At 41.6% G+C, this 144,179-nt stretch overlaps 4 protein-coding genes across 20 annotated transcripts; 2 read left to right on the forward strand and 2 right to left on the reverse strand.

Moving 5' to 3' along the window:
- Positions 1–22,574: 22,574 nt before the first annotated feature.
- On the reverse strand, positions 22,575–43,421 carry Hif1an (hypoxia inducible factor 1 subunit alpha inhibitor). Its single transcript, XM_071610997.1, has 11 exons — positions 43,335–43,421; positions 41,167–41,212; positions 38,111–38,383; positions 37,592–37,842; positions 34,850–34,998; positions 32,775–32,920; positions 31,851–31,957; positions 31,386–31,449; positions 31,031–31,141; positions 29,875–30,054; positions 22,575–24,324 (listed from the first exon to the last, which is right to left on the reverse strand). Exons 3-10 carry the CDS (start codon positions 38,285–38,287, stop codon positions 30,010–30,012), a joined length of 1,050 nt encoding a protein of 349 aa, XP_071467098.1. The 5' UTR covers positions 38,288–38,383; positions 41,167–41,212; positions 43,335–43,421; the 3' UTR covers positions 22,575–24,324; positions 29,875–30,009.
- On the forward strand, positions 38,358–48,080 carry Ndufb8 (NADH:ubiquinone oxidoreductase subunit B8). Of its 2 annotated transcripts, none has more exons than XM_027930148.2 (6): positions 38,358–38,438; positions 43,345–43,572; positions 43,804–43,930; positions 45,139–45,238; positions 45,650–45,805; positions 47,891–48,080. In XM_027930148.2, the coding sequence occupies exons 2-6, from the start codon at positions 43,488–43,490 to the stop codon at positions 47,981–47,983; spliced, it is 561 nt and encodes a 186-aa protein (XP_027785949.2). In that variant the 5' UTR covers positions 38,358–38,438; positions 43,345–43,487; the 3' UTR covers positions 47,984–48,080. The 2 variants fall into 2 exon arrangements, with proteins under 2 accessions (XP_027785949.2, XP_071467099.1); XM_071610998.1 differs by having other exon boundaries at positions 43,345–43,481.
- A 72-nt stretch (positions 48,081–48,152) lies between these two features.
- Positions 48,153–87,586, forward strand: Sec31b (SEC31 homolog B, COPII coat complex component). 16 transcript variants are annotated; one of them, XR_011707298.1, is made up of 29 exons: positions 51,266–51,329; positions 53,710–53,833; positions 54,146–54,269; positions 60,985–61,180; positions 61,389–61,484; positions 62,464–62,607; positions 62,958–63,100; positions 64,302–64,401; positions 64,530–64,691; positions 65,251–65,385; positions 68,370–68,600; positions 69,579–69,653; positions 69,909–70,007; positions 70,441–70,540; positions 71,036–71,214; positions 71,441–71,567; positions 71,958–72,103; positions 73,066–73,239; positions 73,752–73,913; positions 79,416–79,590; positions 80,210–80,524; positions 80,770–80,828; positions 81,122–81,268; positions 81,539–81,658; positions 82,089–82,160; positions 84,463–84,570; positions 85,352–85,405; positions 86,156–86,325; positions 87,334–87,586. XR_011707298.1 is itself a non-coding variant. In XM_071610995.1 (27 exons), the coding sequence occupies exons 2-26, from the start codon at positions 53,755–53,757 to the stop codon at positions 84,520–84,522; spliced, it is 3,420 nt and encodes a 1,139-aa protein (XP_071467096.1). In that variant the 5' UTR covers positions 51,266–51,329; positions 53,710–53,754; the 3' UTR covers positions 84,523–84,570; positions 85,352–85,571. The 16 variants fall into 16 exon arrangements, 12 of the variants coding, with proteins under 12 accessions (XP_071467090.1, XP_071467096.1, XP_027786078.2 ...); XR_011707297.1 differs by having other exon boundaries at positions 86,165–86,325; XR_011707299.1 differs by having other exon boundaries at positions 86,266–86,325.
- Wnt8b (Wnt family member 8B) lies at positions 87,305–92,523 on the reverse strand. Its single transcript, XM_027930282.2, has 6 exons — positions 92,498–92,523; positions 91,691–91,775; positions 90,634–90,772; positions 89,147–89,272; positions 88,011–88,153; positions 87,305–87,850 (listed from the first exon to the last, which is right to left on the reverse strand). Exons 1-6 carry the CDS (start codon positions 92,521–92,523, stop codon positions 87,305–87,307), a joined length of 1,065 nt encoding a protein of 354 aa, XP_027786083.2.
- Positions 92,524–144,179: the final 51,656 nt, after the last annotated feature.

Here is a 144,179-nt window from a genome sequence, read left to right on the forward strand (position 1 = left end):
AATGGAGAAGCAAATCGTTGTATATTCATACAATGGACTACTACTCAGTAATAAAAAGGAATGAGCCATTGACCCACGCAACATGTGGATGAATCTCAAAATAATTATGCTGAGTGAAATAAGCCAGAAACAATAAATAGTACATATCATATGATTCCATTCACACAAAATTCTAGAAAATGCAAACTAATCTATTGTGCCAGAAACAAATTCGTGGTTGCCTAGGGATGGGGCTGGATGTTGAGGGGAGGGAAAAAGGGATCATAAATAAGGAAAAGGAGACATGGAGGGTGGGAATGGAAATGTTCATTATCTTGATTGTTGTGTTGGTTTCATAGATGTGCTCACATCTCAAAACTTATCAAATTGCTTACTTTAAATATTTGTGGTTTGTTGTATGTCAGTTATATCTTTCTTTCTTTTTTTTGAGGGGGGTAGGTACCAAGGATTGAACTCAGGGGCACTTGACCATTGAGCCACATCCCAAGCTCTATATTGTATTTTATTTAGAGGAAGGGTCTCACTGAGTTGCTTAGTGCCTCGCTATGTTGCTGAGGCTGGCTTTGAACTTGTGATCCTTCTGTCTCAGCCTCCCAAGCCACCGGGATTATAGGCATGTGCCACCAGGCCCAGTGTCAGTTATATCTTAATAATGCTATAAAAAATTCCTCAGCTCCACCCCACGGCTACTGGCCTAAATCAGACATTTGGACTCCAAAATCTGTTTGACAAATGCTCCAGGTGATTCTGATGCACAATAAAGTCTGAAAGCCATGGATTTCAGTGATTAAACTCCCAGAAAGTTGTTGAAACAAGACTCTGGACTAGTATACAGATTTGAGAGTCATCTGTTTGGAGGTCAGAGGTTAAAGTTGCAAGAAGTTGAAGTTGTAGGAAGAGGGAATTTAGAGAGCAAAGGACAAAAAGAGGTGGAAGCTTAAAGAAAACCTACTTTCAGGAGATGTGAAGAAACAGGAAGAGGTGCCAGAAATAAGGAAGCAGCAGCCTGAAGTTGGGAAGAAAAATATAACAGATGCCAAAAAAAGGATTTCAAGATACAGAGTGATCAATAATGATGACACCAACGTGGTACCTTCTGTTTGTATAAGTGCTTTCCAGTTTCCAACCAGTTTTCATGTCCATCAGTGCACGACCGTGCCAGGGTGGACAGGCAGACATGGACATTGTTATACCTGGTAGGCACACAGTCTACTCAGGACAGAGCCCAGGCTGTGGGTGGAGCTTGCTCCTTCATTTCTTTCCCCTTCCCTCTCTCTCTCCCTCCCTTCCATTTGCTTTGTAGTACTGGGGGTTGAACCCAGGCCTTTCAGGCACTCTACCACTAAGCAACATCCTCAGCCCCTTATTATTATTTAAATTTTAAGACAGGGTCTCTATAAGTTGCCCATGTTGGCTATGAACTTGTGGTCCTCCTGCCTCAGCCTCCCTAGTTGCTGGGATTACAGATGTGTGTCACCATACCTGCCTGGTCAAGTTTGTTGAACTAAATCTCCTTTTCCCTATTTTCAAAATGAGGATAAATCCTACCTACTAACAGGGTAGAATCTTTTTTTTTATTTTTACAAATATTGATTTATTTGTTTATCAGTTGTAGTTGTTAATAACTTTATTTTATTTGTTTATTCTTATGTAGTGCTGAGGATTGAACCCAGGGCCTCCTATGTGCTAGGTGAGCACTCTACCACTGAGCCACAACCCTAGCCCCTAACAAAGTAGAATCTTTATGGTACATAAAATACCTGCACAGATGAGTTGCAAGGTTATTAGTTTCCTTATGCTTTCCATCTCTACCTTGTGACTCCTCATGTTACAGATAAATACATTGAGGCCCCAGAGATAAGTGATGTACAATTTCACAGGACTCCACATTTGGAAGCACATTCTTGACTCAGAATCTATGGACCACTGGGCAGGTCTGTGGATGCGCCTCAGGGTTTCTGGGAAACTCCTGAAATCATTTGCTGACTGGATAAAAATGTGTTTTTCTTTCCTGGAGCAAGTGTCCATTATATACTTTGGCATCTCCACGGGGTAAGGTATTCTCAGCCATCCCTCTTCCCATCACACATCTTCTAGAACATAGTTTCGCGACTCCTGTTGCTGACTGGCCAATCTGCACAGCAGGAAATTTTATGGTCTCACCCTGGATCATTAATTCACTCTATCAGCAAATGCTAATCACCTCAGATCCAGTCAGTACCATATTTGGCATGGGGATGAACCCAAATGTGGATGCAGATCCTTTCTTGAAGGAGCTTTCAGTCTGGTAGAGGAGGTAGGGTAGGAACACAGAGATAACATTGGTAGATACCAGGCCAACTGTGGCTGGAAACACAAGAGAAGGAACACAAGCAAAGACCATTTGGAAAGACTGCATTTGGACTGGTCCCAGCATTGCCCCTGTGAATCTCTTGGTCTACATTATGCACTCAGAAATGGGCAACCTTCAGCTTCATCTACTTTCTCCAAACCATCACAACCTGCCTTCCACTAACCGCTTTGATAAAGGTGCTCTCCTCAAGCTCAACCCCCAGGAACCTTTTGCCCTCTTCAGCAGACTCTGCCACCTTTCTCTTTCTTGCTGTCTGTGGTCCTGAGCTATGCTGGCTGGTACCTTACTGGGTCTCCTTTTTCTTTTGGCATTCATGACAGCAGCATCTTTTTGTGTCCTCTTATAGCTCCCTTACATGATCTCCATAATGACAGTGTTTGTCAGAGTTCCACCTGCAGCCCACAACTCTCCCTTCTCCACATGCTGGCCCTGATGATCGCATCCAGGCCCATGGCTCCCCTTCCCACTTTCACACAAATAATCCCTATACTTCATTTTTCATTCAGACCTCTTTCAGAGCTCAGCAGCTAACAACTGACCAGCATCCCCCACTGGAAGTCCCTCAGGAGTCTCATTTCAGCTCACAATGAACTTATCACCTCACCTAACCCCAAATCTGTCAGTGTATTCCTTGAAGTAGGCAAGGAATCAGAAACCTGGGGTCACTGAATGCCCTCTATTTCATTCCCTCCTTCACCCAAGCAATCACTAAGTCCTGTGAGTTTGCCACTTAAAAGCTTTTAAACTGACTTCTACTGTTTCTGCCCTATCATTCTTCAATACCTGCAGTAGCCAGTCATTTCCTCCTACCCCATCCCAGCCTGTGACAGCTAATCATAATAGCTAATCTTCACAGAGGACTCCCATGTGCCAGCCTGCCCTATATTATCTTACACTAATCTTACGATGCAGGTGCTATTATCATCATCTTCATTTTACCTATAAGGATACTGAGGTATAGAGCAGTTGAGTGACTTATTGGCAACACAGCTAGAAAGAAAGTGGGAGCTTTAGGATTATACCAAAATGCATATTTCAATTATGTCCTACATTGTCCTAAAATCCTTTACAAGGATCCCCATCCCCTTAATTAAAAACTCAACTCATTAGCGTGACAGAGCAGAGCAGACCTTCAGATCTGGTCCTGTCCCTTTTCATGGTCATCATTATGCCCCACTGCTGACTTGTTTGAGTTTCTCTAAACTCAGTCCAGGCATTGTCTCATGCCTGTCTTCTTTGCCTTGACCTCCTTGTTTGGGAAGATGCCCACGGTGGACATTATAATGGGCCGCTCTGATCTCCTCTAATGAGGGATGTATCCTAGTTGCTCAGGGTCACAGTCCTCAGCTGTCAGCTCCCTAGGAGATGGCTTCAGCTAAGACAGCTTACCTTATCCAAGGTTACACCCACTTCCTGGGGCTACTGTGTACTGTGACCACCTGTGTGGGGGTATAAAACTAAGCCCTCTGTCCCCAATTCTGGAGACAACTGAGAAGTCACTCCAGCTCCATTGTGCCTTGGCCTAACTGATTCCTTCTGCTCCCTCCCAGATTTTTATTCTAAGAGCTCCCTGTACATTAATCTCCATCTCAGAATCTGCTCCCTGGGGAAGCCCCAGAGCTTATGTCACCCCAGCTAGGCTCTGAGCTCCTGAAGACTTAGCAATCCAGAACTGGGACACTATTGAGAAAGGCAGCCATTCCTCATGAGCCCCAGCCCCAGGAGTGCAATGTGGTGATAAACCACAAAACCCTCGGTCTCCATTGATCCACCTGGTCATGGTTTCTTAACCAGATAATTCATCTCCAGGTGGCCCTGGACTTCCTGGTCCCAGGTGACTCATTAATTTGGTGACTGTTGTTGTCCTCTAGTACTCACCTGACCCCACTCCCAGTCCACACACCCCATCATCAGACTGAGGCCAGAGCACTGATTTGAGAAGGTAGAAGATCGGGATATAAGGAAGTGAGATTTTGACATCTATCACATGCTTTGATGACTAGGAAAAAAAGTTACTATACTCAAACTGCTTTCAGTCAAAATAATGTAGACACCTAAAGCACTAGCACTCAGTCTTACCTCCTTGAATTACAAACTCTGAATCCCTGTACCCTGATTATCAAATCAGAGAAATAGCACTATGTCTTAGAAAAGGCAAAGTTTGGAATCAAAGGAGTCTAAATTAAATCCCTGGATCTTCCACCTGTTGGCCATAAGAACTTGAGGAAGTCTAAAACCACCAGAAGCCCTCACTTTATCTTCCATGGAAGAGAAGTGATTAGAGCCCTTCTCTCAGGTTTGGTTTGGTTTCAATGATACACCACAGATAAGATACTCAAGTCTTTTTCCCTCTAAACTTGAGAATCCTGAATGCCAGATCCAGGAAAATAGAATAGTAACTCTTACTTTCATAGTATGAACTATTTTCCAGGGATTATTCTAAGCACCCTTCTATACCAACTCAATCTTCTCAACAGTCTTGTGAGATCTTTCAGTTATTAACCTCATCTTGCAGAGGAGGAAATGAGACACAGAGAAATTAACTAGTTTCCCTGAGGTCACACAGCTGGGAAGAGGTAGAGGCGAAATTATAACTCAGATAGCCTGGTTCCTGAGTCTGTTCTAGGTGTGGGAGGGGCATACCCTGCACACAATAGGCTCTCATGGAAACTGGTTGATGTTGAGGAGGAGGAAGAGGAAAGGCAGGGAAGGAGAGGAAGGAAGGTAATGAGGAAGGTCGAGGGAACAGACCAGGGCCAATGACACACCAGGGTTTCAAATGAGAGCATAGAACCCAGAATATAAGAGTCTGGGGTGAGCCTCCCGTGAGCCTGGTGACTTGAAGGCTCAAGACATGGCTTTGGAACTTCTTGCCACTCAGGGAAGGTAGCCAGTCACGAAGGTTTGTTGGGGGTGGGAGAGGGGAGTTGGGATGACATGGGGCAGACCTCTGGATGCCTCTCTGGGTCATCTTTGTCAGTGGGGTGTGGCTCAGAGTAATGCTTCATGAAGAGTAATCAGGCAGCATGAGATGAGGGGCAAAGGTGAGGCAGGAGGCTCCCACAGCCTGCAGGGATGTTGTGGGGTTCACCTGCCTGCATCTGTGGGAAATCTTCTCATTCTTTCCCCTGGTCTGGGGCAGATTGGTTATCCTGGGCAGATTGGTTATCCTGGGCAAAAGGAGAAGGGGAGTGCCAGAGAGTCATCATCCCTGGTGGGACGGTGCTTGGAAAGGGCCTGATTCTGCTGCATGGTGAGTGGGAGCTGGAGGCTGCTGGTGCAGGGAGGGGTGGAGTGATAGAAAGCAGAGCTGGACAAAGAAGGGGAGACCACACACATGGCAGACAGTGGACACTGCAAGCATATTCCATGACCGGTGGACTAAATAAAGAGATACCCAAAGAGAGATCCACTAAAGGGAAGAAGTAAAAGGAGAATCCTCCAGAAGGGGGATTGTCTTACTTGCCATTTGTTTCCTGTAGCACAAGGCAGTACCTGGCATACAGAGAGCTCAAAAGTTATTTGCTGAATTGAGAGACTCAAAAGAGATTGGCCGGGCTGGGGATGTGGCTCAAGCGGTAGCGCGCTCGCCTGGCATGTGTGCGGCCTGGGTTCGATCCTCAGCACCACATACAAACAAAGATGTTATGTCCGCCGAAAACTAAAAAAGAAAAAAAATAAATAAATAAAATAAAAATTCTCTCTCTAAAGAAAAAAATTAAAAAAAAAAAAAAGAGATTGGCCAAGTGACCAAGAACTGAGATGGACACAAAATGGAGAGGAGTAGATTTTTGACGGGGAATTTGGTGGCCTCGTTCCCTGGTGCCATCTATATCTGCTTCCACTTCCACGCCATGTTAGAACAAAAGCCAGTGTCTGATTTCTGCCCTGGAAGGTGAACAGATCTGAGAATGATTTACTTCCAAGTCTAGTCCCGTGTTCTTGGAATCTTGACAGGAAGAAAACAAGGAGGGGTGGTCAGGAGAAGAATCCCAGGACAGGACTTAGTTGTTGAATTTTGGGGAAAGACGGCCTGGAGTCACCCAAAGTAGAGGTGGACAGAAGTTCTCTGTCTTATGGTTCCCAGGCTCCTCTCCATTTCAAATGCAGGCCCTGCTCAGGCAGTCCCTGTCACACAAATATCACACCTTATCATGGAGACACAGTGTGAGCCATGGGTATGGGAACACTTAGAGACAGAAGCAGGTAAGGAGCACTGAGGAGGAGACAATGGGGAAAAGGAGAGAGGGAGATAGTTTTTCCAAGACAAGAAGTAACACTAAGAAAATTACATAGTCCATGAAAATAAGATCTAACATGTGATAAACATAAACATCGGAATCTCTTAGTTATCTTTCCAACTCTCATCTCCCTAGTTCATCTGTTTATCTCTCTGCCCATCAATGTATCCATCCATTCATGTACCCATTTCTCCCTTTTGCTTTTTAAATTGGTCTAACTAGCCATATATGTACAATGCTAGGTTTGACTACATGTCTGTCTTTGTCTACCTGCCCATTTATTTTTTGTCCTGTTTTTGATCTATCTAACCATCTGGCTGGCCATCCATTTCTCCTCCATCCATCCATAATTCACCGGCCTGCCCATTAGTAATCTATTCATCCTTATGCATTCTCATTCTCTCCCCCTTCCCCATCCCCTCCCCCTCCCCCTTCTCCCCCCACGCTCTCCCACACATGCACAGAGTTCGTTTATCTGCACACTGATCATTCTGTTTCTCTGTTCGTCTGAAATAGGCATGCTGCTGCACACATGGACCTGCTATCAATCTGTCTCCCTGTTGGCCTGTCAAACTATTTGCCAAATTATCTGTCCATTTATCTATCTGTATAATGTTTTGTTCACCTTCTTAGTATTTGTCCCTCCCACCTCCCTTCCTTCCTTCTGTCCCTTCCTCCTTCCATCTTCATCCATTCATTCAAAATATAAATTATTATTGAGCATTTTCTGTTGAGTTCAGTTCTGTGCTGGTCTGGGGATATTAAAAGTTGGGAAGATGGAATTTCTGTCTTCAAGGAACTTGTGAACTGGGAATTATCATGAATAAGAGTGACAAGGAAGTCAATTTTCACCACCCCATGGATTAGAGCTGAGATAGTGTTATGTACAAGCAGTCATGGGAACACTGAGAAGGGGAGTCCCCATCAGGCTGACCGTTTCCTGGAGATAGTGTCAGTGCCTGTATGTCTACCTGTGTCTTCATCTGTCTGTCCTTCCATTTGTGCCTCCATGTTCCAATCTATTTTCTGTTTGTCTAATTCACCTTAGCCAATCTGTCTGCTTATCTACTACTATCTACCATACTGTCCTATCAGTTAAATAATTGGTTTATTATTGTTATTGTCAATCTATTAGTCTATTATTGGTCATTTTTCTATCTGAATATTTCTATTTGAATATCTATTTGTTTGTTCCTCCATTTGTCCATCTCTCCATTTTTGCATTATTTGTCAGATTGTCAGTTGATCTGTATAGCAATAAAATGCTTTTGGCCACAAGCAACAGATGATCCTACCAATAGGGGCTCAGATGATAATATGTTCTCTAATACAACAAGATATCTGAGGACAGGAAGATTCCCCGATTGATTAATGTGGCCAAGTGGCATCAGCAGCACCTAGATTCTTTTCATATCTCTTCTTTGCTGCCCTTGGCACAGCTTTTGAACACAGGCTGAACCTCAAGATGTCAAAAAGTCTGCAGCTGCTAAATATATTACATCTTAACATAGCAAAGTATAAAATCCAAAAGATGAGGGGCACACATTTTCCATGTGACCCCCCCACTTTTTTGGTACTGGGGATTGAACTCAGGGGCACTTGACCACTGAGTCACATCCCCAGCCCTATTCTGTATTTCATTTAGAGGCAGGGTCTCATTGAGTGGCTTAGTGCCTCACTTTTGCTGAGGCTGACTTTGAACTCGCGATCCTCCTGCCTCAGGCTCCAGAGCCACTGGAATTACAGATGTGTACCACTGCACCCACTCTCCAAATGACCCTTTTTAGATTAAGGTAAATTTTCTTAAAAGACTCCTTCATAGACCACTTCCCACATTTCAACAGTTAGGATTTTATTTCATGTCCATTCCTGAATTGATGCCAAGCAAGGAAATTGGCATTAACTATGGTTTTTGGAGAATATTATAACTCACCTCTGGGGTAATGGAGGGGTTCAACCTTTCCTATAGCACTTGGACTCCAAATACCAAACTAAAGTGGGTTCCATTGGCAAGGAGAAGGGTGGAATGTGGGATATGGCTATTGGGTAAGCCACTAACAGAGTCTGTTGTATTCTATATACCAAACTATACATCCATCTTTTCTGTGCAATCAGCTGTCCATCTATCTATCTGTCTATTGATTGGTTTGCCTATCTGTTGGTCTATCTGTCAGTCACTCCTTGGGTTTGTCTACCTGCCTGCCTATTCATGTCAGTCTGTGTCTATCTGTACATCTATTTATCTGCATCTCTATTTGTCTTTTAGTCTGTCTAAAAATAAATCTACTCGTCAGTTTGTGTGTTAAGTCAGTATGTCTATCCATCTTGAGTTTCTGTGCACTATTGCCCTTTTCTCACTTTCCTGTCACAAGTGTAACAAATGGATAGCTCTTGTTTCTCCCCACCACCACCACAGAATAGTTTGAAATAACTCATGAAACTCATTATTACCCTAGACAATGTACACACTACAGGGCCCACAACAAAAAAAGGATGGCAGTGTAGATTGCCAGAGCTGGCACCCTGCCCCATGGTGCGTCTCCCTGCTTCACAGATCTTGTCCAGAAGCTAGACTGCTCATGGTCTCTTCAGTGGTAGTCAGGCTCTCCCAAGTAGAGCAACCATAGCTGAGTCCCCAGAATGATTCTGCTCATTTATTCATTCTTGAACAAGTATTTATTGGGTATACACTATGTACCAAGCCCTTTGTTAGGTGAAAGGGAACAAGACAGGCCTCTATGGGCCTTATAGTCTATGCATAGACATGTCTACACATGACCACACTCATACAGCCTTTTATACTATGATGTATGTTCCCATGTGTGTGCACACAGATCCTCAAATACACATTTACAGATATACCATCTTCCAGCCTTTGCAAACATTTGTTGGAACTAATACATGGATGTTGCTTAAGCCAGTGCTGATATCTCTCTCTCTCTCTCTCTCTCTCTCTCTCTCTCATGCATGCACAAACACACACACACACGCACACACACGCACACACAGTTTACTGGCCTGGGGCCCTAATAGCAGGGCACAGGGAAGTGACATAGGATTCTTTATTTCTGTTTTTACCTCTAACCTTGACTTTTTGCATGACCTTGAGTAACCACTTCCTGACTACGTGTAGGGTTTCCTGGTACAAAATGGGGCAATACCTGGCCCAGGGAAGATCAGACATCCTCTCATTCTCTTGAACTACTCTATTCATATTCCTTTATGGTATAAAAGTTACTTCCAGTCTGTCTCTTACTGAGAACATGTCTCTTTCCTTCCGCCTACCTCTGGCTGTATGACTTCTTTGTGTTTCCAGAAGATCTCCCCTAACCGGTCCAGTTTTGTTTCACTTGAGTGTAACTGTGTCTCTGGGAATGGGTCTCTGTCACTGAATGGTGTTTTAGTATTGGGAAACAATGTTTGAGGTCAAATCTGAGTACATATTCAAGCTGCTGTGTTTGTATGTCTGTCTGCTGTGGGTCTCTGTGTGTTTTTTATCCAAGTGTGTGTGAGAGCATGCACACACGCGCGCCTGGCTCCCCTAATATGCTGAACGGGCCATTACGCTTCTTGCATGTGGGGCTGGGGGTGGGTGGGTGGGGGACAGAGGAGGCAGCAGGATTCTGTAAGAACATTAAATCCCAAATAAAGTAGAAAATATTTTTTAAAATTACTGACTTCCCGTTTTCTCCGAAATGGAGTGAAACGAGGCTGGTCCCGAGGCGGGGGCTCCGCAGGGCCAGCCACTGGAAAGGGGCAGCGCTTTATTTTTTATTTTTGTAATAAGAGGAACTGAATTAGAAAAAACGGGGAAGGAAGAGCAGAGTCAGATTGTTAAAGGATTCAATGAGCTGTGGCCAATGTATTCGAAAGGTGCTTAAGGCAGCAGAGCCTCTCACCAAACACACACTCGCACACACGCACACACACTGTCACACACACACAGTCACACGCAGCCACACCAAGGCATTACACCCCGCCATCACACACGACCGAGACAAAGGCACATTCAGTCAGGCTCACATTCGGACATATAGCCAGATATCCACACTGGACACAAAGATACACCAATCCTGTCCCTACACATCCCCACATGGCCTGCATACACTCCAGGATACACACATCCATCTAGGGCTCCACGGCAACTCATATGTGCCCCAAGAGACACAAAAGAACCTAGTGCAAGCAGACACACACAGTAACAAGGACGTGCACACTCAGTCACAGGCCATCCCTCAGCACCCTCCACCCCACAGACGTGTTCATATACCCCAGCATGATGCCCACATGTCTATCTTCCCAGTTCACACTCACCAGACTCATTGCAAAGAGAGCTCATACTTATGAACATCTGGTTCTCTTGGCCAGACACCCACTGTGACTCATTCATAAAGACCCTCAGGCCCCCAGACATCCCTACTCTATCACCCACAGTCACCCAACACACCTCACATGCAATTATTAACAACAAAACTGCATACCTATAGGGTGACTCGCAGTGGGACATTTCCATTTGTTTAAGCCTCAAGACCATCCTGTGAAACAGGATACCCTCTTCTCTGCCTTAGAGATGAAGCAACACAGCTGAAGGAGGTTGAATGACCTGCCCAAAGCCAAGGCCAAGTCAGGACCAAAGTCCCTGTTTTAAAATTTAAATTCCCACACAGAGAGCTGAACCCAAACACCCACATGGTCTCACTGACACAGTTCCATGAACTCAGCCTCAAATGCATTTATTTACTCAGGTTCAAATGCAAACCCCCGGATAGTAACCTGCATGCATATGTGTGCAAGTGTGCACACCCACACCCCACAGAGCCATCTCTTCCCGCCTCCCTTTCTGCTCATCTGATTTCCCAGTGCTTCCCTACCCCGCCTCCTCTAGACAGACTGAGCGAGGGCAATGTAGAGGTGGGGAGGGGACAGGGGCAGGAGCCAGGCTCTTCCTTTCAGTTCCAGGAGGAGCTGCATTCCTCCCACCCAACCCGGGCTGCCCCAGCCCCCTCCTTTGGGGCCTGGGAAAGGTGAGCTCCAGCTTCCCTCGCCCCACTCCTCCCACACATTCTAACCAGGGGACATTAAAAAGTGCTGACAGGGCAGGGGAGAGGCCACCTGCCTGCCCACCACTTTCATCTCAGCCGCCTGCCCTGGCCTTCCCTCCCACAGGTCCTTTTTTATTAACCTGGCCCCATCTGGCTGTCCTGGCCCCAACCAGTCGCCCCCATTTCCCCTTTCCCCCCAGCATCCATGGAGGAGGCTCCCACTCCCCAACATCCCAGAGCTGCCAGACAGAGGCTCCACTCTCTGCATTAATCACCCCAGGGGCCCTGGAGAAGGCCTCCAACAGTCCCAGGAAGCTCATTCTCCTCTGGATTTATGACATCCAGGCGACAGGGTCTTCCACACCACCCACAGACACATGGACACATCACACCAACCAAGGTCAGTGTTTCACCAAGTGGGGGTACAAGTGCACACCGAGGGTCCTGCATTCACACTGCACAATAACAAACTCAACTACCACCTCAGCCATACCTGATGTTGTCATGTGGAGTTACACACAATACCCACAATGACAGCCACACATCATGACACCTAGAGGAGACTTATACCAACAAACATACAGCTACCCACAGGGGCAGTCACTTAGAGCATCCTGTCAACACATGTACATGCATAATAACACAATGCACCAACTCACACAGGACACATATCACTAATGATATTGGTTGACTATAATGATAATGGAACAGTACCTGACTTGGTAGCACTTAATAACTTAATATTTATTGAATAAATGATACAGTGGCAATACAATCACACACTATGATGCACACAGGCATACCTTGGGGTCAAAATATATATACCACAAAAAGTGGAAACTACTCCAGCTGAGAACACCCTAAGTAGCATGTAACTGAAGTCAGAAAAGCCGACACAAGGTGGAAATGGAATGAAAGGAACCTAGCTCAGGCAGGGTTGGGGACAGGACATTTAGCTACCCTTTGCAACAATAGATATTGTTTTGAAACACAAATCTAAATCTACAGTAAAGTCCCAGCAGTCCTTAACAGCCAGCACAGCCCTGTCTAGTAGGTGGCCCTGTCTGCCCATCAAGCCATGGCTCCCCAGGCTCCCTCCACACTGGCCTTTTCTTACTCCCTTACCCTGTCCCATGCTTTCCTGTCACAAGGACTTGGCATATGCTTCTTCTGCCACCAATATCATTCTCCTTTCCTCTATTCTCCTAGTTTACCTTTAGCTCTCAGCTCCAGGTCACTCTCTAACTAGGTTAAATCCTCCCCTGACAAGCCATCTTAGTATACCACTGATCTTTCCTTGATAACATGTCTCACATGTAGTTTTACTGCCCACTACACCTGAACAGAAAGCCCCTATGAAGGCAGGTGTGTCTGCTTTTGCTGCCCATTGACTCCTAGGACTGGCACCCTAGGAATCCCTAGAAGATAGTGTGTGACAAATGTTACATGAATAAATGACAAACACAAAGTCCTAGAATGCTGGAATTGAGAGGAATATGGGAGAATCCTGAGTTTTAACTCAGGATTACTTGCTGTGTGACCTTCAGCAAGTTCCTTCTTCTCTCTGGGATTCAGTTTTCTTGTCTGTCAATAAAAGATGTAGACTTTCAGTGTGTGCTCTGTGAAGCTCTAGGGGTTCTCAGGGTTGCTATGTAAGGACTGGGGTGAGGATGAACAAGTACTTATGTTCTTTTCTGTGTATCTGTGTTTATGCACTTGGAATCAAATAAAAGATTCTAAGGTAAAAATATCCTTTGAAACTCCTAGACCAGGTGATCTCTATAGTTTCCTTTTGGAATATTACAATACAATAGAAGCAAGAATAGTTCCCACACCATTCAGTCGGATACCAGAGCACTTGTTGCTTTTTATCAGCGAAGTTATCTAAGTGGACCCCTGTCTGCAGACTACATGGAGTAAAAAAGCAATAAGAACTGAATGAGCCCAGTTGGAGAAGGACTCGTCGGAGAGGAGCTTTCAACATCCCATACTCTGGTAATGGCCTCAAAAAGGCCAGGACCTGAGCAGAGAGGGCACCACTTCCCAGAAGGGACAGTGATCAAAGCCATAACCAAAAGGGCAGTGGCCCTGAACAGGAGCAGCAGAAGACCCTAGGCAGGGGGATGGGGAGGTGAGCTATTTGAAAAGCCCACACACACTGAGGATGGCAGACAGGAAAACACTCATGTCGACTTAGGAAGCTGAACTTCATCCTGGGAAAGAGAGGGCTGAGGGCTGAGAAGTCAGGGAATTGAGTCTGGAGGCCAGGTAGGAAAGTCAGACAGATGAAAGACACAGGACACAGGCTATTTTTCTTGGTGTTCCTTGAAGTGTGGGCAGAGAGCCTCAAGCTGAGAGTTAAGTGTGTGTGGTGGTGGGGGTGTCAGAGAAGAGAGGTGGGAGAAACCCACAACTTTGTACCTTAGCTCAGGGAAGAATCCCCTCTCTTGCTCCCTGCCCTTCCCTCAGCCTCAGCATCTGCCTCTGTCATAGACAATCCATCTTCAACCTGCCTTTGAGGCACAGCTCCATCCTTGCCTTGAACTCCCAAACTTCTCCAGCCCGCAGCCATCTTCCCCCACTGCCCACCTCTCTCCTCGGCCCTGGCTCTTCTTTCCTTCCTTCACCCACCACTCTCCCAAGTTACTTGCTCTGGAACAGCCAGTTCCTAGGCTCTTTCCCTGCAGAAATTGGTGTTGTCCACCCCTGGAGCTCCTGCCTTCTCCTAGGCCTCCAGCCTCTCTGACGAGCTCCCTGGGCAGCTCTTCTCCATCCTCTACATGCAAACTGGTGAGTGGCAGTCAGAAGGTACCCAGAACTTCCCCTTCCACACTCTCTCCCTTGACGAACTATCTACAAGCAAGACTTCAAATTTAACTAGCAACCCCATAGGAATGACCCTCAAAGGGGCCCTATTTTATGTATTGTGCATGGGGGTATTCAATGAATGTGGATTGATGACTCCCAAATCAGTACTTCAGTTCTGGTTTCCAACTGGCAGCGCCAGCTCCTCACTGGACAACTCCTCCCAGAGTCCTCATCTTCACCTTAAATTCACTGTGATCACCTTGAGTGCCAAACCAGGCTGCCTTTCTCTGAACCACCCCCACCCCAGGTCATGCACCTGCTAGACCCAGCCCAGCCTACTCTATTCATTCACTTGTCCTCACACTGGGCATCTTCCTCAAAATACCCATCATTGTCTCTATTTGCTCATGCATCAAATCCCAGACCAGCCCATGCAACTTTATGGCCAGAGTTTGTTCTGACTGGCCCCTGGTGGGTTCCCAATTCACTCCCTCCCACCCCATCTTTTTCCTGGCTGTGTGGGTGATCTTCCATCACATCCCTTATCCAGAATTCAGGGCTCGCCACTTCTGTGCAGTGGCCCCAACCTGTGTTCACAGCTTCATCTTTCCTCCTCTCCTGGAAGCCTGACCTTCTACAGGGTACAATTCTCTCCAGCCCCTCATAGACCCCCAAATTTCATTTTGATGCCAATACCTGTACAAGCTGCTCCAATCACAGAAAAGACTGATTGATACTCTACCATGGAGTTAATGTCTCAACACCCTTTCCAGCTGTTTTTCCTGCACATCTCAACTGAGGTATGGATGACCACTATTAACACTCTTGGATTCCACCCCAAAAAACTCCTCTAGGTCATTCCGACAATAAAAGTATCCCTGGTTGGGAACCACTGCTGGGTGCTATTCTTTCACCTTTCCCCTCCCCAACAATGCCAACATTCCTTAAATAGTGGTTCCTCCATACTAGACACTGTTTTAAGTCCTCTACATATATTAATCCATTTAATCCTCATAACAACCCTATGAGATAATATTAGTATTATCCTTGCTTTTCAGATGAGGAAATTGGGGGAGAAATTAAGTAACTTGCTCAAGGTCATCTACCTAGTAAGTTGTTGACTAAAAACACAAAGCAGAAAGCAGATTTGAGAGTTGAGGAAAAAACCTTTCAAATACCAACTCTGATTTTGACCAAGTTACATTCTCTCTCTGAACCTCAATTTCCTCATTTGTAAAATGGTGATAACAAAGTAGCACCTAGTTCTTCAGGGGGTTTATGAAAATTAGTTAACAAGGAATACTCTGAGCACAAAACAGGTGCTCCCTTTCTATGTTTCCTCATGTTCTTCCCACCTAGAGCCTGCCTCAGATATTTGAAGATAGTAAGATAGTGTTCACGAGTTCATATTTAAACTCAGGCTTTGACTCCAGGGTCCAGGCCATACTGCGTGGCCAGCCATAGACTCTTCTTTTCTCCCAGTGAGGTTCCTCACTATAACTCAGGCTGCCACTCAACTCTTTGTGATCAGGTCAGACCATGTTTGCTTCATGGTGCTCTCAGCTGCAGAGGGTCAGCCTAGCCCCAGGTATATCCCAGCCTGGCTCCACTGCACCCCAACCCTCCTGGACAACATGGTAGATGTTTAGATCATTCCTCTGACCCCCAAATTTCCCACAATAGGAATTCCACACCTTCCTCAGTGTCCCTCCATTCCAGTCACACTGGTCACCTGACTAGAAGTAGTTGACCAACTTTGATTCCTTTTAAGAAATCAGAACTTGAGCACCATGACTTTGCCTCTTTCTTACTATCTTTGAGGCTTTAGTCTCTTCCAGGGCCTGGCTTTCTATCTCTCCTTCCCTTTCTAGAACTTGGTTCCTCTAAGCAAAGATTCCCTCTCTTCCTTTTGTATGGCTTCTCCTTCTCTCCCTATGGCTGATAAAGATTGGCTGCACATTATTCTCAAAATACCAACCCATCTCCAGCTCTCTATGCACTTTCCAAAGGATAACCTGCAGCTGTTATACTTGCTATCTCCATTTCCCTCTCTAACCCTTTTCATTCTGCTGACTTTACTCACCAACTCCATGACCTTCCTGGGTGCTCAGCATATCTCTTGCACCCTAATTCCCCTTCAGAGTTGAACTGGGTGACCAGACCACCTATCTCCTTCCTCCCTCCACCTCAGGGACCTCCACACTTGTAGTTCCACTTCTACTTACTGGAAAATGTTCTCTGGCGTGTTCACACCTACCCCTGAAGCCCCCTCCTTTTCTCCTTGGGTGCTCTTACCTGCCAAATCCCTATTGTCTTTACTAAGTTGAGGCCAACTCTAAGTTTCTTTTCTTGGGCCTCAGAACCATAGTTCCTGCTGCAGCCAGACCCCTAGGCTCTTCTCTCAATCTGCCCCAACAATGGTCCCTGCCTTCTAACCAACCTTCACTGTCCTCCAAGCCTCAGATAAATTGAGGTTATTGTAGTTTAGCTCCCTTAGATCAACATGTCACATTCTTCCATCTCAGTGATGTTTTCTTCATTTTTCATAAAATCATAAGCAGAAAAAAACACTAAAAAAATAAGTCTTTCCCATTTTAAGGTGCATATTTAGCTGCCCTTCTCTAGGAAGCTTCTTTTTTAGGGTCTGATTGACCTCTGGCCTCCTAGATGTTTGCCAGCAGAACCTTATGTCTAACTCTACTTGACTATGGTGTCTCCTCTCTCACACCAGACTTGGGATCCTCAGACCTTAGAAAACTGAGTGTTCACACAGGTATCTACTTCCCTAGGACAGAACTGGGGGAGATTGGTATCACATGATGTGCAAGTTCTCTTCTAGCTCTAGTTCTCTAATCTAGTTCAAGGATTTGGAATTTGAGGATTCCGTCCAGAATGGTCCTCTGGGAAGATCTTCAGAGTTCCTTGGAGGTGTCTTCACATACTGCAGACAACAATGTGTTCATAAGCTGCTTAGAGGGACACCCCACTTCTGGGGAGTTGAGACTCAGCAGAAACCAAATGATATTTGTAGAGTCAAATGATATTTTGTGTGTGGAGGTAGAGTCGAGGGTGGTGTCCTGGAGACTGACTCCCTCTCCTCAAGTTCATCAGGAAATTCAGGACCGATTTTTGAAAATCTCCTCACATAAGGTAACCTTCCTGTATATACACACATTAGCTCCACTTATGGTTGAACTATGAAAGTTCCCCTAGAAGCTTTTAAGAAGCATCTCTCTCTCCTCTTAATCTAAAATAGAATAGTCAGTATCCTGGGCTCTGTTTCTCACCACAAATCACAAGGCATGGCTGCCCCCACGGGGCTTCATTGAGCATCGCAGTCTCCATTTCCTGCCCTCATGTCCCCATCACGATATGGCAAACCTCCATCTTCAGCCCTCCAAAACACTCCAATGTTCTTCCTGTCTCCGACCAGCTGTTTCCCCTTCCTTCTATCCACCTGTTACACTCTAAGCCCATTCCAACAACTCATTATATTCAACACTAATATTCTGACACCTCCCACTATCCGATGACACCTGAACCCCTTTATGACCTTCTGTATGTTCCATTCCCTAGGGCTCAAGCATCCATTGGGAGATTATTGTATCCTCATCTCCAGATGACCCCTCCCCACCTAGTCATCTGGAGTGCAAACCTGTGTACTCTTGTCAGGCCAGATCCATGATGGTCATACTGTCTAAGCATGGGCTCTGAGGTAGAAAACTAATGTATGCTGGGTAGCCTTCTACTTTCTAGATTAGTTTCTCAAAATATGATCAGAGAGCTGTGGACAACAGAATCATCAGGGGAAACTGGTTAAAAATATCCTGGGTCCCACCCAAAACTACTAAATGACATTCATGGTGGGACTAGAAGTTTGCATTTCCAACTGACTTCTCTGGTGATTCCTACACTTCAGAATCATTGCCCTAGATGTCTGATCTTTCTAACAACTCTGTGAACTTGACAGTGTTCTTTTACTTCAGTTAAGAAACAAAACAGAAAGCTCTTAGGTGAACTGGTGACAGCCATACAGTCAGTGGCAGAGACCAGTATTCTGGCTCTTTCATGACCCCACAGCAATGGAGCTCTTGCTGGTGGTGTCCCTTCTGTCACAAAAGTGGTCCATTGCACCAATAGGTCAGCATCAGGGCAGAGAGGACACGTGCAAAGTAGCTCAGAAGGGGATGTGTAGACTCAACAGGAGCCACATCTGGATTCCACGAGTGTTTGGACTGCGGGAGAGCTTCTCCATATCTCTGGTCTTGCTACACTAGTTCCTGGCCTGCACTACCTGTGCAGAGTGGGCCCGCGGGCTCCCCACGGTGGGGAGTGTGGGAAGTGTAGTTGCTGGCCGCCCGCCCACTCCGCTCCCGTGATTGGCTCAGGATCGCTGCGTGGAGCATGTGCGCCACATTGTGGCCGCTTCAGGAGAGGCATATCCCAGGGCAGCAGGTGGAAAGATAGGCTTGAGATCCAAATATTCAGTTTTACCTCCCACCGTACTGCCCCGTTTTCTTCTCACCCCTACTCTCTAAACTCCATACTAGACTTTAATTTCTAATCCAACTCAGGACCGCCAGGGACAGGATCCGCAGGCCAGTGCTATGGTCACCCACAGCAAGTGAGGTAATGTAGACCCCCATATTTCACCTAAATCCCAGAAAAGTGCTTCTTATACAATCACTCTTGCCTGGGGTCAGATTATAGACTTACATCTTTCATTCCAGAAATCTCAACAATCTCTGGCAAATGCCTCACAGTGTTCACACCTACTGCCATGCTGACTATCAAACATTCTCTGACTTTTAATTAAAAAACAAAAAACCTCGAATTGGACCCAGTACTCCAAGGTGGCCTGACCATCTCAGAAAACAGGGTAAACACCTCCCTTGATCCTGCTGCTCTGTTTTGGTTAATGCAACACATGACTGTATTAGGGTTTTAGCAGTCACATCACACAGTTGACTCATATTGAGCTTGCAGTCAACTAAACCCCCCAGGTCTTTCCTCCATGAACTGCTGTCAAGCTGGGCCCAGCACCCCCACCCGGTACTTATGTCATTGATTTTGTTTTAACCTAAGTGCAGGACTCTACATTTATCCCTGTTAAATTTAATCTTGTTGGTTCCAGCCCAGTGTTCCAGCCTGTTGAAATCATTTTGAATCCTGACTCTTTCATGCAAAGTATTAACTGCCCCTCCTAGCTCTATCACCTGCAAACTTGATGAGCCTGCTGCCTCGGTCAGTTGTCAATAAAAATGTCAGACAGAACACAGGCCCAGACTGAGCCTTAAGGCATACTGCTGGAGACTTCCCTCTAGTCTAGGCTGACATGGATCCATTAATCAACCCTCACTGGGTCTGGCTCTTCACCAAGCTTCATAGCCATTTGGTTCAGATGTTTCTGCCTTGTCTACAGATAACATGAGAGGCTATGTCAGCTGCTTTGCTGAAAATTTCTCTTGCACCCAGCTGTGGCCCAGGGTCACACCTAGCCTTTCTCTGTCCTCAAACATCCAGCATCTTTTTTTTTTTTTTTAACAATAGCTTTAGGAGACTATAGGTTTCCAATAGTATCCCCTCCTGCATGACTAGAGGTAATGTTTCTTAGCCTCCCTGGGTATATCTCTGCTGTTTCAAATTCTATCACACAGTGGCTTCTCTGAGATGTTATTCTCTTTTAAATCTTTCTCTTCTTTAGGCTTCTCTGCCTACAGTTGTATAGTGGCCTTCCTTGCCTAAAAAGCTTCAGTAGCCAAGTTAAACTGTAGTTGGCTTCTGCCTCCATCCTTCTCTTTTAATCCCAAAACTTCCAAACTCACTTCCTACTTTGTTTAAACCTTCAGCAATCTGGCTTCCATTCCTCGACTCAATAACCACATTGACCAGGCAATGGATAGTGATGGTGGGGATGGATGCAGAAAATTCACAGACAAGCCAGAAAGATCAGATGTAGGAGCTTTATAAATTGAGTTTAGAACCCCTTAGAGACCAAAGTCAGGCAGTCATCAAACTAAGCAAGTGATCAAGCTCACAAGAACTGATCAGGAAGTTCACAGGGCTTAGGTAAAGTGTCTCGTAAGATAAGAGCAACAAACATTAAGTCCAGCCTGGGAACTTTCATTTTTCCTATAGGGTCAGGAATCAGTCCTCAAGGCAGGTCAGTTGGGAAGGCAGCCCAGCTGGAGTGGGGATGCTAAGAGCATAGAGGAGGGCAGGGTCTGCCCTTTTCTTGGGTACTTATCCTAGGTTACACAGCATCAGCTGTTAGGAACCCCTAAGAACCTTGAAGTGAAGAGGTTACATACTCAAACATCTTTGTGGGCCAGACAGGCATAAGGTCCAATAATGAGTGGAGACTGTGACTAACTGGAAGGAACATGAACAGAGGGACAGTTGCTACTCAGCTCCAACCAATTATTGTCATATGGGAAATGTGATTCATTATTGCCAGAGAAGTCAGAAATCTCTTCAGATGAAAGTTTTTGACCTTTAGTACTGTTAATTAATTTTAAAAAATCTTCAGAAACATCTATTGGCCAAACAAAAACATGTTTGTGGCTGATTTGGCCAGTGTGGGGAATCCTTTAGCTACTGCTATTGTCTAGTTCTTGAAAAGGCTAAGTGACTTCAGTGGAATCACCCATGAGGATGACATTTATGTTCTATAGAAACAATTACTCATCAATTACTTTGGGTTTAAAAATATACTCAATTTTGCAAAGTTATAAACCCCAAACCCCAGTTCTTAAGTTTTTAAATTTAGCTTCCAAGTCATATTTTTATTTAATATTTGGTCAAAGGTAAACTCTTATAATCACTTAGATGCTATTTTAAGTTTTCATTTATTTGATCAAAACAAACCTTCCCAAATACTTGAATATTTCTATCCCCAATAAATTGTTTATAAATAAGTAAATCTTAAGTTACTTATTTGCATGTGTGTGTGTTCTGCCACTAAGCCAAATCCCAGACTTCTGAAACATTTTGAGACAGGGTCTAAGTTGCCCAGGCTGGCCTCACACTTGCAATACTCTTGCCTCAGCCTTCCAAGTAGTTGGAATTAATAGGCTTGCACTGACTAGCCCCGCCTTAAATTATTTTAAATGTTCTAAAACTCTATTAATAAACTTGGCAAAATTTTAACTTAAGATTCAAGTATAAATACTAAACAATTTTTTGGCATTATAAGGCAAACCTGTTAGTTCTTTTTCATTTATTTTAAAAATTTATTTCTTTTTGTTATATAGTAGACTGCAAACTGTAATTCTAACAAATTCTCTTCCATGTGAAGGACTCAGAATAGTAATTGCATAAATTCCTTAAAGCAGAGTAATGATGTGGGTCTGACAAGCATACCTATTTTTTGTTCTAAGACCTCCATCATTAAAAGATGCCACCAAGGAAAGAATTGATGCCACACCATCTATTTTTGGGTTACCTTCTCAGATGGCTTAAGCTGCAAAACAACCAGAAACACTGGTTGGGCCACTGACAAGATTCAAGAATATCTGTTTATAACCCCATAAAGCCCTATGACAGGGCTTCCATTATGTATCAAGGTCAGCATCTATCTGTACTTTCTCACAGACACTTAGAACCTCTTGACTGTCACATACCTTGACTAGGTAGTACATTCCCTTGGCTCTGAAAAATAATTAAAATGTCTTATCATTGTGATGATCTCTGCTTTTTTTTTCCCCTTTCTACGTGGTCCATTATCCTTACAGGTTTTAAGATGATACCTGGCTGAACACAGCATTTCGCACAGCTTTGAACCGTGGTTACAGTTCCTAAGGTTCTGTTGACAGAACTCTGGTCTCCTCACCCTTACCTTGGTGTCCTGTCCCTGTCTGGCTTTTCCCTCAGGCACTCATAATTCACCTTCTCTCTTAAGACTTCACCTCTCAGAATCATCGTCTGCACTCCACTCCCATGTTGACTAGATGACCACTCTATGCCCACTACCGTGGAGTCCACCCGACTCCCCACCTACACACTTCCCTAGGGCCATTGATCTCACCCTAAAAAAGTGGGGAAGCCTGGTATGTTTCATATTAAGACATGGACAACTGAGTCCTCCCTTTTATGCTGGGTAAAGAAATGCTTCCTAAGGAGAAAAGAACGGAAGAAAGGAAAATAACATTTACTGAGCACTTTAATTGGCACTAGGCACTGAGTTAACTGTTTTACTTGAGTTGTCTCATTCATTCCCAACAGCCACATGAGGAGACCTGTTAAGAAATCCAAGCTCAGAGACATTAAGTAATCTGACAGTCTCACTGTTAGGAATAGGCAAAACCAAGATTCAAACCTAGTCCATGTAGCTTCAAAACTCATTCTCTTGCTCACACTACTGCTTTTCCTTCTTAAATCAAAACCTTACTAGTCAAATACCAGCAGCGTGATAGTGTTTTACCAAGACCATGAGAGGCTTTAATCTGGAAACTGGTAGAAGTTTCTTAACCTCTCTGTAAAAGCTCTACCAAATCCCCACTCCCAATAACAATCCAACAACTGACATTTATATAGTGCTTAGCTTACATAGCATTTTCACATATATAGCCCCACAAAGTCTGGGAGGAAGGTAGTATTATTAACTTTAAAGATGAGGGGACTGAGGCATAGCGAGACCAACACACCTGAAGTCACCCAGCCTGTGCAAAGTACATCTATGTTCCACACTGAGGTTCACTGCACCCAAACCTTATGTTCTTTCCACCCAGTAGTTGTGTCCTGCACAGGCACCCTCCCACTCTGTTCCTTTTGTTCTTCTGGGGACAAGATGGCATTCCAGAGCCTAGATCTCCCTTCATTCCTGTTCAAGATCCTACACTAGCAGAACTGTTCCCAGCCCTGTCCTTCATGGACTTCCAGTCCCTTCCATGTCTTTTTATCTTTTCTGTTTTGCTTCCCCCACCCCAAGTCACTCTTCTGTGATTCTACTTTTAACATTGTATCCTGAGGGTTAGAAAGGCCCTGCTTCTTGCAGTTTCTACTTTTGCACTAACAAAACCTGTTCAGTCTTCACGCTAAACCTGTTTCCCAAATGCCTACACTGATCCAAGGGTTTAAAAACATTCTCACAAACCCTCATAACAATGTTGCAAACTACATGCAACTACCTATCCCTCACAGGAAAGGTGGTGAGACTCAGTGATGTTAACTTAACCTGAAGTAACAGAATTAGGGAGTGTCAAGTGGGGATTCAAAGCCAGGAGTCATCTCCAAACTTAGTTCTTGTTAGTGAATCACAAATCCTTGTGAGAACAATGGCCATGCCAACTATAACCTGGCTGGGGTTTTGCTCAAATAACATGGTCAGAAGTGAAAATTCAAAAATGTGCAAAGGTACCATTCCCAAACCTTTGGTCCTCTGCTTCTAGACTAGCATGGACACCTATGCCAATCCCATCTCCCGCATCTCACACGGTGCATGCTGTATACATCCCAGGGTCTCCTTCCTGCCCTCTACCTGCCACTGCCACCTCACATAAACCTTCAGTACCTCTTTAGGGAACTATTTCCTTACTCTCTCTGATGTCTTTTGTTTTCATTAAATGTGTTTCAGATATTTTTAATATTGTTGAAAAGAAGTTTTATTAGATCATTCCCCAGACAGCAGTGGTGACAGTGTCCTTGCAAGTCATCAGTCAACAAAGGGTAGGGACTGGTACCATGTACAGGCAGGAGTGATGCTCAGGAGCTGATCAGTGTCTCATGGTGTGAGGAGGCAACAGCTTCTCCAGGTGGAAGGGGGGAGTTGCTCAGTTGCCTGCTGCAGCCTGACACTCAGAAGAGCTCAGACCCAACTGCTCCACGCCTAGGGTCCAGGATGCTGTGTACAGCAGTCTGAGTCTGAGTCTGGCTGAGCGGGCTGAAAGGCAACTGACACTTATTTAGGATGGGTTTAGGTACCGAGACTCTTTTGTCTCTAACTCAATGCATGCTTCTCAGGCACATTACTTCCTATTCTTCCTATGCTTATTTCAAAAGGGAAGGAATCACTGGAAATTTGTTTAAATATCACCAAAACCAAGTCTCACAGTAAGTCACATAATAAATGTAACCACAACCACCACCATCACCACCACCACCACCACCACCACAGCTGTTTATTAAGTGCTTGCCAGGCACTGTGCTAAAGCTTTACAGACATTGTTTCGGTTAATCCAACAACCCTGAGGTAGATATTTTCAGTGGCTCCCTACCCCCACCCCCATATATCATTAGAGTTGAGGAAACTGAGGCTCAGAGAGGTTAAGAAAATCAACTGAGGTCAAATTCAGCTAGTAAGTAGCAAAGCTAGTAATCTGAACACATCTGACTCCAAAACCCATGCTTTTAAACACTATGCTAGATTTTTCCCATTGAAAGGAAAAGGGCACATGCTCCTTCTCAAAATATTAGAGCAGATTTTTGGTGGGGAATGGGGAGTGTTTTTAACTCCCTAAATCAGCTCTTGTACTCAATTCTTGGAGGAATGGAGAATAGTCTGGGGATAAGCTAACCACTTGGCCCCTTTCTCCTGTTTCCCACCCTCTAGGGCTGTTCTTATCTGACACCTCCCCATTCTTGATGCCAGACTACTCAATATGCTATTTTCCTTCCAGCAACCACTAAAATACCAAGGTCAGCCAAACTTGGTGACACTGGGCCAAAGACCTGAGAGAATTTAGGAAACATTCACAAAATGCCCCTCATCCCTGAACTGCTGGACCCTAAGGCACACAGATGCATTTAGATGGAAACACAAATTTCCTTTTTTTCCCAGCTTTCCAAGCCCAGCGCTATTCTGGGAATCTCCTGACCAATCTCTCCCACCCTTTAGGTCCATGCCCTAACCCATCCTGGAGGCCTCACTGATCATAAACTGGTGAGCTTATGGCTGACAATTTCTGAGAGAAATGTCCCCCAAAGTGCTCTGCAGGGATTCTATGACCTACAAGGATTAGGCAGAGCTGGCCAAGGACAAGAAGACAGAACTTCAAGTGTGAGACAAGATAAAGGTAAACCAGGATATACAAAAGGAACATCAAGAGGACAGAGCAGACAGAACAAAAAGGGACTAACCAGGGGTAAATCAACAGAGCTACCTGAGGTCAGAAACAGAAGACGGACCCAAGAGGAACAGGAATGACCCCAGAGAGAGGGATCCTAGAGACGATCTATCCAAACACGAAACCAGTGGAGTTTCTGAGGGAAGGACAATTGGGAAAAACGCTTTGGTGAAGGGGCCACTGGAGAGCCTGGGCAGAAAGAAGCTGAGTAGAAACTAGGGGAAAGCTCTGGAAAAGGAAGCTGGAACATTCCTTTAGAACATGCAATCTGAGAAGACACAAAAGGTAAGTGAGCAGGGACAGAGGACAAACAGCTGGAGGTCTCAAAGAAAGGGACATGCATTGAAAGGCAAGAACTTCTCAAACTCCCTCAGTTATAACCAGGCACACCCCACTATCCACCCCATTTATTTACAACTGGTAACTGAGGGTCATTGACAGCAGCCCTTGTTAAATTCTGCACCAGATGTTGAAGGGTAGAAGAGCCACAGGTAAGGAACTTATGGAGGAGATACAGTCTAACTGTTGGCAACTTCACTTTCTGAGAGACCCACTGCCTTCACTTGAGGGAGCCTCTTATCTAAGGAACTTTCTGAGGAACAAATACCACTTGGTGCCAATTACTAATGTCCTTGAAGTTTGAAGGGACAGAGAAGAGAGGTGAGATGAGGTGACATGAAAGGATCTTGTTAGGATTCTCCATACCCTAAAACTGAGCAGTTAACTTCACCACTAGGTCACAGGTTTAAGCCAGGGACTTCAGTGCTCTCCACACAGCCACAGCTGTTTGTGTGCGTTAGGGGGGATCAATGTTGATGGGAGAAGTCTGGGATGAGGTCCCTACCTGGAGAGTCCAGAGCTTCAAGGAACCTAGAAAGCTGTTCTCTCTACCCATCTTCCTCCTCTCTCCACATTGGTGTACAACACATATGGATGAGAACCTTTGCTTCTCTCATGTGGTTTCCTCTCCAACTAAGCAGAAATTCCTGGAGTTTCATAAAGAGCAGGTTTTATTCACACACCCTGACGTGCTGGAATGTGACAAATACTTATCACAGGTGGGGGATCAAGAGTATTGACTACTATAGAAATATCTCCCACAAACAAAAAATTCATTGTTATTCTTTACCCTAAGGCTTCTATGGGACACCCATCTATCTCTATCTCTGTTGGCTCAAACCCAAAGATGTCTGTTTCTGTATCCATCTCAGGCTGAGAAATAGGCCCCTAGTTTGTTAAGAAATACAATCTCTGCCCACTTGTGGTAACACTGAAAGGGTATTTGGCTCAGAAATCTCTGGGGGACAGAGGGAGTGTCTCCCTACACTGGGCTGGCCTACTGGTAAGGATCCTTCCTCTCTCTGTCTTCTAACAGATTCAGATTAATGATCGCTCATTCCTAATTGTCAAATTTCTTTTCCTTCATCCTGTGTCTAATCACCAGTGACAGAAACCATTACGCAAATGAGAGCAGACGACTTCCCCCAACTGTTCGCGTTGGTAAAAACCTTGTAATTTAGAGCTCTGATTTGTAGGGGAAGCTGGTCTCCCCCAGGCATCCTGGGCATCTGCTCAACTGATGCCCAGAACAGCCCTTCCTCCACCCCCGAACTCCAACCCCCCAACAAATATTTGACTTTGCAAAACAGTATTCCCTCTCTACCTATTGGTGTAAAAATGAGAGCTTGCTGCATGGCTGACCTCTAGAGAGGCCCCAGTCCCCACTTTTCCTTGGCATGTGGCTTCCTGTGCTACTGGCTGGGATGGGGGCAACAATGTAGCAGTAATGTTTCATCTGCTAACAAAATTTGAATCTAAATAGTCCTACTCTAGGTGAGTAAAGGGAAGAGCCCCCATGTCTTTCCCGTGGGTAGGGGAGCAGCAGAATATGAATCAAAACTATGGATCATCTAGAATTAGAGCTTCAATTCTATGATGCAGAAGCACACTGGGAAGGGCTATGGAACCTATTCAAGGACATACCGTAACACAATAGAAAAGAGAGCTCATTCCCCCATAGTTGCTCCTAGCATTCCTAACCTGTAATATGGCTTCCCAAGCAGTTTTCCCATGTCTTTAGCTATAGTCTATATAGGGATTTCACCCCAATCTGGATCTTCACCTCCTTGGACTGCACCTGCAAGCAGCCACTAGAAGGTAAGGCCTAGGGGCAGGGCTGTGGCACAAGGGAATAAAGGAAGGTGGAAGAATCAACAATTTGGTGGAAAGGAAGGAGCAAGGGTTTGCAGCCAAACAGACTAGGTTTCAATCTTGATTGCCACCAATAACTTAATCTCTTTGAGCCCATTTCTTCATCTGTAAAGTGACAATACCTACCTTGCAGGATAGTGAGGAACAAAGATCAAAGCACTAGGCACATATTAGGTGTCTAAAAATCAGGGTGGCTATTATAATTTCTCAAGGATCAGGAACAATCCTGCAAAGGTTCTCTCCCTCTTAACCACCTTAGGTCAGACCTGTGTTAGAACAGCATCCTGCGAGGACCAACCAGGTGGCACCTGATGCCCTGCTGCATCTCATCCACCTCTTTGAGGGATGAGCCAGGAATGCAGCAAACCTGTTGAGGAGAATGAAAATAATCTGCTCTTTCCAAGTGCGATTATGGCCAAGTTTATCCTCTGCCTTTCTCTTGCTGCACTCCTCTTTCCCCAGAGAGATGGAGGCATGGAGTTCACTGCAATCACATTTCCCAGCATTGGCTGTATTTGAAAGGGCTATACTTCAGAAGGTACCATGTCTGCACAACCATACTGTATCAGAAAACCCCAGAATGGGGTATTAAAATGAACACCCTCCCCAAAATACACACACAGGTGCGCACATGCACACATATATCTTCTCAGTCCATCAGGGCACTGTAAACTGAGTTTCAGGAGTGAGAGCCACAGCTCAGACACTGGAAGTAAAACCTTTGGCTGAAAAAAATAAAAATAAAAATGGTGGGAGGGAATAAAATCAGAGTCTTCCAATTTCCTCTTCCCTTCCAGAAAGAAAAGGATGTCAAAGATGGAACTGGAAGTAAGTAGACTCTTACTACCACTTTGCCCAATTCCAAGGGCCCCACTCCCACTGAATAGATGTGAATGATGGCTCTTTGACTTGTGTAATACTCTGCTGCCCTGCTGTAAATGCAGCCCTGAGAGGGGTTCCCATGAGTAGTAGAAAATGAAATTCTACTTCCATGCTCTACCAATTATCCTACTGAGGGTATCAGGGAACATTACAGTGGGGTCTGGCAGAGGCGCTGGCTTAAACAGGCAAGGCTACATTTTTTGCCCTTGCCCTGAGGTGAATGACAGGTAGCGAGATAGCTGCCTAAGCTTGACCCCATTTCATCTACTCAGCCAGGAAGCTCAGCAGTAGAGAATATGGCCTGGACAGGGAGGGACATAGGACCCAGAGGCTTTGGCCAGTCAGTCTCAGGTAGGTTGTAGTGAGACCGAACCAACATATGATGGCTAAAATCCGAGTTAAAAAGCTGCAGGCTGTCAGGTAGTACTTCTGGGGGCTCACACTGTATTGTCACACTGGAAAAGGTAAGCTGTAGAGAACCTTAGTAAACAGGGAGGCTGGCCAGTGTGTACACATGCATACCAGTGTGTAAAGAAGTATATGCATGTGTGTGTACACACAGGTGCACACATATACACACAAGCTTGTACCCCTAGAGCCTAGAGAAGCCACAGCTAGAACCCCCGCTGATACCTAGCAGAGGGGCAAGAGCTGGTGCTGAAAGAGAAAAATTGTGTTTATAATTTGGAACGTATACACAATGTTAGTTTCTTATGTTCCAAGGTTCCTTTCTATGTATGGCTTAAGCTTGGTGGTCCCAGCTGGAACCCTATCTAATCCTCTCCCACTGGAAGGCTATTTATATTTAGGCTCTCAAAGGCAAGCCTCCCTTTCAATCTCCCCCTTAGAGTACCAGTAGCCATTCCTACCCAGCCTAGAGCCTGACTGCAAAAACTGGCAGGAGACAGATTGGCCTAAGAGTTGGACTCTGTCCCTACAGCCCAGATGCAGTGCAGGTCCAAGAGCATCTCCTCTCTCAGGCTGAGGCACTGAGGTTACAGGAGATAGGGCTGAGAGCCAGACCCAGAAGAAGAGAACGAGGAACAGAAACATTATGTGTGTGCATGAACACATACACACACATACATACACCCTGAAGTTGACAGACTAACAAACACAGATGTGATGACAACCAGAAGCTGGGACTCCACACACTGAGTGCAGAACTTTAGGGGGTCAGAGAGGGAGAGTGATGGGGCACAAGAGGCAAGGGTGAGAAGTTCCTCCAAATGGGAGTGGAGTGCCAACCACCCTGCCTTGCCCCAAACACCTGCCTCCAGGGCCATGGCAAGAGTCCAGTCCATTAAGTGCAGCGTGCAATACTAGTGCTTGGAGTCTCCTGTCCTCATCAACGAAGCGGTGTGGACGGGATAGCAGTAACCTGGCAGGAGGCCTGGACCCCTGGCAGGCTAATTGTATCGGCCCTTGATCATTGTGTTCAACAAAGGTCCCACCTGTAAAGAGATAGGAGGAGCCAATCAGAATTGTCCTCTAGTCCTAGATATTGAATTAGGAGTTTCTAGAGATATTAAGTGTTCAGCCAAAGAAAGGGACAAAGTTTTTATTCAATCCTGTGAACCCTCTAAACAACCTTCCTAAAGGTCAACCCAATATTGTAGACATGACCCATCTTGGAGAGCCATCTTGCATTACCTTCCCTATCAAAACATCCTGTATCTGTAAGCAGCACCAACAGACAAGAGAAGGTCAAAAGAACTAATAATCTCCAAACACCCAAGAGCAATTCTGCGTATTTCTCCAATGTGCCTAAAGGATGCTGAATGTAGCCAGGCCTGTGACACACACCTGTAATCCCAGCAACTCAAGAGGCTGAGGCAGGAGGATTACAAGTTCAAGGCCAGCCTTAGCAACTTGGTGAGATCCTGTCTCAAAATAAAAATAAAAAGAACAGGGGATATATTTCAGTAATAAAGTGACCCAGGATTCAATGCCCAGTACAAAGAAAACAGCTAAATGCTTCTGTATCTTCAACAAAAGGCCATGTAATTGGGTCTGGTGCCATTTCCCTACTCCACAGGCATCTGTGGATGCCAAGGTTACCCTCAGGAAGGAGGTGAGAGCATTACAAATACAAACCTCCCCCATTTACCCAATAGGCCAGTGGTGTACCTGCGTGGGAAGCAGGTTTCAACACTACCTAGAGCAGCCTTGGCCAGCTGGAAGAGCACACGGAGATGCTTTACTGCACGCTTTCCGTTCCAGAAGAATCCCCTCAGGGGTCCCCAGCTGGCACACAATCCCCATGGGGAACATTACTACTAGCATGGAACAGATTATAATTGATCCGCCAGTCAAGCCCAGCCCTTACCAGAAAACAGGATTTTTAAACACACCCATAACCTCTATGGAGAGAGAGGACATCAGATACTGAGCGGAGTTATGGAGAATGTCACACCAACTCTGACTTACCTCTTGTGGGTTCCCCAAAGCCTCTCCAAGCATCTTTTCAATGTTTCTCATTATGGCAACTTTCTGATGAGCTTTGAGAGGATATTCAATTCTCTTAGGGGTAGGTGCCCCCTACAAAGAAAGCAGCAGCTCAGGAAATGCCTTTAGCAGTAGGCACCAGTGTCACCCACTCCACCCACTCCTATACCATTCTCCCTTCCAAGAAACTAATTCAATCCTCTTCATCTCCCCCAAAGACCTGGAGAATCACCTCCAGGAACAGCCAACAACTCCACAGAAGCTCCCAAACCATTTATTACACCTACCTCACCCCAGCCTCAGTTTCATCTGGGGGAAAAAAAGAAACCATATTCACCTTATACCAGAAGTTCACAGTGATGGTAATTCCCCCATTAAGTAATGACTCTATGTGATGCCACCTGCAAGAAAACAAACAAGCTCCTGTTTACTTTTCAAATGAAGGATAGAAAATTAGATACGAGACCAGTTAAAGGAAACAGCAAAGATGCAATCTTTATGCTCATCCTATAAAACACATGGGCTACAGGCAGTAGTGTTCAGTTTCTAAACACCAAAAAGGCAAGAACAGTTTCTTCAGCCAAAAGCCCTGGGATCTCTTTAGATTTGAGGAATGGTCCTCTTTTCCTGGAGATAGGATTGTCATTTCCCCCATGATCAGTATGCTCACATTTGTATATGCCAATGGTCCTCTAGACCATATAAGAGCAATCCTGCCACAACTTAATAGACATAAATAAATAAAGCTTTCTAGGGAATGAGGAAGTTCCCAAGAGGCACCCATCCCTAGCCACCTCCTCACCAGTACATTGGGATGTAAAGAACATCACCAGGGCCAACCACTGTTTCATAACCAACCACGTTTTGGAAATTGGGGAACCTCTCGTAGTCAGGATTGTCAAAGTCCACCTAAGAGGTTCAAAACAAAAGAAAAAAGAGCAGTCAGTCAACAGTTTCTACAAGTAATCACTATGTACTAGTTACTTTGGTACTTAAAAAAAGTAAAAGATGCCTTTAAAAATGTTTTTAGAATTTATATCTAGCAGAAGATACAATGCACATTAAACTCTCTTTCAGAGAACAACATAAGGCAGCCCATCCTTGAATGTTAAATGATAAAAAATTCTAAGCTTCAGTGCTTCTGAGATCCAAAGACCTGTAAGGAATTAGGACTCATCTATCAAAACTTCAGAAACTTTTCCCCAAAGAACAAATTCTAATCAGCAAAGACTTCATGAAGTAGCAAGGCAACTTTCTCCTCAAAAAGGAGAGGATGTCTGTAGCTGGCCACAAAGGCAAACACAAGCCTCACTTAGGTCCAGGAAACATAGTGACATAGCTCAATTCTAGTCATCCTTCTCTGTATCAAAAAGAAATAGCATATGTGACAAAAACAACAATTAAATCCAATGGAGGTATATGCATTTTATTCCATGAACTTGTAAGCCCATCAGAGTAACCTGAGCCCACCAGCGTCACTGATGGGGTCTGCCTCTGAGAACTAGCTCTGTGGGCTGTTTTTACTTATAAACATCTGAGGACCAGCATAGAAGCCTGAATTATGTGAGCTGTACTATGAAATTATCCTCAGGGCTTATCGGTAAGAAATGATCAACCTGTAAACCAAACCTGGCACTGGGAAGGAGAAAGACATTCCCACCATTTAATTTCAAAGGCATTCCTAGAATCTAGAGTTATACACCCTTCTCAAACCACACAAGCTCACCTGGCTCTGTCTGTCACATGGGTGATGAACAGGATATGGATAGAGGCACTCAAACTGATCCGGAGGGAATAAGATGCATCGCTTATGGCCTTTTATCTGGGCAAAGAAGTTCTGTTGCTCATCATAGTGAGCAGGTGTCACATTTCCTGCAGGACGAAGGACATTTTCTTACCTAGAGTACTGGTTCTAGTGTACAGGCTAAACAGAAAGCTCAGTGCTGGAGAGAAACTCGGCCTACCCTCCCAGTTAAGGGTCCCAATCAAATTTTAGACAGAATCAGGGAAATTACAATGCCAATCTTAGCAAATTAGATGTTACATTTTTATAGATAGTAAATCTAGAAAACATCACAGGTAAGGGTCCACCATCAGCTAGCAAAGTAGATATTTCTAAATGATGGTTGCTGCTATACTGTAAGCAAGATCAAAATGTTACAGTCTGGCAGGGTAAGATACTACGTATACTTGTACCTTCTTGATTATGTCAAGAATTCAAGGGAAATAAAACAGAAACGACTGGTCAACAATGCATGCATTATCTACTCTGAGGAGTTAACCTGTCATTTTAAGTTGTATGAATAGGTTTTTGCTTTGGATAGCTCTTTTGGGACCTAGAGATTCCAAACCTTTGCTCCCACTTCACCATACATGTGGGATGCAACACTTCTCAATGCAACACTGGGGTTTACTGGGGCGGCTGACTCTCACTAGAAGGAAGCTTATCAGATCAGTGAAGAGGTTGTTGTATAATTTAAATTAACACATTACTTAAAATGCATAAATTAGTTCTCCCCTAGTGTTCTATGTCCCACCTACTCATGTATAATTGGATCACATCTGTATCCTTTGCACAGTCCTTGAGTAGAACACACACATCTGCACAGAGTTTAGAAAACACTCCCAGCCCAGCCTGGGTATGCCAAACAGCTGCCTTCTTAGCTAATGAGAGTTCACATGCATCCTCAAAGGAAAGGTGCTCTCTCATCTCTACCTGAGGAATTCACTTCCCTGCATCCTACTGTAGGAAAGGAAAGCAACAGAAAGGTCAGAATCAAGGAAACCAGAAATGGTTCATTCCTGGCAGACCAATTAAGAACTGGTTTCACAAGCTGTACTGCTGGAAACTTTTTATGCCCACTGTAGCAAAGGATTCAAATCTGAATAAAGGACAATGAAGGGAGAAGAGACTTCAGAGCTCAGTAGTGACTGATGAGTAATGACTCTGTTTCCTTGTTCAACAAAATTTATTTACCATTTGTTAAGTATGGGCATGACACTGAGCTAGTATGGAAATAAAAATGAGACAATGATCCTGCCCTGTAAATAGTGTTCTTTCTCCTGAATGGAGTCTAAATGTTTCCCTTTTTATTCAAAATTAAACAAAACAAACATACACCAGAAGAATACACTCATGTATTTGCTTGTATGTGTATATAATTTTCTGGCAAGAAACACAAGTGACTAATAACATGCAGTGCCTCCAAGGAGGGAAACTGGGGCAGCTGAGAGACAAAGGTGGAAGACAGACTTATGGCTATGTTCCTATTTATGCAGGTATAAATATCTACCTAAATGGTTGAATTTATATTGGAAAAATAAATTTTCCCAACTTTTGACTGGAATAAAAATCTTCTGAATATAGACAGGTCCAAAAGAGAGTAGCAGCCTTTCAGAGAGGTCCCTAACGTCTCAATGTATGTACTTACACAGATGAGGAAGGGCAAAGGGAATTTTTTGTTTTTGTTTTTAGAATGCATGAATCTAGTTTAAAATTTATTCTCATTTCATTTTTGTAGCTACAAGATAGTATCATATTCCTTTTGGGGGATGAGGAAGCTGAGGCTTAAAAAAGTTTGGTGACTTGTACAGAGTCATGGAGGCTGGGGCTGAGCGACAGCACACTTGCCTGGCATGTGTGAGGCACTGGGTTCAATTCTCAGCACCATATATAAATAAATACAATAAAGGCCAACTAAAAAAATTAAAAATAATAGTAATAAAAAAAAGAGTGGAGACAGGATTATAAAGCAGGTTTGTGTGATTTTAAGCCATGATGCTTTCTGAAAGATTTCTTACCTTCCATGCCAATGAGCAGCAGGTTAGAGGTCAGCTGCCCCCAGCCACGTTTTCCCTGTTGCTTATTAATCCAGTTCCAGTTAAAACCCAAGAAGTCCATGACGATCTTCCTGCCCACAGTGTCATTGAGTGTTTGCTGCAGATACAACCTACATTCCCCAAGAAGAATATTCCATCAGTGCATGCACACACACACACACACACACCTGGCACGACCTCCTCATATCTGGAAATACAAACCCAAATCCACACCACACCAGCATCTCCCACAGAAAACAGCTATAATCATGTAATTTTAACCAACATGAGCTGGGTACAGTGGTGCACGCATACAATCTCAGTTACCTAAGAAGCCAAGGCAGGAGGATCACAAGTTCAAAGTCAATCTGAGCAATTTAAGGAGAACTTGTCTCAAAATAAAAAATAAAAAGGGTTGGGGATGTAGCTAGTGGTAGAGTACCCCTTGGTTTTGGTTCGATCCCCAGTACCAGAAAACAAACAAAGTCTCATTACGTTGCCCAGAACAGTCTTGAACTTGTGGGCTTAAGTAATCCTCTTGCTTCAGCCTCCCAAGTATCTGAGACTAGAGGTATATGCTACCATACCCATCTCAGAAGTGAATTCTAATTTAACTTCTCTGAGCTCTGTTCAACATCAACTTTTAAAAAAAATTCTTAATCTTCTGTGTCACAGCATAAATCCTTTAAAAATCCTAGGTTCTCCACAATGATGTAATCACACACAGAATTTTCACACAATTTCAATTGCCTGGAAGTATTTCCACAAAGGCTAGAATGATGAATCTGCTTTGCTCTAGAGACTCACTCTCAAGGCCTGAAACATCTTCTTTGGCCTGTGATAGCTATGTGGTAAACTATCACTGTTCGTCAAAAGCTGGTCCCACCCTGTGGAGAAGTTATTCTTCCATACCTGCTCAAAGCCAGGCATGCTTATTTCACTTGCTTTGGCCAGTGACACATTCAGAGAAGGGACTTATGTTGCTTCCAACCAGAATTTTAAAAAACAGTCTACACTACTCCACATGTGTTTCTGTCACAGCAACTACAAAATTCCAGGTAGTAGCTACTGGGGCTATTTGGGTCCCAGAGTGAATAAGATAATGTAAGAACAAAATGATGTGATCCATGATGAACATAGTAGGAGTAAGAAACTGTTGTTGCATTTCCTTGAGATCTGGCTTGAAACTAGTTTATCTTAACTGATCCAACAGTTATCTGTAACAGCATTCAACAGTTGAAGTACAGAGGACACCTCACTGGGTGCATGCCCCAGGTTCCTAACATACCTGAGGAAAGTCACAAATTACTTAAGGGATATAAAAATGTATGCACATTTGATCAAGTTCCATAAGAAACATTAATAAGAGAGAAAATTTGGAGAGACAAGCAGCTCTGTCCTGGTCCTAAGAATGGCAAGCCCCTCAAGGGCTCAAAGACCTCTCACTGCCTAATATCATAATAGTTACGGCAATATTAATTAGAAATCTTAGTAAGTTGGAAACACTAGCTACATGGAACCATCAAGACTCAAACACAACCTCAGGGTTCTCCCTAAAGATTATCATGTACATATTTACACAAAAAAATTTACAAGTAACTTTTTTTGGGGAGTCAGGGACACTCCCCAAACATAATCCTAAACAATATTCCTATTATACTTAAACAACCTGAATGGTTAGATAGTGAAGTTAGTTGGTGTTAAAGTCAACTGATAAGGCAAAACCTTATGGTCATTCATCATGAAGTCTCAATGACTGTAACTGCCCAGAAGCAACCTTACAGAATGCGAATGAAGGCCATCTGGGACCTATAGAAGATGCTATCCTTTTAAGCTAGAATAAAGGCAGAAGAGAAGAATCATTCTCCTGGATGTTTCTTGTGTTTGCTATCTATCACTGATAACTGTGGAACAGCAAGTCTCCCTACCACTCTAATTTTCTGTAAACGAAGTTTCCCAATACCCATTTAAACCAGAATCACAACAAACTATACAACTTTTCATCATGAACTGTCCCCAGTCAGCACAATACTTTAGGACAAAGGCTGCAAACTGGCTATCTAAGAGCTAAATCCAATGATAGACATTTTTGTTTGGCCCCTGCAGCTTTTGGTTAAAAAAAAAAAAAAAAAGTGAGACTACTGCCTACATTTAAAAGTCAAAAAATTTTAAGCAAATAAAAAATCCTCATTTTGAACCTCTTCGGAAAAATCAGAATATCTAGTAATCTGCAACTGCCCTCCCAAATGGAAACAAGCAAAGTAATAACTTCTCACTTGAACAGTGTGTGTGTGTGTGTGTATGTATATATACAAATATATACATACACACACACACACACATATATATATATACACACACACATATATGATGACTTCAGCTTTATTAGTTTCCATCCAGAAACTTCACTCATTTCATTCAGCTGCCTGACTCTTCTAGACAACTGTGGCTCTCGCTGTTTGAAGAAGATGAGAAACTATTATAAAGATTCACAGCTTAAGTCTAATCATTTTTTCAACCCTCAAGCTAAAAAACCAGCTGGTTGTAGTTCCAAGAACAACTAAACCCCCCACAGGACAGAATAGTCAAATATTCACTTGTCAGATATACAGATATGGAAGATACCAATCTCCACTCCCCCAACTCTACCACATCTTCAAACAAGTTCAGAAAAGAAAAACGGATGCCTCAAATCCAGTGAAAAACCAAGATCTGGGAACTTACCTCTCGTCCCCACCTTGCTGCTGTATATCCTGCAGTTTCTCAACAAATTCATGAAATTTCATTTCCTCCCTGTTGGACCTCGGTTTAAAGTTCTGGAAATTAGCCATCTTCTTCTCATCATAGTACAAGAACTTGTGGGTGCTGGCACTGTACACGGAAAAGTCCCCGTTGCCAATATTCTCTTGTAGGTATTCAAGATCCCATTTCAGAGCAGGATACACAAGATTTGTGTCAGTCAGCACTACAGGTTCCTAAGTGAAAACATTGGATGAAAAGAAAGTAAAGAAATCCCAAGGTGCTAGAGAGCTCTCCTCCCACGATTCCAACTACTTCCCAGCTTCATAACAATCTCTCCCGTTAAGGAGTACGAACTCCTTAAATCCATTTTTCCTCTCCATCTCCCTTTAAGTCCTAATCCACGGACCGGCCAGTCCCCACCTCTCTCACCATTCGCCCCTGACCTCTCCTCCCAACTTGGTCTCTTCCCCCTCCCACTTTAGACGCGGCCCCGCCCCCCACCTCATTTTCGATGAGCTCCTCGGCCCGGGGGTCGCTCTGACTCAGACGCGGGATGGGCCGGGTCGGGAAGCTATAAGTGCGCAACTGCGATTCATCCCAGGCTGGGCCCAGGGCTTCAGCCTCTTCCTGGGGCTCTCCAGAGCCCGAAGCTGCAGCCTCAGCTGCTGTTGCCGCCATCTCTGCCGCTAGGGACTGCCCCACCGGAAGCGGAAGCCCCGCCTATTCCGGACGAAAACCACAACGGAAACCATAGAGACGAACTGCAAGAGAGAGCTGTCCAAATACATTCAGGAGGCGGCGCGGAGGCCTGGGGGAGCTCCTCCTAAAGGTAACCTATAGATCTGCATCCTAGGCTCCACTCCTGGAAAACTAGGGCTAGGCCTCAGTCCCACGGAATAGGGGTGGTCACCCAGTAAACTAATCCACAAAATATTGTTACCTCTGTGTTCCCAGACCTACATAAGAGACAAAGAAAGAGGAAAGTTTAAGCTTTAATCTTTACACGCATAGATGGGGAGAGAAGCACACTTGACCCACCTAAAGATGTCAGAAGGAAGAGCAAATTGCTATGTTGATAGATGTTAGGCAAAGGCTGCTTGAAGGTTGAGGCAAAGTTGAATTCCTTTAAAATCAAGGGAAGAGCTGGGTGTGGTGGTGTGCTCCTGTAGTCCAGCTACTCCAGAGGTTGATACAGAACCTCTTGAGCCCAGGGCAAGCCTGGGCAACATAGTGAGATCCCATCTTTTTAAAAAAATAAATAAAATAAAACCAAGGTATCATTAGATTTTTCTGTCTATGCCACCATCTCTCCTGCTTGAATAAATTCTTGCCATGGGAACAGTGTTACTATTAGTGGCCAACCATGGGCCTCTCCCATTTCCAAACAATCTATATTGGTTATAAAAGGTCTTATCAATTACTCTTGCTTACTTAGTTCTTATGGCTGACTGTGGAAGGCCAGATTCTAAGAGGGATCCCAAGATTTACACCCCGTGTAATCTTTCCCCTTAAAGGAAAGCAGGACTTGGGAATATGATAGGGTAATACTCTAATAATTAGATAACATTATATGGCAAAGATGTAATTAAAGTCCCTAATCGGTTAATTTCTGAGCTAATCAAATGGGAAATTTAGCCTGGGTAGGCCTGAATTTATCACTCAAGCCCTTTAAATCTGGGCCTAGGGCTGAGGATGTAGCTCGGGGGTACAGCACTTGCCTAGTATGTGCAAGGCCCGGGTTCGATCCCCAACATCACCCCCCCAAAAGAAATCTGTGTCTAGAGGTCAGAGACAGAAGAAGGTCAGAGAGATTTGACACCATGTATATCCTCTCTATTTACTTTAAAGGAGCAAACAGTTATATGGCAGAGAATGCTAGGTGGTCTCTGGGAGCTGATACTCTTTTTTTGGTTGACAGCCAGCAAGTAAATGGAGAACTTAATCCTACAAATGCAAATAACTAAATTCTGCCATTAAATATTGAGCATAGAGAAGGACACAAAGCCACAAACGACCCAGCCAACATCTTGATTTCAACCTGGTGGGACCCTGAGCTAAGGACCTAGCTAACTAGTACCTGACTTAAAAAAAAAAAAAAGGAAAAGAAAAGAAAGAAAGAATAAACTGGTATTGTTTCAGCTACTAACTTTATAGTTTCTTTTAAGCACCTAAAATAAATTTTAACTTTTTATGAAGCAAGAGAAACTAACACACTAGCTTAAAACTATGTAATTATGCTATTTACTAACTATAATATACCCAGCTGGAGTTATCTCCAGTTTGGGACTGGGGATGGAAATCAGGCTTTAGTTTTATCTGCATTTTCACAAGAATATATTAATTTATAACATTGGGAATTAAAAATAAACCACTGCTATGGAAATCAGTATAGAGGCTCCTCAAAAGACTAGGCATGGACCACCATATGAACCAGCTATACTACTTCTTCGTATTTACTCTAAAGAATTAAAGGCATCTTACTACAGTGACACATGCATACACACTGAGAATTGTGCAGCACAATTCACAACAGCCAAACTATGGAACCATCGACATATGAAAGAATTAAGAAAATGTGGTATATATATATACACAATGGAGTTTTATTCGAGCATAAAGAAAAAATGAAATGATGGCATTTGCAGGAAAATGGATGGAACTAGAGACCATCATATTAAGTGAAATAAGTCAAAATCAAAAGGCTAAGGTACTATGTTTTCTCTCATATATGGAAACTGGAGAAGAAAAAGGAAAATAAAGGTGGGGTGAATCTCCTAAACATCTAAAGGAGACCAGTAAAGGAAAGGGACCAAGAGGTGAAAGCCAGGGAGGCAGGAGGAAAATGCTGGGAAGTGATATTGGCCAAGTTATATTGTTATATGCATGTACAAATATGTAACAACAAAACCCATCAATATGTACAATTATAATGCACCAATAAAAATGAGGAAATAAAATAAATAAATGAAACCTAGAAGATTCAAATTACTAATATCAGGAATGAAAGAAGTGATATTACCAACTTTACAAAAATAAAAAGGCATATAGAAGGAAATAGTAGGAACAAGTATGTACCAAAAAATTAAAGAACCTAGATGAAATAGAAAAATTCCCAGAAAATTACAAACTACCACAACTGACTCAAGAAAAAAAAAAATAGAAAAATCTGAATAGACCTATAATGAGATTGAATTAGAAGTCAAAACATATCCCACAAAGAAAAGCCCAGGCCCAGATTGATCATTGATGAATTGTACCAAACATTTAAAAAAGAATTAATACCAATCCTTCACAAAGTCTTCCAAAAAAAAAAAAAAACCAGAGGAATTTGGTACATTGATGAATTGTACCAAATATTTAAAAAAGAATTAATATCAGTGCTTCACAAAGTCTTCCAATTCATTCTCTGAGGCCAGCATTACCTGGATATAAAAATGAGACAAAAACTTTCCATGAAAATAATAGACTTTATAAATATATTCTTTATAAACATATGCAAAAATCTTCAACAATATACTAACAACTAAATCTAGCACCATATATAAAGTGCTACATACCATGACCAAGAGAATTTATTTCAGGAGCACAAGGTTGATTCAACATCTGAAAGTCAATCAAATGTAACATATTAATAGGAGAAAACTACCACATGATCATCTCAATATACACAGAAGTAGCTTTTGACAAACTTCAATACCCTTTCATGATACAAATAGGGTTCCAAAGGATACCATTGAGAGAGTAAAAAGAAGCCAAATGACTTCGGAGGCTGGGGCAGGAGGATTGCAAGTTCAAGGCCAACCTCAGCAACTTAGTGAGACCTAAGCAACTTAGTGAGACCTTGTCTCAAAATTAAAAAAAGGGCTGGGGAAGCTTGGCATGGTGGTACACCACCTGTAATCCCAGCGGCTTGGGAGGCTGAGGCAGGAGGATCAAAGCCAGCCTCAGCAAAAGTGAGGCACTAAGCAACTCAATGAGACCGTGTATCTAAATAAAATACAAAATAGGAGTGGGGATGTAGCGTAGTGGTTGGGTGCTCCTAAGTTCAATCCCCAGTACCTCCCCCCCAAAAAAAAGGAAAAAGAGGGGGGCTGGGGATGTGGCTCAGTGATAAAGTGCCCCTGGGTCCAATCCGCAGTACCAAAAGAAAGAAAGAGAACGAAAAAAAGAAAAAAGATAATCCACAGAATGGGAGAAAATATATTTATAAATCACATACATGATGAGGGCTGGGATGTGACTCAGTGGTAAATCACCCCTCTGGGTTCAATTCCCAGTACCCCCAACCACTGCAAGAGAGAGAGAGAGAGAGAGAGAGAGAGAGAGAGAGAGAGAGAGAGAATGAGAATGAGAATCTGGGAGTTTTTCAAAAGATTAAATATAAAGTCACCCTATGACCCAGCAATTTTCCTAGGTATATATTCAGAATTGAAAGCATATGTCCACACATGCATGTGCTGTACAAAAAAAAATTGTACAAAAATGTCCCTAGCAGCACTGTTCATAATAGCGAAAAAAGTGGGAACAACCCAAATGATGTGTTAACTGATAAGTGTATAAATAAAATGTTGTAGATCCATATAACAGTATATCAGGCATCCATAAAAAGGAATGGAAGTGCTGAAATGTACTATAACATGGACAAACTTTGAAAACATTTTGCTAAGTGAAAGAAGACAGAAACAAAAAAAACACATATCACATGATTACATTTATATAAAATATCCAGTTAGACAAATCCACAGAGACAGAAAGTAGATTGGTGATTGCAAGTGAGTAGAAAAGGGGTAATGTGCTAATAAGAGTTGTGAGGTTTCTTTTTGGGGTGATGAAAATAGTTTGTTTAGAATTAGTAGTGATAGTTGTAGAACTTTGTAAGTATACTAAAAATCACTTTATTGTACACTTAGGGAATTATATGATATGTAAATAATATCTTAATAAAAATAAGTAGATCAACTCTGTTTCTCAATCCAAATAAAATCAGGTCTTGCTAATGGATAAAAACAGATGTTATCCAATTCTGTTGTTGCCTAACTAGTGCTGCTCATTTACAGGAGGGCAAGTTGCTGTACTGTAGTCCTTACCAATAAGTATATACTGAAAAGTACATATCTGTTATTATTGCTTTATATATATTTGAGAGTGACTACAATAATGAATTCTGCTCCAAAACAGTGATCACCTTAAAAGCTGCTGGAAATAGAGGCATATTTATAAGATGTAAATTATTCAAATACCACATGTGTAAATAAGATGAAAACATAGTCATATGCAAACATGTCTCCCAATCTTATTGAGTTAAGAGCTTGTAAATTGTGGTCCAGTTTGAAATCTATTTATTCAGGTCCTAACAAATTGGAGGCTTTGCACCATCTCCAGAGAGCTGACTCTGGTGACTGGTTTAGTTTTACATTTGTTGCACTGGAGGGTGACTGGGACATTCAGGTGTAAACACTGATTGAAACTGAGGATCCAATAAAACGCTGATTTGTTAATTGAATAAAGCATCTAAAGGAAGTCGATCGACCAATTAGAACAAAACAAGAGCAAACAAAACTAAGAGCTGAATTTGAAGAATGGTCACTTTGGGTATGAAAAGAAAAAGTACCAGTGAAGGAGAGGAAAAAGGCAAGCAGCCTGAGAAGAGAAAGGTTCATTTTACGAAGTGACCTGCCTTTTTCTTCCTACCGTTACCCTTGCTGACCTCTATACAACCTCTCACCTTCCTACAGGACTCCCAGTTCCAAGTTTAAGCTCCGCCCCATTCATCCTAGAAGATTTGCCTTCACGCCAGGATTCCCGAGTCGCCTTTGGCCGGACTCTGCCGCCGTGACTGGCCTTTGCGCATGCGCGGGGAGAAGTGCGGAAGGTGAAGATGGCGGCGGCCGGAGCTGGGGCCCTGGGAGTTCGATGGCTGAGAAGGGCTGTCGGGAACGTGGTGCCGCTAGGGGCACGGACAGGTCCGCGAGAACTGGCGAGGCCTCAGTGTGGGAAGGGGATGCCTGAAGTTTGGTGTGAGGGAAGGGAGGTAGTGGATATCTCGCGGCTTCTGTGCCCTAGCAGGGGTTGGAGGTGATGGAGGGTCGCGCTGATCCCGTGAAGTCCCAGCCAGGCTTCGGCCTCTGCAGCTTTGAGCCTTTCGGGCTGCTGGCGAATGGGGTTGGTCTGACCTGTGCTCTTCTGTGCTTCAGCCTCCCACATTACCAAGGACATGCTTCCGGGGCCCTATCCTAAGACCCCAGAAGAACGGGCAGCCGCCGCCAAGAAGTACAATATGCGTGTGGAAGACTACGAGCCTTACCCGGATGATGGCATGGGGTGAGGTAGAGAGGGTCATCTCGTACCTGGGTAGTAATGGGAGAAGACATGATGGGTGGTTCTACTCTGACCCTTTCTCCCGAACCCTCTTGTGTCATTGGTGTGGGTGCTTTTCTTCGTGGTGAGAGTGGGTGGGTGAGCAGCTGCAGCCTAGAGGACCTCAATTTTCTCCTTGGCTCGGGCTGTTTCCTCAAATGAGGAAGCTGAGATTTTAATGGCTCCCTGGAGGACTCCCGAATAGCAGGAACCTTCCTTGGCTCCTTCCACAGCCCTGGGTTTCATTTAGATTGAGCATCTGCTGGACTCAGGTGCTGTCATCCAGGCACGTGACCAGGCTGGAGCTGGACTCCTGTCATGAGAACCTTATTTGTAGATGGAGTACTCTATATTTGTGTGTACATCTCTCTTTAGGGCTGTGGAAATGGCCAACCTCCTTTCTCCAGTTGATGTTACCTCTCCATACCCCTATTTCCACATACCATCCTTGTGGTTAATTACCTTTAGTGATTACCCTCATCTTCACTTTCTTCCTAGCATCATTCTTTCAATCTTGATTTCAGCATCTCCTATCCTTATTTTTCAGTTATTATCTGTGACACACGTCTAGTTTTCATCATTTCCCATGTTTTAATGGTATTTTAGACAGGAACAGCCTTGGTAGCAATCTTTATAAGGTGAACCTGCGTTTGTTGGGGGGGGTGACCCAGCTAAGCAAGATGTCCCATGAGGTGTTTGAGGCATGGAGAGGTATACTAACTTGTGGTTGAGAAACAGGGCCTATGAAAAGAATGCTTTTCCAATCTTTTTAATTTTTTTCCAGTTGGCTGGGTGACTCTGGGTTCGGACCATAAAATTTAGTTTCATTTTTTTAATCTGATAAGGGAATCAGATAATCAATAAAATTGGTAGCTAAGTTCCCTTTTAGCTGTAACATTATAGAATTGTGTGACCTTTCTTTTTGAAAGAATTTAAGGAAACTTTATATGTTACAATGTTTAGTTTGATGTGACCATTTAATTACAGTCTATAGTCTTATTTGATTGGTTCTGTGCTTGTGACTAGAACTTGAAATCTTGATTTGGGAGGCAGTTCATCTTTCCTTAGGTGAAGAAGTTCTATCGGTCACTTGGTTTTTCATCTCAAAGATGGGAGACTGAATTGTCTGAGACTGCTCATAGCCCCTTCCATAATTTCTTGCTATCTTTTAGGTATGGTGACTACCCGAAGCTCCCTGATCGCTCACAGCATGAGAGGGATCCATGGTATGAATGGGACCACACAGACCTAAGGTTGAACTGGGGTGAACCGGTGAGAAAATTATAGCCCATTTAACTTTTTTCTCCTCCCTGTATCTTCTTGGGGATTCTCCCTTTAGCTCAAGTGGCACTTCTCTGTCCAGTTAATACTAAGCTTTTCTGCTCAAAGAAATAAGGTCCAGTGATCTGAGACCTGAGGTTCCACATGTGTCAGGCACATGGAGCAGGACTTCTGGAAACAATTAAAGCTCTGTACTGTGAAAGTTGTGCATGATTGAGCTGTCTCTGGTGAACAGAACCTAGACTGGGGCCAGCATCTACTCTTGTGGGCCTTTGTGTCTCAGAATATTGTCCCATGGCAGTAGAATGCTTCTGTCAAGCTTTGTATGAGGCTGTGTTCACTCTGGACTGCCTGCCTTTGCAGGAAGAGTAGTTTATGATGGTTATTGCCTTTCTGCCTTAGATACACTGGGACCTAGACATGTATATCAGGAACCGTGTGGATACATCCCCCACACCTGTTTCTTGGAATACCATGTGTAAGCACCTTTTCGGCTTCGTGGCCTTCATGATTTTCATGTTCTGGGTGGGGGAGAAATATCCCACCTACCAGCCTGTGGTGAGTATTCTCCCGCCCCTCCCCGTGGTATTTGAGAAGTGCTTCCCTTGGCATACCTGCTTAGCCCCCTTTCCTGAGGGAGTGAAGTCTGGAGTAGGGAACCAGCCATTACCAAGCTTAGCTTCCTGGAGTCTTAAGAGACAGGAAGATAGGTCCTTACCCATTGGTCTGGCACCAGAGCATTGCTCTACCCAAACTTCTCAGTCCAGTCCAAGTTAGAAGACTCATGTTAGGAGTAGGGAAGAATGAAAATGTTGAAGTCAGCTAGTTTTCAGAGTTGCTACTTGAGGATTAAACCAATTATATTTTAGTGAGTGATCTTTTAAGGTAGAGTCAAGGAATCTAGAACTGAAATCTTATGCTTTGTTAGAGATGTGAAAGGTACTTCCTTTACAGTATTGGAAGCAAATAAGGGTCCACTGCAAGCATATACAGTTATATTTTGGTCAGTGTAAAGGACAAAGAAAATCAACTTTCTAGTTTTAAGGAAGTTTAAGAAAATTTAGTTAAATGACTTGAACAACTTTGAAGAGATGTGGGAGTTTGGCATTGTGTACATATTTATGTGTATAGTGAATGTGTGCAAAGTGGAATGACCTGCTGTGAGAATGTATGGTTAACTTTATTTTTTATCCTAATCAGTTTTACATGACAGCAGAATGCTTTTTGATTCATTATACACAAATGGGGCACAAGTTTTCACTTCTCTGGTTGTACACAAAGTAGAGTCACATATGGTTAACTTTAAATGCCAAAGGCGGGGTAAGGATGGGGGGACTTGGGTGGTGGGAGAAGTTGGAGAAAACATTTGGGGCAAGAGAAGACAAAGAGGGAGAAGGAGTGTGAGAGAGCCGAAGTAGAATAGGTATAGGCATATAAAATAGTTCCTAGATAATTAGCTGCATTGATTTCCTAGAGAGCTGCTAAAAATTCAGATTTCTGGGTCCCACTTCTTAGAGATCTTAATTCAGTAGCTCCACAGTAGTGTTCTAGGATCAATATTTTCAACAATCTCCAGGTAATTCTGATGAAAATCTAGACTTGGAAATCTCTGGGATGTCGTGAGGTGAGATGATTGGTTAGGTTGGCAGTTTTTATTGTGTGGCTAAAGGATCTGGACTTCATGAAGTAGGGATGTATTAATCCATTAAATATTTGGGCAGCCCCTACTATGTATGACCATGCTGGGGATTGGGGTTGCAGTAATGACTTGGTCTGCCTTGAGTAGCAGGGAGCCATTTTTGGTTTTTGAATAGAAAAGTGCATGATGAAAGCTGGATTCTTAGGAAGATTAATCTGGGAATAGTCTCTAGCATGGATTGGAAGGAGAGGGACTGAAGGCAGGAGGCTGTTTTGTTTGCAGTTGGCTGCCCAGTGCTACCTCTGCAGAAATAATGTCCTGAAGGTAGCTGCTGTATTTGTGCGCACTGACACGAGCCTTTCTGCCAAGCCCCAGGGGCTCCTTGCTAGAGAGTGCACATAGGGCTGGGGTGAGCACTAACTTCACTTCAGGAGAGCAAGAAACAGTGTGGCTCTTCCATTTTTCAGTTCTGTAAGCACATCACCCTTTTCTCCTCCCCTTGAGCTGTGTTCTCTGACAGCTGTTTGTTGGTAAAGCCAGCAGCCCCTAAAGCACGTCCCAGCCATGTCTCCTCTGTGCTTTCCCCCACTGCTGATTCTGCACGCCTCATTTGCTAGGCCACTTTAGTGGTGGAACCATTAGAGGCTGAGTGACTTAAAGGAGATTGAGTCTGTCTCGACCCCGAGAGAGAGTGGGATGGATGGATGCATTGTCTCATTTAGAAAGCTTTGACTCTGACTCTTTCTCGCTCCCTCCCTTCCCCATCCTGCTCCCTTTCTTCCCCTCTCTCTCTCACAGTGTAGGCATCACTTCTCTTAAAATTTAGGCTTTCTCTCTGCCTTGGGCTGAGCAGGGAAGAGGAGTGCTGCTCTCCTACCATTCCCAGTCCAGCTGGATCTGAACAGAGGCTAATGTATATCCATTTACCATGCATATTTGTTAACTCGGAGTAGGGATAGCCAGGTATGTATGTATATTATTGCTTACCTGTGTTTTTTCCTTAGGGGCCGAAGCAGTATCCTTATAATAATCTGTACCTGGAACGAGGAGGTGATCCCACCAAAGAACCTGAGCCAGTGGTTCACTATGAGATCTGAGCAGGCACCATGGGCTTTTGTGCTCTCTAACCAGAACTCCCTCATTTCTAGAGATTTAACCTTAATGAAATCCCTAATAAAACTCAGTGCTGTGGTATCTGTGCCTCATTTCCCCTGGAATAGTCACTGCAGTGAAGAACTTCATCCTTTTCTTTTTTTATTTTTTTCCCTGCTTACTCTCTGCTTTTCCTGCTCTGGAATTGGAAGGCTGGGAGTATAGAATGGGGCAGCTAAACATAAGAACTAAACAGCTAAACATTGGAACTGTGCAGGTGGGCAAGAATTTTAATTGCTCCTTTTCCATTTATAGGGCCAAAGATGAAGGAGTGTGTGTTCCTGACTTTGCAAGTTGTAACAAGATTTATTTTTCATGAAAAATCTTAATAATAGTGGTTAGTTTAAAAAAAAAAAGTTGTTCTCTAACATGTTTCAAGTACATTATAGAGTAGATACATATTTGTGATCATCTCTGATCTTAATTTGTTAAAAGAATATGCATTCTTTGTTTCAAAGCAACTTCTAAAACAGTTGCTTAAGAAGTTGACCTTACTTAAATTTATGAATTAGAGGACAATTGAGTGAATTACTATCAAACCTTTTTATAGTTTTCATTACCCTAATGATTAATACAGATTCCTGTAATAATCTTAGAAAGAGGAAAAGTGTGTTTTTAAGAGTCTTAACACATTTGTTTTTAAGTGAACCACCCCATCTTCTGTGTGTCTCTTTGGGTCCGTTTTAAAAATTACAATCATACTGCCTGAAAACTGACCCATAAAAAAGCATGTGTTTAGCAGGGCACACTCGGGAGACTGAAGCAGGAAGATCGCAATTTCAAAGACAGCTTCAGCAATTTAGTGAGGCCCTAAACACTTGGTGAGATCCTGTTTCAAAAAATAAAAAGGGCTGAGGATGTAACTCAGTGGTTAAGCACCCCTGGGTTCAATCCCCAGTACCAAAAAAAGAAACAAAAACATAAGTTCAAAGTAACCCATAGAAGTAAGCCTATTCAAGTTAATTCAGGGTCTTTTAGTCCAGGCAGTAAAAGAGACCTTTGTAAGATTAAAGTGGATGGTTCTACTGAAATGCCACTCTTTGAAGGACCCCACTGACTTTTTTGTTTTCATTCTCTGTTCTCTATAGCATTTAGTAATAATTTATTTAGCAAATATCTGTGTGTCAAATATGTATCAGAACACTGATAGGCCTTGGGGACATAAAATGGAACAATTGCCTTCCAGTAGTTACCTACATGAGAAGTGTGGGAGACCAACCTCACACATGACTGAGTTAACTCCCCTGCTGGGCGATGTGGCTTCAGGCACCCATGCTGCTAAACTGTCCCACTCTTTTCTAGGGTTCTAGTGACTGTCTTCTTTGTGTCTGGGCGTGTCTTCCTACAGCCCAATGGGTGGAGCTATGCTCACCTGTTCCTTTGTTATATTACCCCTTATCCTGTTTAGGATAGAATGTTCCATGGAAGTGCCTTGTGTATGTCCCCTTCTCTTACTGTGCCCTTGGGTGTGGCCTACCTAGATGTCAACCTGCTGACAGTGGACATCATGAAGATAGACTCAGCCCCTTGAAACCTGACCCTTTGCCTCTTTTGAATAGCTTCTCCTCAATAAAAGGGGTCAGTGCGTGTTCTCTCTCTCTCTCTCTCTCTCTTCCTGCGGACCCTTAAGGTCAGTGGAGCCATCACAGCGACCCCAAAGAAAAAGGTATTTGTGCAGCCCAGTTAGCCCAGTTTACCTGGAGTGATCCCTGAGCCTTTTAGTCCTGAGAACAGAAACCCGGCAGAGAAGACTGACAGTTATAATACGAAGTGAAAAGAATTAGAGATGTAAGTTGAGAAAGGTGCACTTTTTTGTTTAATCATTGTCTTTTGAAAATGACCTTATGTTTGGTTCAAATTTCTTTTGAAGAACTGCCATCAGTGACACTTCCCCCTTATTCCCAAATTCTGGGTATTGCCTGAGGTTTGATTTTAAGCCTGGTTTACTTTTTCCCTAGGTCTCATCCACTGTTGTGCTTAAAAAATTCAAGAAATACTTGCTGAGTGCTTAGGTAGAAAGAATGGTCTAAATACAGATAATGCCACAAATTGTCTCTTGTCTGATCCCCAAACTCCCAAGTCCACATGAAAAGGAACTCCAGAGTTGTGTTGCAGAGTTGGATCTCATCATCAGATAACCATTACCCAACTTGGTAGATAATTAAGCAGGAATACAATAGGCTTCATGCATTAAATAGTACTTTTGAAATCAAATTAGTTCCAAGAACTTCCAACTACCTACAGAATATTTTCTTAAAAATTGAAAATGCCACAATTCCCACAACAAAATAAAATACAAAACAATCTCTTTACATACCCTCTTGGAATTCTCTGCTAATGGCACCACTATTTATTTCTAGTCTCCCCTGCTCTAGAGCCATAATAGCTTGAACTCCTTACCTTAATCAGTCACAAGAGCCTTGAAGCTCTTCACAATCACTGCTCTCTTCAGGTTTTCAATACCTGGTTCCTGGATTGTTCTATTGGTCTCCTAATTTGAGTTCCTTCCTTCATCTCTTCTCTAAGGGGTTCCATATTTCTAGATGCTGCATCCAAATTCATAATTTTCACTAACTCCTTGTTATAAGCAGAACTGTATTTGTAAATCACAGTTTGTATCTGGACCTTCTCCTGCCCCAGTCTCTGTTTCATTCACATATGGGAAATGCCCAGGCACCTATGAGCTGGCTTGGCCCCTTCATCCTTGTTGAAATATCACCTACAGGTTGGAGAGGTAACAGCCCCAGTCTGCTGTAGTCTTGCCCTCCACATACCTGTAGCCTTTAATTCAATCAGCAGTTTGTGGGTGCCAGTTATTACTGGACTGCACTGCATCATTGGCTGTCATTTACTTCGAGGCTGGATAGCTTTTTACCTTTTCAATTAAGTGGATGCACTGATAGCCCCTGGAGCTAGGGACTAGGGACGGGTTTTCTCCCGCTTTGATGACTAGATAATGAATCAAATTAGTATTTTCACACTCCAGAGTATTTTCACACTGTCCTGGGAGACTGGTTCCACTTGAATGGAATTTACTGGTCTGGGATTTGAACCAGTGCACCACACCTGTGATCACAGGCAGATGAGGGAGGCTAGATTAAAGCTACGGTCCTATTTGGTACATTCTCTGCCACCTCACGCTCAGCGGAGCGTCTGGGTAGCGGTTCCATACCGGACCAAGCTACTTTTGACCCTCTGCAGCCGCCGTCCACAGAGCCAGCTGAGCCCCAAAGGCCTTAGCGAGCACAGGCTCTGGCGACGGCTGACCCCTGACCTGGGCTCTCCGCGCAGGTGGGTTTTCCCCGCGGAAACCCAGAGACCTTGCCAGGGGCGCTATTAGTTCTCTGGAGAGCTTCTCGGGGAGCTCGCTAGCTGCTGAGACTTCAGTCAGCATGCACCAGCCCCGCCGGCTGGTCGAGTTCGCCCTTGGGACTCCGGCCAGGGCTCCTCTCAGAGACCCTTTTAAAGCGATCATCAGATTGCACCCGGGCCCACTCTTCCAGCTGCGCCGGGGTTGCCCAGCCGAGTCTCTGAAGCGCTTCCACGGCACCTTTCCATCCAACTTGGGCCCAGACCTGGGGTGGTCAGGAACCCGCACTGTTCTCTGCGTCCTGGCGGGAAGGCCTGTCCCGACTGACCCTGGTGCGCCGTGTGTGGCCGACGGCAGGAGAATAGCTGTGCTGACTCTCCTCCTTAGGGACTGGACTGACAAGGGTAGCTGGCGCCCTCCTTCGCTGCAGATTGACTGGTCATAGCGCTCCGCCCCATCTCACCCACACTAGGGCCATAGCCAGTCTAACCCCCGTGGAGGCCTCTTTTTGCGAACAGGTGCCTCTGAACCAAGCGGATTAAAAGCCTGTTTTCCCAGTTTCTAGACTGCCAGCGATTTAAACCCTTTATGGAGTTTAGATTACTAAAGGGCTAAAAGTACGGGCTCTTGAGGCTGACTGGCGATCTTGGCCTAGCCAGTTGTCTCTGTAAAATGGAAATAACGATAGTATTTATTTAATAGAGCCACTGGGAGAAATAAATGAGATATTCATGTCAAATGCACAGTTGCCAATTGCAGCTCCTTCTTTTGGTATTAAGGGATCATTCCCCCCAAATGTGACAATGGCTGTGACCAGCAGGTGGCAACGTGAATGAACAATGTAATCAGAGGATGCTTGATAGAGCCTCAGGTGTTTAGAGGTCTCTTGGAAATCTCAGTTTGATTGGCAGCCTTAAACTTTCTTCAAGGTGGAAAGTACATTAAAGATTAAGTAATATTACCTTCTGTTTTTGTAGGTCAGCAGATCACAGTCCTAGGTTTCCTTCCTCAAATTCAGTGTCTTTATTTTTATTTTTTTAGTTGTTGATAGACCTTTATTTTGTTTATTTATATGTGGTGCTGAGAATCGAACCCAGTGCCTCACACTTGCCAGGCAAATGTGCTACCACTGAACTGCAACCCCGTGCCCAGTGTCTTTATTTTTTAAAAAAACATTCTGCCCCCTTGCTGTCATGTTGGGATGGGATTTTGAATATGCATTAGAATTAGATTGAAAGCCGTACAGTTAATATGGATATCTGCATTCACTGAACAAATATTTATCAAGCACTATGTGCCAGTCATTGATGCAGGTACTAGTTATAACATGGTGAAACAAAGTAGAAACAGTGCTAGCTTTTATAAAGCTTATATATTAGTAAAAAGAACAGCAATGCAAAAATAAACAATTACAAATTTCTATGAAGAAAAAAAATTGAGGCTGATTTTGATTAGGTGGGTCACCTCTCTGAAGAGGTTAGACTGAGTCCAGAAAGATATGATAAAAGAGTTAGTCGTGCAGAGGGTGAAGGGAAGAGCATTAGAGTATAGGGAACAGCATTTGCAAAGTCTCTCATGTAGGAAAAACTCAGGAAATAATAAAAGCCTACTTTGGCTTTAATATAATATGTAAGAAGAAAAGTAAGAGATGAAGTGGTAGACTGGAGCTTGAATTTTATTCTGACTGTGATAGAGCATTGAAAGATTTTATGCATGGACCTCCAGAATCCTAATTTTTGTTTTAGAAGTTCATTCCTGCTGTGATGTAGAGAATGAATTGGATGATGGATGTAGCAAGGAGATAACCAGCTGGAGTTATTGCAGTAATCTGGCTGAGAGATGATGGTGGGGGAAGATATAGAATAGAGAATCCCATTTTATAAGACTAACTTAAGTATCTTTGCTATGTCTAAGGAGAAATATTTGATTAGTAATTGTATATAAGAACTTGGCACTAAAAGGAGAGATTTGTGTTGATGATATTAATTTGGGAGTCAAACACATATGATGATATTTGAAGCCAAGGAAATGAACAGAATCACTGAGAAATTATGTGGTTTGATAATTTCTGGTTGCCCAAGGCCCAATGGTTTGATTAGCAGAATATCACCGTTGGGCCTTGGGCAACCAGTGTGGTTTAATGTCTGTTGGGCTTTAAGGAATTAGATTTCAATAAAAGAGCTGTCCTTAGTATTAGGGGATCATTCCCCCCAAATATGACAATGGTTGTGACTCAAGAGCCCTCTTGTATTCGTCAATCTGTGTTGCCCTGAAACAAAATCTTAGTGGAGAGAAACAAAATCAAATGTCTATTGATGCTCCCTGGATCTGGACCTTAAACTTGCTGGTTTCTATTTTCAGTGGGCCAAGAGGCATGTTAGTTTTCTGCCACCTACAGGACAGACAATGAAGCTGAAGGAACTTGAGCGGCCAGCTGTCCAAGTGTGGAGCCCAGCCAGTCAGTATCCTGTGTATCTGGCCACAGGTATGGTGATATTATGGAGCCACTGAAAGTACATACATTGAGGAAAAATTTAGCACCTAAAATTCATTATTGAGTATCAGAGAAAGTTTAGGATCATAGAAAGGTGGGGATGACTCACTGCATAAGCAATGGGATAGAGATTTTTTGGGTACCTGGGATTAGTCTTGGACTATTGTTCAAGGATAGGCCCCTTATGCTTTCTTTGGAGCCCTCTCCTGTCCTTCCTTTCCACTCCCTAACCCATTTATACTTTAAATTCATGTGTGTATTGTTGCTCATATACTGCCTCTTTTTGACTTTTCTTGTGCCTAGGAACATCTGCCCAACAGCTAGATGCCTCCTTTAGCACAAATGGCACATTGGAAATCTTTGAGGTTGATTTCAGGGATCCTTCTATGGACTTGAAACAAAAAGGAGTCCTTTCTGCCTCGAGCAGGTACTCTGTTTGGACTGTTGATGGATATATGGGGCAAACCCTCATGATGATACTCATGAAGAACTCCTGGGAGTAGTGTGTACATCTCAGGGATCATGAGGAGTCAAGTGAGGGGAGAAGGAGTTTTGCCAAGCAGGAGAGAAGTTAATTCTGGGCTTATTTTGCAATAAGATTTTAAAAAACAACCAGCTTCATCTTTCTGGTCAGCAGCAGCAGCAGCAAGAACAACAACAACAGACAGCACATATTACAGAGACATCTCACCAGAGCCTGGACCACATGGACCTCATCTCTCTTTGAACCTAGAGATGTTGGCTCTTTCCTCTCTTGGCTCTTGTGAAGCTCACAATGTTATACAATATCATCCTTTTCTGCCAACAGGGAAGAGAATGAATGATCCTTCTCATTGCTGTTTGGCATTGATTAGGTACTCCTGGATTTCATGGCTCTGGAAGACAAGGTACTCATGGATTTCATGGGTGATATTGTGAAACCGCAATTAGGAGAGGGTCATTCATTCTCTTCCTGGTTGGCAGGTTAGGCTAGAGGAGGCCTTGATAAGTTAGGTATTATTGTTCATTGAGCACATATGCGTGTGCCAGACACAGCTAGGGGCTTTATATTTTATTCATTACTCAAAATAAGCTCAAGTGTTAATTACCATTATTTCCATTTTACATGGACAGGAACTGAAACTCTGAGAAGCTAGGATTTAAGTCTAGGCATCTATGAGTCCAATGCCTACCTTCTTTCCATTATTCCGCTGCCTTTTTAAAAAATATTCCCTTTTCTCTCTCCTTTCAGCTGCATGCTCAAACCTCTTTTTTTTTTAAGAGAGAGAGAGAGAGAACTTTTTTTTTTTAATATTTATTTTTTAGTTTTTGGCGGACACAACAACATCTTTGTTTGTATGTGGGTGCTGAGGATCGAACCCGGGCTGCACGCATGCCAGGCGAGTGCGCTACCGCTTGAGCCACATCCCAAGCCCTCCGCTGCCTTTTTAAAAAGTATTTATTTATTAGTTGTAGTTGGGCACAATACCTTTATTTTATTTATTTTTATGTGGTTCTGAGGATTGAACCCAGGGCCTTGCACGTGCTAGGTGAGCATTTTACTGCTGAGCCACAACCACAGCCCTATTCCACTGCCTTTTTAAAGGTTTTGTAAAGGTGGGACTTAACAGTCTGAATCAATGATCTGTAAGTTTTTATCCGATCAGAAAAATGTGAATATTCATTGTACTCAAGTTATATATTCAATATAAATAATGTATGTTTTACTGTACTATTAATAAAGTGTATTTTCTATCATTTTATAGGTTGAATGTATAAATCTTCTTACAGCCTAGTGAGTAATCTTGCTCACCCTACTTTGGTGATTATTTTTCTAAGCAGAGTATGGTAGCACATGCCTGTAATCTCAGTGACTTGGGAGACTGAGGCAGGAAGATTGCAGTTCAAGCCCAACCTCAGCAACTTACCAAGGCCCTAAGCAACTTAGTGAGACCCTCTCTCAAAATAAAAAAATAAAAAGGGCTAGGAATTGTCTCAGTGGTTAAAATGCCTCTGGGTTCAATTTCCAGTACCAAAATAAATAAATTAAAAGGACTCGGGATATAGCTTAGTGATAGAGTGACCCTGGGTTCAATCCCAAGTACCAAAAAAAAAAAAAAATTTTTTTTTTCTAGAAGGCAGTCTTATATCTGATGGTTGATGAACCCCTGTGCATTTCTTAGTCTCTCTCAGAGATTAAATATTTAGGCAGAAACACTCTCTTCTTTCTTTTCACAGTTTAACCTAATAACAGAAAGTCTGAGAATCTGCTAAGACCTGAATTCAGGTCTTACATTCAATCTCTTTTCCCTTTCTTTTTTTATGGTAGTCTCCTTTTACTTTTTTTTTTTTTTAAAAAAAGCTTCTTCCTGTGACTCTTCATTATTAACTAGACATACACTTTTCAAAATCTTCCCCTTTCCTCTGCTTGCCCTTTTCATCAAATATATGCCTCAGCCAAATTTGGGTTATGAAGATTTCCTTATTCTCAATCCATGAAGTAGCTGAGAAATATTATCTATCAAAAATATCTGACTGAAAGAAATGTTAGGAACCACTGTGTGGGTATTGATAAAGGACAGCCTGAAGCATGAATAGATGAAGAGAATGAATGGATAAGTGCTTCTGGATGCAAGCAGAATCGATGCAGATTAGCATGTGCACTGAAGCAAGTGATGTTTGGCTTGTTAGATGAAGTTCACTCAAGAAGAAATGTTTCTGGGCAAATTATAGTTTTATGTCATTGACTGCAGATATAGTGGCTTTGGCTAAATGAAGTCAGAGTCCAGTGTGTGATCTGCTATACTATGCTCTGTCTACACTGAGGTTCTAGGTCTCTGAGTAGCCTCTGTAGGACATATCCTCTAAATAACATGGAGAGAGTAGGTGATCTGTTTTCTATTGTTCTACCTTTATCTTAATTCTAGGTAGCCAGAATGCTGTGATATCTTTTTGGATGCTTATGTAAGAGATAGTACTCAGAAGAAAAAAAATCATTTTGTATACTTCTCAGTTTTTCTGTTCTCAAGACTTGCATTTTTGCTAGAGGCATCAAGTTCATAGAGTGGAGAGAACATGGGCTTTGTTATTGGATAGACCTAGGTTCGAATCCTGGCTCTGCCACTTACTGTCCTTTTGGACACAGTATTCAACTTTTCTGGCTCTGCTATAAACATTTCTTCACTAGCAATTAGAGAAATGCAATTAAAACTATGGCGAGGTTCAGAATACAAAGTAGATACTAGGTGGCCTTTTCATAGTAGGTATTCAGGAAAGTAGTTTGTCTCTCCAATAGCCGTTGCTCCATTCCATTGCCTTCATTCTCCAGCTTGGAGCACTGCCTCCACCATTCTGATGTTTAAGGAAACTTGGATTTCCCCAACAATTTTAGCCTGGATGTGAACAAACTCTTTTTTACTTTAGTTTGCTTACATGAGGTTGGGATTTTTCAAAAGAAACCTTACTAAGCAAATGAAAGAAAAATCCAAAGTGAAGTTGTGCATAGATCACGGAAACAAGAACTTTTACACTGCAGATATTTCTTTCTTTTTTTTTTTTTAAAAAAAAAATCTTATTTGTTCTTTTTAGTTATACATGAAAGTAGAATGAATTTTTACATATTATACATACATGGAGTATAATTTTTCATTTTTTCGGTTGTACATGATGTGGAGTTACACTGATTGTGTATTCATTTATGAACATAGGAAAGTAATGTTTGATTCATTCTACTGTCTTTCCTATTCCCACCTCCTTCCCTTCTCTTCATTCCCATTTGTCTTATCCAAAGTACATATATTCTTCCCTTCCTCCTCCCTTATTGTGTGTTAGCCATTCACATATCAGAGACAACATTCAGCCTTTGGGTTTTTGGGGATTAGCTTATTTCACTTAGCATGATAATCTCCAGTTCCATTCATTTACCAACAAATGCCATAATTTCATTCCTTTTTATGACTGAGTAATATTCCGTTGCATATATATACCATGTTTTCTTTACCCATTCATCAGTTGAAGGGCACCTAGGTGGATTCAGTAGCTTAGCTATAATGAATTGAGCTGCTATAAACATTGATGTGGCTGTGTCACTATAGTATGCTGATTTTAAGTCCTTTGTGTATAGGAGTGGGACAACTGGGTCAAATGGTGGTTCCATTCCAAGTTTTCTAAGGAATCTCCATACTGCTTTCCAGAGTGGTTACACCAATTTGAGGTCCCACCAGCAATGTATGAGTGTACCTTTTCCCCCACATCCTCGTCAACATTTATTATTACTTGTATTTTGATAATTGCCATTCTGACTGGAGTGAGATGAAATCTCAGCATAGTTTTAATTTGCATTTCTCTAATTTCTAGAGATGTTGAACATATATTTGTTCAACCTAATTTCTACAGATGTTTTCATATATTTGTTGACCAATTCTTTTTTTTCTTCTATGAAGTGCCAGTTCAGTTCCTTCACTGAAGATATTTCTAATCATAAGGTGCTAAATCTTAGTCGAAGATGAGCTTTAATCGGTATAGCATCCTGATCTCATAGTCCTCAGTTTTTTCTTTTCATTCTTGTCTCTTTCATCTTGCCAAAAGCTTCACCATGAGCTAGATGCTAGGGTTGCTTCTAATTTTATGAAATTCAATGTCTTCCCCTTTTGTTCTAAGCTGTAGTACAGTGGTTCTCAGCCATGGATGCTTATTGGAATCACTTGTGTGTGCTCCTGTTAAAAATGTAGTTCTGCGATCTTCGCCCCCTTTCCTTACAGCAGTAAGGAGTTCCCAAAATTAGAGGGGGGAATGAAGCCAGATTTAAAGTTAGGTAGTCAGTGTAGTTAGGTAAATCGGGTCTAATATCAAGTAAGATCCAAAATGGAGGCCATGTTGAGAATGAATTCCAGGAAAAGCAGAAACTACTCTTGGAATGTTAATGAAGTCCGGGAAAAGCCCAAGGCCCAGAGCCCATCCCAAAGAAATGTTAATGAAGATTACCTCTTTGCCCCACCTGTGCCCACACTTCAGGCCTTCCCACCTATATTCCATCACTGAAAGAACTATAAAAAGGGGAAACAACTGCACTTCCACGGATTCCATCTCTTGGGTCCTCTTCTTCCTCTGGGAGAAGTCTTTTCTGCTGTCCTTTAATAAAGCCTCTACTTTCTACTCTGAAAAAAAAATGTAGTTCTGACATTCTATTAATGAGGTCAGGTAGGAATCAATGAACCTATATTTTCTTTAGGAACCACCCATCATTCTGTAATACCATACGGTCTCCATTATTGTCATAATTTATTCACATTATCTTGAGAATCCCTTTTGCAGAGAAACTCTCATGTTTAAAGGTTCCCATCTTTTTATAGAAACTCTTTTTCCTATACCTTCTTAAACCTCTCAGTTCCTTTTTCAGGATAAATTTCATCTTTTTTTAACTTTATTTTTTAAAATATTCAAACTTATAGGAAAAATATAGAAGAGTATGATGAACAATCATGCTTTTCACTCAGAGACATCAGTTATTAACATTTTGTCATATTTGGCCCCCCTCTCCCTTCTCTGCTGCCCCTCCTCCCCATGGTTATCTCTGGTTCTTGTTCATTTTCAGAACAGATTGTTGACACTACTTGAGCCCACTGAGTGATCAAGTCCCCTACCTTGCTTAACTTCACCCAGGTGTTCTCTATTATGATCTCTCCAGATGCCAGCTTCACCCTCACTAGTGAAGGGTTGAATAACAAAAATGTACTTTCTGCCTGCATACAGAAAGAAAACCATTTTGTTATACTCTGTGTTCTGCAACTCAGTCCCTCTGATGGCTCCAGTCCTTGGAAATATGGAAGCCTCTTAAACCAGTATGGACACATTCTTCTGTAAAGATCAGTACAGCCTTAGAAATCTGCCTTTCTGCTACCACCAATCTGCCTTTCTGGTAGTAGCAGATGTATCATTGTGTTAGCTCCACTGTTCTGCCTCAGATGCCAGCTGATCTGAACTGGCGCTCAGTTCTGCACTCCTGATAGGTTGACTCTGCTCGAATGCCTAGCAAATAAATTCCTGCCCTATTGCCCCATTCAGTTTCTTTGCTGTTCCCAGGATGTGAGAATATTTCATGGTAGCTATGGATCTCATGATATTTGATGTGAAATCTTACTTTTCTAAAGGGCTGTGGAAATGTCCTTGGTTAGCAACTGTGTGGGTGAAACAGACTTTTGGGACTTCACATCCTTCCCTGTAGGTTTTACATGGGACCAAATTTGTCTGCAGAGGATCCAGGGTCTATTTCTTTTGTGCAAGACACTGGCACTGTCTTGTATCCTCAAAAGCATCCTCAGAAAGCAAGAAAAAGTGTTTCCCATCTGGAGCATTTAATGTTTCATTCTCCCATGTCTCTATTGCTGGCCCATTGCAGCCATGTGGCAGCTCCAATGGGCTAGCCATGTGGGAAAGGCATGGAGCAGAGAGGTTCTTGTGTCTTTTTCTCACTTACAATTTGAGAGAAGAGGGAATAGCAGTTGTGGATCTAAGCAGTTATAGGAGAGTTGGGTCTTCCTCTCAGTGGGAGGCAGTACTTTGTGATATTAAGAGCTCAGGCTCTGGAATAAGATGGGCTGACTTTGAACCTTGATTCTGCCACTTCCTAATTAAAAAATGAGGGTGAAATTACTAGCATTATCTATAGAGGACTTACAACTTCTTTGAGTCTCAGTTTCCTTAATTGAAAATGGAGATATTATTAATACCTTATAGATGACTTAGTAATACTAAGTCATCTAATATATGTAAAGCATTTAAAACAGTGCCTGGTACATAGTAAGTATTCAATAAACATCAGTTGCTGTGATTATTATCTGGCTATTTGAGTTATGAGGATTAAATAAAGTCATCTATTTGAAGTAGTAATCACAGGGCCTGTATAACCCCAACATTAACTTTAAAAAAAAATATTCCCATACAAAACAGAGGCAATGACTTCCTAATTTCTAGTATAATATAGGTGGAATATTTTTTTCAGAGAAAGGGTAGGACAAATTAGAGGAGAGTTTCATTCTCAGTGTCTGAGAAATAAAGGAGGTGGGCAGGTCTCAGCCTGGGGTTCTGATGTCTTGATAAAAGGCAAAGGCTGCTTACTGAGATGGACCTAAGTTGGTGCTGATGCTGGTTCTTCTTCTTTATAGGTTTCACAAGCTGATCTGGGGAAGCTTTGACAATGGGCTTCTGGAAAGCTCCGGGGTTATTGCAGGTGGTGGAGACAATGGCATGCTTACTCTGTACAATGTGACCCACATCCTGTCTTCTGGAAAGGAGCCTGTGATTGCCCAGAGACAGAAGCACACAGGAGCTGTCAGAGCCCTTGACTTTAATCCTTTCCAGGTACTATAATTCAGTGATCAAACATGGCCAAGCCATGGAGCAACAGGTTTGAATGGAAGCATTCACTTGTAGTCTCTGGGCTGTAACTCTGAACCCTTTCCAGGCTGCAGTGGAGGCTTTGGATATCCTAACTGTGGTCCTTTTCCCTCTTTCCTGCTCTCATCTGTTTCTCAGATAGTTTATCTCCACATGCATTTTATTCACACAGGACAACCTGCTGGCCTCAGGGGCAAGTAATTCTGAAATATTCATTTGGGATTTGAATAATCTGAGCGTTCCAATGACCCCAGGATGTAAGTCACAGGTGAGGGGTGGGGGATCTTTGCCTTGGGGCTATTAGGGTGTACAGCTGATCTTTCCAGGTAAAGTCTTGAATTCTGTAGTCAACCAGAGAACAGTAGATTTCAGACTTTACCACTGGAGGGCAATAAACTCCACAGACTAACATGCTATTGACCAGATAAGAGTTGGGATGAAGGGTGGTACAGGGGCTGTGTGTGGAATGGTTGGTTTGTGGTTATTAGCTGTTTTAAAAGTTTTTGGAATGAAGATGAAGGACAGGTGTAGCAAAAGACAGTGAGAAAAGGAATGGAAGTGCTACTTGTTATAGTGTAGGTTTGGCGGGGTTGGGTAGGGCTGTGGGCTCAGCAGAAAGGGAGCAAAAGTAGGACCCTGGACATACCATTGTCCTTATTTTGTGGTGAGGGTCAGCATTGTCTCTGTATGTATAAGGATGCAGTCAGGATCTGGTATGTCTTCTGTCTCTGAGTGTGCCTCTCTGTCAGTCTGTAACTTTGGGCCCATCTTTTTGCTTCCTGGCTTTTCTGTCTTACGCTTATAGTATCGTGAGGTAAGTTAAGTATGAACTTGATGGCACCTTGTATCCTGCAAGTAGCATTGGATTTTCTTTTTTGCCTCACTGTCTATGGGGGTCTTGGGTATCTACGTGTCCTTCCCTTTTCACCTTCCTATTTCTCTCCCTTCTGTTGTAGTAGATAAGAAGACTGTTTTTAAATCTTGCCTCTACCCTCTCAGGAGAAATTTGGGATAGGAGTAAAAACCAAGCATGTCTGTCATCCCCCAACCCCTACCTCATCCACTTCTATATCAGTACCCCAATGCATCTTCCTGGGAAAATTCAATTTCCAGTTCTCTGAGACTATCTTAGTTTGGGGAGCCCCGTGTCTATTCTTGGGCTTGTGGGTGGTTGGAAGAAGTGGAATAGCAGATAATACTTGGTCCAGGGAATAACAATCCTCCCACCTCCCCACACCCTGCCTCAGCAGCCCTTAGAAGACGTCAAGGCACTCTCTTGGAACCGGCAAGTCCAGCACATTCTGTCTTCTGCTCATCCCAGTGGCAAGGCAGTTGTATGGGATCTCAGGAAGAATGAACCTATCATCAAAGTCAGTGATCATAGCAGCAGGGTGAGTAGTGGAGGCCAGGCTCTGGCTTCTCTTTTGCACCAAGCACTTGGAACTGTTCTGCCCTAGGTCAGGGTTCTGCTTCAACTTTTAGACATGTGGATTCAGCCCCTTTGTTGGTTTCCTATTAGGAATGAATGCTTGGGGAAGGTAAATAGAACTAATTTGGAAGCTTCTGCCCTTCCTTATTTATTCATGATTATCACTTATCTCCTGATGACTGTGGTGTTCCCAGTCACATAAAAGAAACATAAGACCTACCCTGAGAACGGTCCCATCCCTATTGGGCAGAAAAGAGTTTATAACAATAAGAGTCAGATTATGTCACCCATTGAGATCTGCTTTGTTCACAGATGCATTGCTCGGGCCTGGCCTGGCACCCAGACATAGCTACCCAGTTAGTGCTGTGCTCAGAAGACGACCGTCTCCCAGTGATTCAGTTGTGGGACTTACGTTTTGCCTCCTCACCCCTGAAGGTGCTAGAGAGCCACAGCAGGTAGCATCCCAAAACCCATCCATATCTTCTGTGGGATTGGAGGGGGCATAACTGACCTGGGTAGGAAGCAATGAATTGCCTCACGCTAGCTACCAAACATCCTTCCTGGCTTCAAAGCCGTTGAGTGAACACATAGCTAGCACTAGCTCGAGTCATAACCAAGAGAAGTTCTTTAGATCCTGAGGTTATGGAGAAGAACCTGTGATTCCATCTAATTTATAGGGAGGGGGACAGGGATGGCATTATGAGAAATATTTGAGTTGATGTTTAGTCCCTGTGTTTTCTATCACTATAACAAATACCTGAGGTTATCAACTTATAAAGAGAAAAGTTAATTTTTACTCATAGTTTTGGAGATTTCAGTTCATGATCAATTAGCCCATTATTTTCAGACCTATGGTGAGGCTGTGAATCCATGGCAGGAGTGTCTGGTAAAGCAAAACCAGTCACCTAATGACTAGGGAGCAAAAAAGGATAAAGAAGAGGCCAGAGTCCCATAATTCCATTTAGGGCACACCCTCATGACCCAAGGACTTCTCAGTAGCCCCACCTCTTAAAGGTTTCACTATGTTGCAGTAGCACCTCTCCGGAGACAAAGACTTTAGCCCATGGACCGTTGGGGCATACTTAAGATCCAAAGTATAGCAGCCCCCTTGGGAGAGTTCCTAGGCTCTGATCTAAAGGTAACATTCATTTTTCTACATGCTGAGGTAACCTCCTCCAAGATTTCTCCTTAATAAAAACTATTTGGCTCCTGTCTATCTTGTGAAAGGTCTGGCCCTGAAGCAGTTCCACAATCTATTCTTTCTAGCTAAAGGGACCTCTTGCCTTTATACCTCTTCGGGGACTTCTGAGGATTAGGTCTTCACTATCCTCTTTGGCTGAAAGCACTACAGGGATGAGTGTACATGTGATTCATACTGATTTTTCAACCTACTCTGGAGAAAAGCAGGCCATTTAGCAGTGATCTAGCGGAAGAAGGATTGTGCACCACGTAGGGTTCAGGCTCTGGAGTTTGACTTTGTTCTGGCTGTACAGCTATCTGAAGGCTACTTAATTTTTCAAAGTCTTGTTTTCCTTATTTGTAAAATGAAATTAGACCACCCATGTTATAGGGCTGAAATTTATCTAAGATATATAAGGCACCTTGCCCATTGTAGGTATTCCACAAATGCTAATTCATCTTTCTTTTCCTTTTTAGGGGAATTTTGTCAGTGTCATGGAGCCAAGCTGATGCTGAGCTGCTGCTCAGTAGTTCCAAGGACAACCAGATCTTGTGCTGGAACCTTGGGAACAGTGAGGTAGGTTGGTTCTCCTATGGGTGTGCTGGGATGGAGACAAGATGGTTAGAGGAATCCCAACTATGAGCTTATGTGCTTTGGGTTTCCTGGACTATACGGTCCCTAATGGTTGTGTTCCCTCCTGTTAGGTGGTGTATAAGCTACCCACACAGAGCAGTTGGTGCTTAGATGTTCAATGGTGCCCTCGGAACCCTCCAGTGTTCTCTGCTGCCTCCTTTGATGGCTGGATCAGTTTGTACTCTGTCATGGGTAGGAGCTGGGAAATCCAACACATGGTACAGGCTGACAAGGTTTGAAGGGCTTGGTGGAGAGTGATGAAGGGAAGGGGCTATCTTTATATCTTTTTGGGGAGAAAGAAGGACACATGGCCTGGAAAGAAGTGGGGGCTATTAGAGATGGGCAGACCAGAGTCCTGGATTTGGGAGGGCAGCACCTTGCTTCAGTGCCCATCTTCCGGGGATGGTATGTTTCTGCTACAATATAAAGGAGACTTTCACCTTGATTCTTGTTTTTGGATGTTCCCTTGAATATTTTAGGTATATTAAACCCCAGTGCTGGGACCATTATCTCAGGCGTATGGACTGTTTTATACTTCCCTCTCTCCTATAGATCCATTTTTTCACACTCCATTATAGACTTTGAACATAGTAGGGTTTCTAATAGCCTACTGTGTGGGAGTCTCACCCTCACTTCCAGTTCCATCCCCATCCTCATCCCTTGGAACATGAGAGTCTGGCTTTTTTAGGTTAAATTGGGTGTCTCAGAGTTCCTCCCAAAATGGAGTTTGTAGATGGAGTTCCTGGCTAAACTACCACTTCAAGCAGATGATGCAGATGTCTTTCCCCCTAGATCTCCTCTTCCTTCAGCAAAGGCCAGCCTCTTCCACCATTGCAGGTACCAGAGCATGTGGCCCAAGCATCATTGATACCTCCCTTGAAAAAGCCCCCAAAATGGATTAGAAGGCCAGCAGGTGTTTCATTTGCTGTAAGTGTCATGGGTATATGGTGTGGTTGTATATGTGGAGCCTTGCATGTGCCCAGCAAGGAGTGAAGTTCAGTAGGAGGTTTATTCCCACTGCCCCTAGTTTCTCTCTCTACTCGTCAACTATTCCGAACCCTGCTTTCTGTGTCTAAAAACAATTGATTGTTTTAGACCTCTTGGTTGTAGAGAATGGCCTAAAATTCCACCTGAGATTTCCCTAACACTTACATATTTGAACTGATGAAAAGGAGTACAAAGAAGGAAAGAACATAGGTTCCAGTTACATATGACTCCTTTCTGTTCCATTAATAACTCCTCAGCTCCCTTGCCTCTGCTGGTACCTTACCCTACTGAGCCCATTGAATCCTCCTGTGGCTTTTCCAGGCCACCCACTTACGTACCATCTCCTCCATGATGCCTGACTTTTTTTTTTTTTTGGTATCAGGGATTGAATTCGGGGTCACTTAGCCACTGAGCCACTTTCCCAGCCCCCAACTTTATTTTTTATATTTTATTTTGAAACAGGGTCTTTTTAAGTTGTTCATTGCCTCACTTAGTTACTGAGGCTGGCTTTGAACCTGTGACAAGATGCCTGACTTTAACCCTAGTGAAACTTGACCTCCCTTCTGTATTCCCGACTTATGTTCTAACTGTACTAAAGTTATTCGTATACTTTTCTGGAGGCCTTCTAAGTAATTGAGTCCATAAGGGTAGGGACCATGTCTTGTTCATTTTTATATTCCAAAAGTAGTGCTCCTCAAATTTTCATGTATATAAAAATCACGCGAGGATCTTATTAAAATTCAAATTGTGGCTTGTTTGGTCTTGGGTAGAGCCCAAAATTCTGATTTTCTAACAGATTCTTAGGTGATGTCCTTGCTGCTGGTCTAAGGATCAACTCTTTGAGTAGCAAGGCCCTGAAGCATCCAGCACAATGCTTTAAATAAAATATCAGATTTGAGTTGAAAACATATATATAAAAATAAAGGTTCAGGGGCAGGGGTTGTTGCTCAATGTAGAGTGCTTACCTAGTCCGTGTGAGGCACTGTGTTTGATCCTCAGCACCACATAAAAATAATTAAAGGTATTGTGTCCATCTACAACTAATACTTTTTTAAAAATAGAGGTTCATGTTTTTAGAGCCAACAACTTAATTAGGAAGGTAAGATGAAGACACTCAAGCAGCAGTGAGCTTAAAGAAAAAAAAAAAAAAAGGAGGTAGGTAGTGAGATGAAGAATTCTGGGGTCAGGAAGCCTGAATTCTTACCACAGCTCCGTCATTTATTAGCTGGGTATCCTTGAATAAGTCACTTAACCTTTCAGGACTATAGTGTTTTGTTTTGTTTTGCTACTGGGATTGAACCCAGTGGTTCTGTACCACTGAGCTATATCCTTAGCCCTTTTAATTTTATTTTGAGAGAAGGTCTCACTAAGTTTCCCAAGCTGATCTCAAACTTGAGATCCTCCTGCCTCAGCCTCCCAAGTAGCTGAGATTATAAGTGTGTACCACTGCACCCAGAAGATGTCAGTGTTTGTTATCTATAAAACAGGGATAGTACCTGCCAAGCTTAAGTTAGTGACTTGTCATGAACCTCAGATGAAAACCATGTAAGCACCTTATGAAATTGTCAAGTACTATGAAAATCGAAATGGTCTGATCTAATGGTTTTGTTGAATTCTAAGCTGTGGTGCAGAATTTGTGCTAAGGAATCCAGAGAGAAAATAATTCTGACTGGAAAATTCACTGAGGGGTGTGAGTCTTTGGAAAGGAAATAATGAATAGGGAGTAAAGCTGTAGTTGTCAACCTTGGCTACACATTGAAATAACCTGAAGCTTTAAAAAATACTGATGCTTGTCCCTTCCTTCACACACCAAGTTTCTGATATTATTGTCTGGGTTAGAGTCCGGCGACACTGGATAGCTCTCCAAGGTGGTTTTAATATGCAATCAAGGTTGAGAACTCCTGAAGCAAGGGAGTTGCCTACACTCCTATTTTGTGCCAGGTGTTTTATGTCAAGTATCAAATTTGGCAAGATGGATGCTGCAGGTAGAGGTGGTACTGTGTGTCAAGGCACAGAAGTAGGGATGAACTGGGCATTTTGGTGATGTGGAGTGATCATATAAATGAACAGAGAGAGAAAGCAATGCTGGGAAAGGCAAGTTCGGCCCTGACTTTTTGAGATTTTGATCACATTAGAAAGAGCAATGTAAGTGTTTTCTTGAGGCCTGTGAAGCCATTACCATCTCCAAAGTAGCAAAGGTGATACATGAAGGGAAGGGATGGGAATCAGATTAGAAAAGAGAGTGGAATGAATTGGACATAACTTTTCTTTGTTCATATATGAATACATGACCAGTGAAGCTCCACATCATGTACAACCACAAGAATAGGATCCTAATTAGAATAATTTTATACTTCATGTACATATGTCAAAATATACTCTACTGTCATATATATCTAAGAAGAACAAATACTTAAAAAAGAAAGAGGAATGAAGAAAAAATATAAAATCAATATGTTAAAGAGAAAAACAAACAAAACAGGTGGTACAGCAATAGGGGAGGATCTGAGATTTGGGTTGGAGGAGGAAAAAACCAAAACTAAGGGCTAGCAAACTCCTCCGGTAATCTAAGTGTGTCAGTACTGGGAGTAGGACCTGGTGGGGGAGCTTGGCTGCAGTGGGTATGAAGACTGTGAAATGCCAAGGTATTTAGGCCAGGTGCCTGGGAGAGTGGTGGTGCCAGGATCGGGGAGGATGAGCACCAAATAGTGACGTTTTAAACAGGTGGAACCAAAAATTCAAGAAGTGGTTTTGGTATGAGATACATTTAATACTCAATTCCTGATCCTATTCCACTCCCAGGGGCTCTCTTTTTATTATTTTCCTGCCCTAGGGTAAATCAATAGCCTTCCCTGTGATCCTGACATGGTGTTAGTTTTTGGCATGAAGGTATAACCTTTGACTTTCTTACTCTTTCTCACCAGTTTGGGGGGAAGCTGGTCACTTTTGGCCTTTCCAGTACCCCTTCCCAGAAGTTGCCACAGCCTTGTCCCCACCTTGTCTTCATCAGTCAAGTCATTACAGAATCTGAATTCCTGATGAGGTCACTTGAGCTTCAGGAGGCCTTGGGATCAGGAAATCTCATGAAATATTGTCAGAACAAGAGCCAGCAGGCTTTGCTGCCATGTGAAAAGATGCTCTGGCAGTTCCTGAAGGTAGGAAACTTGAAGGCTGGCCGCTCATCAGTGCTTCCCTAAAGCCTGGAACTCCAGTTTCTATCAACTCCAGGAGATGCACTTCCACACTGTGGCCCAGATTGCAGAGGCCTAATCCCCTGGGGTTTTCCCGTGTCTTTTAGACACAGAATCTTCACCCTGTATGAGAGGCTTAGAGGCCACTTGTGAAGATGGGGAGTGTAAGAGATGTCTTCCTTGATTGCTGCTATTGCTGATGCTCAGGATAATTTATCAGAGCCAAGGAAAGTTTTCACAGTATCATGCCAAATGCAGAGGAGTTGATGGGAAGGATGGAGAAAAAGAAGGAAGGGAAGAAGTTTAGCTGGAAGGATGCATCATCATAAGTAGGCTTTGAGTTTGTTTCAGATAACCCAAGGGAAGTCCTTTTGGTGGGCCTCAGGGTGCAGGTGCCACTCTGGAGGCATGGATTCAGTTCTAGTTCTCATTTAAAGTCAAGGTGCTTATGGCACCAGGAAGAGTACTACATCTGTCAAAAGAAATGAGCAATTGAGAGGTCTGAAGGAAGAAAGGGAAGTAGCTGGCTGACTTAGAATCTTTGGGATTCTAAGAGGATGAAAAAAAAATAGAACAGGGCTGTCCAGGGGGTCTGTGAGAAATTTGGGGTCTATGCATCAGACATACTAGAGCTTTATGAAAGTATACATCAGGACCTGGGAGAGAGGAAAGAATTTGAGAAAGATGTAGGAAGAAAGAGTAAGAAATGATGTAGGATACAAGCTCTAGGAATGGCAGAATGGGAAAGAGAACAGAAGTAATCAGGAAGTCAGTCTTTGTACTGCTGAGCAAGAAGAAGAAAAAGAGAAAGGTGGCTTTTCTGAGGGCACTATGATAGAACTATATTTGAGGGCACACTGGCTCAGCTGTTTAGCTTGGTGCAGGAGGAGGGCCATTCACATTCATTTGGTGGAGACTTTTCTGTTATTCTCTGTTCCTTAGGTGACTTTAGAGCAAGACTCAAGAATGAAATTCCTAAAGCTTTTAGGATACAATAAAGATGAGCTTCTAGAGAAGGTAAGCTACTCTTCACATCTGAAACATGGACTTAATGCAGAGAACAGAGAATTCTGCCAGAGAAAGCCATCTCAGAATACTACTTTATGGGCTTAAGTAATACATAAATGAGAATTTTACTTCTTGTATTTAGGCTTTTTCCCTGGAAGGTAGTTGAAGGATCTTAGTTCAGTTGATGGGGCATGGAGGTGGGAAGAGAACTTCAGCCTTGTTTGAACTAGAAAGTGTAGTATTAAATTAGATCTCTCTCTGCAGGTGACCACATGGTTGAAGAGGGACTTGGGGCCAGCAGAGAGTCCTCAGCCCAAGAAAGATAACTTTAACAGTAACAGACAACAAGTCTTCTGCAGCCAGGTATGATAAAATCCCAGCCAACTTTACCTGGTCTAGTATAGGGCACTTTGCTGTGCTCTCAATAAGGTGCTTAATTTCTGTAAAAATCTTCAAACTCCCAACTCTTTTGGAACCAGAATAAGACACAGAGTCCATAAGCTTTGGGGTTGGAAATGGAGCTGTGTCTGAATCAGCTCTTCTCAAATCTTACTGGTTAATTTTTTAGTTTTTAGTATTATCTTACCCAAATAGTAGCCATACATAATGATACAGGCCTGTAATTCTAGCTACTCAGGAAACTGAGGCAGGAAGATTGCAAGTTCAAGTCCAACCTGGGTAACTTAGTGAGACCCTGTCTCAAAATAGAACATTAAAAGGACTGAGGATATAGCTCAGTGGTAAAGAACCTCTGGGTTTATTTCCTATGTAGTCACCTCTATCCTTCCTTACACAGGCCTCCAAACATACTACAGAGGATGCCTCTGCATCCTCAGCCTTCTTTGATGAGCTGGTTCCTCAGAATATGACCCCATGGGAGATCCCCATCACAGAAGGTACCCTTGCCTTAAAGAAGAGAAAATCTCTGCTTGGGAGCAGGTGGGCTCAGAGTTCTTGGACTTGAGATAGTCCTTTTTTGTCTCCTGGTTCTTTCCCACCATCTTAAATATTGGCAAGGATCTTACTAGTTAGAGCTCTCTCGGGTTATATTTTTATGGATGATTTCCTGTAGAAAATCTTCTACTAAGATATTTTTTACTATTCTTATATCTTTTTTTGAAAAGGCCTTGGAACTTTCCATGCTGAGCAAGCACACATGATAACCCATGATCTTGCCACATAAGTCCCCTGCCTTGTCTTGAATCTTGTCTTTAGAGACCTGTCACCCCTGGACACCTCACTACATATTATTGTTAAGGAATGAAACTTGAGGGTTTTCTTGGGAGCAAGGAAAGCTGAATGGGATAGAGACAAGAGAGGGTGTGCTGTAGACCCTGCAGTGGACAGGAAGTGAGGACAGGCTAATGTGGAGGGGATGCCTCTATCTGCAGACACTGATGGACTCCTGAGCCAGGCCCTGCTGCTTGGGGAACTGAGTTCTGCTGTGGAGCTGTGTCTGAAGGAAGAGCGTTTTGCTGATGCTATCATCTTGGCTCAGGCTGGGGGCACAGATCTGTTGAAACGGACACAGGAGCGCTATTTGGCCAAGAGGCAAACCAAAATTTCCTCGGTAATTGTTTATCATGCAGAGAAGAAGAAAGAGATTACTGGACCTTGTCAGGTGGAGGCTTACACCTTGGGACTGGTGTTTAGAGTACTCTAATTACCTTTACCCTACTCAATTGTCTAACAAGAGGCCTGCTCATGAGTGTCTCTCTTAGTACATCTTTGTGTGTGAGACTGCTGCCCATGTGGATGGATGGCTGAGGGCCTCCTTCCTTCTCATCCTATTATAGCTTCTATCCTGTGTTGTACAGAAGAACTGGAAGGATCTGGTGTGTTCCTGTAGCCTGAAGAACTGGAGAGAGGCACTGGCCTTACTGTTAACATACTCAGGGCCAGAGAAATTCCCTGAGCTCTGTGGTAGGTGTGGTCCTAGCTTTGGGATAAGCACTATGGCTTCAGCATGGAGTTAATGGACATAAGTAAGGAGGAGGCAAAGAAGCAGTCTGAACTCTGGGAGGCCAGGGTGTACTGTTAGAGCCAGGGTCTGGCTCAGCCAAAAAGCATGGATAGCAGTTCATGTCCCTATTTCCAGTAGGGATCATTTATTTTTCTGTTTTACTTTTGTGTGTCACATCTTAATGTGAGAGCTTTGCCTTTCACCAGAGGGCAAGGTTAGCCTTAGTGTAATCTTAAAACCAGATAGCTACTTGTTTCCATAGCTCATGATCCTCTACTTATTTCCAAACAGAGAAGAGAGGAGCAGCATAGGGAAGCTGTGTCACTAATGAAATTTGTATCTCTCTGCAGACATGCTGGGGACTCGCATGGAGCAGGAGGGTGGCAGGGCATTAACCTCTGAAGCTACACTCTGTTATGTGTGCTCAGGGAATGTGGAACAGCTAGTAGAGTGCTGGGCAAAAGGCCACCAGGCCTCATCCCCCATGGCTCTGCAGGTACCTTTTCTCTTTAGGATTCTGGCCGCTCCATATCAGGCCCTCTGGAGAGGCTAGTGGTGGGGATGTGCAGAGATAACAGAGGTGGGTCTTCTGGGTACAGACTAGAACCAAGGTGTTGGGGAGGAGCAAAAGTCCCTCAGTGTCTGGGATCTTCTCCTAAGGTGAAATGTCACTTCTTTCCCTCAGAGAAAAATAAGCAGCAGCTGCGTGGGCATTAGCCGTCATAAACATTTCCCATTTCAGGTTTGGTCATACAAGTGTTTTCAATATTTGAGTAGTTGTAAGCCTGGATTTTCCATTAGCTTCTGTGAAAATTTCTGTGAATCTAAATTGTATCAGATGCTCATTGAATGACCAGAGAAGATAGGGGTCACAGATTCACAGAAAGACAAAAGTCACACATGAAACAATTACAATAACAGAGTCTGGGGCTGGGGATGTGGCTCAAGCAGTAGCGCGCTCGTCTGGCATGCGTGCAGCCCGGGTTCAATCCTCAGCACCACATACAAAAACAAAGATGTTGTGTCCGCTGAAAACTAAAAAATAAATATTAAAAATTCTCTCTCTCTCTCTCTTTAAAAAAAATAACAGAGTCTGTGGTTGATGATGTACTAGCAGAAAGGGTAAAGAAAGCAAAAAGAGGAGGCAGAGATTAGTAAGAATCCAAGACCCAGATAAGTCCAGTTGAACCCAATCCCAAACAGCTTGGAAAATTAGGCCAAGTGGTCCTTTACTGTCATGTCTCCAATATATTAGCTTCTGCCTTTAACTGGGTATGGATCAGATATTAGTAACTTCTAGTGCCAAAACAGAGGCTTATACTAAGCACTGTGGGACTTTAGGGAAGGGGCTGACTTTGTCTGGGGAAGTCATAGTGAGACATTCCTGGGTGAACTGCCTGGATTTAGAGAACAATGTGCTTTGAACAGGTCTGACCACCCTCATCCTTGTCCCTATAGGACCTGATAGAGAAGGTAATGGTCCTTAACAGGAGCTTGGAACTTCAGCAGGCTCCTAATGGGATAAGCCCAGGCCCTACCACAACCTACAGGATCACCCAGTATGCCAACCTCCTGGCAGCTCAGGGCAGCCTTGCCACTGCCATGAGCTTTTTACCCAATGACTGTGCTCAGGTGAGTGGGGCCATGTGAGAGAACAAACCATTTCATTCTGTCATCTAACACTGGCTGAGCATTTCCACATTTCAGGCACTATGCTAATGCTGAATCTCCTAGGATAAATAAGAACTCATCCCTTAAGCAATTCACAATATGTTGGGGGAGATCAGATATTAGCAACTTCTAGTGCTATAACAGAGGCTTATGCTAAGCACTGTGGGACTTAGGAAAGGGCTGGTTTTATCTGGAGAAGTCAAGGAAGTCTTCCCAGTGGTTAAAACAGTTGAGCTGGACCTTTAAAAGTGAAGTAGCTTACCAGCAGATGTAGGGTTTTCTAGGAAGAAAGACTAGCCAAGAGGGAGTATGCAAGTGTTTGTCAGGGACTAGGGAACTTTGAGTTACTTATAGTGTCTAGAGTATAGAGGATCATTGGAAGCTTGAGTGATAAAAGGGCCAGTCTTCTAAGAGAAGATGTTTGCTTGTTTTCATTTTGTTAACATGGTTCTTCCTTATTACAACTCTTGTAGCCACCAGTTCAGCAGCTAAGAGATCGGCTTTTTCATGCCCAAGGTTCTGCTGTCCTGGGTCAACAGTCCCCCCCTTTTCCCTTTCCCTGGGTTGTTGTGGGAGCTACCACCCGCTTCAAAGAGACATCATCTTACAGATTGGGATCCCAGCCTTCTCACCAGGTAAGACTTTATTTGTTAATTCATTTGTTCACTCATTCAAAAATACTTAGATTCCAGACATAGTTCTAGGCACTTGGAATATGTTAGTGAAAATTCCTGATTTCCTAGAATTCTGTTATCTTTCTAATAATTATTTATTGAACAACTACTAGCCTTTTAGAACACAAAGGTACACAAACTATGATCCCTACCCTCAAGTAACTCATAGTCTAGTGAAAAAATAGATATGTAAAAAATAACTACAGTAAAATTCATAAATGTCATTATTGGGCTATGGGATCACACAGAAGAAAGCAGTTTATTCTGTGTGTGTGCTGGCAGAGTTACAGTTCAGGGAATGCTTTAGAATAAGTATGATGCTTGATCTGAGTCATGAAGGTTAAAAGTTATTTTGAAGAGAAAATGGATAGGTGAAGGCTGATTTAGGCACAGGGAATATAAGCAGAGGCTTTTTGAGGAATGACTGATTATTTTAATGGAATTTCAAAATAGGTGTATGTGGTCATGGAGTGTGAGGTTAATGAAGGTGGAGCAATGAGTAGGAGATCATTAAGGATCCGACATTCTGTGCTGAAGAATTTAGACTTGTCCCTTAGAGCAGGGAGAAGTTACTGAACACTTTTGTCTAGGGAAATAGCACGATTAGCTATGTGTTTAGGAAGGACAAGGCTCAGGGCAGTTAGGAAACCATAGCAAGAGATGATGAGGGGCTGTGGCTGTGGCCCGGTGGTAGAGCGCTTGCCTAGCATGTGTGAGGCTCTGGGTTTGATCCTTAGCACCACATAAAAATAAAAAATAAATAAATAAATAAATAAATAAAGGTATTTTGTCCATCTACAACTAAAAATATTTAAAATAAAAGATGATGAGGATATGAAAAACCGATAACTGGATAGGGAGGTTATATTTAAGATATTTAGTAGTTAGAATTCACAGAAATTGGTGATAGTTTAGAGGCTTGCGTGTGGTAGGAAGATTGAGAGAAAGGAAGGAGTTGGAAATCCTTCCCAGGTTCTATCCAAAGTGTCCAGGCAGATTGGGTACAGTTAACATGTGAGACCAGGAGCTTATTAGAGGTATTGGGGAATAAAACCCAAAGAGATTTGAGGTTAGAAGTATCTTCCATTTCCATCTTAATTTCACTTCATTTTCTCTCCTCTTTTCCTCCCTTCCTTCCTCTCTTCCTCTCTTTTTTCTACTATAATTACAGATTCACAGGAGGTTACAAGGAATATTTGGGAATATTTCCCCAAATACTCTGTACTAACATTGCACATAACCACAGTGTAATATCAAAATGAAAAAGTGAACATTGATACAATCCATACATTCATATTTTATCAATTTTTCATGTATTAATTTGTGTGTTTGTGTGTGTGTAACTGCAGTTTTGTCATATGCATAGCCTTATGTAACCAACACCTCAATCAAGATATTCATTTGTACCATTATAAAATTAAAAGATTTCAATACTCTCTAATTACCTTTTCAGAGCCACACCTAACCTCATTTTTCTGTTGGCATCGCTAATATGTTCTTCAGCTTTTTAATTATGTTATTTCATTATTGTCACATAAATAGAAACATGAATACATACCCTTTGGGACTGTCTTTTCTCAGCATTATGTAATTCAGGTTCATCCATGTTGCATCATTCATTTTTTAAAAAAAAATCTTTATTTTGTTTATTTATATTCATGTGGTGTTGAGGATTGAGTCCAGTGCCTCACACATGCTAGACAAGTGCTATACCATTGAGCTGCCACAGGTTTTTAAAATTTATTTTAAATTTTTTTAGTTATTTACCCTTTGAAGGACATTTGGGTAGTTCTCAGTTTGGGGCTATTATGAATAAATCTGTTGAATGAAAATAAGTCTTAATTTCACTGGGATAAATGCCTCAGAATATAAGAACACAATAGCTGAATTCTATTATAAGTTCATTTTTTTGTTTTGAAAGTAATAGCCAAACAGTTTACCAGAATGGTCATACCATTTTACATTCTCACCAGCAATGGTAGAATGATCCAGTTTCTCTGTATCTCCACTAGCCTTTGGTATCATCATTGTTTTTCAACAGCCATTTTGATATATGGGTGATGATAGTTCATTTTGGTTTTAATTTGAATTTCTCTAATGGCTAATGTTTTTGATATTTTCAGATATTTGCCATCTATATATCCTCAGTGAAATGTCTATATGTCACATTTCTTTTTTTTTAATTTTTTAATATTTATTTTTTAGTTTTCGGCAGACACAACATCTTTGTTTGTATGTGGTGCTGAGGATCGAACCCGGGCCACACGCATGCCAGGCGAGCGCACTACCACTTGAGCCACATCCCCAGCCCTATATATCACATTTCTATTTGGATTGTTTTGTTTTTTAATGTTGAGGTTTAAGAGTTCTACATATATTCTAGATATGAGTCATTGATTAGTTGGATATGTCATTTGCAAATATTTTATCTCAATCTATAATTTATCTTTTCACCTTTTTAAGAACCTTTCACAGAGCAAGTTTTTAATTTTATGAAGTCCAGCCTATAAAGTTTTCCACCTATGGATCATGCTTTTGGTGTCAAGTTTAAGAATTCTTTACTTAGTCTTAGGTCCCCCGAGTTTTCTCATATATTTTTTTTTAATTTTTTTTTTAAGGAGAGAGAGCGAGAGAGAGAGAGAGAATTTATTTTTAATATTTATTTTTTAGTTCTCGGCAGACACAACATCTTTTGTTTGTATGTGGTGCTGAGGATCGAACCCGGGCCGCACGCATGCCAGGCGAGTGCACTACCGCTTGAGCCATATCCCCAGCCCAGTTTTCTCATATATTCTTTCTATGTTTGTCATTTTGTTTTATATTTACATTCATGTTTAATTTTTTTAGTTGATTTTTTTGTAGAACATATGAAATTTAGATCAAGATTCTTTTTTTTGGCTAATGGATATTCAGTTGCACTAGAGTATTTACCGTAAAGGCTGACCCTTCTCCATTGAATTGATTTTGCTCCTTTGTCAAAAACTAAGTAGGCATATTTGTGTGGATTTATTTCTCAGTTTTGTTCCCTTGATCTTTGTGTCTGTCCCTCTGTCTATACCATTCTATCTTGATTACTACCATTATATAGTAAGTCTTGGTGTGGGGAAAAGTAATTCCTCCCACTTTATTTGTCTTTTTCAAAATTGTTTTGGGTATTTTAGAACCTTTCCCTTTTCCCATAAATGTTGGAATAAGTTTATCTCTATCTACAAAGAATTGTGTTAAGATGGTCATCTTAATTCCTGGTCATAGGAATTGCATTAAAACTATAGATTAATTTAGGGAGAAACAGCGTCTTACTATGAGTTTTCCAGTTCATGAACATGCTTTTTCATCAGTATTTTACGACTTTCATCATTCTTATTCTTTGTCTAATTCACGCTTAACTATTTAATATTCTCTTGAGCTTGAAATCAAATTTTCATTTTGATTTCCACTCATTCATTGTCAGTGTATAGAAATGCAATTTATTTTTGTGTGTTGGTGGTGTATCTTGTTACTTTCCTGAATTTACTTAGTTGTTCTAGAAGTTGGTTGGTTTTGTGTGTGTGTGTGTGTGTGTGTGTGTGTGTGTATCCCTTGTGATTTTGTATATATACAGTCATGTTTACATAGAGGGACAAATAGGGACAGTTTTCTTTCTTTCCAGTCAGAATGTCTTTAATTTATTTGTTACCTTATTGAAGTGATTGTGACTTCCAGTACTATGCTAAATAAGAGTAGTGAAAGTGAATATCCTTGCCTCGTTTCCAGTCTTAGAGGGGCAAACATTCAACATTTCACCATTAAATATGATATTAGATTTAAGTTTTTTGTAAATTCTCTTTCTGAAGCCAGGGAATTTTGCCTCAATTCCTTGTGTTTTAGCCTATTTTGTGCTACTAAAACAGAATACGAGAGGTTGGGCAATATATAAAGAATAGAAATTCATTTCTCATAGTTTTGGAGGCTGGGAAGTCCAGGATCAAGGCACCAGCAGGTTTGGTCTCAGGTTCCAAGATGGCACCTTGTTGCATCTTCCAGAGTGGAGGAAAGTGGTCCTAACATGACAGAGGCAGGATAGCAATTGAGAGTGCACCTACTTCTGAACTCAGTTTTATAGTGGCATAAACACTTCCAAAATGTCCCACTTCCCAACAATGTTGCATGAATTTCCAACACATGGATTTTGGGGGATACATTTGGATCACAGTACCTTATGTACTAGATTATGAATGAATTTTGTCAGATGTTTTTTCTGCATCATTTTATATGACATATAAAATATTTTTATTCAGTTTGATGATATGGTAGATTACATTGATTGATTTTTAAATATGTTAGACCAGGCTTGCATGAACTGGAATAAATCTGTCTTGGTTGTAGAATGTTATTTTTATACACATTGTTGGATTTGACTTGCTAAAATTTTGTTAAGGGGGCTGGGGATGTGGCTCAAGTGGTAGTGCGCTCGCCTGGCATGCGTGCGGCCCCGGTTCGATCCTCAGTACCACATACAAACAAAGATGTTGTGTCCGCCAAAAACTAAAAAATAAATATTAAAATTCTCTCTCACTCTCTTTAAAAAAAAAGAATGTGGTCCTCATTAATTATATAATGTATTTCAGTTTATTAAAAAAAAAGATAAAATTTTGTTAAGGATTTTTGTATCTAAGTTCGTGAGTAATATTGGTCTGTAGTTTTATTTTGTGCTGTCTTTGTCTGGGTTTGGTATAGAATAATGCTGGTTTTATAAAATGAATTAGTGGGGCTAGGGATATAGCTCAGTTGGTAGAGTGCTTATCTTGCATGCACAAGACCATGGGTTCAATCCCCAGCACCACAAAAAAAAAAAAAAAAAAAAAATAGGACTGTTCTATCTATTTTCTTGGAAGAGTTTATGTAAACTATATGTTAATTTGAACCCTTGGTCAAATTCTCCAATGAAAACATTTGGGCCTTGAATACTTTGTGGGGGATTGAACTTTTAAATTATAAATGCAATTTCTTTCTTTCTTTTTTTTTGTGTGGTGCAAGGGATTGAACCCAGGGCCTTGTGCATACTAGGCTAGCACTCTACCAACTGAGCTATATCTCCAGCCCTTATAAATCCAATTTCTTTAGTAATTATGTGACTATTTATTTTTATCTTTTGTTTTGGCTATTTTCGTTGCATGTGGTTCTTGAGGAATTGGTCCATTTCTTTTAAGTTACTGAATTTACGAATTTAAAGTTACTTGCGTATTCCTTTATTATTTTTTTTAGTAGCTTCAGGGTCTGCTATAATGCTCTCTATTTCATCTCTGGTATTGATGACTAATGTCTTCTCTCTTTATCTTATCAGTCTTTATAGAGATGTATAAATTTTATTAATATTTTTCAAATAATTAATTTTCATTTCATTAGTTTTCTGTATTGTTTTTCTGATTTCAATTACTCATATCTCTTTTCTTTTCAAGAGCTGACCCTTTTTTCTCTTCACAGGTTCCAAGTCCATCTTCAAGGCCTACGGACACATTTCAGCCATCACTAGTAATGCCCTTGACACCCTCCTATCATATCCCCTGTCAGAGCTCCAGGATGAAGACTATAAGTGACTACAGGACACCTGAACCCCAGGCAATCCAGCCTTTGCCTTTGGGCCCTGGGGTCAGGCCTGGTGAGTAAATGGAGATTTGTTTGGGCACAGAATGGAGGTCTCAGGAAAGACAGACATATTCCCTCCCAAATTCATGTTGGTCCGGTTTAGAGAGGATCTGGTTTTGTTTTGTTTAAAAATTAAAAAAAAAATTTTTTTTTTGAGAGAAGAGCTTCAGAGTTGCAATCAAAATTCCTATCCCATACTGAGTTTTTAACATTCTCTCTTATGTTAAAGACTTTGTATATTTTGGTAATATACCAAACTTGTTATACTGGTGATTTCAATCCTATAAGATTATTTTGAGGGTCAAATAAGGAGAACAGTTAAAGTACTTTATAAATTATAAGATCTCTTTACACTTGGATTAATCATTTATTATTATTGTCAGTTGTGGTGTTTTGGTTTTTGTTCTATTTTGAAATTTTTGAGACAGGATTTTGCTATGTTCCTAGGCTAGCCTCTAACTCCTGGGCTCAAGTGATCCTCATGCCTCAGCCTTCTGAGTAATTGGAACCACAAACATGTGTCACCATACCTGGCTTGTTTTATTTTGTTGCTGACCTATTCCTGTCTGATATACTGAATCTCTCCCAAATTGAAGTTTGGTGACAAATTACCTATTTCTGTTCTACTTCAGCTTTATCTCAGCTGCAACTATTAGGAGGACAAAGGGCTCCACCCTCAAACCCTGTGAGATTCCCTGGAACATGGCCTGTTTCTGGTCTTCCTCCACTCATGGCAGCCCCAGACATCATGGTGCCTGGCTCTACTTCTCTGTCTGAGACTCCTAGACTACTCCCTCTGCCTTCTGTGAGACCACCAGGTCCTAGCCCTCTGAGCTCCCAGCTCCTGGCCCCTCCTGCCTACTCTCCTGTAACTTACCCTCCCGGAGGGCCAGGTGCTCCATGCTCTAGCTCTCTCTCAAGTGCTAGCATCTTGACCCCTCATCAAGGTCAGTTTTCCTTCCATGGCTTCCCCCTTGTGGGCTGTTGCCTCCTTTTCCTCCCCTCCTACCACTGTCTCAGAGTCTTTTCCCTCAAGCCAATGAACTGGGGCCCTTTGGTTTGGAGGTTGTTAGCTGGTCTGCAAAGGGAGGTGTGACAGATTCCAATTAAAATAATTTTTCTAGTCTTCAGACTAAAACTTTCTAATGTTCCTGACCATGCCCCTAAAAACTCCTATCTTTTTATTCTACAGGACCTCAGAATTCGTGGAAAAATGTTCCTACCCCTCAAGGAAATCTCCAGAGGAAAAAGGTCAATGTATTGTTCCTTATCCACCCCCTCATATATTCAGCAGTGGCCCACTTTCTAGTTCTTTATAGAATTCAACCCATTTCTTCCCATTCTTGGGCTGCCTCTGCCCTTTTCCCAGTCTTCCCCCTCAGCACCACCTTCTTTCCCTCCTATATACATTCACCAGTCTCCCTTTTTCCACTTTGCCACTCACTGTCTTGTTTCCTTAATTCAGTATATGTCTACCATTCCCCAAAACTAAGGCCTATAGGGTTTCTCAGCTTAGATTCATGTGCCTTTCTTTCTCTCTTTAGCTCCCGGAGGTATTTATGCCTCTAGCACCAATTACTGCTCCAGTTAGGAGCCTTATCCCTGAGCCACAACGGGTCCTTCCATCACAGACCCCCATTTCCAGTGTGAATCATGCTCCCCCTGGAGCTCCAGGAGAACTCAGCCTACAGGTAACAGGGACAACTGTTCCCCTGCTCTGGGAAGCCTTCCAGCCCTCCTTGGGAGTAAAAGTGGGGAGCATGTAGCTGGGCATCATTTTTCAAGGTAGAGGCAAACCTATTCTCTGTTCTTACTATAGAGAATGGAGGGCTCTCTCCTCAGCTCTGTTGTACTCTAATGGGAGCAGTATGCCTGACCCTGAGTCACTGAGGATGAGACCTTAGGAAAACCATGAGAAAGGTAATTTTCTTGCCTGTCCCTTCTCCCCACTCCTTCATTAGCAACGTCAGCAACCACCTCCTAAGATGATAGAAAGAAAGGCACTGCCCCCAGAGCATCAGTCCTTGAAGACCAGCTTTGAGGCACTTCTCCAGCACTGCTCCCTTTCTGCAACTGACTTAGTAAGTTTGAACCTTCCTGTGATGCCCTCTTCATACTCTCAACTGGTTTCAGGATGTCTCTGGAGACCAGTTCCTTCACTATCCCTGTATATGCTGACCATATTTCAGACTTTTTAGAAGTCCATGCAGAGTAGGGGAGGGACTTGGAGTCTGGTCCAAAGTCTAGCTCCATGGTAGCAGGACCCAACAGCATGGAGACTTACAGGCAATGGGGTATACAGAAGAAGGGGGAAGCCAGCAGGAAGAACAAGTGCCGTTCATTTCCTAGCTATATCAGCTTAAGCAAGACATTACTATCTTTGGGTTTTCATTTCCTCCTCTGTGAAATGAAGGAAATAGTACTAAGTCATTCTAGCTTTAATGTAGTGGATTCTTTATAGCCCTGTGTTAAGCTTATGGGCTGGGTCAAAAGCCATTTGCCTCCCTACAGAAGACAAAAAGGAAGCTGGATGAGGCTGCCCAACGTCTAGAAGGTCTATATGAGAAACTCTGTGAGGGGACGGTGAGTATCTACCTGTGTTCCCTCTGCCTCATGCCCTCCCACTACCTTCCATGAGCAAAGGAAGCCCAGAGTCTTCTTTTCCATAGGAAAGACTGCTCCCCCACCTCAAATACCCACATATTTCCTGAATGGGAAGAGATGGGGCTCTGGAACTTGAGGCTGTCTTATCTCTTTCAGGCTGCCAGGGTGGGGCTGGTTGAATTTATTAACCTAAGGGCAATCCCTTCACAGCTCTCACCTCATGTCCTGGCTGGGCTACATGAAGTTGCCCGATGTGTGGATGCAGGAAGCTTTGAGCAGGGCCTCGCAGTGCACGCCCAGGTGGTGGGCTATAGCAGCTTCAGCGAAGTGTCCAGCTTCATGCCTATCCTGAAGGCTGTCCTCACCATTGCACACAAGCTGCAGGGCTAAGCCAGTCAGCCTCTCTTGCCAAGAGGCCACTTCTGTATTACTTAACTACCCCCCCGCCCCGCAGAGAAGAAAAATTGTGCAACAGATTCTGTTTGTTTTTCCCCACTTTCTTCCCTTGCTGCCAGGTATATGATGCTGTGGACTTGGCTCCAAACCAGCTGAGTTCCTGTTTTGTTTTTTTTCACCCCTTTATTCCTGACCACCTCCTGTCTATCCAAAACACTCAGCGCTGGAGGCAGGACATAGAGCCAGGTCTTACTTTCCCTAATATAGTTTTCTGACAGGACCTAGGCCATGAGGTCTTCTCCCCCAGGGATATTCTGTTCGAGTGGCTTGTGATAGGGTGAACAGGGTCATTACTTCCAATTCTACCTCTACTGTGACCTATCTTGGGAATCTTTTGTTTTTCCCTTCTGAGGTTTGTGAGCCTGACCTTACCTTCTCCTTGCCTCTGATTTTATATTTCCAGATCCATATTCCCTTGTAGCCCCAGCAGCTGGGGACAAGTTGGGTGCTGTTTACCATTCAAACAAGTCATAGACATGAGGGTTTGCAGTTGAACAGAACCAAGAGAGGAAGTTCTAGTCTTTTAAAAATGGAACCTGTCATGTGCCAGCATTTTTTAAGGGTAAGCAAAGTTAAGGAGCAGGCAGAAGGGGTGAACTGCCTTTTGCTGGGAGCTATCTTAGGCTATGAGATAGGAGCAGAGGGACAACAGCCTACAAAGGAATGGTCTTCAACTCCACATTTGAGCCTGGCCCAAGGACTTAAGCTATTCATTCTGTGATTATAAGCCCTATTCTGGAATAGAAACCATATTAACAAAAGATGTCTTCTAGCCCTGCTCCTCAAGGGTTGGGATTCTTCTTCCCCTCAGCCACCATATATCTCAGGGCTTCCTTCTCTGGCTGCATTTTCATGGTAGGAATTCTGCATTTGATGTATGATATATTTAATAATGCAATAAAGCTGCTTTGATTTGGTTTGCTCAGTGATCTCCCAATTATTGTCTCCTCTGGGACCTATTTTGCCATTACCTCTCTTTTGAGTCCTTTCTCTTCTTGCTCCTTATATCCTAATAATCAAGTGAAAGTCTTGGAGAGAAATATGAAGTCGAGAGTTGAAGAAAGGATCTTGATTTCAAGTCCAGTCCCATGGACTTGCTGGCCAAACTGCCGTGATGTGTGTGTGTGTCTCCATCCGTGCCTGACATTCAGCTCCAGGGTTTTCCCCACACCACTTGAGGGCTGAGCTCAGCTGCACAAAAGGACTGGGTGTGAAGCCAGGGGGTACTAGCTCTAATCCTGTTGTCGATCCCATCATGTCTGCAGGCTAGATGTGTGTGTTTGGGAGGGAGGGATTGTTAGGCAGTATTTGTTTGTAAAGCCACTTGCTCTTCAGATAATACTTGCACTAACTTCTATTGATGAAGCAGTGTGAGCCCCAGCAAAGTCCTTTCCCAAAGTGTCTTTGAAGCCAAGAGCCCATTGAAGGGAAGAAAGGCTGGGAGAGGGGATTAGTTTGTTCAGCAGCTGTGAATTTCAGTGGGAGGTTGATGAACTCTGAAGTCTTTGTTTAAATTAAAGGGGGGGAGAAAAAAGCCGCTGTTGGAGCGAGAGCCCCACTTGGGGCCCTGAACTAACACAAGGAGAAGTCTGAGCTGCAGGGAGCTGTGTACTGACTGCGAAGACTTTTCCCAAACACTTTCGGAAAAGGTGTTGTGAGAAGAGAAGGGGGCGGAGTAGCGGATTAACATGTGAAATGAAGTTTTCATTGACTCTGGTGGGGGTAGAAGGCTATTTTAATGGCATTTTGTTCCCCTATTTTCTCTTCTGGAGCTCTTTAGAGATATTGTTTTGCTAAGACAGGCTTTCTTTCCCCTTCTTTCCAGTCTAAGGATTGCCTCTATGGGAGCCAACATAAATATTTCTCCTCCAGGAATGCGGGTTAATTAAAAGGAAATGAATGAGTGGAAGCATCCAATCCAGACCCACAATAGGCAAGTGCCCTGGACTGCCCTCCCCTCCCACCACCACCAGCACCACCAGCACACTGAGTATGACCCTGTCTGTCTTTGCCCTGACCTGCTGCTAAGGCCAGTTGAGGCTGGGATTCTTTTCAAGAAAAGAAAGCTCTGCCTGTGTGTAGGCTTACAGGCCAGGGACAGGAAAGAGACAGTGTTTTGCCCACCCTACCCAGTCAGTGTTCTTGTCACTTCTTAGGACCTCCCTCTGCTTCTGTCCTCAAGCTGAGACAGATGGGCTCCTAAAGAGCCCACAAGAGGAAGGAAGGGGCCTGGGTTCCAGTACTCACCCTACAGTGACTTACAAGCCAGTCATCTTTCTCAGCATCAGTCTAAGTCTGTAAAACAAAAGGTTTAGCTGACCTCAGAGTTGTCTTCCTAAGCAACAGTTCTGGAATTGCCTATGTTTGTTAAGGGGAACACAGCCCTGGCAATTAGTGTAAGACAGGAACCCATGAGTGCACCAGTGTTGACTGAGTGAATGAATTAATTAATAATGAAAAAGGGGTTAAAAAAAAGCAATGCAGATCTAAGGTAGCTCAACAATGTTTTCTTTATAAAACTCAAATCATTCTGGTATCAATCATATCTATTTGGGGATACAAAACAATAACCTATGAAAGAACTTCCTGGCAGCATAACATGTTTGGAGTGCTGACCTGTTGTCACCAATTTGAAGCACAATAGTTCTCTTATGTTGGGAGACCTCTGGGAGAGTACAGCTTTACTTTACAACATTTACTTTTATATTTTCTAGTCGCCTTGCCAGATTTTCTTCCTATCAAGTAACTCTGCCAAATGAGACAACTAGGTTAGTATATGCTGCTGCTTGATTAGAAAAGAAGAGTGGCTTGGGAGACTCAGGAGGCCCAAGAGCTGAGAAAACAAGCAAAGGGCCTTTTGCTGATAAAGCTGGAAATTAAGCATTAAGAAACCCTGAAGGGAAGTGTATCCCCCTGGTAAGGAGGAAAGGGAACCTCTCTTCCAGTAAGTATTAGTCAGACCAGAAGATGTAGGGGTGAGACTAGGGCCTGGGTCTGATTTGGCCACTGTCTCACTTTGGAGTATAAGAGCCCTTCTATTTTTCCAGTGCCTTGGATTTTGTGACCTCTGTACTTTTTCCTACTTTGGAAGAAAAGGGATAAGTCTAGCATATGACCAGTTCTACTCTGGAAGAGCTGCCTGGTGTCCAGACCCAGGACTGGCCCAGGGCAAGGAAGCAGGCTGGGAAGCTCTTGGGGCTGCAGAAGGTCTGTAAGGAATTGGCTCTTCATTCCCAAGAGCTCTGTTTCATAAACAAGTTCATGTGGAATGCTTCTCTCTGAAGATGGAACCAAAAAGACTCAAGTACCACAAGCAGCAAGCTTTTGGCTATGGAGTGACTGTATTAGTGGAAGGTTTATGTGGATGATTTACTAATCCTCAAAAGATTAGCCTCAATCAAGTCAGGCTAGCTACTTAGGCTATCAAGGAAGCAAGTTTCTAGGGAAAACAGTATCCTACCACGGTGGGAAGAAAATAAGAGTCTCAAAGTTATATCTTCTACCCCACCCTACCCCAGTATCCCCAGGAAGAAGCTCAGTACCCAGGAAATGAGGCACATATCATAATGATTGCAATAAATTAAAGTTCAAGGTGCTGAACTTCCTATTAGCAACAGTTTCATTGCAGGAAGTTTACTTATTGAAGGAAAGTATCCAATGCCCTGAACTCTGCCTGTTGGAGAACCAGGTGAGTGAAAGGAAGGGGCTCTGCTTCTTCCTATGGCCTGCCTTTAGAGGTGCAGACAGGGTCCGAGTGGGAAATTGCCTTTATTTACCTCAGTTTTGGCTCAGAGGAACAAAGCTTTGGAAAGGAAAAAAGGTGAAGTTATTTTCTGGGAAGAAATAGGTTAGGAGCAGGGAGAAGATAACTTTGAAGGGAAGGAAATAATAGTAATCTGTGTTTACATAGTTTCTTGACCTCTTGGGTATAATTCTGGAGTACCTTGAGTGATCATCTAGGAAGATAGTTACCTCACTGGTAAAGTCCATTGGTGACATGGTGTCACAAGAAGTACCACCCTGGTGTTTAGCAAGTCAAGTTCCCTTTTACACCATATTCTACTTCTTCCTCTAGGGACCAATCCCTAAGGTACATTTATTCCCAGGTCATTTTTTTTTCTTTTCTTTTCAGAGGAAGGGGAAAAGGGGAAGGAAAGAGAAAGTGTTAGAGATTCCTGGGAGTATCTGGGTCAATAGCAGGAAGTTGCAAGATCGGGAAGGGCTCTGCAGGAAGGGAATGCCCCTGCCATCGGGCTTGGTAGCAGACAATGGGCAAGAGAAAAAGACATGGCTTTACCTGAGCCCTCCATATCTGAGAAGGGTCCTTCTAGTTCCCAAGTCTTAGTCAGGCTTAGGCCAGTTGGGAGGTGGGGTCAGGGAGGAGCGCCTATTTTCACCCTAGTCCAAGGAAGACCAATAGCGCAGTCTTAGAACAGGTCTCACACCAAAGTGTGGGCTGTGAGGAGACGCAGAACCAATTCTAGGAGAGCACAGAGAAATTGGGGAAACGTTAGGGAAGTGGCAAGCTCCAGAAAGATTGCATCCTCTCCCTCTCAGGATCTCTGGACTTGGGGAGTGCGGGGTCCCCAATTCCTAGGTTCCTCTATTACTGGGGTCGCTAAACGAAGCCAAGGACAAATTGGGAAAGGAGGCAGGAGAGGAGACCCTTAGGGTTTTCTCCCGGGTTTGTGCGCAGCGCCTCCCCGCGGCCGCTCTGCGCGGCTACAGAAGTACTTGGTGACCCGCCGGCGGCACTGCTCACAGCGGACAGCACAGCACCAGTGGAACTTGCAGTTACAGCTGGACACGGTTTCCGCGCGGCGCTCCTCCACCGCCAGCCCACAATCCCCGCACAGACGGCGGCAGCTGCGGCGCTCCCAGCGGCCCAGAGCCCGCCCGCGCCGCAGGCATTCCCGGCCTTCAGTGCCCAGCAGCCCTAGCGTCTTGTTCTCCAAGCAGTAGTCTGGGGAGTCCTCCAGGTGCACCAGCTCCCTGGTGGAGATGGAGCGGAAGGTGTCGGCGATGGCGCCGCGGCCGGCAGCGCTGTTGCCAGCACCCTGCAGTAGGTCCACCTTGAGAGCGGCGTGGTACTTCTCCTTCAGGTGCGCGCCCACCTCGCGGAACTCAGGCAGCTGCAGCCAGCAGGTCTGTGTGGTGCAGCTGCCAGACACGCCGTGGCACTTACACGTGCGTTTCATGGTGCCCTTCACCGCCTAGGGAGAGAGTGGAGTAAAAGCCCTGCCCTGGAGGGATTGCGAGGCGCCCAGCTAGTCTGCTCATCCAGCCCATTAGTATTTGAATGAAGAATTGTCCATACCGAGGGCTGGTAGTGGTTTGTACTAGCTGCTTAGTCCCAGGGTCTGTGACACTCACCTTACGGCCGGCCTCGTTATTATGAAGATTCATGGCTGCCCGGGCATCCTGTCCTGTTTCCAGGGCATCCACAAACTGCTTGGAGATTGCCTCTCCGAAGCCCACGTTGTCGCTGCAGCCTCCCCACAGCCAACCTTGACCCCCTGGAAAAGTGCAGGGGGGAAAGGTCATTGAGCAGGCCAACGCAGAGTTTCCAGGGCTGCTGTTTCTAATTGGACTTGGGGGGAGGGGGTGGCAGGGGTCACTGTCTGGGATAGGAAAAGATTAAGGTTAGGCTAGTGCCCTGTGTCGGGATTAGTTTCAGTCTAGAAGGTTTGTTTTTGCCACCTTTGCGGTCCCACTTCCAGCCCCAGCCAATTCCCTGCACAGGGCTCCATGACATTTGTGGCTGTCTAGTGGACTGATTCTCTGCCTGGGATCTCCTCTGCCTCTACTCAGTAGGCAAAGTAAGCACCATGTCTGTCAGTGATTGAGGTCCTCAAGGGGTAAAATTGTGTGCAAAGGTGAGGAGAGCTCAAGGCTGAGGGAGGAAAAGAGGTGCAATTGAAATAATATGGAAAAACGAAGTTGGAAATTGATTGGGTGGACACAGAGGATTAGCGGCTGCAGTGGAGGCAGAGTGGAGAGTAGAGCAGGATAGACAAAATAAAAGAAAGTCCTCCTGCATTCAAGAAGAAGGTGATTTGAGTCTATAGAGCAAGTTGTTTCATCATCATCACCACCATCATTATCTGTTTAAATTAAGGAAATCAATCAGTGGGAGAAGAGGGTCCCAAGCAACATTTAACTGTGTTTGTCACTGTAGGGTTTGTGCTCAAACTGGGTCACCCATCGTCAGCATGATTTTCCTTGTATTAGAAAAATGTTGAGCTGGGGATGTGGCTCAAGCGGTAGTGCGCTCGCCTGGCATGCATGCGGCCGAGGGTTCGATCCTCAGCACCACATACAAACAAAGATGTTGTGTCTGCCGAAAACTCAAAAATAAATATTAAAAAAATTCTCTCTCTCTCCCCCTCCCTGTCTCTCTCACTCTCTCTTTAAGAAAAAGAAAACAAAAATGTAACTTTATCCCACCAACCTTTTCATTCTTTAAGTGAACTTCCCTGGCCTGAACTACGTATCTCATTGATACTCACCCAGTTGCCCATTGCGGGAGTCATCACATCCACAGTTGTCAAAATCTCCAAGGCTGCAGTTTCTGGTCAGAGTGTACATGACTCCAGCAGAACTGATGGCATGTACAAATGCTGTCTCCCGATTAGCTGGCAGGAATAAAAAACATCTAGAGAGTTAGAGGCAGAGGTTGCAGTTAAAAGAAACACCGGTTATGTTACTTTCTTTTAATACCACCGTCATACTTGCCTTTCCCAGCTTGGTCCTATACCCACTTCATGATGTACCTTACTCACTTCCAGGGTCTGCTCCATTCCTGGCCTTAGCCCTACTCTTCTCCCCTTCCATCTTTTTATGAGAAGGTGACTAGATTGTTGTCAATATACATGATTATAAAGGATTTAGGTGGGGAAGACCCTGAGGAAGAAATGGGGAAGGAAATGAATTTGAAGGCCAGGTTGTAAAGAACCCTTCCCTACCTCCTTCTTGAACATTGGAGTCTAAGAGCAGAATATCTGATTGGCAGCTCTTTCTTTTTTCAAACAATATTTTAATATTTATTTAAAAATTAGTGTTCATGCCGGGCACAGTGGTGTACTCCTATAATCCCAGTGACTTGGGAGGCTGAGGCAGGAGAATTGCAAATTCAAAGTTAGCCTCAGCAAAAATCGAGGCACTAAGCAACTCAGTGAGACCCTGTCTCTAAATAAAATACAAAATAGGGCTGGGGATGTGGTTCAGTGGTCAAGTGCCCCTAAGTGCAATCCCTGGTACCAAAAAAAAAAAAAAAAAAAAAAAGAAAGAAAGAAAAAGAAAAAAATTGGTGTTCATTAACAACTTGCTCTGAAAGGATCAAAAGGAAGTGTCAATAACAACACTGAAAATATGCAGGACAATCTGCTTTAACATGTCATGAGGCCACATATTTCCTAGAAAAACTACAAATGCCATAATTTCATGCTTCTTTAAGGCTGAGTAATAATCCATTGTGTATATGTACCACATTTTCTTTATCCATTCATTTGTTGAAGGGCATCTAAGTTGGTTCCACAGTTTGGCTATTGTGAATTGAGATGGCAGCTCTTTCATTTACCGGCATGACCACTATTTATCTTCTTTCTGAGAATCTAGTCTTCAAGTTTCCACTTGCTCAATATCTCTCTGCTGAGTCTACCGAAGGAAGGGGCTAAGGGATATGAGGAATTATGACCCTGACCTGCCTTCTGATGCTGATGCTGCTTATGTTGTGAAGAAACCTTTAGCAATCAAGGATGTATAGGATTGGAGGTGAGGCAATGTCCGTTAATTGAACAGTGAGCATGTTGGGGAAGAAAGGAGAAAGCTCCATAGATAGGAAAGAGAGATGGAGAAAGAAAAGAGAATATCTCACAAGAGAGAAATGTCCTAAGAGACCAGGTGAAGAATATGGTATAGAGGAGAAAGGGGGCCATCCCTGAGGCTTTACCCTGGAACTAGAGGCCTGGGGAGCCGTGCCCAAGGCTTTCCTTACCACTTCGAAGTCCACCATGGCTGGAAAGTTGCAAGGCTCTCTCAGGGCAGTTCCAGCGGTCCCAGGCAAACTGGTATTTGCATTCTTCAATACCACTCTGAGCACCTGCTGCCACACTGCTGGAGTAGATCAGGTAAGCCTACAGGAATATGAGGGGGGAGGTCAAAGTTCAGTCTGAATTCAGGAGGCATTTGCCCCAAACTTGCCAAGCACCTCTCTTCATGCCCATTCCCCCATCCCTCCAAAATACTGGCAAAGCAAGTACTTTAAATATATCATCTCATTTAACATTACCAGTAGTCTTGTGAAATAGGTGTCATTTTATAACTTAGGAAACTGAGGTTCAGAGAGGGGAGGTAATTTTCCCAAGTAGCAAACGGCAGAAAGTAATGAAACACAGTTTTATCAGATTCTAATTCCATTAGTCTTTATTCATTATACTAAATTGCCTCTCCAAAATGAGTCCCAATCACATAATTCCTGAAATTTCAGCTGTTCTCATCCCATTATTATCTTAGAAAATAACATTTTGGAACTGGCATTGTTCTTCCATGTAGAGATCACGTAGTACAATTTTGGGGTTTTTTGTTTGTTTGTTTGTTTGACTCTATGGGACACTTTAGAAGGTACTTCTCTAATTTTGTGTTACTGAGGATTGAATCCAGGGCTTCATGCTTGCTAGACAAGCACTCTACCACTGAGCTACACCTCAGCCCTTATATTTATTTATTTTTTTAATTTTTAGACAGAGTCTCACTAAGTTGTCCAGGCTGACCTCAAACTTGAGCTCTTCCTGCTTCAGCTTCTGAGTAGCTGGAATTACAGATGCATGTCACCACAGCCAGCAGTACTCCTGTTTCTGCCTGGGCTCTGATATTAATTTATGGTGGTTTGGGGTATGTCCCAACCCTCTCTGAGTCTCAGTTTTTCTATCTTTAATATATACTACTTCATAATAAAAGGCATACATATAATGAAAAGAAAGCCACATGTATCATCTTCTGTCAACCAATTAAGATTAGCGATGTCCTTATTAATCAAAGGAATTTTTTCTTACTTTTGGACCAGTCATCAGGAAATTGTTTACTGACCTAGAAGAAAGAAAAAAACATAGGATATAATGGAGAGACACCAACTTATTTCTGCTTCCAAGACTTATAAGGATTATTCCAGTAAATATATTTGGTAGGAATAAAGAGAAACTAGTTTACCAAGGAAACATGCATAATAAAACTACTAAAGGTAACTTACTTAGTAAAATATAATGTGAATAAAAGTAATATGGTTTCTTTGGATTTTAAGGTCACTCATAACTACCAATATTATAAAAACTGGAAGTAATGTTTGATTATTTTGCTATGAATGGGCAAAGAGCTAATATAAACTCACAACTGCATACCAAACACTTCACTCTCAGGGATTTACAGCTGATCTTGTTCAGTCCTTACTGTTGGAGGGCATTATTGTCTGTATTTTACCAATAGGGAATCTGAGACTAAAAAAAAATGTTCAAGCTCACTCAGATAATAAGTGAATGAGGCAGGACTTGAATCTAGGTTCGTTTGACTCCATGGGACACTTCAGAAGGATACTTCTCTCACTGGGAAAAGGTAAACTGTGAAAGATCCCTCTAGAGTTTGAGTCATAATTAAATTCTAAAACTAAAAATAATTGACACTAGAATATGATTTGGTCTTCCTTTTTTCTGTAGTACAGAGTAGTGTTCACATGCTAGCTGAACACTCTACCACTGTTCCACACCCCCAGACTGGGGTGTTCCTTTTAAAACTAATGGATTTTTCTATAGGACTCAGCAGCTGCTGTCTTAGGTGTGTATCCCAGAGAAATGAAGAATTATTTTTACTCATGCATTTGTCCTCTGATGTTCATGGCTGCTTTTTTCATAATAGCCCCAAATTGGAAACTACCTAAATGTCTGTTAAAGTGTGAACGATACACAAAGAACCATGGCACAGCCATACCATGGAATGCTTTTCAGCAATTAGAAGGAATGAACTATTAACAAACACAACAACTTGGATGGATCTCAAGGAAATTAGACTGAACTATTAAAGTCAATCTCAAAAGGATACATACTGCATGATTTTATTTATGTAACAATAGTGAAATAATGTAATTATAGAGCTAAGTACAGACTAGTGGGGTTTCTAGGGATTTAGAAGAGGGGAATGAATGTGGCTATTAAGAATAAAATGAGAGAATCTTGGAATGATAGTAGGGTTAAGTGTCTTGTCTGAAGTAGAGGTTACACATGATTGTTACAAAATTGCATCAAGCTGCATGTGCGCTCACACACACACACACACACACACACACACACACACACAAGCCTACAAGGGAAGAAGCTCTAAAGGTATTGTACCATATTTGTAAGATGTTAACACTGGGGGAAGTTGTGAAAAGGGTGTGTGGATAGAACTTCCCTGTACATTTCTTTGCAACTTTTGCAAATCCCTAAATATACAAATATATATATATGTATTTAGATATACACAAACATACATGATCTGCAGTTCTGCAGTAATAGAGATTTGGAGAATGACTTCAGAATTGGCATTTGAAAATTAATCAAAATGTATTACCTATTATCTTTCTTTTTCCATTGTAATATAAGGAAGTAATCTGGGAATCATTATGTATTGTTTCATGAAAGTTGGTGTACCCTTAATTCTGAGATACACCTAAATGCAATAGGATACACCTAAATGTATCTGATAAGATACACCTAAATGCAAGATAAGATACACCTAAATGTATCTGATAAGATACATCTAAAATGCAAAACAATATTAACAATTTGGGAGGTTGCCAGTAGAGAAAATAAAAATATTTTGAAAGGCAAAAGCCATAGAAAATAATAGAAGACTACAGAATCTCAAAAAAAACCAAGGCCCAGTTTTTAAGATGCTTTATTTGTTCTTTTTAGTTATACATGACAGTAGAATGTATTTTGACATATCATACATACATAGAGCATAACTTCCCATTTTTATGGTTGTACATGATGTGGAGTTACACTGGTCATGTATTCCTATATAAATACAGGAAAGTTAATTCCTATTCATTCTACTATCTTTCCCATTCCCATCTCCCCTCCCTTCTCCCCACTCCCTGCTGTCCAATCTGCTGAACCTCCACTACCCGCTGCCCCTATCTATTGTGAGTCAGCATCTGCGTATCAGAGAGAACATTTGGCCTTTGGTTTTTTTGAGATTGGCTTATTTCACTTAACATGATAGTCTCCAGTTCCATCCATTTACCAACAAATGCCATAATTTCATTCTTCTTTATGGCTGAGTAATAGTCCATTGTGTGTATGTACTGCATTTTCTTTACCCATTCATCTGTTGAAGGGCACCTAGGTTTGTTCCATAGCTTAACTATTGTAAATTGAGCTGCTATAAACATTAATGTGGCTTGTCACTATATATGCTGATTTTAAGTCAGCATACTATAGACCAAGGAGTGGGATAACTAGGTCAAATGGTGGTTCCATTCCAAGTTCTCTAAGGAATCTCCATCATCATGCTACCCAGATTGGGTGCCATTCAAAGGGTTTATGCCATCCTTTATTCTTGACATCTCTGCTTCATTATTTAATAAAGATCTCAAACATAACATGGTCAAAACGGAACTCCTGCTCGTTGCTGCCACCGTCACATTCTTCTTCTGTAGTCCATCTAAGTAAAGGACTGTTCCTCCTAGTGGCTCAGACAAAAATCTTGGAGTGTCATCTTTGACTCCTTTCTTTCTCTCATATCCTGTATTCAATGCCCTCAAATCTGGCCAGTTCTAGCTCAAAATATATCCAGAATATAACCAGTTCTCAGCATCTTCACTGCTATCATCCTAGTTCAAATTGTCATCATCTCATGTCTGGATTATTATTATAAAGTCAACTAATTGATTTCCTTCTTTTTATCCTTGTTCTTCCACATTTTATTCTGAAAATGATTGCTCCCCTTAAAGATTAATGCCTTTAAAATATAAATAAAATTTTTGCCACTTTCTATTACAAATCCTCTAATAGATATCTTTTTAAATATATTTATTTTTCAGTTGTACACAATACCTTTATTTTGTTTATTTATTTTTTATGTGGTGCTGAGGATCGAACCCAGGGTCTCACACATGCTAGGTAGGCGCTCTATCGCCGAGCCCCAGCCCCAGTCCCAGTCCCGTCTAATAGATTTCTATCGTGTGCAGAGTAGAAGTCAAATTCTTATCATGGTTCATAAGCTCCTAACCCAGGCCTCAGACTGAGCTCCTCCTACCCAACTATGGCCACCTGGTCTCCTTTGTTTCTCAGACTCATCAGGCACCTTCCAGCCTCCAGGTGGCTGCACCTGCGTTGTCTCTTCCTGGAAAACCAGTCAACTATTCCTGGCATTCATGCCTCTGTATCTTAGCTTTTGTTGTTCTATTAAATTTTACCTTTTAGGATTTTCAACCAGTGATGCTGGGACAACTGTATATCCACATGCAAAGAATGAAGTTGGATTCTTACCTCATTAACCACATAAAAGTTAACTCAGAATAAAGCACAGACCTAAATGTAAGAGCTGAAACTATGAAACTCCTAGAATAAAGCATAGGTTTAAATTTTTGTGACTAGGCAATGATTTTATAGATAAGATACCCAAAGTACAGTAACAAAAGAAGGCATTTGATATTGGACTTCAACAAAATTAAAAATTTTTGCCTCTCAAAAGACACCATCAAGAAATTGAAAAGATAATATACAAAATAGATGGAAATATTTTCAAATATTTGATAAGGAAATTAATATCTGGCATATAGAGAGAACTTCTTAAACCCAACAGTAATAACAGGACAAACAACTCAATTTTAAAAATATGGGCAAAGGACTTGATTAGACATTTCTTCAAAGAGAATATACAAATGGCCAATAAGTACATGAAAGGATGCTCAGTATAGTCATCAGTGAGACAAAATAAAAACCATAACCAGAATTTATACCCACTTATTATGCATCTGTATGAACATGCAACAAAATTCCACTATTATGTATAATTATAATGCACCAATTAAAAGTTTCTAAAATAAATTCATACCCTTTAAGATAGCTAAAATAAAAAGACAGACAACAGTGAGCATTAAAAGAGAATGTAGAGAAATGAGAATCCTCAGACAGGGGCTGGGGTTGTGGCTCAAGCGGTGGCGCGCTCGCCTGGCATGCGTGCGGCCCAGGTTCGATCCTCAGCACCACATACAAACAAAGATGTTGTGTCCGCCGAAAACTAAAGAATAAATATTAAAATTCTTTAAAAAAAGAGAGAATGTAGAGAAATGAGAATCCTCAGACAGGGGCTGGGGTTGTGGCTCAGCGGTAGAGCACTCACCTAGCAATGTGCAAGGCACTGGGTTTGATCCTTAGCACCACATAAAAATAAAGGTATTGTGTCCAACTACAATTTTAAAATAAAAAGAATCCTCAGACATTGCTGGTGGGATTGCTGATGGGGGTGCACTTTTGAATTAGTCCACCAATTTCTCAAAAGGTTAAATATGGAGTTCCCATCTGACCTGGCAATTTCCCTCGTAGGTATACATATATATATATACTCAAGAGAATTGAAAACATAATCCAACAAAAACATGTACATTAGTGTTTTCATAGAAGAATTATTTATAATAGCCAAAAGGCAAAACAACTCAAAAGTCTCAGTTGATTCAGGAATAAACAATATATGATATAACCATATGGACTAGTATTTGACCATGAAAATAAATGAAGTACTGATACATGCTACAACATGAATGAATCTTGAAAACATTACTCTAAGTGAAAGAAGCCAGATACATAAAACCAACCATAAATTGTATGATTCTATTTACATGAAATGTCCAGAATAGAAATTCCATAGAAATAGAAAGTGGATTAGCAGTTGTCAGGGGCTGCAGGGAGGGAAGAAGGGGAGGGACTGATGATGGATAAAGGATTTCCTTTGATGAAAATGGTTCAAAATTGATTGTGGTGGGGATTTCACAAGTCTGTGAATTTACTAAAAACTATTGATTTATATACTTTAAAGAGATTAATTTCATGGTATGTGGATTATCTCTCAATCTAGCCATTTAAAAAATCCTACTTATTCTTGAATAAGTATCTACTTCAAAAAACACAATTGGAACTTCTTTTTTTTCCTACCCTACTACCTTGAACATAGGAAGTTCTCTATACAAATGGATTGAATTAAAGGGTTTTTGGGGGGAAAAAAAGAAAGGAATGGGAGAAACATTACATACAACAGAGAATTAGAGAGGAGGAAAAATAATTGCAAAAAGATTTGGGGGGATATGAGAAGAAAGTCTGGGGCAAGCAGGGTTGCTGCTAATTTGTCAGTAGAGTGAGCAGATGACTGCACTCTGTTAGCAGATGATCGTACTGCAAGGGTGACAGATAATGAACACTGAGCATATGCACACAAAAGTTAGCACCATAATAAAACCTTTAGCAAAGTCAACCTGACCTGCTTAATGTTATGTATAATAGTCATTGTGCGTCACAGTAATTAGGCATGCATGGTGAGCAGCTTCACTTTTACTCCGCCAAGTAAATATTTTATCATTGTTTCTTCTCCTTATCTTACACACATACATAATATTAAATATTATATAGTAAATATTTATGTACTTACTTTATACATATTTTATATTATATCTTTATACTATATATATATATATAAGACTCATACCACATAAATGTAATTCATGTTACATAATAACAGCCAACATTATCAAGTGTGTCAGGGACTTGTGTAGTGCTTTACCTGTACCATGTCTTAAAGTTTTCATAATGACCTGATATGGTAAGTACTATGCTGTTTTTTACTGCTTATTTTGTGCACACCAAATATATCTTAAGTGTTTCACATGTTTAAAGTTCTTGTGATTATCATAACAACTATATGAAGTAGAAATGATCCACTTGCATTTTAGGGCTACAGAAACTGTCGCACGGAGAAGTTAGCCAGCATCACACAGCTAGCTAAGTGGTGAATCCAGGACTGAGACCTCGGCAGTCAGATTCTGGAACATGTGCTTCTTAACAGCTATGCTCTTCAGCAACCCATATCTCCCTTGCTCCTATTATCCCTGCTGACCCAGGATTTATGATCCTTGAAAAAGTCATGATGAATGATGAGTACTTCTGGGAGGTTTCAGTGAGGTTCTGCAATGTTCCAAAGGAGGTTCAGGTAATGATCACATCGTTTCCCTTATGTTTTAATTTGTTCACTGCTCCCTCTACTTCCATGTCCACAGGACCTGCCAGACCTGGGCTCTGCTCTATCTGGGAACCACCATATAACCTGGAAATGTTTTCTGGGGACTGGTGCTGCTCATACTGTCTTCTATGCATACAAAATAGAGACAAATAATTGGGGACACTATGTTCAGGTGTTGTGGAGGGGATATATGGGAACTCTCTGTACTTTCTTAACTCTCTGTACTGCTTAATTTTTCTTCTTCTTCTTTTTTTTTTTTTTGGTACCAGAGATTGGACTCAGAGGCACTTAACCACTAAGGGTCTTGCTAAATTGCTTAAGGGGCCTTACTAATTTGATGAAGCTGGCTTTGAACTTTTGATCCTCCTGCCTCAGTCTCCCCAGTCCAGGGGATTATAGGTGCAAGCCACTGAGCTACTGCGCCCACCTCTGCTCAACCTTTTTATAAACCTAAAATTGCTTTAAAAATAAGTCTATAATTTTTTTAAAGAAAGGACACAGAAAAACCCCTAGACTTTTATTTTTTACGTGGGTATCAAAACTCATTTGTGACTGGGCACAGTGATGCAGGCCTCTAATCCCAGCAGCTCTGGAGGCTGAGGCAGGAGGATTGCAAGTTCAAAGCTAGCTTCAGCAATGGCAAGTTGCTAAGCAACTCAGTGAGACCCTGTCTTTAAATAAAATATAAAATAGAGCTTGGGATGTGGCTCAGTGGTTGAGTGCCCCTGAGTTCAATCCCTGGTACCATCCCCCACCACCAGAAAAAAAAATCCCTAATTTTGCACAAGGGTCTTATGGTGATATGTAGGCATATCACCATTGTGGACATTCTCTTCCTTTGCATCTGGAAGACACCTGATTCAGCAGCTCTCCCAGATCTCACTGGCCATGCACTGGAGGGCTGGTCTCTGACTGCACTGAGCAGCCAAATCTGGATCCCTCTCCTTCTCTGCAATTGTCCTTAGTAGAAAAGAGTGTTTTCCTAGCAATCACAGGTGACTTGTTTATGCCCTTCTTCCTCACTCACAATAAAATATATTTTGACAGGTGGAGTGTGCCTGCAAGGATTCTGATTTTGTCCAGGAGCCATCTGTCCTCTAGCTCCTCCACTCACGGACGTCTTTAATGCAGCAACTATTCATCCCTACAACATCTCTGCACTCTCATCATCAATTAAAAAAAATTTTTAGTTGTAGATGGACACAATGCCTTTATTTATTTTTTTTTATTTTTATGTGATGCTGAGGATCAAACCCAGTGCTTCACACATGCTAGGCAAGTGCTCTGCCACTGAGCCACAACCCCAGCCTTCCTGTCATCAATTTGAAGTGAGTCTTAAGCACAATTTTTGGGCTTTTTTTTTTCCTGGTCTATAAGCTAATTTACAATTAATAAATTAATTTACAATCAGAAGGAACTGTGGAGAGAAATCAGATCTCTCTCTCTCTTCCCCCGCTGCTACCTTGGTTTGTGCTGAGCTCTAACAATAACATTCCACCGTAAGTAGCTGTAAACAGCTCTGCTGTCACTTGTTCCCATCCAGGCTGCTAACTGGCTAATCTCCATTCTCTTGTCCTTGTCCTCACCACCCTCAGGCCACAGTACCTCTACTTCAGCACTTGCAAAGAAACTCTTTCCCTTCTTTCTAAAGTGCATCTCAATCCTTGCTATGTTCACCATTACTAAATGTCTTTCCAATTGTTAAAGGACCATTGGAGGACCCAGTTACATTTCTAGTCTGAGGTTGTAGTTAGTTCCCACAGCAGAGTCCTATGGACATACTTTTCATTGCTTCTCCACTCCAGGGAAATTTTTGCCTGACAACACCCAAGGGGCCATAACTTAGCCAAAGCCCAGCCCTGATTTATGAGGCTTTTATCTGGGGTATCTCAGCTCCTCAAACACCCATGCGTCTTCTCTCCTGGGCTGTATTGCTTCTAAGAGTCCCTACAATCAGCCTGATCACCAGAAAAAGGACTTCTCAAGCTCCAGCTGGGACAGGGAGGGAGGGATTTTGTATCAATCAAGTACAAATGCTACTGCTTCTCTTTCAGCTCTTGCAATGTCTGTAATTGCCTTTTGTTTGTGTGTGTATTTTGATTACTTTATTTTTTCCCTCATATTCATTACCCAGAGACATACACTTGCTAATAGTCCAGGCCCCTCTTCATCTGATACCAATGAAGAAGTTTCACATTATTTTACCACATTAGTAAATTCACAGAGAACTACAAGTTTCCATTCTCTGTTCCATATATCTAATTGTGGACAGGGGTTTAAGTCACTATCCAATTACTTTCAATCATTTCTCCCTATTTTGGGTTGATTCTCCAAACAAGCAAAGCCCACATCACTTTGTGGTCAGCAGGTTGGGAGCTGTGGTAAGAACTCAAGCCTGGTTCTCCATAGCCTGTGATTCAGATGGGCACTGGACCAGGAGCGCCAAGCACCATGCTCTGTTCATACTTGTCCCTTTACACAACAAGGACATTGTTACTGAGCCAAGTTTGAATGCTGGGCTCCCTCTCCTCTTGCGATGCATGCTCCTTCCCAGAAGGCTACTTGGTCTCATGCAGTATGCTCCTTGGGGACCAGTCTCCTGTCTTGGCCAGGTGTGGGCATATATGTTTGAATTCAATCATTGGCACAGCTTAAATTTGACTTACAATCCCCTTTTCCCAGTACTACTTTTACAAAGCAAAAGTTCTGAGTATGAATCTCCAGAATTTGATGTTTCCTTTTCAACATCTAGGACTTTCATCCTACTGCCCTCTGCTCCACTTCAGTTCAGCCTCTCTGACTTTCCCCACAAGTCTTTGAGTGACATTCCCGCCTTCTCCCTAATCATTAAACACATCACACAACTTCTATAAAAAGATTCAACATCTACAAAAAGTTGAGTCTTTTTGTGCTGGACCTCCCATGGGCCTCCCTCAGGAGCCACCATGGGGTTTCTATAATTGGGAAGCAATCCAGGGGAGAGGAAAGTGTTGGGGAGTGGATATGGGTTGCAGGTCTTACCTGGAGACCAGCACAGAGAGACTTGAGGGAAAAAGGGACAGAAAGGTCCAGAACTAGGAAGCTGCCTGGGGCTCCAGTTAGAAGGCTCCCCCAGGAAACTTTCACTTAGAATGAATCTCTGGCAGCAGCTTTTCACTTCATAGAATCCACACTGTGCCTGGGGCTGGGGAGATCTCAAGTCAGCTCCTCTGAACAAGGATCCTTGTGACTCTCTCATTCACTACACCCACGAACACGCATACTGAGCCACACAAATATGTGCACATGCACACAATGACACAGGCTGCAGTTCTCACTAATAACTGTGAAATCGGATTCCAAGGTCCAAACATTTCTTCACTACCCCTCTCTCTAACGCAAAAGGGTATTTAAACCAGGAACAACCCACTGTACAATGAGGGGGAGTTAAGTTTAAAAGGCAAACTTTTTTTCAAGGATGAGCAGAGTGACAGGTTCTTAGCCACTGTAAAGTATAGATTGAAATTGACCCTGTTATAGATGCGAGCAGGGAGTAGGAAGTAAGGCACAGACCCCTGATGTCTTGCAGGGAAGAAAAGTATTAAGCATTTCAAAGCCGGATTTCCTCCTATGTGTCAGGACAGACAAAGCCAGTATCAGCAGAGACCTCCTTCAGTAGGCCAGGAGGGAAGCCAGATTTCAGAGTGGAGGGTCCTGAAGTGAAATCAGCTAGTGTGGCCCTTGGAGGGCTGTGTCCTTGGAAAGGGAGAGGAAGGAGAAAGGGTTTCGATGGAGACTGGGGCCAAGGGAGGGGTTTCCAAGATGAGCACAAATGGAAAACTCAGGAAGGGGCAGCTTTGGGTCATGTTCCCATATCTATTTCACTGATTTAAATTTTCCCTCTTTCTTTCTATAAATAATTCTAAAGATATACTTATAAAGGTGAATTTTATGTGATAATGAAGCCCACCAATATATGAACAAAAATATGTTGTAAATCAGTTGGCTTAAGAAAGTTAAATGGGTATTTCCATTTTACTTATAGTTCTTATATTAAATGTGCATTAAAATCCCACATTATCTCAAGTACAGCTCTTGCCAAATAATTATTGGCAAAGGCCACGGAATAGTTCCTGGCACAAATCTGAACCATGAATATCTGCAAAGAAATCTCAGGCAGATTCCTTCCCAAGCAAATTGCAAGTTTTTTTCCCCCTGAAAGGGACTTGTCATCTATATTCTAGGATACTTTATAGAGCCACAGGCTGTCTTTCCTACTCCTCATTTCCTTCCTTTATGTATTGTAGCAAGCTCTGCTGAGAAAGGCTGAGCTACAGAAAAGCACTTCAGCACTTAGCATTTAAATGAGGACTCTAACAGGGAGTAGGCGGACTCACCCCCTCTCCTTGGTCTCTAAGTGAAAGCTGCTTAGGAAATGACCCAGCCACTGTTCCCAGAAGTCTGGCATCGCAGGAACTTCTCCCATAGATCACTATGGAAGCGGAGAATTTTGTTTTGTTTCTTGATCTAGTTACCTTGGTCCCTGTAGTCTAGATTTTTGAAAATATTCATGTTTTTCATTGCATTGATGAATGTAATACCAGTTCGTTTTCATATCAAAGAGAGGTGGGTGGGTATGTAGTAACCCTAATAATTATCCTTTAAAACAACCAGGTTCAAGGTAGCCAAATCAACAATTCTGGCACTTGATTTCCATTTTTACTACCAAAGAGAACTAAATTCAAGTGGATAATAAAAAATTTATCGGCCCCTACTCCAACCTTTTTTATTTTTTAAAACATTTTTAATTTTTTGCTAACTAGCCACTGCTCAAACAGAAATAAACTCAAACCTGTATTTGAATGACTTATCTCTTTTTGTTAATTTGGATTGCATTTTGGATTTTTCCTCCAAGGGTGATCCTATCTGTGAAATTTTCCCCAAGATTCATTCTAATCACTGGCTTTAGATCTCTCAGACATATGATAGGAATTATATCGAATATATATATATATTCCCCTTTCCCTCTTCTTCCTATTTTGAACCATGTTAGTGTTTGGAAGGCTTAGACTAAGAGAAATACATACAATTGGAAATGCTGCAGAAAGTATGGGTGAAACATTATTGATCAGGATTGATATTGGGTGAAGTTCAGTTAAGGGGATTCATTATATATCTGTTTACTTCTGTAAAGAAATTAAAATTTCCTTAATATAATATTTCAAATAAAACAATGTCTCTGAAGCAATAACCTATGGAATCTGGGCTCCTCAGACGTCTTGGATGAAAGTGAAGAAATGTCAGATAGGATCATGTGGACAATCCATTGGTTCACTATGTATCATCCTAGCATTTGATATGGTATGGAGCCTTAAGAGTCTGATAGGGTAAACCTGAGGAGTCTAAGTACAGGAAAAAGACTGGGTCATGGCACCAAAAGGTAATCACAATTCTGAATGAAGGAGAAATTACTCTTTATGCAGCATGAGTTACATTTGGCCTGGAGATGATAAAAATTTTATCTACATGGAGTTGGATAGGAAGATTGAACTCTCAGCCCTCTTATGGGGTCTTAGTGAAACACTGGAAAATCACCTTATAATGTGCTAGAACCAAAGGATGCTGAAGTTGGGATCACAACCTCTTCAAAAGTGAATTTGAACTGGTTAGATAATGGTGAATTTAAAAGACTCAGGTATGGGCATTTAAATTCACTTTAAATGATTTTTTCTTGACCCAGAGAAAACTCTAACCTAAGAAGCATACAGAGAATGATGTGATCAATAACCAGGGCTTATAATAAAAACAGAAAAAAAACCCATAAAGTTTTGTTGGTAGCTGGACTGCAGAGTCCATTCACAGTGAATGGTCATTTCTTTCAAGAGGCCCTCAGAGTCTAGGCATATTTCACATGAGAGGCAATGGGGAATATTATTGATGTGAATCAAGCTCAGGTTTCCCCCAACTGCTAACCTGGCCGGATCCTTCCTTTAGTAAGAAAAATCTGCTTTCCAAAAAATAAAGGTTTATTCTAAGAAAAATTGTCTTGATCTCATTCTCTAAGCCATATGAGTTCTCCTTCTCCCTTTCTGAAGGAAATAGAAGAGAGTCCTTGAAGCTCAGGAAAAAAGAATTTTATTAATAATCCCAAGAGAGAATGGCATTACCCAATATTGAGCAGCATTAAACTAATTGTCCATCTGGGGAAAAGGAAAAGGCAATCTCTTTCCACGGAAGAGAGAGGGTTTGGATTAAAACTCCTTTCCTTCCAGACTTTTAGAATGCCCTCTTTATCTCTATGTAATATCCCAAAACAGAGATTTTTCTTTATGTCATATTAACACGCACACACACACACACACACACACACACACACACACGATGAAGATGGACCTTAGAGCATCCTCCTTATCGTCATACAATCTGGTTTCATAAGAAAAGCTGTAATGAAATGTTTCTTCCCAGGCCCTCATCCGCTTTGTTGTTAATAGTAATAGGCATTATTGTCTTTCATGACAGAAGAAATAAAGCCTATAAAAGAGAAATACAGGCTCCAGTTGGTGAGGAAACTGATGATAAACTGGGACTCAAACTTCTCTAATGGAGTCCCAAGCCCCCAGGCTTCCTGCATTGCAATTCCTCTTCTCATCCACCTCAGAGCTGCCCTACCATTCCCAAACTTTTTTTTGTCAACCATGCACTTTGTTTATAGACCAAGGAAGCTACTAGGTGAGTACATCTTTTACATCAGCATATTTTTCAGACATTCCAAAGCAAGTTTCTCAAACCTTTCTTTTAATTTTTTTTAACATAAAGATCTCTAATCTCTTTGAGGGGAATCCATTTCTAATGAGGCACTCACTTGATTGAACTAGTTCTTTTTGTGTCTCTAAATGGGAAAAACTTCCACAGACAAAAACTTAATATAACAAAAACTATCATTAATTCAATAATTTTTAGATGATATTTTATTGTTATAAAATACATTTGAAAACTGTATCAGATATATATGGAGAACAGTAATTTTAGCTATATACAATGCTTGGTGAGAATATGAATATAAAGATCCTTCTACAATAATAGATTCCTGGGCTGGGGATGTAGTTCAGTGGTAGATTCCTTGCCTAGCATGCATAGAAAGAATGATTTCTTCACTAATCAGAGCTGTGGAATGTTATGAAATGTTATTATCAGATGAAATTTCAATATCCATAGAAAGGTTACTCTAAAAACTTGAATGTTGAGAACTAAGGGATGATGTTTTTCAAACTCTTGCCCTACTGCAGAAGAGAAAACTAACCTATTTAAATCTGGACTATTGACCTTTGGAATGAAATTGATGGATAAGAACCACAGATTACCTCTGCATCCCAATGAATCTCTGATTTGATGGGGGGAGGGAGAGAGAGAGATGTGTGTGTGGGTGTGTGTGGGTACGGAAAAAGCTGGGACAGACACATTATCACTATGGGAGATCATTTGGAATAACATGGGGTCAACAGCTAAGGAAAAACATTTTTTAGTCCTGTTCATTCCAGATGAGTAAGTGCATTGGGATGAAAAATCACACTGGTCTATCTCTGGCCACCATTATAACCATTGCCAGCTGCATGGCAGTTTCATGCATTCCCATTCTTTTTTGGATCTATAAGTATTAAGAATTTTTTTTTCTCAAATTACTAAGTGATAACTCTCCTCAGAAGTGTTCACCTCTAGGAAACTGTGGCAAATTATTTTTTTAAATATCTCCTATTGATTTACCCAGTTAAACTACATATTGAGGTGAATGTCATCATTGTTCACTCCTTTTCAAACCCAGGAATTTCTGTTGATGAACCCTTTTAGACAGTAATTTCAGGCTACAACTGAACAGCCAAGCAGAAATTATGGTTCCCTATTTGTTAAATGCTTTTGAGGTCCTTACATAAAAGGTTGATAATGAAGTATTAAGAGAAACATCTCAAAAGCTGTGGTGGTCAAATTTTTCTGCCTGGCACAAAGGGGATGATGACCTTATGCAAAACCCTGATCATTTCATTATAAGAATAATCAAGATTTAATGGTAAAATTAAAAATCACTTTTCAATGCTACCAAAACCCAGAATCATGGCAAGTATAAATGTTTAATTCAAATTGAGGCTTATAGGAAAAAGCAATTAAAATCTAATTGCGTTACACAGGAGATTTGTACATTTTCTTCTACAAGTCAGGCAAGGCAAGAAGGGGTTCTTAAATCCTGTTTTTAAATTAGAACTTTCTTTCACATCTCTTTTTTCTTTTTTCTTTTTGAATCCAGACACTTGAATTTGGACAGACAAGCAACCCAGCCACCTTTCAGTGTGGCTGTGTCAGTATTGGAATGAAATGAACATGACCCCCTCCAGCAGGGAAGGGAACACACAGTAAAGGTATTTTTTTATAGAACAATTCTTCACACTGCCCTGGTGACTAGGGAAAGGAATCTCGTGTTTCTCTTTTGCTGATACTGAATCAGCTGAAGAATACCATGAACATCAGTAGAAATGCTCTGAAATAGTCTCCTCTCCCTTTTGTTTTTTTGTTCTCATGAGGAGAAGAGAAGAGAGTTAGGTTTTTTTTTTTTTTTGTTTTGTTTTTTAATGTTGAAATATTCAATTAAAGTGCCAATTAAAAATTGACCAATTCTTTGGTGGTTCAGTTTATAATCAGCCATGTTGCAAATTGTTATATTTACTTGCAAATAGTTGCACTAAGTTGGCATACTTTGAAATCAACACTGCAGTAAAGATGGCTCAGCTTGTTTATGATAAGAATACACTCTCAATTAGCACAGGAAGCTTACTTCAGCAAAGAAATTTCTATTCTAGTTGCCTGGAAAGTTTGTGGAGCAACTGGATTTGTATCTTGATTAAGTAGAAGGTCAAAAAGAAAACTAATGAAGAGAAAGGGACAGAGAGACCGAGCTTATATCTGAATTGGGGGAAAACACCAAACATTCTAGCAACAAGCATTTCCTAAGTTGTGCTTCTGTGTGTTATTGTGTATTTGCTTATTGACGATTTCATGTATGGATACTTTATATGGTTTCCAAGAGCCAAATGAGAATGAGGATAATACTGTACCATTTGTGCAGTGTGTTATAGTTTACAAAGCACTTTTACATATATTATCTTATTTTCCGAGCAATTTAGTTATTTTTGTAAATTAAACAAATTAAACATTTTTGTACAGAAATCTAGATTTCTGAAATATTTGATTTCAAACATGTTTGTTAACCCAATATCAACTGAGTAGTTCAAATAAATTATTCCTATTTAGGAAATGACTATATGAGCAGTCACTTCGAATATTCTGAAGAAATTGAAGGTAAGCTAGAAAGTACAAATATAGATCCTGTTGAATTTTGCCTCCAGTCTTCACCCCAAGATCAGATTGAACACATAGCAGAACCTGCTTTGAAGCACTTCTTCTTGTGCATAGTGCTGACATCAGGATTTGGTACACAGGGTTACTATCTATTTCTCCCAAGATTGCTTGGAATATTTGTGGCATAGTAATTCATAAAAATAGGACTTCCATTTTTAAATTCATTTCTTTATTGGTAGGGGTCCTAAAGATTTACTGAAATCAGCCATACATTTAGGAGAAGCCCTACTCTGTAGAATTTTTTTTTTTTCCCAGAAGAGATCTCAAGGCCTTCTACATTTCTGGAAATGAAAATGAGCTTTCTTCATTATATTACATACACTGACCTATTCACAGTTCTAGGTAGGAGTCCAGGTTACTTACCAGGTGTGGCTGAGTTGGAAGACACAGGTGAAAAGGAAGATGCACACAGAAGGCTTCATGAGAAACATAATCCTCTGAGTAAAGAGAAAGAAAATTCGGAAAAATTGGGAGACAGGGTAGTAAGTTGAGGAAGTATTCTCCTCAGTGGTAGTGGGATGGAATCCTCAAAGCCCAACTTCCTTGGTGTGTAAGCGATCCCAAACAGAGTTAAGGGGAGGTGAAATGGAGCTGCCAAACGTCCAAAGAAGAGATTATCTACTTAATTAAAGTTTTTTTCCCCCTAAGTCCTTCAGCCAATCAGAACTCAAGTGCCAGAGAAAGATTGAGTCGATCAAAAGAACACTCCAGGATCCTCCCAGACAAATGCAGAAGGGGACGAGGATAAAGAGGACAAAGAAGTGGGGGTTGGGGGGGGAAGAGACATAGCAAATCCCCTCTCTTTCCTCCCTCTTGCTTTTCTCCGCCCACCATACAACTGTCCCCCTGGCCACGCACACATACACACAGACGCATCCACAAAGAGAGAGCCAGGTCCTCAAAAGGGATTTAGAAGGGACTGTGCTTTCCTGGTTGTTTTTCTAACACTTCGAGACTGAATTTGCATTCAGGGTAGCTTTCCTCAGGGGAAAAAAAATTTATATATATATATATATATATATATATATATATATATATATATATACACACACACACACACACACACACACACACACACACACCATGTCCCAGTGTACCTCAGGCCCTTTGATTTGAGAATGTGGAATGTTATCTCTGTAAGTTGGAAAGGTTAGGAGACTTTAGGAAGTCTGATGGTTTCTTCCTCTCAACTTTCCCATCAAAAAAATTACTTATCAAGTGCCTGTTGTGTTCTCAACCCCACATTAGACATTGTGGAAATTGTTAAAGACCAAAACATGATTTCTGCCCAAAAGAAATTTGCAGTCCGGCAAGGTGATTATAAGAAGATGTAATTTAATAAAGTATTATATTGCTACAAATCATTTATAAATCATATTGGCTTATTTAGGGAAAGTTTTCTGAAAAAGGTAGAATTAGGGTTTCAAAGAAGAGGTGAGATTTCAAGGAGCAAACAAAAGTGATCTCAAAATCTTTGCCCTCTTAAATGGTGGATGGAGCTAGGAGATCGCCCAAACCCCTTGCTCATACTTCTCTGAGTGGCCATCTCTTTTTCCCTAGGGAGCAAGTATTGCCTCATGGTGCAAATGCTCCTCCAAGGGCACCAAACTTACTTTTATATGTTCATATCTTCTATTATAGCATTCATATCATCTTTCTTAATGATCCCCCACCCTTGAGAAAATGGTCTTTGTTCTCTTCCTTTATTCTTCCTCCTCTTGGAACCTCCTCTTCAAAATCCTCTCTGGCCAGATCTCCTTGGCAAGCTAAACTAAAAAACAAAGAATTAATAAACAAATTCATTATCTAGATAATCCAGGCCAGATGATTTAAGGGTCTTGCCCTCAATATTTTGATTGGGTAAATTCGTTGGGCTTGAGATTATTTGGGATTCTAAACCTCATTGTGAGATGAGCTCAGTCAGTTTTGACCCTCACACTAACAATTTTGGGTACTTCTTTTTCTCTTCATCCACAAAGGTAATAGCAGATCTATTTTAGACCAAGAGTCAAGTCCTCTGAAGGTATCAAACAGCAGTTCCTGCATTTCCAGTCTTGTCTTCTCCCCTGACTTCCTCAGGCGGGAAGTCCGTGCCATTTACTTGATCAGAGAATTTCTCCGGGGTAGAAAAACTTTTAGGAGGTATAGCAGACGGGGGTGGTTTTTGTGTGAAAAGAGAGCTAATTTAAAACAAGTTCCTTGAGGCTCTGTCACATCCCCTTAGAATTTCTTCCACTAGGAAAAAAATAATATTTATTGTTTTGCACAAAATTAAGCACAAATTGTCAAGTGTGCAAGTAATTTTATTTTACTGAATATTTAGGTTGTTTTCAGTTTAATAAAGAGATTGGCAACCTTTAAATTTATTTCAGTTCTGACTTAAGCATTGCTATTTCAATCACTTTGATGCTAGAGAAATATAGAGAATTATGAGATAGAGTGTCTGTAACAATGGCTTAGGTACAATGAATTAGAGATGAAATCATGAGTTCCACTATACTTTGTTTTAAATTTTATAACACTTTTAATCTCTTCTCACTATTTCCAAGCGCTAGTTTTGGAATTTCCTCTTGGTGCCCTCACATTTGCATTATTCCTCTAAAATTGAGCTAAATGACATTGTTTAATAACTTTTACTATTATAGATGTTTGAAAATGAGATATTCTCAGGTATCCTGGGATTTCATATCAGCAACTGATATATGGAAACATTTTGCAACCAGATTTCTTAATTTCTTCAATCCTAGTTTACCTTCTGAAGGCGTTTTCTTGATAATATTAGTTTGGACTTAAAAGTGTGGAAATTAAGGCAGAGGAAAGAAAAACAATATACTGAATATGACTGTGATAGTGCTGTTTTAAATTATTATTAACATCCTGACATTGTTATATCATTTAACCTCTATTTATAACTTTAGTTATAAACTAAACATAAAACACTTGTTTTATTGTACTTTTTCCTGATAAAACATGGAAATATCAATTTGTCTATATATTTAGTTGGTGAACGTTTAATGACTTGTGATGTATCAGACCTTGTAGAAGATGCTGAATTAGAGTGACAGAGAAGGCTGTCAGTACATTTATAATCTCCCTGAAGAATAGACAGGTAAACACTCAAAAGTGCCAAAGAAAAGAGAGATGTGGAGAACTGTGGGAATGCAGAGACACTGTACCAAAAGAAACAGGGAGAGAGGAAGAAAGGTGAAAAGATTTAGTTGAATCTTAAAATAAATTGAATATGAGCTCATTACTAATGACAGAGAGGAAGGGAGGTCCTTAGAGAGGGAATAGAAAAACTTATTACAAATCTGTAAAGCAACAGTACACTTTTGGAGAACTATAATTTGTCTACTGTGGCTGTAGTTTGTGTAGCACAGAGACAAAAAAAGGCCATGGAAATTAGCAGGATACAGACATGAAAGGCCTTGTGCTAAGGAGTTTTGATATTACCTTCTTTAAGACAACCGGAAACTAGGGTTTAAAGATGTGCAACATAAAATTTGTTATCTGGGGCTTATATTTTGGCAATGATAAAAGATGAGGCCAAGACCAGAGGCAATTTATTCCAGTTGCAGATATTAGGGTGAGGAAAGACAAATACTGAATTATAGTAGTGAATAGAAGAGGATGAAGTTAGATAATTGTTCACTATAGTGGAGGCTGTTATGATTGAATATTAGCTTGCCACTTCATAACTTTCTAAGTAGTTAAGACTCATTTGCTAATATTTAATCAATTGCTCTTCAAAGTACTTAATTTCTTACTAAAGTCAATCTGGAGACAATATTTAAGAAAAGAGCATCATTTTTTTTTTGAGCCCAGGCTCTCACTATGTTGCCTAGGCTGGCCTCAAACTTGAGTCCCTACTGTCTCAGCCTTCTGAGTAGCTGGAATTACAGGTATATGCCACATCACCTTCTGAAAAGCATCATTTTGAAGTTAACCAGGCATTAGAAAAAAGATATTTTGTAAACAAAGGAAGACATATAGAAATAGGAGTATTTTTAACATATATATTTTAAAATAAATATCTTTAATATATAAAGAGCTATTACAACCACTAAGATGAAGAAAAAAGTCCAATTTTAAAACTGCTAATTCTGCTGAGGCAGTGGCATTTGAGTCTGTAGTCTCAGCTATTTGAGAGGCATAGGCCAGAGGATTGCTTGAGCCCAGGTGTTCCAGTCTATCCTGGATAACATAGAGAGATCCTGTCTCAAAATAAAATTTAGAAAAAGACTAGGGGCGTATAGCTTAATAGTAGAATACTTGCATAGCATACATGAGGTCCTGGGTTAAATTCCTAGTAGTACCAAAACAAAACAAAAACCCAAACCCTAATTCCTATGAATGGGCTCTTCAAAAAATGCAGAAGTAAAAGTATCAATGAAATAGAAGAAAATGTTCAGTTTTATTAATTATAAGAAAAAAGACAGATAATAATGAGACATCGAGACATTGTCACTTATCACCTGGCAAAGGTTTGAAAAAATAAGACACAATACTGACACAGGCATTGTGCTTTGTTAAATGGTCATTTTATGTACAGCTTATGGAAGTGTGAATTAATCTAGTACTTTTGAGATAAACTGATGATGTTAGCTTAAAACTTCAAGCATTAGCATCATTTGTCCCACTAATTTTGATAAACACTAAGAATGTTTATCAAGATGTAATATACAAGGTTATTTGCTGAATTATTCTAAATAATAGCTTAAATCTACCCAGCTCATAAATACTCTCTTCAGTGTTACCTTACTGCTATTGGGATGGGGATGGCTCCAGCAGCAATTTTGTACCATCTGACAGCCTTTCCTGACCAGACACAGTCACAAAATGTTATAACAAAATGGGTACTCGCTGCAGCTGAACCAATCAGGTGTCTTTCCTTCCCTGGAAATTTGGATGAGAGAGAATGGCAGAAAGGATAATAGTTGTAGGTGGACACAATACCTTTTATTTTATTTTATTTATTTATATGTGGTGCTGAGGATCAAACCCAGTACCTCACACGTGCTTAGTACCTCACATGTGCTAGGCAAACTCTCTACCACTGAGCTATGACCCCAGCCCCACTCTATGTATTTTTTTCCCCAAAGGAGAAGGCGGCTGAGAGTACATCTTAATCAGCCCTTCTATTGTGTCTGGTGTTTCCCACTTAAAAACTTCTGCTGCGTCCTATAGGACTGGCTAGTGCTCTTTGATGTATCACTCCTACACAGACTTTAGGTAGTAGTTTTCTCTTCCTGGCTTCATTAATTATGTTTTCCGTATTCATACTCTAAAGTCAATTGAAATTTTCATTTGTGGATGGGCCCCCCTCGTTATTTTCACCACTGTTAAGTTTTATTTATTTGTATGTTGTTTGTCACTCTTTTAATAATGCAGGCTCCCTGCAGCAGGAGTGAAAACTGCATGTGCTTAGTAGGCCATCTAAAACTTGTGAACATACACACACACACACACACACACACATACACACACACACACTCACACACACATATATACAAACATACATTTTATACTGGCATAGAATCCAGGGTCTTGCACATGCTAGGCAAGTGCTGTACTACTGAGCTACATCCTTGACCCCCTCTTTTCTTCCATTTTGAGGCAGAGTCTCACTAAGTTGCTCTCAGCCTCCAGAGTAGCTGGGATTACAGGCATGCGTCACTGCATCTGGCCCAAATTGTCGTTTATTTTTAGTACTTATATTTCTTTATTTTTTCCCTCTTTTGTTGCATTGGCTAAACTTGAATATAATGTTAATAATCGTGGTAAGTTTCCCAGTTTTATTTTATTTTAGTGGAAATATTTCTAATATTTCAGCATCAACTGAGACGTTTGATATGAATGAATATCTTTTGTAAGGCTGTTAGAGTTTTTAAGTATTTCTCCTGAGCTTTAATTTTTTTTTGTGCTTTTAATCATATTAAATATTTTGGGGTTTCTATGAAGATGATAATAGGTCTTTGTCCTTTAATATATTAATTTAGTGAATTATATTAATATAGATTCTAATTTAAAACCATTCATGGATTTCTGGGATGAATCTTTTGTGATCACTATTATTAGTGGTATTTCACTACATTTATGGATTATTTTCTAACATGTAGTTTCAGATATTTCATTGATGAGCACAGATACAACTGTCCTGCCCTTTTTTTAAAAATAAAAAGGTGCTCATCTTGTTTTGCATTGGTAGCAGTATTTTTTAGGTCTTTTGGAATGAGCTGGAGGATTTTCATTGTTTTCTAAACCCTAGGAAACATTATATATAACTTGAAAACTGTCATCTCCTTCAAGATTTATAAGTACTCACATTTTTAAAAAATGGATTTAGTTTTCATTGTTTTGAGGGTGGGGTTTTGACTACTTCTTCATTATTTCTATAGATATCAGTTTTCCCAGGTTTTCTACATATTCTTAAGTAAATTAAGAGCATTATAAAATATAAAATATTTATATCATTCAGAACTAAGACATAACAAATATCTGTATCCATTACCCAACTCCATCAAAAAATAAATAAATAAAACATTCCAGATATACTTGAAGTCCTTAGCATTCTCCATTCTAATTCTATTCTGTCATTCTCTCCCCAGACATATCACTATCCTGAATTTGGAGTTTATAATTTCCATGCATGTTTTTGTGATATATATGTATTACCATTATACAGCATTATCTTGAATGTTTTCAAAATTTATGCAAAATGCAATCATATGCCATGTATAGTTTTGCATTTTCCTTTTTTCTTGTTTATATATTTATTCAGTAGACACATGAAACTTAGTTTCTTTACTTTACTGTTCAGCACTCCTTTTATGAATGCCATGTATTTATTCTATTTAGGTTTTCTTTTATCCAGATAGTCTTGTATCCTGGAACTCATGTATCAGAGTTTCTATAAAACACATAATTAGAAATGAAATTGTTTTTCCAAAAGTAGGCTCTTTAACTTTACCAGATTTAGCCAAAAATTTTCTCCAAAGTGTTTGTGTCATCATAGTCCTATATGCAGTATGAAAGTTCTTGTTTCTGAATATACTTACTCACACTTAATTTTTTCAAATAATGAGTGTGAAATCACCCATATAAGAGAGAGGCAGAGGGAGGTTTAACTACAGAATCAGAGGGGAAAAGGAGATGTGACAATGGAAGCTAAGAGAAATTTGAAGATGCTGGTTTTGAAGATGGAGTATAGGTCCATGAACCAGGAACATAGCACCAGATGCCGGAAAAGACAGGAAACAGTCTTCCCTAGAGCATCCAGAGGGAACTATCCTTGCTGACACTTTAATTTTGTCCCATTGAAACCAATCTCAGACTTCTAACCTCCAGAATTGTAAGAGAATGAATGTGTGTTGTTTAAGGGGATCATGATTGTGATAATTTGTTATAGCAGCCATAGGAAACCAACATAGCATCTATTGTAATTGATGGGCTTTACAATCTCCATCCGTCTGGTAATAAGTCATGATGAAACTGTTATTACCTGCACATAAAGTTGTTACTCCTGATTTTATTACTGAACAACTTCAACCCCTTGACATTTCAAATGACTAACTATTTAAAGACTCTAAAGGATTATAAAGTCTTGGTTATTGTCATAAAATATTCTGTTTACACTTTTCTGTAAGAACAAGAAAATATTAACATCTAAGACCTTAATGAATTGATCTTCTTTATATCTAATAATGCTTTTAAAGTTAAAAATTTTAACTCCAATGATCTGACTCCCAATTTTTATGGTTTTATTTTCAGGTAATTTTGTTCTATCTTGTCTTATTTAAACTACACAGCACTATCATTAGTTCCAGCTAGTCATTGCTTCACTTACATATTTACTACTTTCTTTGCTGATAATTTTATCTTTTGTCTCAAAACATAAATTACTTTCATTCTACCTTAAGTATCCTTTAGAATTTGTGTAGCAAACTTCAGTTGGTGAAAACATTCTCAGTTTTTGTTTGAAATGTCTTCATTTTATTCTTGCTTTTGAAAGATAGTTTTAATTTACAATTCTAGGCTTATAGTTATTTTATTTTTTTAATATTTATTTTTTAGGTGTAGATGGACACAACACAATGCCTTTATTTTTATGTGGTGCTGAGGATCCAACCTGGGTTCGCCCGTGCTAGGCGAACGCTCTACCGCTGAGCCACAATCCAGCCCCTAGGCTTATAGTTATTTTATTTGATCATGTTAAAATATCATTATACTGTTTTCTGACTTTCATCATTCTGGTTAAAATGTCAGCTGTAAATCTAATACTCTTTCCGTTGAAAGTCACTAGTGATTTTCTCAGACTGCTTTTAAGATGTTCTGTTTGCCTTGAGTGTTCTATAATTCCACTATAGTGTTTTTAAAGATGGGTTTATTGCTGGGTGTAGTGGTGCATGCCTGTAATCCCAGCAGTTTGGGAGGCTAAGGCAGGAGGATTGCAATTCAAAAGCCAGCCTCAGCAATTTAACAAGGTCCTAAAGCTACTCTGCAATAATCTGTCTCTAAATAAATAAAGGGCTGGGGTTGTGGCTCACTGGTTAAACACTCCTGGGTTCAATCCTTGGTTCAAAAAAAAGATGATGGGTTTATTTTTACTTAAACTTATGGTGATTTGTTAGCTATCCTGAATCTTAGCTATCCTGAATCTGTGGCTTTGTGTTTTTCATTTGTTTTAGAAAATTCTCAGTCATTTTTAAAAATAAATACTGCACTTACTTCATTATTTCTCTCCATTTTTTCACTCTATCCTTCCTTTTTTTCTTTCTCATCTTGTGCATATCTTGTCTGTGTTGCATTTTGGGTAATTTCTTCACATCCATCTTCCAGTTTCTTTATGTCTGCTTTCCACATTTGTCTTGGTTTCTAATCTGCTGTTAAACATATCCATTGAGTTTTAAATTTCAATTATTACATATTTTGTTTCAATATATTTTATACTTTTATTTAAAATCTTTGCTGTAATTTTATAGGTTTTTGAGCTTTACTTGAATTTGTTATTTCTTCTATTTTTAAAAGTATATTAAAATATTTATTTTCAATTTTATGCCAGATTATTCAAGTATCTAAACTCTTTGTAAACCTATTTCTCTCTCTCTCTCTCTCTCTCTTTCTTTCTAGCTCTCACTCATGCTGACTTCTTATGTGTTTGTGAGTTTTTAATGTGAGTTTATATTTCCCAGAAGTCTATTTTGGGGAATTCTTTGGGTTTTGATTAAAAGTAAGTCCTCCATAAAATGATTTATTTGTTTTTTGTCAGGTATCTGGGAGTAATTTTAACTTAGAGACATTTTAAAATAAATAAAAATTTGAATTCAGGTTCATCGGACTACCTGAATGGTGTAAATTCAGACTACAAATCCATGGCACTCTCAGAAAAAATGTTTCCATTTTTATGGTTTGGGCAGGAATTTTTCTTTAAGTGTGAAAAATGGTACTAATTTTTATTTATTGTTTGCTTTTATATTGGGGGTTTAATCCTTGATAGTCACAGATTTCTGAAGGAAAGAGAGTTCTCTCAGGTTTTTTTTTTTTTTTATCCCAGGAAGGATCTTTCTTTTGTATCCTTTCTCACCAAATATCCATTAAATCCTGTAGAACAAAATTTGGCTATGTCCAAGTTTAGCAGATGGCTTTGGGGCAAAATTTGGCTTTATACTCAACATATCTTTTTCAGATTACTGCTTTTATTTATTATTTATTTGAACTCAAACTGTTCCTTATGACCTTGTTAGCTTATTGAATTCATTCAAAAAGATGTTGGCAAATCCTTTTCTTGAATGGTTACTCTTAAATTATAAACTGTGTATTCAACATATCTTTTTACTGACATCTAAGGTTAATCAGCATCTGTATTAAGAACCTTGGAGAGCTTTTATTTCCTTCCCACCTCAACTACCTCCAAGTGACTATCCTTATTACTTTTTTTTTGTACTGGGGATTTAACCCAGAGGCACTTAACCACTGTTTATATCTCCAGCCTTTTTATTTATTTATTTTGAGATAGGGATCACTAAGTTGCTTAGGGCCTCTCTGAGTTGATGAGGTTGGCCTCAAACTTGCAATCCTCCTGCCTCAGCCTACTGAGTCACTGGATTTACAGGTGTTCACTACCATGCGGGGTCTTGACTGCTTTTTATCTTTGCCAATTCCCTTAATTCCTTTTGTGATCTTGTTTTCTCAAGCTGATAAGGGTTTATTTCCCCTTCCAACCTCCCATCACTTATTTTGTAAGTGTTAGTTTTAATTCTTGAACAGTAAGTTGAGACTCAGCATGCAACTTTAGGTAAGTACTGTCATCTCTCAATAATGGAGTTGTGTCTTGTCTTCTGTCTTGCTCTTACCTACCAGGCTAGGACTTTCGCTTTCTGTCTTCCTCTTATTTCCTAGGAGGATTGTTGTTTACCTTTAGACTCTGAGGAAATTGTTCAATACATGCCAGGGAGCATGTCTTATTTTTGCTCATGACTTGTGCTCACCACACACCATGTTCTGTATCTGTAGATGATATTTACATACACACTTGTCTATTTCCACAGAGGGATTTATGAGCACCAGTTGTGCTGACATTTCTGGTTGCCTCTTTCGCAACCCAAAGTTTCCAGGTCCCAGTGGACTATGTAAGCATGGTGGCTGCTTCCATCATCTCATCTAGTGCCTCAGTATGCTCTGAAGGCCCTTACTATCTCCCTTTAACTATGGAAATCTCTTTTCTTCATTTAGTTCCACTAAGACAAGGTCCTTCAACAGTAAAACAAAATAAAACAAACAATACACCTTACCCCCTCAAAAAAAAACAAAAAAACCCTACTTTAATTTCTAGCAAGTTGGAGGAATTAAAGTATAAAACTTGGAAATGCAGAATGAATACAGAATGAATTTAGAGCACACAAAATCCATAGCAGTCACTAAAATGCATTAAGCAATATCTATAAATGGTAACATAAAGGAAATCTTTGAATTTTCACAAGTCTTCAAGGAATGCAGTGTCATTTATGTATGAAGTAACTCAAGTTTAGAAAGACAAGATAAATGGCAATATTTACATAGAGGGTAAGTGGTAGAGCCAGGATTTGAATCTAGGTGTGTCCAACTTCAGATCTTGTTATTCTAAAGAATGTCTGACGCAACTGGCTAGTGCAGTTTGTCACTTTGACAAGGAATAGAAGAGAACAACAGTGTTATAGTTCCTGAGAGGCAGAACTGCTGTCTAGAAGGCCTAATAACAACATAGGATCCTCAGATCTATTTACTTTTTTCCTTCTCAACTTTGAGGAGATTTATCTCCAAAGCTCACATTTATTCTGAACAATTTCTCACTAATGTGTGCTTTAACTATTATTTATTCAACTTTCCTGTGGGACATTGGAATTTCAGACCTTGTCCCTGTAACCTGCTTTGGGTGGAGTGGCTTAAACAGGTAAGTAAGAAGTGTCAAGAACTTTTTAGAATCTACATCCTTTAACCATTTCGAACCTTCCAGTTTTAGTCAGCCTTCTTGCTGCTGTGACTGAAAGACCCAATACAATAAATGTAGAGGAGAAAATGTTTATTTGAGGGCTCCTGGTTTCAGAGATCTCAGTCCACTGACAGCCAACTCCATTCCTCTGGGCTCAAGGTGAGGCTGAACATCATGGCAGAAGAGTATGACAGAGAGAGGCAGCTCACATGATGATCAGGAAGAAGAGAGAGACTCCACTGGCTAGATACAAAATATGTATTCCTCAAAGTCATGCCCCCAATGCCCCCCTCCTCCAACCCACACCTGACCTCTCAGTTAATCTCTATCGGGGGATTAATTCACTGACTGGGTTAAGACCCTCACAACCCAATCATTTCTCCTCTAGACCTTTTTGCATTGTCTCCCACGTGAGCTTTTGGGGGGCACTTCACATCCAAACCATAATCCTTCCCATTTGAATTTGCAGATTCTTGACAAAGTCCAAATGTTTTCACAAAAGGTAAAACATGTGGAACCCGTAGAAAAAGAGATTAGGAAAGAGATGGGGTGATGGAAAAGCTGCTCATTTTAAGGAAGATACTCATAAGTGGAGTCTGTCTTACTTGGCCGTTATTTCAAGCAAGGCTATTTGTATGAATATGGAGCTTCACAAGTGAAACTTGATACATAGAACTTGGATAAGGAATAGAAGAGAACAACAATGTTACAGTTCCTGAGAGAACTGGTGACTAGAAGGCCTAACAACAAGAACAACAAAAATTTTGTGTGTGTTGGTACTAAGGATAGAAGTCAGTGGTGCTTATCCACTTACTACAACCCCAATCCTTTTTTTTTTTTTAACGGAATCTTGTTAAGTTGCTGAGGCTGGCTTTGAATTTATGAGCCTCCTGCCTCAGCCTCCCGAACTGCTGGGATTACAGGTGTGCGCCATTGCACCTGGCCCTAATTACAAATTTATCACCTCCTATAAAAAGGAAATTGAATGATTCCATTAACGACCAGCCAACAAGAGGAGACATCAATTGCTTCAGGAAGGATTTATGTGGGATATCAGGTGGACCTTTCTGAAAAATGAAAGTTATTTGATGTTGGTCTTCATTGTCAGAAAAATGGTAGAATCTTCTCTAAAGGTATTTAAGAATAGACTCACAACCCAATCATTTCTCCTCCAGACTGCTCGAATCTAATTCATTCAACATATATTTCATGAGTGCCTACAGAGAGCTAGCCACTATTGTGTACTAGGGCTAGAGCTGTGGAGAAAGAAATTTGTTTTCTTGGAGCTTTGGTGGTGGTAGGAGAGAGATAATGAACAAGTGGCAGGTATTTTCAGATAAACATGCTATGATACAAGATGATTAACAGGAACCCACTAAAGAATTACTGTGGGTGTGGTCCATGAAGTAATTTTGGAAGAGGTGATACATGAGGAGAGACCTGAAAGACAGGAAGGAGCCACCTGGTATTGATTTAGGGAAGAGCATTCCAAGTGAGAGGGACAGCAAATGTATAGTTCTAAGGATAAGAAGGTTCCTAGGAAGGTAGGAAGAGTTAGGCAGGTTCACAGAGCTGAAGGATCTGTATGGCTGAAGCATAGTAAGCAGAGAACAGAGAGATGAGGAAATGAGGGCAATCAGGAAGAGCCTTCAAGATGTTTGGATTTTACTCTAACAGTTTGAAAGCCATAGAAGGGCTTTAAGCAAGGGTTGCCATGATGTGGTTATCTTTTAGAAACATGTCTTCCTGTTGCGGTGTGAAGAATGGGTTAGAAGGCGATGGAATAGAAGCAGGGAGGACCATGTAGGAAACTCCAAATGAAGCTGTCTAGGTGAGGAATTATGGTGGTTTGGCCAAGGATGGAAACAGTGGACATACAGAGGAGTGGACAGATGGGATTTTTTTTCTCAGTGCTTTGTATCCATCATGTCCAAAAGGAATTCTATTTCTATTATTTTTAAAATAAAAATAATGTAGGCATAAGAGTATAGACATTACATTTTCAGTGCCATGATTTTACAACAGTGTGCATACTTCTATTGATTTGGGAGGAGAAGAGGCATTCTTTGAAATGGGAATACTAACTGAAGCAGTGTAATACTAGTATTATGGCACAATCTTGTTGGAAATGCATTCTCTGCTTTATAAATGGCTTTTTTATTCTTCTCAGTTCCCTGAAGGCCACCATGCTTATTGGACTTCAGGTAAAATAGAGAAGTTGGGCAGATCATGGATAACCTTGTATGTTAGGCTGAGTCATTGTGTTTTATTTTGTAGGGGGAGTTGTTGAATAAAGGAATAACATGATCAAAAACATTTACTAAAAAAAGTTAATTAGGATGTGTGAGGCCCTGGAATCCATTCCCAGAACCCCTCCCCCAACACACACACTCAAAAGTTAATTAGGTGAAGAATGGATCAAAAGGGAGAGATTTGGAGACAGGAAAATCACTTATGAAACTCTTACAATTGTCCAGGTAAGAAATAATGAGAATTTAAACTAGAATGGCAATAAAGGGATTAGAAAGAAACTGATGAGATGAAAAACATTTTGGAGGCTGATTCAATCCACAGAATTTATGGTGGAACTGATGGAAATTAGCAAATGGGATAGAAATAATCTAGGGCTGATTCTGAAATTTTGAATATGGATAACTAGGATGCCATTAAGAGAAAGTGGGATATTGAAAAACATGATTTGGGGCTAAAATAAATAGATCTGTTTCTCACATTTGGATATACTGAACACTATAGAACAACATTTAAAAATGGTTAAGGCTGTACATTTTCTTTATTGGTACATTGTAATTTTACATAGTAGTGAAATCCTTCATGCCATATCTGTACATGCAGAAAACAAATTGATTAATCACGTTCCCCAGGATATTCCCTTTCCCTTCTCTCCTCCCTCCCCCAATCTGCTTGTTCTACTCTGTTGATTTCCCTTCTATTGTTATTATTAACATTTTAATTGGTGCATTATAATTATACATAACCTGGGGTTCATTGTGGTATAATTGTACATGGACATGGGATAATTTGGTAGCTTTCATTCCTTGGTACTTCCTCATGTCCCTGCTCCCTCCCCCTCAGTCCTTTTATCCTATTCTCTTGGCTTCTCCTCAATTCTCATGAAAGGTTGTAAATTTCATGTTATGTGTTTTTTACCACAGTAAAAAAGAAGAAATAGGATCAATAAAAGATTAATTAAAGTAAGCGATTGTGTGTCAGCAACAGCAATCAGCTAAAGGACAGAAGAATTCCTTAGTTGTGAATTGTTGGACGAGTAAAGGAGACAAATGGCCATCATTCAGCTTAGTCCTGTGGAAATGAAACATGATTTCTGGTGACCAAATGAGCCTGTACAAAAGTTAGCTCTTGCAGAAGCCCTCTGATTTGGGTGGAGAAGAGGCATTCTTTGAAATGGGAATAATAGACCCCCAAAGACATATGAAATATATATATATATATATATATATATATATATATATATATATATATATATATATAATATTTTAAGTGGACACCATATGACACACACAGTTGTCCTACCCCTCTACTACTTGTACCTCTGCTGCTGTGCTTGAGGAAGAATTGTGACATTACACTTCATCTATAGGCATCCATGGCGTCTTGCCTGACCATTGTTTATATTATTGAGCAGCCCAGGGTCCCCTGAGCACCGGCCTAAATGGTTCCTCATGACAGTGTTTCATTGGTATGTTTCCTGACAATCATGGTTATTCCTTCCTCATCCATCACTCCCAGGTCTCTCATATGAGAGAAAATTGCAAACCATGAATAGAGAGCTGAAAATTAGGAAACTTTTGTTTCCATCAATTTTGTCATGCAAAACACCTGTTTATTGTGATTATATTGTGCACAGGCTACAAAGTAAATGTTCATTGTTTCATATGCAGCAGCTTTGTAAAGGTGATGATGTTGATTCCTTTCTAATATGTAATAATCTAAAACTATTAGACTACATGAATGCCCATTAAGCAAGGTATTGACCATATATATGCAATTTGGATTTTTGTACTTTACTTTAAAAAAATTCAACAGCTTTATATAGGCATAGTGGGATATACGGTAAACTGTAAATCTTTAAGGGGTAAAATTTAGCAAGTTTTGACATTAGTATGTACATGTGAATGCATCACCACAATTAAAACAATGAACACACCCACAACTCTCAGTTTCCTCCTGCCTCTTTGCCTTTCTTCCCTTCCTTCTACCCCTCCCCAACCTCCCATATTATCTTCCAAAAAACTGTTGAGTTGATTTTTGTCACTATAGACTAGTTTGCACTTTGTATAACTTTACATAAATGGAATCACACACTATATAATCTTTTCATCTAGGTGTTTTCACTCAGTATACCATTTCAAGATTCTTTTTTTTTTAATATTTATTTTTTTTAGTTTTCGGTGGACACAACATCTTTGTTTGTATGTGGTGCTGAGGATCGAACCCGGGCCGCACGCATGCCAGGCGAGCAAGCTACCACTTGAGCCACATCCCCAGCCCCCATTTCAAGATTCTTCCATGTGGTTCATTTATCAATAGTTAAATTATTTTTATTGGCAAGTAATATTCCATTGTAAAACTATACCACATTTTGTGTACTCATGCACTTTTTGATGGTCATTGGAGGGTATTTTAGTTTTGTACCGATTATGAAATTTGATATGAATGGACATTGTGTTAATCAGCATTCTGTTACTATAACAAATACCTGAGATAATCAACTTATAATGAGAAAAGGTTTATTTTGGCTCATGGTTTCAGAAAATTCAGCTCATGATTGATTGGCCCTGTTACTTTTAAGCCTGTGGAAAGGCAGTACATCAAGGCAGGAGTTATGGATGGAGCAAAATTGCTCACCTTATGGCCAGGAAGAGGAGGAGGGAGTTGAGGATTCCATAATTCCCTTCAGCAGCACTCTCCTTAATAACCTAAAATCCTTCCACTAGGCCCTACCTCTTAAAGGTTCTATCACCTCCTAGTAACTATACTCTGGGGACCAATCTTTTAACATATGGACCTTTGGGGACATTCAAGATCCATACCATAGCAGTAGACCTCTGCTCTTATGGACATAACCTTTAACCATTTCAGATAAATAGAAATGTAATGACTGAGTCATTTGGTGGATACATGCTTAACATTTTAAGAAACTATCAAAATTTCTGGGGTTGTGCCTCAGTGGTAGAGTGCTTGACTAGCACATGTGAGGCACTGGGTTTGATCCTCAACATCATATAAAAATAAATAAATAAATAAAATAAAATAAATATTTTTTTAAAAACTGCCAAAATTTTCCAAAGTGGTTGTAACATTTTACATTTCTACCAGCAGCCTGTGGAAATTGGAGGTACCTGAAGATTCCATTAAATTCTATAAATAGTTATCAATCATGTTGAGCACCTAAAATCCTTCCACTAGGCCCTACCTACTACTTGCTAAATAACTGTTAGGTTCTGAAGAGACAGCAGTCAACAGGATATAGTTCTTATCCTTAAGTAAATCAGATGAGTAAATAGGCAGTTTCCTTTGCAGGGGGAGCACCAAGGTAGTGAGGGGTGCTGGTAAGGGATGAGAAATTGAGCAGTGAGAAAGATGAAGAAATCTGGAGATGAAGCTGGGAAGATTGCCGTGAAAGGCATTTTCATGACTGCAAACCCTTTGGTTGTCTTCATGATTGTGAGACAATCTTTATACCTGCTACAGTTCTTCCAGCTTTATACAGTATGCACTCTGACATAATGTCGTATCCCTGAGATTTTTGACAATTGTGGTCATGGCTTAAGTGCACAATTATGCATCTGTTATGGGAGAAGGGCCCAGGGAAACTCTGTGAGGAATTAAATAGCTAGAGGATAGCCCATCCTGGTATGAGATGTAGACGTGGACAGGTGGATTTGCGATAAGGCTTTATTAGGGCCCCTTGAACTACAATTTGCTTTTGTAAAGTTTATAAGAACAAGATATTTTTGTATTCTTTTTCTTAAAAAAGGTTCCCAACCTGGTATAAGCTTCAGACCCATGAAATCTGGATCAGCCCAAGATAGAGGGAATGCTGATTTACACTATTCCTCTTCTTGTGCGATTGTTTTGTTGTTATTGTTTCTGTTTTTATAACTAGTTAGGAGCTGGCTTTCTAAGGAAGAATATTTGAGTTCTAAACATTTGAACAACCTAAAGCCAACTGAGTGAATTTTTAATTTTTTGTTTTAAAGTTAAAGTAAAAAAGTAAGATGATTAAATGTTTATTCTTACAATATAAGTTGGGATCTCTTCCAATAAGAGTAAACATCTCACTATCTATATGTTGCATATTTTAATTTTATCTACAATATTTGTCACTTTCTCTAACTTTTTGCATTCCATTTTGGTATTAAATTTTCCATGTTTTTTTTTAAATCTTCTATTTCTCCTGAGGTATTATCTGTTGTGTTGATTTTACTCTGGTATTCCTGGAGTTTAGTCTTTATTTCTAAACATTTTTCTTTTTTTTTCCAATTCTTTAATTATTCTGTTCTTTTACTTGTGAGTTTTTCTGACTTGTTATTTTTTCATGTTTTAAATAAAAATATTTTCCCATTTGGTTTGAAGAAAAGTATAAACAGTTTTAATTTGTTTCTGATAGGTTTTCATTGTCTGTAGAAATATTATTCTGCTTCTTAATTTCCTTTTCCTTATAATAACTTTTTAGCAGAAATTGTCCATAATACTTTTTGTAGCTTATTCCTATGTGATATCAGCTTCCCTGAAATTTTGGGGAAGCTATGAGTATAGCTTAAAAATAGGATAACTTAGGCTACATGGTGCATACCTGTAATCCCAGCTACTCGGGAAATTGAGACAGGAGGCCACAGGTTGAGGCCACTGTTGGCAACTTAGCAAGACCCAGTCTAAATCAATAAGTGCTGGGAGCATAACTCAGAGGTAAAGCACCCCTGGTTTTAAACCCCCCCCCCCAAAAAAAAAGGTGAACTTTTTTTCCCTTGGCTCTATGATCCTAATTCTGCTGAATTTTGATTCTACTCCAAGAAGTTACTCCTCTGTATGTGGCCATGTTCTGAAATGCAGTTTTTAGGGGCCAGATTGCTCTAGGCAAATTTTACAGTGGGCTGCACATACGCCCCCATCCCAATAGGATTAGGCCAAAGTCCTCCAGTTTAGCTACTTGTTATTGAACCACTTCATTTTACTGTGGGTATACTGGGTTTTTCAGTTTGGAGTTTGTCAGTTGTCTTGTGGCTTCCTCTGCTTTCCCCCATCCAGAGAATGGGGGGAAAACTGGGTTGCAGTGGTACAGAACTTGTGTCTATTGATTTGCTCTCACTTGCTGGTATATGGGGCTCACAGCGTTCTGCAGAATGTGACCCATGGATCTGGAGTTTGCCATGCAGTTGCTCTCCCAGTGTTCCATGGGGATTTGGGGAGATTAAGTAACAGTGACATCATCATTGCTGTTCATCAAATATCTCTATTCTATTTTTGGAAAAAAAGTGCAAAAATGATACATTCTATTTCTTTTTTTAAATTTTTTTTAGAAATTGATGGACCTTTATTTTGTTCATTTATTTATATGCAATGCTGAAAATCGAACCCAGTGCCTCACACATGCTAGGCAAGTGCTCTAACCACTGAGCCACAACTCTAGCTCCTACATTCTATTTCTTAAAAAAATAATAATAAAGTCCAGAGGTCTGTATGATAAAACTGGAATCCTCTCCACTCCATAGTCCTATTCCCCAGAGGTACTTACTCTTAGTGTGAGGTCCATATCTCTCCAAGCATTGTCTGTCCTTTTACTATGTATGTATTTTCCTATCACTTTACTGTCTACATTTTTACTGCAATTTTGTCTCTCCACTTCAAAACATATTGGGGATATCTTTAAGTACTAATATAATCTGATAATTCTTATTATTGATCACAGTTATTAAGTGGATATTTCTCTCAGGAAGGATACAAAGTGCTTCTAGTTGCTTTGAAATAAATATTTACCTAGTGTGCAGGTTCTTCACAGGTACTTGTAGGTGTTGGCTTCAGTCTCAGAGAATTTGGCCCCAGGGCCATGGTGCAAAAACCTTGGCAGGAAACTCCAGGTTGTTTTGCTTTAAGAAATTCTGTTCGGGAAGTAGCCGAGGTAAAGAAACCCTCTGGCCTGGGATGCTTCAATGATGATTTTCCTTTTCTCCAGCTGGGTATGGGGTTTAGTCTTGGGTCCATGAAGGAGGTTATTGGGCTCCATCAAGAGGCTGAAACGGGGCAGGACAACCAGGGAGTCTCAGCGGGGGGGGGGGGGGGGGGTGGCTCTGGGCTCTGCTCCAACACAGTGAGTCACACTGAACAAATTCCTTTCCCTCTCTGGGCTCAGATACAAATTTTACTTGCCTAAAAAATTGTTTCAAAATGCATTTAAATTTCATTTCAAGAAGGTAAAGAAGATGCGCAAGTACGCACTTGCAAGCTCTATTTGGAAAGCCCAGCTCCCTTTTGTCCCTTCACATCTGTGCATTGTCTGCTTGGGTCCTGGAAGCCTTGGAGTGCATACCCTGGACTAGGCAATTTTACTGGCTGTGTTTCTGCTACTGTGACCTAAGGAGTTGTTAGATTGGGGATGCCTGGGCTCCACACCAGCTGAACTTAGTCAGACTCTCCCAGGGTCACCCAGGAAGCAGCACTTTTATCTCTCCCACTTTTAAAATATGTTCTGTTGCTCACCAATGTGTGACAGCTCCTGCTGAGGTCCGATCCAGGATATCTTTCTGACAGAGGGAATGGTGGGAAGGATAGAAAAAGATGTTTATGTTCTGCATTTGCCTTGATTCTGAGGAGGAAGGACACTTTGTTTTCTTTCCTTTCTATATAGGTTATTGAAGGCAAGGCCAAGCAGCTGTCTTGAAAACAGGGCATTAGGACCTGGAAGGAACATGTGCAGAGGGTCAGATCATCAAGACCAGGAGGGAAGATGTAGAGACCAAGGCAGCAGAAAGAGTGATAAGGCCATCCCCACTACTAATATGAACTGGCCCTTGTTGACAACCAGGTGCCAGCCAGGGTGCTCAAGATGCCACCAGATCTCATTTAGTCTTACAACAGCCTTCAGAGGCAGTTGTACTTTTTCATAAAAATTAGAAAACCTTTATTGTCCCAGGTGAATGAGTGTTTGAGTTAGGACTCAAACCCAGGTGTGAATGATGCTGAAGACAGACAGATCCCCTGTTCCCTCACTGGGACGCATGGCATACAGAAGGGAGCCAGCGGGTGCCGATCCAAGGAACATCAATCTGCTGGATCATAATCTGCACAAAATTGTTTGCAAGAAACACTGAACAGAGTCCATTCAGCAGGCAGGCTCCTAAAGGAGACAGATCAGCTTACTATATAAACCGTGCACCTATTTCCTAGAGAACTCACTGACACCTAGCCAATTCTCAGTATGCTATTTTTATTTGAGAAATCCAAACTATGTTCACAGAATCTTGCAAGGACCATTCCCCTTAAAATATGTTCTTACCTTATATAAGTGATATACCAATAGTCTTCCTGAGATTTTTAAAAGAAAGATATTTGGGGCTTCTCCCCAAATTTATGAATCAGAGATTCTTGTGATAAAACTTGGGAATATTATCTTTAAAAATTTCCCCTGGTCTGTGGCTCAGGAGGCTGAGGCAGGAGGATTACAAGTTCAAAGCCAGCCTCTGCAACTTAGCAAGGCCCTAAGCAACTTAGAAAACCCTGTCTCAAAATAAAAAAATAAAAATTTAAAAAATGGGGAGGCTAGTGATGTGGCTCAATCCTTGGTACAAAAAAAAAAAAAGCTTTCCTGGTGATTCTACTGGTCAGCCAGGATTGGGAACTTTTGGCTCAAACCATAATGAATCACTGGGAGTAGGGGATAACTTTCCTAATTGAAATGGATCAGATGGGGGTTACCCAGGAAGCCCCAGGAGGCAGATAGCTTGCTAACTTTCTTCCTTAACCTTTCATTCTTCCTACTTTCCCGGCGCCCTCCCCCATCCCTTCTCATTCTTCTTGTTTCAAAATTTGTCCTACTCTAAGCTGGCTAGCCAATAGCACTTGGTAAAAGGCGAAAGATTTGTAAGATCTGAAGAGAAACCAGAGTATAGCACTTGGAATAGTAGCGCCGCATTGTGGAGAGAAACTCTACAGCACTATGGAAAAGCACACACAGTCCATGGTCTTGAGATATGGTAGGGGCCACAGGAATCAGCTTAAAATTTAACAGTGTAATTAGTCATTTAAGGTCCTTTGTATACACAGGTGTATTTGGACTCAGAGTCTTGATTTCAGTACAGAGAATAAGAAGATGGAATTTATCTACAGAGGACACCCATGTATAATCACCTTAATATTCCAGAAAATGCTTCAGGTCTCCAGAATCCTTTGTGGTTTTTTTTTTTTTAATAACCCAGAAGTTCTTTGAAGTCAAGGATCAATCTAATTCACATCCATATCTGCTGTGCTTGGTGCAATGTTACAAAAAAATTTTAAAAGGAACATAATAGGTATTTGTTGAATAAATGAATTTCAGAGTCAGACTTAAGGGGCTCTCTACTAGATTGCATTGATAGATGGAAATATTCACAGAAGGAGTTTCTTACTTAGAAAAACTTTCCTGGGTAGAATACATAGGTAAAGATGAAGAGAAATGAAGACTTTTCTTTTTGGAGCTCCAATCCTAGGTATATTTGAGCTTATCTCTAAATCCCTTAATCCTTTTTATCACAAATATCCACACTGGGAGCAGAGCTTTGTGAGAAACAAGCATGCAAAAACATGTTTGCAGTTATGAAAGCATGTGGAAAGGATAGCTTTTCTATTGTTTCTTTTCTCCTTGATTTGGCCTGATTTCTGAACCAACACACCTATCACTTAGAGCCTGATGATGCTGCTTTCTGGATAGAAATTTTTAATATTTATAATTGTTATGAACACTACCAAGGAAAACGTTAGCATCATTCTAGATTCTTCTTCTCTCTCTGCACTCTTGAGCTCAGATTTCCACTCAAATCAACTTTAACCTTTTCTGAGCCAGCATTTCTACAGCAAGGTTGATTACAAGGTGCTGAAAATAGTGTAATAGAGAGCATGCAGGGAAGGGAGAACTCTTCCTGTCCCCTTAAATTAGACAGGTGCAACCTGTAAGAAACGAGGAACTGAGAACTGGCTAACAGCAGGGAAAGTAGTGGAGTGTGCAGGCTCCATACTGCAGGGATGTCAGGATCCAAGGTCACTAGGAGGTCAGTTTGAGAATTCAGATGTCTGGATGATTTGAAGGTCTCTTTTTTCTGTCCTAAAGGGATTAGATAGGCATTTTTTGTGTGTGTGTGTGACAACTTTTTCTGATCATGTAATTTTAGAAATGTTGAGATCAGGAAGAGAATATGTACTTTATCATTCCATGAAGGGTCTCCTCAGCAATGGGCTAAATGTATAACCCTGCAGTGGTATATAGCCCTGTGCGTTAATGTTTAACATATAAACCCTTAGGAAGTTCACCCTGTGTTTTTATCATTGAGGTTAAGATTTTAAGCACTTCACACAAATGGTTTATTAATTCTTCCACCATCCCTGTAACTACATAAGGGGCCAGAATGAGGACACACAGCAATTACATCTCTGAGCCAAAAAGAGCTGCGCTAATCATTTCTATTTCTCAACTGACAGAGGTTTTGTTGTTTTTAATATGCTTTGCTGTCCCCACTAGATAGCTTCTTTGTCAAGGAGAGATTGCCAAGCTTAAGAAATGTGCTAAAATTTCTCAAGAGGTTTTTATCTTCTTGCTGTTTGTGTAAAGACCTTACCAGATCTGACTGTGAAAGGTGGCATTTCTTGGTTGACTAGGTCCTGAGAGTAAGTCCTTTGAACTTCTTTGAAGGTGAAGATTAGGCTGACCTGAGACAAAATGATGTAATAAAGAGTTACCTCCATTCCCTCCTGATTTGGGGCCCCTCCTGTCCCTGAGCCTACATGTTTTCTGCTCAAAGGTTAAACGAAGGTCAAGTTCAACCTTTCTCTCTCTCTCTCTCTCTCTCTCTCTCTCTCTCTCTCTCTCTCCCTCTCTCTCTTTTTTTAACCTTTATTTTAATTTATTTTTATGTGGTGCTGAGGATCGAACCCAGTGTCTCACACGTGCTAGGAAAGCACTCTACCACTGAGCTACAACCCCAGTCCCTCAACCTTCTCTCTTTTTAAGAAACTCAAATTGTTCATTTTCTCCTCCCTGAATAAAGCCTTGAAAGGTGACATAGAGGGTTGAGAGCTCTTGCATAGCATGGGTGAGCCCCCCCACCCCAGTCTGTCTTCAGAACTGCAGGGTGCGGGAGAAGAAGACTGATTAATCTGATCAGCTAATGCGTGAGCTGCTCATGTTTGCTAACTCCATTTCTTTCCTTCCACATTCACCTTATTTCGCTATGGCTTTTGTCCATTGCTGTATCGAAACTGGTTATCCATACCTTCCAAAGCATTGGAATCCGTTGACTCCTCTTTCCTTCTTACGCATTCTTCCCTTAAGTCTTAGGACTCCATTTACTCCTGGTTTTCCTCTAACATGGAACATTCTGGCCACCCCTTCTCAGACTCCTGTATGGCTGCTTCTCCTCTGCACAGCTCTTAATTGTTCCTTCTTAGTGAGCTCTCTAAGGACCTCTTCTCATCACACTCTAGCCTGCATTCTCAATATGCTCCAGGGCTTGGATTGCCTTCTCTGTGCTCAGAATTCCCATATCTGCCCACCCATTCTGTTTCCCTGAGGTTTAGACTTGCATTTCCAGGACATTTTCACGTTAATGTCTCACAGGTGCTGCCACTCAGCAGGCAAAATTGAAATCACCCTTTAAAATTCTTCCTCCTTCATGTCCCTGATTCAGTGAACAATACCACCATAATTCCAGTTGCTTGTAACCAAAACTGAAACTTGGCCAATATTTCATTTTGAAACATTGTCATGTGCCACACTCTGCAAGAGCATGTATGTAAGGGGTAAGGAATTTCAGATAAGTCCCTGTCCTTGGGTTGCTTAAAATCTTGTGGGAGGTTGGCATTAAATAAATAATTGCTCAAATTAGTACTCAATCATAATTGTGATGAACACTACCAAGGAAAACATTAGCGTCATTCTAGACTCTTCTTCCCTCCTGCATTGAATCATCATGTTCTAGCAATTCTCACTGCTTGTTAGAGTCTGTAAACAAGTCAAAATAACACCTGGCATTTTGCCAGGGGAATGTTAGAGTTCGTAAACAAGTCTGGATGATGCCTGGCAAAATGCCAGAGGGAGTGGTTTGAGAAGTAACAAAAGCGAGCCATTAAGTGTGGAGATTCCTGATTGGTTGACTGATGTATCTAGTTTATGCTAATTAGATAAGCTGTGTGGAATGTATAAATACTGCTCCTGTCCTGCAATAAACGGCTCCCTCTCCTGCTGTATCAACTTACACAAGTTATTCCTCACCCCCCGGTTATTCTGCTGCAGCCCGACTGCGACAGATGGTGGCCCGTTACGGGGAGCCCCGGGACACTCGGGGGTAAGTGAAGAAAAAAAAAAAGCTGCCCGTCCATAGATAGGACGGGAGCAAATCTGCTCGTCCCTAGGCAGATAGGGTGAGAGGAAAAATGACCATTTTGAGAAAATGGAGAAGATTGATACAGTATGTTTGTGTCTTGTTTTGTCTCAGTGTATTGTATTGTCTTTATGATGAAAATATGGAAGGGGTGAAAAGTAAATTACTAAGGGAAGAAGGCACCCCAATGGAACCAAGAATAGTTAGGGCATGTGTTGATAAGAGCCCAGGAACTCTAGTCAGAAAGAAAAAGTTCAGAAGAAGAAGGATTATCAGGAAAAAAGTTGCAGCAAAAGGCTGCCGCAGTCCAGCTGCAGCAAAATCACCGGTGGGGGGGGGGGGGTGACGAATAACTTGTGTACGTTGATACAGCAGGAGTAGGAGCCGTTTATTGCAGGACAGGAGCAGTATTTATACATTCCACACAGCTTATCTAATTAGCATAAACTAGATACATGAGTCAACCAATAAGGAATCTCCACACTTAATGGCTCGCTTTTGTTACTTCTCAAACCACTCCCTCTGGCATTTTGCCAGGCACCATCCAGACTTGTTTACGAACTCTAACATTCCCCTGGCAAAATGCCAGGTGTTATTTTGACTTGTTTACAGACTCTAACAAAAGGCTATTACTAAATACTTTTCCTTACCGGAGGGTGCGTGAAGCGGAGAGGCGGCTGCCAAGTGTGCAAGCCGGTCACAGCGCAGCAAGGATTTTCCAAGAGGCGGCGGCTACTGGCCCTTCCCCGCCTCCTGGCCGGGGAGCTGGCTCTTCCACTGCTGCGAGCCCAAATCTAGACCTGACCTGGAGGCACAGTCTCGCAGGCTCTTGCTCCCTGTGCCCAGTAGCAGTTTGAGTCCAGGACACTCCCCAGGGCCATCTGGGGCTGCCCAGGATGCTACAGCCAGCAAAAGACGCTACTGGTGTCCCTGATGTTTGGTCATTTTCAATGCCAATAACTAAGCTACAATGGTTCTCCCACACCTGGAAGCTGAAAAACCACTATGGTCGTTATTTAAATTAAACAAAAGGGGGAAATGTTAGAGTCTGTAAACAAGTCAAAATAACACCTGGCATTTTGCCAGGGGAATGTTAGAGTTCGTAAACAAGTCTGGATGATGCCTGGCAAAATGCCAGAGGGAGTGGTTTGAGAAGTAACAAAAGCGAGCCATTAAGTGTGGAGATTCCTGATTGGTTGACTGATGTATCTAGTTTATGCTAATTAGATAAGCTGTGTGGAATGTATAAATACTGCTCCTGTCCTGCAATAAACGGCTCCCTCTCCTGCTGTATCAACTTACACAAGTTATTCCTCACCCCCCGTTATTCTGCTGCAGCCCGACTGCGACAACTGCTAAGTTTTTCTACATTTGTTCTCTCCTCTGCATCCCACTGCCATCAGAATCTGTCACTTAGATCATTGAAACCACTTCCTTGCTGGGTGACCCTTGACCCAGTTGTCCATTGACCATACTGCATCCATAGAGATCTTTGAAAAATGTAACTCTGCATGTTACTTCTCTTCTGAAAATACTTTTGGTTTCTACTGCCCTTGGGATGGAGTATCTTACCATGACATTGAAGGCCCTCTGGGACCCAGCCCCTCCCTGCTTAAGTCCTTACCTCCTCTATGGTCACCCTCCTCCTTGTTCTCTCTATTCCCACCATCCTCCACTGTCAGACACTGAGAATATTCCTTTCCCTCTGCCTAGAGCACTCCCCATCCCTTCTCCCTCTAACCTTTCACTTAGCTAATTCTCATTTTCTTCAAGTGTCCAGAAGGTTTACCAGGCTAGCCCCACATCAGGCCCTCTCCCGCCCTGTGCTTTCATCATATTCATGCTATGCTGAGAGCCATGGCCAAGTCTGTATGGCCCCTGGCATTTTGCCAACAGTATTGGTTGATAGGCGAGGCATTACTATCCTCCTCAGCCGCTACTTTGGGGATTCCCGGGTATTCCCCGAGAGTTCCCATTGGTTGGAGAAGTGCAGGAGGAGGGATTTCCAGAGGAGATATTTCTGGTGGCTGGTTCCTGGACAAGCCTCGTGGCGTTGGGGAGGAGTTGCTGGTGGAGTTCAAAAATAAAGTTTGTTCCTGCTTCAGTGGCTCGTGATTTGGCCCGTAAGGGGAACGAACCCGCAACCTTGGTGTTATCAGCACCAAGCTCTAACCAACTGAGCTAACCGGCTGCATTGTAGTGGGAGAACTCAAAAGTAGCTGCCGAGGCAGATAGTAATGCCTCGCCTGTCAACCAATACTGTTGGCAAAATGCCAGGGGCCATACAGACTCGGACATGGCTCTCAGCAATGCTAGGATGCTCCCTGAGGACAGGGCCATGTCTGTCTGCTTCACTGCCATCTCCCCAGCAGTACCTGGCCCAAGGGGGTTTTCAACAGGGATATGTTCATTGACTTGTGGCATAAATTATCAATAGGAGATGTTTAAAGAACCTCTGTCTTTCAGGCAACAGTTGTATACTGGAATAAGGATTTTCTGGGGTGTTGTATTCCAGGAGTGTGTTTTGTCTGTGTACTTTGCAGAATGGATGACAAAGCCTAGGAATTTCAGAGTATGTAGAAGGGGAGAGTGTAGATGTGTCAGACCAATGGGAAATGTTTTCGCCCAGCAGGTATTTGGAAATTTGCAATAACCCTGAAATCACACTGTGTAGGTGCTGCCTCTACCTATCATTTCTAAACCAGAGGCAGGAGCTCACCAGAAAAAGGTAGTAGAGACAAGATGACCGAAGACTTGACCCTGAAAGTGTTTCATCCTAGGTCAGCAAATCTTTTGCCACAGGACATAGAGAAATGCCTTTCTCCGTTTTTCCATATTAAAAGAATATCTCAACGTGAGCTTTTTCTTGCCAATGAGGAAAAGGAAGGTGAATGTGAGCAGTTAGACCCTATAATTTTCAGATTCAAAAGAAGTAATTTCTAATGTGGGAATTACCATTAATTTAGACTATTCCCATATTCTCTATAATAAAGCAAACGTTTAAAAATTGCTCTCTCTTCCCTTCCTCTACTTTTTTCATTTCCTTCTGTTCTTTACTTCCTTCCCTTCCCTCTCCTCCTCTTCCCACCTTTTTCCTTCTTTCCTTCATGGACAATTTCAATCCAAATGATATTAGATAAGCAGAGTAGATGATTTCTTGGAGGTTGCTTGTGGGGCAGAAATACCTAGAATGAGCTGCTATAATCTAAGTGGGAGGGGGAGCCTTATGCCAGGGGCTACGAGGCACTGGGTGCTGGAACCTGAGTGGAGTATGCACCCATGTGGAGGTAGCAGCTCAGTGTGTTATATCGGACCCCAAGGGAAATGGGGAAGGCATCCATTTGGTGAAGATGGGATACTTCAATAGTCTTAAAGAATCCTCCTTCTGGAAAGGGCTAGTTGTGGAGATCAGGGACCACCTCTGCCCACAATACTGCTCTAGGCTGTGTAATTCTGAGCAGTTTGAAACGTCTAAATTCAGTCCCAGTCTTCAAGGTTAGGAAGGCATACAAGGCAAGGTGAAAGGAAAGGCTACAACTTCACCATATTTGTTTTCTTGCTTGCTTTATAAACCCATGCCTGAGGGCCCTCTTTTGTTCTCTTGTTGGAACCCCTCAAATGATGAGAATCCTCCCAGTAAATTTGTTCTCCACTTTATTTTTCTAAAAGCAGAAATTAGGAAATCGGCATTTGAAAAGTCCTCTGGGCCTGTTTGTGCCTTTTGTCACAATATGATAAAAATTGCTGATAAATATTTCATAACCCAAGTTAGCACAAGAGTAATTCAGTTACAGGAATAACCAGCATGTGAAAAGCAGTCACATCAGAGCCAAATGTCAGCACGTGGAGATGATCTGACCTGTGTAGAGCAGCCCCAAAGTCCCTTCCACATCTCAGGATGATCTTGTCACAGTCTCCACTCTCTGACCCTCCCGGTTTTCAATGTACCAGATCTTCCAAGAGATTCGCCTTGCTCTACAAAAACCAAGATTCATTCTCCATTTACTCAAAGTTCAATTTTTCAAATTGGCCAAAGGTTGTATTTTTGTGAAAAGTGAATTTGAAAACATTCTAAATCTCTCTATCTCCCTTGTTTCTTTTATTCTTTCCTTTTTTCTCTCCTTCCTTTTGACAGACAGGAACTTCTTCCCAGAAAAAGAAAATTAAAGGGAATATCTGTCCTGTAAATAAACAGACTTGTTAAAGAAGGAACAGAATTCAGGACTTGTGCTCACCATCCCATGGCTAAGAGGGTTCCCTTCTGTGCTTCAGCAAGTTCTTCACGCCTCTTTCTCATTATCTCTAACCATATACAGTGAATGTTTCTCTGGTTACACAAAAGAAGTGACTATCAGTATAAGCTGAATAGAGGAAAAGTACAAGATGTCATGTGACTATGTTTTATTCATGAGAAACAGCAGGAGAGCAGTGAGGTGAGGAAAGATCACAGCAGGTAATTTCCCCAGCTACACCCACAAACTCACAACAATCTCAGGCTGTTGGGTTACTAAGAGGCAACCCAAAACATTTTGCTGTACCCAGGACTTAGCTTCATATTAAAAGGGACATTTTTAAAGGTGGCAGGACTGAGGGACAGTCACATGGACAAAGGTCCCTTCCAGTTCAAAGATTCTAGATTCTAATATTTTGAAACTTTGGGAGGAGGGATGTTCAGCTGAACATAGGAAGCATTTAACCTGTCAGTGTTAAAATCTTGACATAGTCCAGTCTGGCTGAGGATGAATTAGATATTTTATTTGAATTTGGGCTTAAGCTCATTGTCACACAGATTTGAATATAGGATCTTAAAAAATAGTATTAGCTTGATTAATAAATATAGCACATTAGAAAGTATGACTTTCACTGATATTGAAAAAAGTATTAGAAGACCTACATCTTTTTCTTTTATTGACTCATTCATTTAATTACCAGGGCAGGGGGGAAGAGAGAGAGAGAGAGAGAGAGAGAGAGAGAGAGAGAGAGAGAGAGAGAGAGAGAGAGAGAGAGAGAACGAAAAGATTCTGAACCCAAAATAAATGAATGCAAGTTCTTCAGGTTACAGCAAGTGCAGGACTGTAAGGGGCCTGGTGTCCACTTCTTCCCAGAGGTAGTGTGGAGGGAGGCAAGTATGCAGAGACTGACAGCCCAAGTCTTACCAAATGGAAAGAAGGAGCTACTGACAGCAGAGAGGCAGCGCCTATCTGTTCCTGCTCTAAGCTGTGCTTCTGCCTGCTGAGCAGCACCTGCTGACCCCCACTGAGCCTCAGGGCCTGCCCCTGGTTGGGGACACTCCCCATCCTCATCCCAGAAGTCATGAGGCCCTTCACCCTCCCTCCCAGTCCAGTGGCTCAGAAGTGTGATCCTCATCTGGAGTGCAGGTCCTCACACCGGGAGCCAAGCAAGTCAGCTCCTGCATGTTTCCCTCCCAATCTCCTGGCAACTAACACTTTTAATTATGAACAGTGTTTTGTGGAATATTGAAAGAAACTTTTGAAAAATTGTAGCTGTTATGCTATTGTCTCCATGAAGAGAATCTCACAACTTGGCTCTAAGACTACATATCCACGTTCTTACTAGGATAGGCAGATCCTGGCCTCTTTTCTTTGTTAACAAAGTTCAGTCTTTGAAGGGGCTTCCCAAGTGGACCTGTTAGTAAACTTTGATCCCAAACCCAGCTTTCACAATATGTCCAGGTGGCTACAGCGACGGGGGACGACACACCCTCCAAGGGATGTTATCAGGGTCGGCTGGGAGCCATTAGCCAAGTAGGTATGACAATTTCCTTGCCAGCGTACCCCATGTTGCTGACATGTTGCAGCGACATTGAATGTAGGTGACCTTGCTCAAGGACCAAGGCAGATTAGGGTGTTCCGGGTTTTAAGATAATCGTGTTTAGGGCGTTCCCAGTTTAGGTTCCAGGTTTAAGGTTTAAGATTATTCCTGCTGGGAATAGGGCGTATCCTGCTGCCTGAGTTCCCCTTGAGTTCTCACGGGATTCAGACAGTATATTTTGGAGATAGAAGCCCAGTGGAGGTGGATTTGGGCAGAGAACGTGGATTTGGGCAGAGAACGTGGATTTCCCCAGAACGTGATTGTAGACGGCTGGTGTGAGTTTGGGAATAAAGAGTTGCTGTTTGAATCTACAAGCTGTGTGGTGGCTCGTGATTGTGTGCCCAGCCAGACTGCGGCATTTGTGCCCAGCCAGACTGCGGCAAGGGTCTGTTCTACCTTCTGCCAACCTTAAACCTGGGAAGATGCAGGCTAGTTTCTAACACAGAGGTTGTATAATTCAACATGGAGAGACTTTCTCCCAAGTTTCTATAGTTTCTGATTTCATCTTTGTAGATAATATTATTAAGATATGTGCAGAAAGCCAAAGTTAATATGGAGAAAACCAAAGCACATCAAAACCAAACTATTTTGTTGAGGCTAGTATACCCTTCTCACAAAATCCTCAAGAAGAATCAAACTCTGTTTCCATATGGGGTGGAAGCTTAGTTTGAAAAAATTGTCTGGCATGAAGTAGGCACCCAGTAGCTGTCCCCTGAATAGTCAATGAATAGCCACTGCCCTGTTCAACTCAGCATCTGTGCTCCAACAGGATTCCCAAAGGCCAAGGATAAGCTGTAACACTTCTCCCATAAATTTGATTATTTGTAACTTGAGTTTACTTACTAAGACCTTAACAAACTTTTAACAAATTTATTGTATATGTTAAAAGGCTGAAAGCATTTGTACTCCCCACTATTAGAAAGAGGAAGACCCCTTCTATAGAGAGTGTGTAAGGCACCAACTCCCAAGGCCTGAGTTGCTTCCTACCTCCTTCCACTGCGGCAGTGGGCAGGTATGCAATGTGTTCTGTTCTGCTGGTGGGTAGAGTGGTTCTGCACTAACATTGGCTACAGCTTTGATGATGAGAATATAGCATTTACGAAAGAAGCAGGAAGCAGCACACCAGTCCCATGGATTGACTGGATTTTAAAATGTTACAAAACATATTTACTGCCAACAAGGGACTAGGGGAGATGACTTTAAGAAGAGTTGTTGTTTTAAAGTTTTCTGCTGTTTGAGCAATAGAAAATAGCAATTCAATTTAGCAGCTGCTTAAAGTTTGAAGAGTCAAGCATCTGAGAGGATGGGAAGCAATGATGCAGCCCCTTCTGCTCTGCTTTAATCTTTCATTCAACAAGCACTGTGTGCCACAGCCTATTCTAGGCTATGCGGGAGACACGAAGACCCTAAGTGGGCAGCGCCTTCCATTAATGAGTTTAAAATTTAGTAGAGGAAATTTCACATAGGGAAATATCTACAGTGAGAGGCAATGCAATAGGAGATAGGCCATAAGAAGAGTGTAAAGTATGTTCCTTCCTGGAGTGACTGGGACATTATCTGAAGAGCTGGTCTTTGAGCTGAGCAGGAATAGGACAAGATGAGAGGGAGGGATCTTCAGGCAAAGGAAACTGCGTGGGTGAGTGCTGAGTCCAACTTCCTCCTGTGTGAAGTCTCTCTCCCCTCCTGCCCTTCCTACTGTTCCAAAAGGAGGTGACTCTCCTGCTGCTTCTGCCTTCAGACATTCTGTGGTTTGAACACACTATCATTGTGACTAGCTTTGTAAGTCTGACTCTCCAGGAAACTATAAACTCCTTTAGCACAGGTTCCATGAGTTAACAAATATTATAAATATTAAGGGCAGAAAAACTCAATTATCTTTTATATGAAGATTATTTCATATAAAACTATTATTCTTATATGAAGATTAAAATACTTTAAAATCTAACTGTGTTATGTATCAGTTATGTATTAGTTAGCTTGTGAGTCTGCACCTATGGAAGAGCCCCCAGCTCATCCAGTCACTGGAACATCCACCTGCCACAGAAAAAGCCCTGTAAGCAAAGACAGTCTGAGCCAGTCCAAAAGCTTATCTCCAAGACAATGGCAACACTTTATGATTGCCTGGGCTGTACACTTCCACATGCATCACATACATACACTATACACACAGATATTACTGTGAATTTGTATATGTATAATCAAATATAATATATATTTCACATTTATAATTTTGTCAATACTAAAAACTGTTTGAGTAGGGAGGGAAACTATTGTCAACATTTTGCAGATGAGTAAAGTGAGACTCAGATTTCTAAGATATAAGCAGCTATATAGTGACAGAACTGAAACTTGAATGTAAATCTCCTCATTTTCCACTATTTTTTCAATGACAAAGACAAGCCCAACTTTCCACCCAAACCAGAGCAGTCTTCTTAAGGAAAGCACCTTGGCTACAAATTGAGAAAGGATCCTTACTGCTCTCATGGTTGTTTGACCCTATGATTTTCTTCTCCCTCCCCAAATTTCTAACCTAGACCTCTATTTCCTCCCCGTTCTTTACTGTCCTGACTGCCCCCTTCTCTTTCTTCCCTCATCTAATCTGCCCATCAGTCCCAAGGGCTGGGCTCTTCAGCCATGACTTGTATGACAGTGTCAACTTAACCTTTCGTATACCCCCACAGGACTTCTGGGGCAGAGATGCTTTCCCTGTGGGGACTGATTGCAGAGAAGGGTCAGAGTGATTGGGATCTGTCTGTGGGAAGAGGTTCAGAGGCTACAGTCTATCTCCTAGCCTGTCTCCTCTATGCCTGAGTGACACATACCAAGGTCCCCAGAGAATTGCACTTGGGACTCAGGGAGATGCCCATCAAGTCCTCTGAAATACCAACCCCTAAGGCTCTTGAAACCTTGGCAGAAGTGGTTCCCTTCCTTGAGATGGTGTCAGGCTCAGAGGGGCAGCCCTGTGGCCTTGGTGGGGTCTCACTCATGTTATGCCATTGGGGAGCCCAAAGGGGTAGTTGCTCTTTTTTATGGAGACTAAACATTGTAGTAGTTCAAAATGTCCCCACAGAAGTCCTCATGCACCACACAGGAATCATTGCAGACCTGCAGCTACCACAGCCTTGGAACCCCCAGCAGCTCGTTCTGTAGTAGATGAAGGAGTGCAAGCTATGGCCCAGGCTCTGGCTGTTGTACCTCTCGGTCCAATACAGACTGTCCAGGAGTGGGCCCTGGGCAAACTGAACCACAAGCTGGGTTGGGCTGACCCAACGATCCAGCTTCCTCCTGGCCACTGATCTTCATTCTCACTCCCTGGTCAATGTCACCAGTTTGTCCCAGTGTCTTTTGTTGGAGCCTTCAACTGACCAACTGACCCAGGGCCTCAACTGACCCAACTGACCAGATCCTGAGCTGACTCCATGTAAAATGCATTTTGAAGTTCAGCCCACCCTCTCACCCCTAATTCTGGTCTGAATTCTCATTTGGTTCCTGGATCAATATCCTGACCTCTAGCCTACTTCCACCTGATATGCATCCTAATCCATGACTGACTTTATTTCTAGGCATTTGTCCTGATCTGTTATCTGAAGTCCCTGCACTCTGACCAATGGTGTCAGGCCATTGAGAAAGAGAGGGGAGCAGGAGGAGATCTCATACTTACATCTCAGAAGTCTGCCATGCTGCTGTTGGCCTGGAGGAGACTCCAGTCTGATGGGATATGGAGGAAGAGCTCAGACGTCACTTTGGTGTACTAACAGCTTGTCATTCTATAGGTTACTAGTAAACAATCCCAGAGACTGTATCCTTCTCACAGTTCCCATCCATATTTCCCAGAGGAGACAGGTGAGTACACTTCCCTGGGGACAGAGGTGCTACCTAGATGAGAACCTATCCGACCTACCCCTAGAGTTGACTGGGGGGAGGCTGATGGTGGCTCTGGAGAAAATAGAGATTGCATTGGGGAAGAGTGTGATTATAAGGGATCCTCCTCTCCTCTCAACTCGCCTCAGAGAGACAGTTACTCCATTCATAACTGTCTCTTGACATTGTCATACTGGAAATTCACTTTTCTCAGCTGACTCAGTATAAGTTAGCTCTTGTTCCTCAGAGCCAGGATATTTCTGCTTTGAGTAGTACTTCTTTTTATTTGTCCACTTTGCCTTTTGGAAAGTACCTCCAAACTCTCGAGCACTCAAGGCTCTGGCCAAACATCTTATAATAGAGATGTGGCCTCCTGGCAGGTAGGGTCAGTGACTCTGCAGACATGGGAGCAGCAGACATAGGCACGGCACCACTGGCATGGCTAGTACATCCTGATGGGCATCAGTGTCTGCTGGGAGAGGGACTCAGAGAATCCCCCATAAAAAAGACATGGCCTTTGCCCTGAAGAACTGGATCTCCCTAGATCACTCATATGTACACTCCTACTCTTATGTGCCTAAAGCAGGAAAGCTCTAAATTTTATCATTTAAAGGCGGGATTTAAAATGTATATGCCGTTTATTTTATAGATTGTTTGATATGGCCTCATGATTAAATTTAGACCATGTTTTTTTTTTTGTTTGTTTGTTTGTTTCTATTTTATTTTGTTTTTGTTTTTGCAATACTGGGGATTGAATCCAGGGCTTTGCACATGCTAGAAAGGTGCTCTGCCACTGAGCTACATCCCCAGCCCCAGCCTTTGTGTTTTGAGGAGTTCCACACTGGTGATATGTCCTTTTAGAGCATCATAGCAGGAGTTACATTTTCATGTATTTGTCTCATTACTGATTAGGTTACTTTGATCCCTTGTTAAGATGGTGTCTTTCAGGTTTCTTCAAAGTAAAACCTTGATTTTTTTTTTCTTTACAATGTTACTCATTGATCTTTTACCTATTAGACAGCTCAAAAACAATGCTATTGGCTGTTTGCTTCTCACTTTTCTCTTCTGCATTCTCTAGAGGAGAGGAAATCCTGATGCCTGTCACCAGAAATTCCACCTAGATGGGAGCCCATGAGACTACCTAGAATCCATTGATTACTTTTGTCAGATTATAACTAGTATGGTTATCAAATGGTGAATTTTTTTATTCCACCATTTGTACTGCATTTAATAGTTGGCTTTTTTTTTTTTTTTTCAACAAGAGCTATCCCTATCTTCCCTCTTCCTCCTCCTCCTTCTCTTCCTTTTTTGGTGGTGCCTTGTGTACTCTAGACAATCCCTCTACTACTGAGGTCTAACCCAGCCCTTTCCCCTTTTTTTAAATTCATTGATATACATCAGCTTGAACTCAGGCATTCTTGGGGTTCCTCCCCATAGGTTAGAATTTGTTATTATAATTTATTTTGTTACTCAATTTTTTTTTTTTTTAACCAGGTCACAAAATGTTAGAGTCTGTAAATAAGTCAAAATAACACCTGGCATTTTGCCAGGGGAATGTTAGAGTTCGTAAACAAATCTGGATGGTGCTTGGCAAAATGCCAGAGGGAGTGGTTTGAAAAGTAACAAAAGCGAGCCATTAAGTGTGGAGATTCCTTATTGGTTGACTCATGTATCTAGTTTATGCTAATTAGATAAGCTGTGTGGAATGTATAAATACTGCTCCTGTCCTGCAATAAACGGCTCCCACTCCTGCTGTATCAACGTACACAAGTTGTTCGTTACCCCCGGTTATTTTGCTGCAGCTGGACTGCGGCAACAAAAGACAACGAATGACTGAAAATTACTTCACATGAAAAGAGACTAAAAATAAAAATTAAATATAATATGTGATCCTGAAACAAATCCTTGACAATACTTCGTCTATTTTTCTATAAAGGCTACTAATGGAAAAACAGGTTCCAATAACAGTCAAGTCTATTCATTAAATGATAATCCTATTGAGGAAGAAATGTCTGGAAATGAAGTTGGTGTAGAGAAATGAGTATGAAGTTTGGAGTTGGACAGATCAGGACAAATCCCAGCTCTGTTGCTTACAGTATAGACTTGGACTCTCAGTTTCAGCTT

Source organism: Marmota flaviventris, chromosome 4 (genome assembly GCF_047511675.1).
Source record: "Marmota flaviventris isolate mMarFla1 chromosome 4, mMarFla1.hap1, whole genome shotgun sequence".
In the NCBI taxonomy this organism is placed as follows: Eukaryota; Metazoa; Chordata; class Mammalia; order Rodentia; family Sciuridae; genus Marmota; species Marmota flaviventris.

Excerpts from the sequence above, each read along its gene's own strand:
- Sec31b (XM_071610989.1), top strand. The coding sequence starts at position 53,755 with ATGAAGCTGAAGGAACTTGAGCGGCCAGCTGTCCAAGTGTGGAGCCCA. Across the intron at positions 63,101-64,301 it reads GTGCTAGAGAGCCACAGCAG|GGGAATTTTGTCAGTGTCAT; the intron begins GTAGCATCCCAA and ends TTTCCTTTTTAG. Across the intron at positions 80,525-80,769 it reads CATCTTGACCCCTCATCAAG|GACCTCAGAATTCGTGGAAA; the intron begins GTCAGTTTTCCT and ends TTTATTCTACAG.
- Ndufb8 (XM_027930148.2), top strand. The coding sequence starts at position 43,488 with ATGGCGGCGGCCGGAGCTGGGGCCCTGGGAGTTCGATGGCTGAGAAGG. Across the intron at positions 43,931-45,138 it reads TACCCGGATGATGGCATGGG|GTATGGTGACTACCCGAAGC; the intron begins GTGAGGTAGAGA and ends GCTATCTTTTAG. Across the intron at positions 45,806-47,890 it reads ATCCCACCTACCAGCCTGTG|GGGCCGAAGCAGTATCCTTA; the intron begins GTGAGTATTCTC and ends TTTTTTCCTTAG.
- Wnt8b (XM_027930282.2), bottom strand. The coding sequence starts at position 92,523 with ATGAACATCAGAGGACAAATGCATGA. Across the intron at positions 91,776-92,497 it reads ATCAGAGGACAAATGCATGA|AAATAAGTTGGTGTCTCTCC; the intron begins GTAAAAATAATT and ends TCTTGGAAGCAG. Across the intron at positions 89,273-90,633 it reads CCATGGTGGACTTCGAAGTG|CTAATCGGGAGACAGCATTT; the intron begins GTAAGGAAAGCC and ends TATTCCTGCCAG.
- Hif1an (XM_071610997.1), bottom strand. The coding sequence starts at position 38,287 with ATGGCGGCAACAGCAGCTGAGGCTGCAGCTTCGGGCTCTGGAGAGCCC. Across the intron at positions 32,921-34,849 it reads GCTGCTCATTGGCATGGAAG|GAAATGTGACACCTGCTCAC; the intron begins GTAAGAAATCTT and ends TTCGTCCTGCAG. Across the intron at positions 30,055-31,030 it reads CTTTGGGGAACCCACAAGAG|GTGGGACCTTTGTTGAACAC; the intron begins GTAAGTCAGAGT and ends ATCTCTTTACAG.